We start from the raw sequence: 144,179 nt of genomic DNA on the forward strand, positions 1-144,179 counted from the left end.
CAAAGAACTGTTGATGTGCAAAATCCTGACCCAGGTATTTTCATGCAGTCTGCTTTATTTAAATCTTCAAAAACAACTGTTAAAGTAGATATGATTGGGGGAAAATGAAGAGAAGTTGGTTGATAGGTAAAAAAATACAATTGATAGAAGGAATAAGTTCTAATATTGGATAGTATATTAAATTGCAGTTAACAGCAATTTATTGTATATTTCAAAATAACTAGAAGAGAAGAATTGCAATGTTTCCAACACAAAGAAAAGATCAATGTCTTAGGTGATGGATATCCCCATTCCCCTGATTTGATCACTATATATCATATACATGTATCAAAGTATCACATGTACTCCAAATGTGTATACAACTATGATGTATCAATAAAACAATACAAAATAAAAAGGTAGCAATGAATAGCCCCATTTTACTGAGTGAGAAAATGAAGCTGTTAAGAATCTTGTTTTAGTTCACACATCTCGATAGATCTGGGATTCTGATCTAAATGACTTCAGTCATCCATTGACTAATATTTGTTAATTACTTCCTGCGTACCAGGCACTGGTAAACACCTGAAGTAAAATAGTAGATAAAATGGGATGCCAGCTTCAAGGAGCTTATAGTCTAAAGGGGAATACGAACAGTCAACTTACAAATACGTAATTAAGAACTGGGATGAGTGTTCTGAAGAAAGAATGCAGGAGGAGCTATGAGAGCTCTCAGCAGGAGGACCTGCTATTAAGGAGGGCTCCCCTGAGACCCACCTAGGGCTAAAGTCTGGTTACAGCACTGACTCAGCGAAATGAATGAAAAGAGCCCGGTCTTTCGTGAGCCTAGAGCCTAGAATGTAGTTCTAGTAAATAATGAGTAAATAATCCCAGTAGTGTGATGGGGAGGAGGGGCCTTTATGAAGTGTTGTGACATGGAAGGAATCAGAAAGATCTGGATCTGCTCCCTACCCTGTGTAAGCATCCCTTCTAGAACATCTGACTCTGACAAGAAATGTCAGGTTTGTTTGTTTGTTTGTTTTTGCGTAAACCCCTCTGATATAGTCTGGCTGTGTCCCCACCCAAATCTCATCTTGAATTCCCACGTGTTGTGGGAGGAAGCCCGTGGGAAGTGATTGAATTATAGGGGCGGGTCTTTCCTGCACTAGTCTTGTGATAGTGAATACGTCTCACAAGATCAGATGGTTTTAAAAAGGGGAGTTTCCCTGTACGAGCCCTCATCTCTTGTCTGCTGCCATGTGAGACGTGCCTTTCACCTTTTGCCATGATTGTGAGGCCTCCCCAGACATGTGGAACTGTAAGTCCCATAAACCTCTTTTGTAAATTGTCCCATCTCAGGTAGGTCTTTATCGGTGGCATGAAAGTGGGCTAATACAGTAAATTGGCACCAATAGAGTGGGATGCTACTGATCCAGGCTTCCTGCTTTTTTATTTTTTTGAGACAGATTCTCGCTCTGTCATCCAGGCTGAAGTACAGTGGCTCAGTCTCAGCTCACTACCACCTCCACCTCCCAGGTTCAAGCAATTCTCCTGGCTCAGCCTCCCTAGAAGCTGGGATTACAGGCACGTGCCACCATGCCCGGCTAATTTTTTTGTATTTTAGTAGAGACAGGATTTCACCATGTTGACCAGGCTGGTCTCAAACTCCTGACCTCAGGTGATCCACCCGCCTCAGCCTCTCCAGGTCTTCTAAAAGAAGACAGCAAATGAGTGAATTATCAGAGATAAATATTAGTATCAGGGAGGCTTTGGTGGTATTGTTTTGATTCTCAAACTGTGTAAATAATAAGAAAAAGAGAGACAACCTATTTCTAAAACTTCATGACAGGATATACAAGCGGGAGATAAACATGTAAAAGCATGCTCAACTTTTTAGTCTTGAGGAAATGCAAATTAAAATTACAATGAAATATCATTGCATATCTATGATATTCTTGTCTGAAGTCAAGAAACAGCCGATAGTGGATGTGAAACAACTGGAACTCTCATTCACTGCTGGTGGGCATGTACATTTGTACTATCACTTTGGAAAACCTTCCCGGTATCTACTAAAGCCATTAATACACATACCCTATTCTCCAGAAATTTCACTCCTAAAATACATATCCAACAGAAGGAAATACGTGTGTGCAACAAGACATGTGCAAGAGTGCTCATGACAACACTATCCCAAACTGGAACAAACCCAAGTTCCCATCCACATCTGAGCGCCAATTAAATAATGGAATTAAATATTCACATGAAGAATACTATTTAGCAATAAAAACCAACAAACTCTTATACATACAACAATGTGAGTGAATGCACAAAAAGAATATTGAATGAATGAAACCAGGCACAAAACAATACATACTATATGGGCTCATTTTCATAAAGTTTAAAACAGGCAAAACTAATCTATGATGATAGAACTCTGATTTGTGGTTACCTTTGGGGCTATACATTGACTGGGAGAAGACATGATCTGGGTGGTGGTCACTGTGTGAAAATGTGTTAAGCTGCATACTTATGATTTATGTACTTGTCTATTTGTAGGTCATACTTCATTGAAAAGGAGAAATGAGGGAAGCTTGTATAAACAAAATTTTTTTCAACACCAAAAGAAAAAGGAGACTGGTAGTATATTGGCAATATTACCTCTTAAATAGCTTTCAAATCCATCCCTGACCACTAACCTGTGCCAGACCTCATTAACTCTTTCTTAGCCTATTGCAAACAGCCTTCTTACCGGGTCTTCCTGCCTCCATTTACCCTCTGCTAAGACGTCCTCCATTCAGAGGTTGGGGGAGCTTTCCAAAGCACAAATCTAACCACATCACTCACTTGCTTAGGGAATAAAATGCTTAGCATGGAATTTATTCTTGTTTTTAAATTTTGTTTTATTTTGAAAATATATTATAATACAGAGTACAACATGAGACCCCTGTGCCTAGCACTCAGCTATAACAAATTAGCATTGGGCACTATTTTTCTGGATCAAATGTTGTTGTTAGGAAATGAACCACGAAGATGCCATTTAAGCCCAGTCACTCCATTCCACACAGTCCCTCCCCAAGGTAACCATTATCCTGAATTTTGGTATGTGTCTTTTAAATTCAGGTTTTCTTACTTGATCCAAAATATGTACGCATCCACGTGCCATATAAAGAACCAGTTGTGAGTTTTATATGCATACACATGTAAATATTATTAAAGTAGTATGTATTTTTACAATGTAGTCTGATCATTCCATGTTGTATTTTGCATTGTATACGTGATGGCACACAGACCTGGTGTGATTCATTTTAGCCACTCTGTGGTGGCTATAATTCATTCATTATAATATTGATGGACATTTAGGTTGTTTCCAGTATTTCACTGTTACAAACAATGAAGTAACAGAGATCCTATGTTTTCTCCTTATCCAAGTAAGAGAGAGTTTTAGTCTCAATGGACTTAGCAATGGAATCACTGCGTGGTAGAGTATATACATCTCAACTTTAATAAATATTGCCAAAGTGCTCTTCACAATAGTTGTATCAAATTTATACTTTTAGCAGCAGCATCTGAGATTGACAGTTGACTTCCATTCTCGACTATTTGAAAGTATGACAAAGTTATTGTTATACTTTAAAATTTTAACAGTCTGATAAGGATGAATAAGAAAAATCTTTTTGGGCTTTCATTTTCATTTTTGACACTAAGTAGGTTGCACTTGTATGGCTTATAATTTTTTATTGTGAGCTTATCTATAGCAGGGCTTGTGTTTTCTCTGCGAGTCTCATATGGCCCGATCTCTAGAAAGTAGTTTTGTGTTTGCTCCTGTCAGGAAGGAGACACAGTAGTTCCTTTGGCCCTGGGCTAGGCAAATCTAATCACGCCATTCTCTTTCAAAACTCTTTGCAGAAAACTTTCAAAAAATAGTTCAAACTGCTTTGATAGATACACAGCACTGAATGATTTGTCCTCTACTTCTCCAACTTCAACTTCAGCCTGAAGGTATTACTTAGGTTTTTGTTGTTGTTGTTGTTGTTTTGAGAAAGAGTCTTGCTCTGTAGCACAGGCTGGAGTGCAGTGGTGTGACCTGGGCTCAATGAAACCTCTGCCTACCAGGTTTATGGATTCTCATGCCTCAGCCTCCTGAGTAGCTGGATTATAGGCACATCCCACCATGCCTGGCTAATTTTTCTGTCTTTAGTAGAGATGGGGTTTTACCATGTTGGCCAGGCTGGTCTGGAACTCTCAGCCTCAAGTGATCTGCCCCCAAGGCATGAGTCACTGCACTCGGCCTTACTTTGGTTTTTTACTCCTCTTTTCTTTCTGATGTATGAAACTTCTTTGGATCTGATCGTACATTAATGGAAAGAGAAAGTTGTTTTTCTATGTTTGTTTCTGGTTTTTTTCTTTTTTCTTTTTTTCTGGAGAAGGTAGTTCTGGATTAGCTAAGTCTGCCATGTTATTACATTTGGAGTTTCAGGCCAGGTGCTGTGGCTGCTGACTATGATCCCAGCACTTTGGGAGGCAGAGGTGGAAGGATCACCTGAGGTCAGGAGTTCGAGACCAGCCTGGCCAAGATAGTGAAACCCCGTTTGTACTAAAAGTACAAAAATTAGCCATGTGTGGCACATGCCTGTAATCCCAGCTACTCAGGAGGCTGAGGCAGGATAATCGCTTGAACCCCGGAGGCGGTGGTTGCAGTGAGTGGAGACTGTGCCATGGTACTCCATCCTGGACAACACAGCAAGACTGTCTCAAAAAAAAAAAAAAAAAGATTTGGAATGTCAGCATGAGATTCCTTTCATGATTTAGAACTTGCCTATCTCTCTACCACTATTTCTTTCAACACATCCTCCTTTCCTTTTGTCCCCTAAAATCCAGCCATTCTGAACTACTTGCAGTTTTCCCAAACTCATACCACTTTGCTTTGCCATATGTATTTACTTCTTCCTACTCCTCTTCAAGGATCAGATCCACCTCCACCTTCACCAGGAAAACTGAGCCCTGAGGTTAGATTGGATGACTTTGCTGGCCTTCTACTTTCTTGCTCTGTAATTGATTATCTATCTATCTATCTATCTATCTATCTATCTATCTCATCTATTGACTGTGAACTCCTTGAGGGCAATGACAATGATTTTTTTCCCCCAACTTTTATTTATTTAGAGACAGAGTCTCGGAGTTTTGCTCCATTGCCCAGGTTGGAGTGCAGTGGCGCAATCTCGGCTCACTGCAACCTCTGCCTCCCGGGTTTAAACGATTCTCTTGCCTCAGCCTCCTGAGTAGCTGGGATTACAGGCGCATGCCACCACGCCCAGCTAATGTTTTGTATTTTTAGTAGAGATGGGGGTTTCACCATGTTGGCCAGGCTGGTCTTGAACTCCTGACCTCGTGATCCGCCCACCTTAGCCTCCCAGAGTGCTGTGATTACAGGCATGAGCCATCACGCCTGGCCACCTAACTTTTATTTTAAATTCAGGGGGTACCTGTGCAGGTTTGTTACCTGGGTATATTGCATGATGCTGAGGTTTGGGGTACCAATGATCCCATTGCTCAGGTATGAGCAGAGTACCCAACAGTTTGTTTTTCAAATCTTGCCCTCTTCTATCCCTGCCTGCTCTAGTTGTCCACAATGTCTATTGTTGCCATCCTTATGTTCACGAGTACTCAATGTTTAGCTCCCACATATCAGTGAGAAGATCTGGTATTTAGTTTTCTGTTCCTGCATTAGTAACTTAGGATAATGACCTCCAGCTGCATCCACGTTGCTGCAAAGAACATAATTCCATTTTTTAAATGGCTGCATACTATTCCATGGTGTATATGTATCACATTTTCTTTATCCAGTCCACCATTGATGGGCACCTGAGTTCATTCCATGTCTTTGCTATTGTGAATAGTGCTGCAATGAACATGTGAATGCATGTGTCTTTTTGGTAGAAAGATATGTTTTCTTTTGGATATATACTCAGTATTGGGATTGCTGGGTTGAATAGTAGTTCTAAGTTCTTTGAAAAACCTCCAGACTGCTTTCCACAGTGACTGAACTAATTTACATTCCTACCCACGGTATATAAGTGTTCCCTTTTCTCCACAGCATTGCCAACATCTGTTTTGTTTTTTTTTTTTGACTTTTTAATAATACCATTCTGACTGGTATGAGATGGTTATCTCATTGTGGTTTTGACTTACATTTCTCTGATGATTAGTGATGTTGATCATATATTTTCTCATATATTTGTTGGTCACTTGTGTGTCTTCTTTTGAGAAGTATCTGTTTATGTCTCTTGTCCATTTTTTAATGGGGTTATTTGTTTTTTGTTTGTTGAGTTGTTTAAGTTCCTTATAGATTCTGGATATTAGGCCTTTGTCAGATGCATAATTGGTGAATATTTTCTCCTATTCTGTGGATTGTCTGTTTACTCTGTTGATCATTTCTTCTTGTTGTGCAGCAATTCTATAGTTTAATTAGGTCTCACTTGTCAATTTTTGTTTTTGTTACGATTGCTTTTGAAGACTTAGTCATCAATTCTTTCCTAAGGCCAATGTCCAGAAGGTGCTTCCTAGATTTTCTTCCACAATTCTTATAGTTCGGGGTCTTACATTTAAATCTTTAATGCATCTTGAGTATGGTGAAAGGTAGGGGTCCAGTTTCAATCTTATACATATGGCTAACCAGCTATCCCAGCACCATTTATTGAATAAGGAGTCCATTCTCCTTTTCTTATTTTTGTCAGCTTTGTTGATCAGATGGCTGTAAGTGTGCGGCTTTGTTTCTGGTCAACGACAATGTCTTATCCTTCATTTTTTCCTTAGGCTAGAACATAGTAGCTGGCACAGAGTAGGTACTTGTTAAATACTTTTTGATTGAATAGATGACTGAAGAGTCTCCCCTTTAGTTTATATGCAGAAGTGTATGTGTATATTATGTTTCTATGTGCGAATATGTATATGCACTTGTAAATATATTATGATTAGATATCCACGCAACTTTGTGTGTCTGTGTGTGTGTCTAAGTATACATGTCTATGCATATGTTCACTCTGCTTCTCCTGAGTGGGTGACACAAACTATTAGGTGGCATTTGTGGAGATGCTGCATGCAATGTTTGTGGTGAAAGTGGAGAAGGGAAATAAAGGATAATTGCCACTTTAGTGGCCAAACCATGGAATATGTGGTCCAAGCAGCTCTCATTCAGAAACTCTTGCTATGGAAGGTGCCTGTTATGGAGGTGGGGGGTGCAGAATTATTTGTATCTACATAAACACCACACTGCTCTTGGGTTCAGGGTGTTGGGAGGACAGGGTGGAATGAATTTTGACACAAATAGACAGCCTTGGTGGACAATGGTTCCCATAGACCTGATCTCTTCAAATCCAATTAAAATTTATGTGCCCAGTTTTCACTTTTCATTTTCTCTTTAATCCTTTGAGGCCAGTTCCTGCTGCACACAGGGGTCTCTCACTAACCCATTAAGTCTCTGCCTTCTATTTCTGTGGGTTTTTCCTCTCATTCTCTGGCATGTGTGGGCAAATGGAAACTTACTGCTGGCACTCTCTCTTTCAGCTTGATTCATGGGATGCTGTCTGGGGGTCCACCACCTTTATTGGCAGAGGGGTTTCATGACCATGATGTTATGTCTGCTCAGTTGGAAAACTCCAATATGAATCAAGACATCAGAGGAAATGCGTGGTGATTCTCCAAGAAGACAAGCTCATGAAGTCATCATCAGTGACGGCAAAGGAAATTAAGGAAAACCAAGGTCAGAGTTATAAGAGTACAATCAGTGTTTGTTATTCATTCATCATTCATTCAATAGAAGTTCACTGGGTCCTACATTGAGAATTAGGCATAGTTCCTTCCCTTAAGAAATTTGCAGTCTAACCAGCAAGACTGACTTATGGACAAAAAGAAAGACAAAGGTAAGCCTAGGATGTTATGAAACACCCAGATAAGATGAATCTAAGATACAGGAAGATCAGAGAGGAAGCAAATTGCACTAATAAAGTGCATGGGCTTAGAGTGAGATAAATTTGATTTTAAATCTCCTCTCTACCACTTAACTACATAAGCGATTCACTAATTGAGCAGCCATTTCTTCAGTTGGACATTGGACATAATACCGACACAGAATGGTGGTGATGATTAAATAAAGTGAACTTTTTAGCATAGAAATTAACTCACTGCAAGTATTAAAATATTTTATTATATATTTTGTATAGACAGTGCTTACTGTTAAATTTTGAAGCAACAAGTAGAAATTGGCTAGATGAAGAAAATGAAGCATGATGTTCTAGACAATGAACACAACATCGTCCAAAGGTCTGACACATTCATGAGCTGTTATGCAGTTTGAGGTGGTTGAGGTAAAGGGCTCAGGTGCAGAAGTGGTAGAAGCTGATGTCAGAGTAAACAGAGGAGAAATCATGAATTGTATATATCTATCTAAGAAGTCTGAATTATTTTCTGAAAACTGTATTTAGAGATTTTAAAAAGAGAATCACATGTTTCGATTTGCATTTTTTAAAAGTTACTTTGAGGAAACTTGGCAAATTTACCAAGAACCTTTGATCTTAATTTTACTTCTAGGAATTTATCATAAGGAAATAATCAGAGATTAAGAAAATAATTGTGTACAAGAATTGAAACATTTTATAATAATGAAATTGTAAACAATTTAAATGTTAACTAATTGGGAAATGATTAAATGAATTATGATATAGTCAATTGATGTAATATTTTAAAGAGTTCAAATGTATTCAACAACATTTAAGGGTATAGGAAAGCATTCATGATAAAATGTCAACAAAAATTTTAAAGCTTCAATACAATGACCCAGTTTGGGTTTAAAAGAGAGAAAGAAAGAAAAAGAAATATCTATTTGCACAGCCAAACTATTAGAAGTAACAGTACAAAAAATTTTTTAAACCTGTAGTTACTTCTGTGTAGTGGAATTATTGGTGATTTCTTTTTTTTTCAAAATTTTTCTGCATTTTCCATATTAGAATTAATGTATAGCTTTTACAAATTAATAAAATATTTTTTAAAGTGATCACCCTGGTAGGTGTTATACAGAATAGTTGAAAAATGGTTTACATAGGAGAGACAGAAAGAAATGAAAAATTAGATGACTATTGTAATAATTCAGTGGAGAAGTGATGAGATGTTTAGTCAAGGCATACCCAGAAGGTGTGGAGAACTAGATATGGATTCTAGAAATATAAAGAGTTAGAATTGAGAAGACTATTGGATACAGGTGAAAAAAGAACAAATCAAACACGTTGCCCATGTTTCTGTCTTGTCTCTCTCCTAGACTTGGTGGAGTTTGTACTGATCTCACAGAGAGAGGGAAAACAGGGAAAGGGTAATTTGGAGGAGAAAGTGGTAAGAGATCATTACTACTTTGGATATGTGGGATCCTAAGGTGGACAAATCTGGTAAAGAGTTGGATAAACAAGTCTGAAGTTTATTATTCATGTATTCATTCAAATATATGTATTGACCATCTAGCATGTGTCAGACAAACACAAATTCCGAGTTGCATTTGGACACACTGCAACGTACAAAAGAGAATAATGCTTGCATTCCAGTTTGGAGCTGGAACTTCCAGCTCACAATAGACATCTGGGATGGAGATAGGCTTTTTGGAGTCAATAACTCAGAGATGGTAGGGGGAGATAAGCCTTGAGAGGTGGATGAAACAGATGGCCCAGTATGGGGGTGTAAAATGAGAAGAGTGGGTTTAGTTTGGATCAAGTTCAGACAGGCTATTTCTTTTCTGTAGCTCAGAGGATTGAACTGCTTTGTTAAATATCTGCAAACCCCTTAACTATGATAACTACCTTCTGATTATACTCAACTCCCAACCTAGCTACCCCTTCGGTGAGAGGTGAACAAATCACTGTCTCTCTCCTAGACTTTGTTGCCACATCTCCAAACTAAGAAAACGATAACTTTTACCTGCTTCAATATGATCTTCCTGCCTCAGGGCCTCTGCACGCTCTGTGTCTTCTGCCTAGCATGCTCTTCCCTGTGACCTTCCCTTCCTCCATTCCTTCTTGTCATTCATATCTCTGCTCAACGAACACTTCTGCAGGGAAGAGTTTCCTGATCTTCCCTCTATAAAGCAGGATGAACCCAAGCCCCTATGACTCTAGCACCCTATTCTAATAATTTCTCCTTGTGATATTTCTCTTATTATTTTACTTACTATTGGTTCTTCTAACCCCCAACTAGAATGTGTGATAAGAGTATGGATCCAGCTTGTTTTGTTCTTTGCTTTAGTTCTGTCTCCTGGAACAGGGCCTGACACATAGTAAGCAAGAAATAATTTTGGGATTATTTTAAATTTGAATTTTGAATTATTCGAATAATTTTAAACAAATGAATCCAGCTTTAGGAGTAAACATTAAAAAACAATTATTGAGCATTTGTAGGTGCCAAGCACCTTGTTAAAGACTGATGATATAGAACAAAGTCACAGTTGTTTCTTATTTGCAAAGAGCTTTACATCTCACGAGAGATACAGACATATATGTAGCCCTTATAAGGGAGCCGTTATGAGGGAGTGAGTTGGTGCAGGGAAGGATCTCAAGATGTGCTTGCATTCATGGACTCTGGAACTAGATAGTCTCGGGGTTCTAAGTTGGAACACTGGGATTTGGGATTAAGGAGCAAACTTGATATTCTGACCCACGGGCTCGTGTGATGAATTAAAAGATGGGACAGGAGAGTAAGTCTCCTTTTAAATATTTGCTAGATTGTGAGCTTTTTATCTTTCGGGTTCCCATTGTCCATCCAGAGATGTATATACACAAACACAGTAGGTACTCAGTAAACATTTGTTGAATAAACAAAAACCTCATTTCAGAGTGAAATAAAATTCAGACTTGGTGTATACATATAACAGAGTATCATTCAGCCACAAAAAGGATATACATTTTGACACATGTTACTCCATGGATGAACTTTGACAACATTATGTTTAGTAAATTAAGCCAGTCACCAAAAAGACAAATACTATATGATTTTCCTTATATGAGATATCCAGAACAGTCAAACTTATATAAACAGAGAGTAGAATGGTTGCTGCCAAGGGCTGGGGAAAAGAGGGAATGGAAAGTTGTCATTTAGTGGGATTAGTGTTTGAATTTTGCAAGATAAAAAATTCCCAGAGATTGGTTGCACAACAATGTGACTATGCTTAACACTATCCAACTGTACACTTAAAAATGGTTAAGATGGTAAATTTTACGTTGTGGGTATTTTACTAAGCTTAATAATAATAATAATGATAAAATTCAGAGTGTGTGGCTGATGATTTAGCTGCACCTGGATCTTATATGTAAGTTTATATTGAACAGTTTTAGATACAACTTACAAATGTGTGTTAAAGTACACAATTTTTCTTTTTTCTTTTCTTTTTCCCCTGCGAGACAGTCTTGCTCTGTTGCCCACGCAGGAACGCAGTGGCGCAGTCTCAGCTCACTGCAACCTCCGCCTCCCGGGTTCAAGCAATTCTCCTGCCTCAGCCTCCCGAGTAGCTGGGATTACAGGTGCCTGCCACCACGCCCAGATGATTTTTGTATTTTTAGTAGAGATGGGGTTTCACTATGTTGGCCAGGCTAGTCTCGAACCCCTGACCTCGTGATCCGCCCTTCTTGGCCTCCCATAGTGCTGGGATCACAGGCATGAGCCACCACGCCCGGCCAGAGTACACAATTTTTCAAAATTCTCTTCTGCAGGCAGGTGAACCATGCAAGTTTGAAGCCCCTTAGCATAGACAATTCTTGAAGAGCTGTCCTATAAATGGGGGCTGAGAAATGGGTAAGTAGCTGGAGGAAGAAAGGGAGCCAAAAGAGACGCTTGTTTTTGGTTAGCTTTTGTTTTTAAGATGGTAGAAATGATAGTGTCTGTGCGCTGAGGAGAATGATCCAGACAGAGGAAAAGTGATGGTGCAGGAGAGAAGAGCTCTGGGAGGGTTTTCAGAGCTGTGAAGGGCTTGGGCGTGGAATGCAGGTGGAGTTTCGGCCTATGTGGCAGGGCAAGGCTGCTTTCACGCGAAATCACAGGTCAGAGGGCAGACAGGATGGCCACGGGGCAAGTCACGCTACAAATCAGGTGGTTGCCTGGGGGAAAGCTTGCAGAAGTTCTGACCTGATTGCGTCTATTTCCTCAATAAAATAGCAACAAGGTTAGCAGCAGTGAGGAAGGATGGGGGAGCAGAGCGGGGAGCTGAGAAAAGAGAAAATGTAAGATATTTGTTTAGAAGAACGGAAGAGAATCCGCTGGGAAAACATAGTAGGGATGTAAGTCAGCATTAACCACCCATTAGGGGTTGGTGTCAAGAATGTATTGGGAATAGTCAGCAAGGTGTGCCTTGCCCGGCAGGCGCAGGTGAGCTTGGACAAGAGTTGAATTTACCCTGCTTTTTGTTTGGCAGGTGCGTACACCTATGAGTTCGAGTGGCAAGGAGTTTAGACCGAATAATTAAAATGACGGAGCATGGACTTTATGCGGAGGAAGCAGAGAAGCCGTCGGCAAAGGGATGAGTGGGGGGCAGTGGAAAGGCGGGTAGGATCAACGGATTGTTGTGTCCTATGGACTGTCGAATGCGGCGGCTGGAGTGTTGACTTTTATTTTGTAGATTTCAGCATATATACATGTTATGTTACATAATATGTTACATGTTACATAATATGTTACATATGTTATATATTATATGCATATATACACACACATATTCCCAGAGGAAGTTAAACTTAACCTGGTCCCATACTACACATATAAAATCTGTATATACACATATGTATGTATACACACATAGACTTGTATACACACATATATACGTTTGTATATATAAAAATATACACACGTATTTTTAATTTCATATATTTCCCCTCCCCTCCAAGAGCCCTTTCTGACCCCTGACTCCCTTCTTTAGCAGGCCCCAAATGGTTTCCGTGGGTGGAACATTTCGCTGCGTTTCGGAGGACCTCAGCGCACGTGGTTTCTTCCTCTGCCGCCGCGGCCCACTTGATCAGTTTCCTCCTAGTTTTGGCCTGGGGCCCTCCCGCCCGGACTCTGCCGGGTCTGCGGGTCGGGGCGGTCTTTTCACCCCGGAGGAGAGAAAGCAGAGGTAGGAAGCTCGCGCGCTCGGGCGGGGCCTGTCCACCGAGCCCGGCGAGGCTCGGAGGGCCTCGGAGGTGGACGCTCCTCGGCTGTTCCTCCTCGGCTGTTCCTCCTCGGCGGGGGCTGCTCCGGACGTCCCGCGTCTCGGGCCTGGGATTCAGCCTGCGAGGTGGGGGTGGCCGGGGCAGCGGCTGCCGGGAGGGGCTCATTGTTCTGCCGGCCGCTTTGACTTCATTCTCTGCTTTTCATCCCAGGCCGGGACGGTTTAGAATGCAAATGCGGGCTGCTTTTGTAGCTGTGCGTTTGTCTGGGAGCCGTGCGTTTGTTTGGGGTGAGATCACAGCAAAAGGGTTTTGTTTGGCTTTTTAAATTCTGGGGAGAGCAAAAGAAACTGGAGGAGCGCAGAGCGCGGAAGACCTCCCCGGCGGGAAGGCGGGGCAGGCACGGGCCCAATGGGAGCAGCTCTCGGCTTCTGCAGGCCTGGTTTGGAAAGGAACCGGGTCAGAAGGGTGTTGAACATTAACTCCTTGTGGCCTGGCGGATGGGGAGTTGGGGGTTTCCAAACTGCTCACCACAGAACACGCAGCCCACTAACACTGTATTTCGTGCTTCCTTTGTGCCACACCCTGGGGACATTTCCGAAGAGAAAGGTGACGTCCAGTCCTTTCACGTGACTGCATCTAAGTGTCCTCTGCCAGCAGTGGATATTCGGGCACTTCATCCTCACGACCCTGTGTTGTAGATATTACTGTCTCCATTTTGTGGATGAGGTAATTGAGACTTAGAACATCATTCAGATAGTATGGGACAGAGCTTTCTTGAAGCTCGGATATGCTTTCAAAGCCCAGGCGCTTTGTTACTTGGGGGACTGACCAGGCCCTCAAGGAGTACCCAGCTTGGTGAGCAGGGAAAGAACGAGGTAAACTAATGCAATGGTAAGTCAAATTCAGAAGAGTGGTATCCAGGTAAATGCTCTGAGCACAGGAAGAAGCCAATGGGGTGGGTGTGTGTGTTTGTTTGTTTGTTTGTTTTTGAGGAGTCTCACTCAGACTGGACTGCAGTGGCGTCATCTCGGCTCACTGCAACCTCCGCCTCCCAGGTTCAAATGATTCTCCTGCCTCAGCCTCCTGAGTAGCTAGGATTACAGGCACACGCCACCATGCCCGGCTAAGTTTTGTATTTTTAGTAGAGACTAGGTTTCACCATGTTGGCCAGGCTGGTCTTGAACTCCTGACCTCAGATGATCCACCTGCCTTGGCCTCCCAAAATGCTAGGATTACAGGAGTGAGCTACCTGTGCCAAGCCTGTTTGTTTGTTTTGAGATGAAGTCTTGCTCTGTCTTCCAGGCTGGAGTGCGGTGGTGAGATCTCGGCTCACTGCAACCTCCACCTTCCGAGTTCAAGTGATTCCCCTACCTTAGCCTCCCAAGTAGCTGGGATTACAGGCGTGTGCCACCACACCCAGCTGATTTTTGTATTTTTAGTATAGACAGGGTTTCACAATGTTGGCAAGCTGGTCTTGAACTCCTGACCTTAGGCGATGCACCCTCCTAGGCCTCCCAAAGTGCTGGGAGGCACCCGGCCTGTTTGTTTGTTTTTGAGTGACTCAGGGAAATATTCCCATAGGAAGTTAAACTTAACCTGGCCAGAGGATGAGAAGGGACTAGGTTTTCCACAAGCACTGCTAGACATATCAGATCCAGGGAGCAGTAGGTTCAAAGCGGATTCTGCATCAGAATCTCTGTACACAATTCTGGTACACAGAATGCAAGAACTAGAAGGCCCTTAGGAAGCTCCCACCCTTTCATTTTACTGAAGACATAAATGGAGACCCAGAGAGGGTAAGTAATTATTTAAGATCACAAAGCAAGCAAGTGACAAAACTGGAACTGGAACCCAGGTACTCTACCCTTTAATCTGTGGTATTTGTTAACTCAGTAGTCACACATACAATGTAAGCGAGTTCACACTTGTGTAGCACTTCACAATGGGCCAAGTACTTGATATACTTTCCTCTCTTTTAGTCTTTGTAACAACTCCATGAGGTAACCACTATTTTAGAAAGGAGAAAACTGAGACACAGAGAAGTAACTGACTCAAGATCACACTGCAAATCACGCCTCAGAGCCCATGCCCTTTCCTCCTCTGCCACAGTGCTGGTAAGGAGGTAAGGAAAGAAGGGAGGCCCAGAGAGGGCAGTTAACAATTTTAAGATCATAAAACAGGCAAGTGAGGAAAAGCGATTTCAATGTAGAAATTTTGACGCCTGTATTCAGATGAGGAAACGGAGACTCAGAGATGTCCAGTGACTTGCCCAAGGACACAGTGAGAAAGTGGTGGACCTGGCATTGGAGACTATACCTGGATTCTTTCCACTCTGTCTAGCTCAGCCCCCACCTTGGATGGAGAAGCAATCAAAGCCCCCCTTCTCTTGGTATCTTTCAAATCTTTTACAGATAGCCCGAGTCCTGGTCCAGTTGCATGTTCAAATCTCCTTCGCCTCCTGGATGATAAATTACCTATGTAAATGACTCCTGTGTGAATAGCCGGGCAGGGATCAGAACCCCGGTTTCCCTGCTGCCAATGTGGTGATTTTCTATACTCTTCGCTTTCTCCTGTGCAGCATAGCATCAGGGAATCTGGATCACATTATCCCCAAGAGACCAAAATGTGAGTTGCTTTTGGCTCTTGGGGTCTTTTAGAGAAGCCACGTGGTACAGCAACTTTTTAGGTTTGCAGGATCAGAACTGAAGGGGCAAAGCTGGGTCAGAACAGCCTGCATTGGAGGCATGGGACCTGCTTAAACTTAGTTAGCATGCCTGTTTTGTTGTTGTTGTTGTTTGTTTGTTTTTGTTTTTGTTTTTGTGATGTAGTCTTGCACTGTCGCCCAGGCTGGAGTGCAATGGACTGATCTCGGCTCATTGCAACCTCAGCCTCCCTGGTTCAAATGATTCTCCTGCCTTAGGCTCCAGAGTAGCTGGGATTACAGGTGCCCACCACCACGCCCAACTAATTTTTGTATTTTTAGTAAAGACCGGATTTCACCATGTTGGCCAGGCTGGTCTCGAACTCCTGACCTCGTGATCCACCCTCCTTAGCCTCCCAAAGAGTTGGGATTACAGGCGTGAGCCACTGCTCCTGGCCCAGCATGTCTTAATTCTGGGTGAAGAGTGACAAGCAGACAGAAATGAGAATTGAGGTAGAAAAATGAGTCTCCCTAAATATTTCTGTATGCCCTCACTGACCTGGCGAGTACGATGCATGAGAGTGTTCAAAATTAATTAAGTTCATCTGACTTGTCTTCACCACTAGCTAAGGTGTCTCTGAGGACTTGACTTCCAGAAGGAATATTTGGAAGGAAGATTTCCACTATGGAAGAAAGCTCTAGACTAGATTTCAGGAGATTTAGGGGGCTCAAGCCAGCTCTGCCACTTACTGGCTGTTTGACTCTGGAAAAGTCAGTTCACCTCTCTAGGCCTCACTCACCATTCATTCATTCATTCACTCTGTCATTCAATAAACATTTCTTGAACCCCTCCTGTGGGCCTGGCATGGTACTGATGCCTGAGAACTTCTAACCAGACAGCCCCTGCCATGGAGGAACTCACCGCCTTGAGAGGGAAACAGACAAGTCCAGAGATTGTGAGCGGACTCCAAACTATTCTGGGGTATGAACACAGAACCCCGGAGGAACTTGTCAACAGGACCACAGCTCTGATGTAGCTTTTGTGAAAATTTGAAAAAGACACCCGTTTTTGTGGGTGACTGTAGCTTCATGGCAGGATGCCCAGCTTGGCAAGCAGAGCACAAGTGGAGATTTTTTACCCTTAGTTGTCCCCTAGGCTGGGTGCTCTTGCCTGGTGAGGCATCTGTAGCCCAGAATGTCAAGATCGAGACATAAAGGTCCAATAGAGGCTAAGGTGGAGGAGCCCACTTCAGGCTGAGGAAAAAACGTGTAAAAACTGCAGGCTTGGGGAGGAGTTTCTCACACTTGGGCACCTGGATGCGGTTCAGTGTGATCACAGTCAGTGGCATATGGGAAAAGTGAAGAGAGATGAGATGAGGAAGATTGACAAGGGCCATTTATTACCCATTCACTAAATAAATAGGTATTGAACATCATTCCATGTTGAGCGTTGTAAACACTAGGGAAATAGCAGTGAACAAAATAGACAAAATCTTCTGCCCTTGAAAGTCTCACATTCTGGTGAGATCCTGATAGGCCTCCAGCTATCAGAAGGGCATATTAATTTCTGCCCAGTGTTCCGTCTAACATTGTATGAGTCCCCAAATGAGATAATGAGTGTAAAATCTCTCTGAGAACTGGGAACATCTGGATTATTCGTATGAATAATCACTTTTAACTTTAATCTGAGTGACCAACATTAATGCCTAAGAATTTGGAAGCCTGTTCTTGACACCAGGCACCTGCCTGACCCTTCCTTCTGGGAAGAAGACACCTTTGGTCACGATGCTACGGGAACTGTCTGGGTCAGCTGAGATGGCTGGCGGGCCCCTGACTTCCCTGGCCTGTTTAGGAATTTACCAGCACATTCTCAGGGTATGGTACCTGCTGTGGTTAAAGGCTCTTTCTCTTCTGAGTGAAATACGGATGGAGATAAGACAGTCATTGAAAAATTATGAGCAACAGGGAAGCTCTCTCTACAGGGTAAAAGTGGGTTGAGGGACTTGAAGAAACCTTGTCGGGTTGTTTTCAGGTTAGGCGCTGGGTCTGGCTTGATCAGTAGGTCTGATTCAGGTGAAGGGCTGGTTTCTAGGCGTGGGGAACTTGGCCTCCCCCTTACTGTGAAACTTCGGGCAAACCACTTCCCCTTTCTGAACTCTAGCTCCTTCCTCTATTAACCAGGAGGCTGGACATATTTGAACTTTAACAACAGAGCCCTTTGAACTCTCCTATAAAACCCTAGTGTATACATTAGATTAAAGCAGTGGTGCTCTGGTTGAGGTGAGGATGGGGACCCAAGGTTCTCCTTCTTCCGCCTCCACCTTGTCCTGCCTCCTGCTCTCAGGACTTCTGTCTCCACCAGATATTGCCCTGGAGTCACTGAGAAATTTCTTTTAAAACAATTGGATTGGATCATTTTTTTTTCTTTCTCTAATCGAGTTCCTTGGGCCTTCAGGCTCAGGGGAGGGATGAGGGCAATTTAAAAGTTCTGCAGTAATTTGTACCATTTTGTGTTTATGTTGAAATGATTACCCAAACCCCTTCTCATTCAATATAAAACAATCTGAATTATTTAGAGGACGCTTCCCCTCAATTTCCATTTATAGACATTAGGTTTCAGCAGTCCCATTTGAATTTGTATTTATGGCTCTAGCAGCACCATGAAAACATCTGGAGTATTAGTGTTTAACTTTTCATGTGGTGCGTTTCCCAAATTGGGGAATTGGAGAGTTTTTTTTTCTTTAAAAGGAATGAATTTGTTAGGAGACAATGGCATAAACAAGATAGGAATTGATTTCTCTCTCAAATATAAAGTCGAGGTAGGTGGTCCAGAGCTAGAACGATGGCTCCACAATCATCAAGACATCCTCAGGGTATAGTACCTGCTGTGGTTAAAGGCTCTTTCTCTTCAGAGTGAAATACGGATGGAGATAAGACAGTCATTGAAAAATTATGAGCAACAGGGAAGCTCTCTCTGCGGGGTAAAAGTGGGTTGAGGGACTTGAAGAAACCTTGTCGGGTTGTTTTCAGGTTAGGCGCTGGGTCTGGCTTGATCAGTAGGTCTGATTCAGGTGAAGGGCTGGTTTCTAGGCGTGGGGAACTCGGCCTCCCCCTTACTGTGAAACTTCGGGCAAACCACTTCCCCTTTCTGGATTTTATCTCCTTCCCCTGTTAACCAGGAGGTTGGACATATTTGAACTTTAATAACAGAGCTCTTTGAACTCTCCTATAAAACCCTAGTATATACATTAGATTAAAGCTCCACAATCATCCAGACCCCTGCTCTTTCCCTCATGTTGCTCTGCAGTGCTCAACACTTGACTTCCACCTTGTGACCCAAGACTGCAGCTCCAGCTCCTGCCCTCAAGTCTGCATTCCATCCAGCAGGAAGGAGGAAAGGGGGAGAGCCTACTGTTTTCTTTCAGGGACAGAAGTTGCCCAAATCACTTCTTTTCACATCCTATAATTTGGTCATATGGCTGCACCTAGCTGCAAGAAATCTCTTCAGCTGAAAAGTCTTGCGACCAGCTAAAAATTGTATCACTAGTAAAAGAAGAGAACAGATAAAGGGCGCAAATAGAAGTCTCTTCTCCAAGGTCTGTCTGCTTCTCAAGCTTGAGAAACACTTATTCCTACCATTCTTTCCAGGTATGAGATTCTGTGATGTGAGTAGAATCAAGGGCTTAAAGCTGAAGGGGATCTCAAGAGGTTAGCTAATGCAGTCTCCTTCATCAAATGGTGAAGATATTACAGATCCATTTTGCAGATTACTGGGGGTCCAGAGAGGTGCAGTGACTTGCCTAGGGTTAACTCAGTCAATAAATAGCAAAGGGAAAGGTGAATCTTGTGTAGCTAATCACAGGAGTGGTGGAATTCTTTGGGCACCTGGACGGGCTCTTATTTCTGTTTCTTTTATTCTTATGAGGTCCTGGCTACTGCTTTTTGGACTATACTTTGCAATTATACCATCATTTGAGGGATAAACTGGACTCTGCCCTGGTGATTTGGATATTCTGAAAGGAGCACAAGCTTTGAAATCAGACGTAGCTGGCTTTGAATCCTCGTTCTGCTTCTTACTATCCATGTGGCCTGTGTGAGACATTTCATCTGTTGGCTTTAGTTTTCTCACATTTAAAACAAAGGTAATATCCATCTTGTATGTTTCTTCCTTCTATTTCTTTTTCTACCTTCTCTTCCCTTCCCTTCTTCCCTTCCTTCACTTCTGCTTCTCTCCTTCTTCCCTCCTCTCCATCCTCTCTGCTCCCACCCCACACCTCTCTTCCCCTTCTTTCCTCTCTCCTCCTTTTCTTTCGTTCATGGAATAATATCAGTGAAGGGCCTGGCATGGAACAGAGTACATAGAAGTATAAACCAAAGTTACTTTCCTTCCTTCCTTTCTTCCTTCTCGTTTTCTTCTATCTCTTCCTTTTCTTTCTTTCTTTCCAGTATCATATGGTTTTGTATTTTTTTTCCTACCAAGCTTAACCATAGAACCTAGAAGACTGAATATATTTAGTAGTTGGTATGCCTTAGATTTCCTTCAGAATATTTGGTGCCCGTAAATAGTTTGCCCTGAGTGGTGAACTTCTACTTCCTTTTAACACTCGTGCGTATTTTTTAATCGGACAAGAGCTACAGTACTTGTGGGTTTCCCCCTGTGACTGTCTCATCGCTAGACGCTGATGTGGCTATTTTCCCCTTTCTCTACTTGACTTCCGAACTCTTTAAAAGTTATATAAATTGCATGCCTACTATGGGTTTTCCCCCTTGTCTTCAGCTACAATTTTTCTTTGAGCTTGCGGAGGACAGGGAATGTAAATCTATCTATCTGTGTAGCTTAGCTCAGGATCTGGCTAAGAAGAGGTGCTTGGTAATCTGTGCTGACTACATGTGTATGCATGTTACTGCAGAGAAATTGGTCAGGGGAGGATGTATCTGGAGAAGTTATCCATTCCCACTTTCACATTTTATAGATGAGGAAACTGAAGCCACCTGGAGATTAATTTCCTTTAAGCAAGGATCCTCTGTTAAATTTCTTTATATTCATTACAGTACTTGTTAAGAACAGAGGAAGAAAGAAGGCCTGAAAGCAAGGAAGAAGAAAAGAAGGAATAGAAAGAGGAAGGAAGAAAGGAAAAAGGTGGGAAACTAACCATTATTGAGCACTATAAGTAACAGTTTTAATTAAATGCTGTTTCATTTCCTCTTGATAACACACATGTGAAATAAATGTTATTATCGCGTCTTTTGAAGAATGAAATTGAGGCTCAGGAGGTGAAGTCACTTGTCCAAGTTCACACAGTGCATGGGAAGCAGAATGAAAAACTGGAACAAGGTCTGAGAAGTGGAAGCAAGTTCTTCTTGAATCATGAGTCAGTCACTGGCACAGTCAATTGTGAGGATTGATGAACTGAGTAGAAAGCTAAAGAATCCTTTTTTTTTTTTGTAAATTTTTAAAGTTTTATTTTTATAGATTCAGGGGTACATGTATAGGTTTGTTATGTGGATATACTGTGTAGTGGTAGGGTTTGGGCTTTTAGTGTGCCTATCACCCAAACAGTGAACATTGTACCCAACAGGAACTTTTTCAACCCTCTCTTCCTCTGATGCTTCCCCCTTTTGAAACCCTCAGTGTCTGTTATTCCCCGCTAGATGTTCATGTGTGCCAATTGTTTAGCTCCCACTTGTAAGTGAGAACATGCAGTATTTGGTTTTCTGTTTCTGAGTTACTTCTCTTGAGGTAATTGCCTCTAGCTCCATCCATCTTGCTGCAAAAGACATTCTTTTTAATTGGTGGTGTAGTATTCCATGGTGTATATGTACCATATACATATATTTTTGAGACAGAGTCTTGCTATGTCACCCATGGTAGAGTGCAGTGGCATGATCTCAGCTCACTGCAACCTCCATCTCCCGAGTTCAAGTGATTCTCCTGCTTCAGCCTCCCGAGTAGCTGGGATTACAGGTGCATGCTACCAGGCCTGTTTAATTTTTGTATTCTTAGTAGAGATGGGATTTCGCCATGAGGGCCAGGCTGGTCTCAAACTCCTGGCCTCCAGTGATCCACCCACATCGGCCTCTCAAAGTGCTGGGATTACAGGTGTGAGCCACCATGCCCAGTCATGTTTTCTTTATCAGCTTAGCTGCTGACGGACACTTAGGTTGATTCCATGACTTTGCTGTTGAGAATAGTGCTGCAATAAACCTACAAGTACAGGTACAAGTACTGGGTAGATACCCAGTAGTGGGGTTGCTGGGTCAAATGGTAGTTTCATTTTTGGTTCTTTGAGAAATCTCCACACTGTTTTTCCTAGATGTTGCACTAGTTTACTAATTTCTTCCCTGCCGACAGTGTGTAAGCATTCCCTTTTTTCCACATCCACGCCAACATCTGTTGTTTTTTGACTTTTTAATCATAGCCATTGTGACTGGCGTAAGGAATACATTTAACAACAATCATCGCCAAGTTATATGACCTCAAGAAAGACAGTCGCTGTCTCTGAGCCTCAGTTTCCTCTTTTATAGTGAAAAATGGACTCTGAGTGCCAAGGTCCCTCTCAGCTCTCGGGTGCTGGGATTCGGTGTAACTCTCCCTGAATTCCTCATCCATCGTGTGAGCCATTTAAAAATAATAGATTCTTCCAGGAGGAGCGATGTCTCTTTAACTAGAATCGTCAAGGTCAGGCCAAGCAAACTTATTTGGGGTTTTTGATGGGATCGCTCTTAATTGATTGGGGTGAAGAGTTCAGAGCTAAGTTGGAGGATTGGCTTTTCAGCTCAGTGCTGGCAGAGACTGGGGCTTGACATGATTTGAGGTTGTCTGATGACAGCAATTCTCTTAAACAGCTGACGGGAGAGGCTTTCGTCCAGAACCCAGCAACACTTTCCACTCCCTGGAGAATAAGAAGGGAGCTGCTGAACAATGAATAAATATGCTGTCTTGGTCACCAGTGAAGCGATGTCAAATTTCTGGGGCTTTCCTATCTTTTTCTCAGCTAACCGCCTGAAGGGTTTTCAGTGTTCCTTGCGTGTATACGTGTGTATTATTCCTTTGTTTGCTTTTCTCTTTCTTTTTTTTTTTTTGAGATTTTTTTTTTTAATTCTAGGTTTGAAAACATTTAGGATCATATGAAATTTTGGATTACTTTGCTCTCCAGTGTCTGTGAGTAGTTTTTACTCTTCTGATATTTGTATTTTCTTTCTCCTTATTACTCATTTAACTAAGATTTATTAATAATAGTAAAAGTTAAAATTGGAAGAACTTAACCTATCAATGGATACCAGGCACCATTGTTTCAGATATGAGGAGGTACTATATTCTTTCCATCAGTAAACATTCATTGAACACCCAGCCATTTCTAGACATTATTTTAGACAACAGGCATTCAGCAATGACCAAGGCAAATTCTCTTTCTTCATGGGGTTTAGACTGTGGTGGGCAACACAGAAAATATGCAAGTAAACAAATATTTGGTATATTTTCAGGTTACCTAAATATATCTTCAATGCAAAACAACGTTAACATGGCAGGTATTAGAAATTCATTTTTACATATGCGGAAATACCAGCGTGCGGATAATTAACTTCTCTGCCCAAAGAGAGATGAGAAATTGGATTTAAATCCAGTCTTTCCAGTACATACTGAGGCTGTTGAGGCTTTTTATTGTGATACATCTGTACTAAGCCCAGAGACAGATGAAGTATGAAGCTCTAAGGCTTGAACTCCAGGGTGTGCCACTTGCATGGACCCTTTCTAAATTCACTTTATACCTGACTTTTAATCTTTTTCCCAAGGAAGGCTCACCACACTTTGTAAGCCTGGGGCAGGGAGGATGGGTCTCGCAAAATCTAGATGGACCCTCACTGAGCTACAGATTCTAAGGCATTCCAGGTTCCCTCAGAAGCCAGTGGAAGAGACAGATGTGAAAACGAATAATTTTTTACTTTCTTTTTTGTGAGATGGAGTCTCGCGTTGTCTCCCAGGCTGGAATGCAATGGCACGATCTCGACTCACTGCAGCCTCCATCTCCCAGGTTCAAGTGATTCTTGTGCCTCAGCCTCCCAAGTAGCTGGGATTACAGGTGCCCACCACTGTGCCTGGCTAGTTTTTGTATTTTTAGTAGAGACGGGGTTTCTTCATGTTGGCCAGGCTGGTCTCCAACTCCTAACCTCAGGTGATCCGCCAGCCTCGACCACCCAAAGTGCTGGGATTACAAGCGTGAGCCACGGAGCCCGGCTGAGAACAAATAATCTTAATACATAAAAATAAAAGCTATCATAGAAGTGTTACAGGCTTCATTATTCCCCTGCCCCACTTCATATGTTGAAACCCTAACTCCTAATGTGACTGCATTTGGAGATAAGACTGTTAGGGAGATAGTTAAGGTTAAATGAGGTCATGTTTAATTTCAGTTATAACCCTAATTTAATAGTGCTCTTAAAATAAAAGGAAGAGACACCAAAGACAGTTGCACAAAGAAGGAGGTCCCTGTGAGGACATAGGGAGGAGGTGGCTGTCTGCAAGCCAGGAAGAGAGCCCTTACCAGGAACTGAATTTGCTGGCAGCATGATCATGAACTTCTAGCCTCCAGAACTGTGAAGGAATCAATTTCTGTTGTTTAAGCCACCCAGTTTATGGTACTTTGTTATGGCAGCCCAAGCAGAGTGATACAAAGTGGATGGATTTGAGGATGGGGGAAGCAATTCTGGCAGGGAAAATAGCCCCAGTAAAGGTAGGGAGACTTGAGCAAACATAATATATTTGTGGAACCATAAATAATAATAGTGTATTTTTGTGGAGGATTAAGGCAGAGCAGGAATGGCTGAAAGATGAGTGATGACAAGCAGGCAGGGAAAAGTCACAAAAGGCATGGCATGCCAGGCTGAAGAGGGTGGGCTTTATCTGGTAGGTATGGGGCACACCTGATTTGCCTTTGAGCAGAGGGAGGGTCAGAATCCTTATGGTGGCAAAAGGGGTCTGCATGAGAAGAGGGAGATTGATTAGATGACTAATGTAAGAACTCAGGTGAGAAAGTGTGTGGCCCTGAAGTAGGTCAGTGGGGATAGAGATAGGGGTATGTTTTGGAACTGGAATGAGAGCAAGGGAAAGAGAAGGGAGAGAACTAGAACGACACATGGGTTGCTCGTTTGGATACCTGGGGTGGATAGTGCTTAGAATATTCTGACCTATGTCTAAAGTGATTTAAATGTATTCATAGAATTCATTTACTTATGAGGACAAGAGCTTGGATTTCTCATATTTCAAAGAACTATCGGGTGGAGGTGGGCTATTGTCCTAGATCTGCGGGTCAACAGCATGCTCTGCTGTTTGGGAGCCAGCAAAGTTGAAACAGGATGGCCAGGAGGTGTGGGAAAAGATCTACCAGCAGGCTTTCCTAGCAACATTACACTTCTTAATAGGATGCTGGTTTTGCCTCCTACTTTTTTTTATTTCAATAAACCCAAAACTTGAGTGAAGGAGGTTACAATGTCTTGGAGAGAGTTGAAGTCAAACTTGGGAACTACTTGGCTCAGGGCAAAGAACACTTCTGTCTTGACCTGAGTCTTGACCCAACTTGCTGTATGCCTTTGGGTGAATCATTTACTGTCTCTGGCCTCAGAATCATCTTCTCAAAAATGAACCACTTGGGTTAAATGATCTTCAGTTTCCCTTTTAGTGCTAATATTCCATGTGCCAATGTTTAACTAACTTTATAAAAAATGTGCAGACATTAAGAGTCAGGGAAGATTAAGGTCTCATTTCCAAAGACAATGCCTAATTCATTCCTGAAATGACAAGCTTTAGCTCTAAGTCCCATTTTATCTCAGTCTGGACTCATAGACTCATAGAAGACACTAGAGAAGAGATGATATTTGGAAACCATCCAGTCCAGCCTCTTTATTCTACACTTAAAGAGACTGCCATTGCACTCCAGCCTGGACAACAAGAGCGAAACTCCATCTCAAAAAAAAATAAAATAAAGAGACTGAGAAATGTGAAAAGCATCATCCAAGGTCATACAGCTAGTTAATATCAGAGCCAGGAATCAAACCCAGGTCTCCTGATTAGGGCCACTTGGGGTACATGGCCACCAGGTTATGCCCTGCATGACTCCATACACTCCTGTGTGACTGGTGCTCGCCTGGAGTAGTGTAAGGTGGAGCCCCTGCTCTTGACCCTAATTTTAGCACTCCTCTCACTCTATGTGTCTAATTGTGTAAAGTGCCTCCTCCACCCACTGGATACCTGGGCATCCTCCTTCCTCCTTTGTACCTTCCTGGTGAAATTCTATTGATCCTTCAAAACTCAGTACAAATATTACCTCCATGATAACTCTTCCTTTGGTACATACCTCTGTCGCTGTATATACTTAACATATCACAAAGGAATCGGGTTTTTATCTCTCCATAGTTGACCTAATAAAGGTGTTAACTGTGTCTTACCTATCTTTTTACTTTTGGCATCCTGCCCAGGTGCTTAATTAATGGCCTTGGAATTAATGAGCACAACAGATAAGTGATGGAATGAGTATAAAGTGAGGTCCTGGAAAATATAGACTCAAACAGAAAAGGCCTAGGAAGCCACATCCCATGAGGTGTAAATAAGACCAGGGTTTCCCTCTCATCTGGTTATTTCTTGGACCTACAGGTCATCACCCTCATTAAGGACAGCTCCCCTAAGCTGTAAGCAGGAAATGCCTTGGTATCAGGCCCAATGGCCCATATTGAACACATAATCCCTTGGCCCATGACTCACCAATGGATTCCAGAAGGCACGGTGTGGGTGGCCTTCCTCTATCAATCAATAGTTGAGTGTCCTAGCCTGTGCTTGGAGCTCCTTCTTGCCACCCAAGCTTATAGGTCTCTCAGATGCAGCCTGTATGGAGACCTCTGGCCATCAGTCCTGCTCAATTTCTAACCACCCACCAGGAGACGCAGGGAAGCGTCCATAAAAACTAGCTTTTATGACCACTGACACCCCCTTGAGCATGGTCATTATGATTATTTACATTTATGAGACACCCTTGGTGCAGTGGGGGCAAGGGAAAGGCAGTTTGGCAGCCTCAACACAAGCGGATGTTTCTATATAACCCCCGAAGGTGCTCCCTCCCACCCAGATGAGTTCATTTGCATCTACATTCAGAAGCTCATAGAAGCCAGGGCAAAAGCCACTTAATGCATCTTGTATAATGTTAAGCCAGGCATTTCCAAGGAAGCTCAGTTAACCAAAAACCAACAGAGGAGATGGGCAATTAATCAGATCTTGAGTTGTGTACTTCTATTGATTTGTTCTCTGAATAAGGTTGATGTGCAAAGTCTTTTATTCTTTCTTTCTTTCTCAGTAAAATATATAGACTTCTGACTTTATGGCAGACCCTGTGTCTGGTCTTGGCATTGTCTGGACAAATAAGGCAAGCTGTGCCCCCAGAGAACTCAAATTTGTGGAGAAAATAGGCATGAAAACAAAACTCTATTATTACAGGTGATGTGTAAGAGCCAAGTTTATAGAAAAGTGGAGGTCTAGAGGAGGGGGTGGTCAAGTCACCACTGGGCAGGGGTAGGCTAGGAAGGATTTTCAAGAGGAAAAGCTCAAATGATGTTTGATGGATGATGACAGTTTGGGGGTGTGTTTGTGTGGACCTTACTGGCAGAGAGAATGAGTAAGCAAAGGTATGGGAGGGTAAATGGTGTGGCCTGTTCAGGGAATCCTAAGCCATGCAGACAGGCTGGAACCCACATTGTGAGGGGATGAGGTGTTGCCCATCATTGAAGAAAGGTAGCCATGACTGCAGCATTTGGAAGCACTGGTCACCTCTTGGAATGCACTCCTCCCTTGTTTTGGAGTGCACTCCCCTCAATGGAGCAGCTCCTACCTGTCTGGATGCTCCCCCTCTGCTGTTTGTACGAGATTGTCTTTCTCTGCCCACTCTTTATTACCAGTGTTCCTCAGGGTTCCCTCCATGATTTTCCTCCTTCTAGACTCCTCTCTAGGAATTTTTCCACTGCAGCAATACCCCAAATGACATATCTCATCCAGATGAGCTCTATCCTGAACTCCAGATGTGTACATGGATCCAGCTAGTGGACATCTCTACCTGATAGGAGTGGCCATCTGCTCCCTAAACTTTCATGCATTCTCTGCTTCCCATGCTCGTGGGAAGCATTCGTGGCCGGGCACGGTGGCTCATGCCTGTAATCCCAGCACATTGGGAAGCCGAAGCGGGTAAATCACCTGAGGTCAGGAGTTTGAGACCAGCCTGGCCAACATGGTGAAACCTTGTCTCTACTTAAAATACAAAAAAATTAGCTGGGCGTGGTGGCATGTGCCTGTAATCCCAGCTACTCAGGAGGCTGAGGCAGGAGAATCGCTGGAACGCAGGAGGTGGAGGTTGCAGAGAGCCGAGATCATGCCATTGCACTCCAGCCTCAGCAACAAAGCGGGACTCCATCTCAAACAAACAAACAAACAAACAGAAAGAAAGAAAAGCATTCATATCCAGCTATTCAATGTATCCTCAAACCTCGAGTTATCCTAGACTCTTCACTTTCCCTCGTACATTATACCAAGTCTATCAGCCATTCATTCACTTGCTTATTCAATATTTATTTAATTCTTTTTTTTTGCCAGGGCTTTGTCCAGCAGCATGTGATATTGAGATGAGTGAAACAGAGTCCTGGCCCTTGAGGAGCTCACAGTCAAATGGGAACAAATGCACATGAACAGGTGGCTGTCACTCTTGGTGCACAGTGCAGCAATAGAGGATTATGGGAAAAGACACCTACACCAACAATGGGGGTTGGGGTGGGGTGACAGAGGTCGAGCAAAGCTTTCTCGAGGAGATGATGCCTGTGCTGATGCGCAAAGAATGAGTAGGAGTTTGGCGGGGCAACAGGAGGTGTGAGATGGTGAGGAAAGGGAGGCATTCCAGGCAAAGGGAAAACATGAGACAATGAATGGGGGTGATAAATGGTTTCTCTCCTGCAGCTCTGACTTGCTTTTAACTACAAGCAAGTCAGAGCTGCAGGAGAGAAAAATGAAAGGCAGAAGTGGCTGGGGATGAGGAGAGGAGACTGAATGATGCAGGGCCTCGTGTTCCCTGGTAAAGAGTTTGGATGTATCCCATTGGAAATAGTGATCCAACAATTTAAGCAGGGACTGATTTTACCAGGTTAATTGTTGCAGGAAGATCATGATAACAGGTAAGGAAGGTTGGCAAGGGGAGCAGGGCTGGCTGCAATGAGAAGGCCTAGGGAGCGAGGATCAGGCCTCAACTAGGGCAGGTGCTCCAGGGAAATTACAGGAAGTGATATTGGCGAGTGATACTGGGAAGACATTCCCCAAGTAGAGTTGACTGCCTTTGCCCATCATTGGAATGTAGGAATGGCACAGAGGTAGAATAAAGATAATGAGGTTTTTTTCTAACTGAATGACAGGTGAAAATCAGTGTGGTTTACTGAGAACACAGGTGTGGAAACAGGCTGAGCATAATGAGTGAGTACCTTTAATTTTAATCCAGTTTTGAGATATTATACCCCAAAATGCTTTGTGAGCTTGAAAGATATTTTTCACACAGGGGATGGGGTTGACTGCAGCTCCTGGATCTGACCTTGTCCTCTGGGGGTTGAATCCATACCCTTGAAGTAGGGACAAAAGCTCAGGGCAGACCGTAGACTATTAAGCAATGAGGATAGCCAGGATCGAAGTCACAGGGACTGTCAGACTGAGAGGAGTCTTTGGTAACTTTGCAGGCCGGCTGTGCTGGGCCTCCTGCTCTCTGCCTCTTTCTGCTAGGAATGCTGGGATGTTTGGGTTACACAACAAATCCCCCTCTGTACCAGAAGGGGGAGGAACCTCTTGAACTCTGCCCATCCTCGCCTTCATTCCCCTCCACTTCCACGTGTTTCTCATTAAACGACTGATAGAAGGGGCTGGGGTCGTTGGTAGATTTATCATCACTCTGTCCTCCTCCAACTCAATCCTCCAGAAGAGCTTATGGTCTTAAAGGAAAAGGGGCTTTGAAGAATAAAGTGCAGCTATCAAGGAAAAATGATTTTAGGGCTATGTCTAGATATTGGTTTCCTTTTCTTTTTCTTTTTGCCTCTTTATTTTGTTTTAAAGGGCAGGTGTTTTCTGGTGTTTTGGAGCAGAACATAACTTCTCATGGCTTGCCTCTGACTTCTTTCAGGCCTCTGCTCAAAATGTCATCTCCTTATAGGCATTTTCTCTATGCACCCTGGTCACACTCCATCCTTTTACTTTGCTTTAGTGTCCTTTTTATTACTGAAATCGTACTATATACACTTCATGTACTTACAGTCTGTCTTCCCTGTTGAAACATAAGCTCTATGTGGACAGGGACTTTATCTGTCTTGTTTAGTGCGATATCCGTGTCAGTTAGGATCTGACAGTGTATTGGTTTCTTAGGGCTGACGTAATAAGGTACTATAGACTGGGTGGCCCAAACAACAGAAATTGATCATTTCATAGTTCTTATATTAGGGTTCCCTAGTGGGACGGAACTAATAGGATAGATGTATATAAGAAAGGGAGTTTATTAAGGAGAATTGACTCACAAGATCACAAGAAGCCAGTCCGAGTCCCAAAACCGCAAAGTAGGGAAGCTGACTGTGCAGTCTTCAGTCTGTGGCCAAAGGTCCAAGAGCCCCTGGCAAACCACTGATGTAGGTTCAAGAGTCTGAAAGCTGAAGAACTTGGAGTCTGATGTTCAAGGACAGGAAGCATTCAGTGTGGGAGAAAGATGAAGCCTGGGAGACTCAGTGAGTCTGCCCATTCCACATTCTTCTGCCTGCTTTATTCTAGCCTCGCTGGTAGCTGATTAGAAGGTGCCCACCCAGATTGAGGGTGGGGCTGCCTCTCCCAGTCCACTGACTCAAATGTTAATCTCCTTTGGCATCACCCTAACAGACACACCCGGGAACAATACTTTGCATCCTTCAGTTCAATCAAGTTGACACTCAATATTAACTGTCATAGTTCTGGAAGCTAGAAGTCCAAGATCAAGGTGTAGGCAGGGCTGGTTTCTTCTAGGGGCCATGAGGGAGACTCTGTTCCATGCCTCCCTCCTAGCTCCTAGTGGTTCCTTCAGTGTTCCTTAGCTTATAGTCACATTACTCCACTCTCTGCCTTCATCTTCACATTGACATTCCACCTGTGAGTGTGTGTCTATGTTCAAATTTTGCCTTCTTATAAAGTCACATTCATATGGAATTAGGGGCCCAGCATATTTCATTTTATTACACCTGCAATGACTGTATTTCCAAATAAGATCACACTCTGAGATATCAGGTGTTAAGACTCCAGCATATGAATGCCGGAGGGACACAATGCAATTCCTAAGCAACACATAGTAAATATATCTGTTGAAGGGAGGAATGGATGGACAAAGGCACGGAGGCAAGAACTAGCATGGAGCCTGTAGAGGGCTCTGGGTTGTTTGGGATTCTTGGCTCATAAAGAGCAAGGCAGGGAGTGGGGAGGGCTGACACCTGGAGGTGTATGTAGCACCTCCTTAGCACGTGGGAAGCACTCAGATGGTAGCTGCTACAATTTTCATTTTTACTTGTCGTTAGGTGACTGCATGACTATCTCTGGGGCAATGCATCCCTGCTCCTAGAAGACTCAGTTCACGGCAAGTGGGGCTGACCTGTCAGCAATCTGGGCTGGCACCATCCTGTTTTCCAAAGGCCATGTGTTCACCAGCTTACTCAGCAGGTCCTTGAGGCCCACATCTTGTACGGAGGCCGTCTAACCTTGTTGCTGTTCCTTTATACTCCAACAATAGGCTGTATTCTGCCTGCTGATAAATAGTCTTATTATTCATGAACTGAGATCAGGGAAGGGTTGGTGGGAGTTCCGGAATATTTCCTTTAGGGTCATAACCACTGAAACACAATTTCTGACTAATCAACCCTTGTGATACGGCATGGGCAAGGTAACAACATAAATAGCAAAGGAAACCAAGATTAATGTGGAAATGTCTCTGGATATCAGGATAGGAAGTTGCGAAGGAGCCAAAGGGGCTCCTTGGAGAATGAGCTGGAAGTCGGGAGAGATAACCTAATGGTGGAGTGAAAAAGGGGCTCTGGTGTTGACATGGCCTGACATGAATCCAGCCTCTTCCTCCTATTAGCTGTGGGATTTGAGGCGAGTCACCTTCCCACTGTGAATCAGTTTCCCCTGCTCAAAGGTGGGAATAATATAACCCATTGTGAAAATGGGAGAATGTACGAGAATGTAACACAGGGTCTGGCATTTAAAAGAGCTCAATGCATGGTAGCAGTCATAATAATAGCTCACACCAATGGAGTGATTATAATGGGCAAGGCATTATTCTGATTGCTCACCCATGAGGTCGGCACATCATAAAACTCATTTTGCAGTTGACAAAACAAGTTTGTAGGGTTTAAGTAAATGCCTAAAATCACATAGTTATTAAGTGGTGGAGCTGAGATTCAAACTCAGGCAGTCTATGCTAAGAGCTTGTGCATTTAACTATTATGCTAGGTAGTTATAGGCATAATTATAATTGATGTGAATGTTCACTAGCTACAAGGCAAACATTTGGGACTTTTTCAGTCAGGAGAACTGGAAAGAAGCTAAATAATGAAAGTGATTAAAAGTTATTAAACAATTCTCAGATTCCAGGTTATAAAAATACTTAGATTATCTCAATAATGCTCATGTTTGGCCTGGAAAAGATGTATTCTCCCCTGCATTTTAGAAACAAGGAAACTAAGGCTCAGAAATACGGCACAGCTAAGATTCAAATCCAAATCTGTTTGGGTCCAAAGCCCAGCCTCTCTCCATCATACCTGCTGCCTCCAGGAAATTAACTAGAGGTCACCTTCTAGGGACTGCATGACATCCCAGAGCAGGGATGACTAAAACCTGGGAGACTTTTCCTGACTTGCGTCAGAGCTGACTGGGACGGAGAACCACGAACGAGTTCCCAGTACAGTGGGTCCAAAATGAGTAACAAATCAGACTCCCAAAGGAAGTTTAAAAGGCAATAGGAAAAATACTGCTGGGATCTGATGGACTATGGGGTGCAGAGGAAACATCACAGAGCAAGGAAGATGGATAGGAGAGCCTATATTTAAAACTGGCTTGAGGTAAGGAAGGAAGCGATTGACCTAATTTTAGAAAGACTCAGACTCTGAGGCTCCTAAGGTATGAGACATGGAAACTCGGGTGAGGATTATTTATCATTTATCAACTTTGCCTTCCAGAGGAGGGGTTGGAGCTGATTCAGCTGAAAAGCATCCCCCATGGGCTTTGAAGTCAGATAGACCTAGGGTCGAGCTGAACTTGGCCAAGTGACTAATTTCACCACTCTAAGCCTTGGTTTCCTCATCTATAATATGGGCAATAGGATCTGCCCAATAGCGTTTTTTTTCCAGAGTTAAATGAGAAAAGATAGAAAGGGCCTAATAAATTACCTGACCCAGATGGATACTCAATTAATGTCATTGAATGAATCTTCATGGAGAGACTACATGTTTATAAAAAGTCTTCAGTGAATCATGGTAAGAGTATTGCCAATGGACTCTAATTTCTTTAGATTAGAAAAGAGGTTTTCATGTTGGTTGCATTTGTTTTTTTCCTTATTAAATGTCTACTGCACTCTGAAGACTTTAAGAATGTTTAATAATTGAATGATTCTGTATTTATATACTTAAACTCTGGCATAAAATATTGTTGCTAATTACATAATGTACTCTGGCTTACATTATAGGACTTCTGGATTTTTTTTTTTTTAAACACCATAATCTCTTTTGTCTTCAACACTGAGATAGCTTTATTTTTTCTTCTGGTTCTAAAAATAATAAAAGTTGGTTGAATTTTTTTTTTTTTTTTTGAGACAGAGTCTTGCTCTGTAGTCCAGACTAGAGTGCAGTAGTGCAATCTCAGCTTACTGCAACCTCTGCCTCCCGGGTTCAAGTGATTCCCCTGCCTCAGCCTCCTGAGTAACTGGGATTATAGGTGTGCACACACACCCCCAGCTAATTTTTGTATTTTTCGTAGAGACGGGTTTCACCATGTTGGCCAGGGTGGTCTCGAACTCCTAACCTCAAGTGATCCCCCTGCCTCAGCCTCCCAAAGTGCTTAGATTACAGGTGTGAGCCACCGCACATGGCCAAACATAATTTTATGAACTCACTGTGCTATGAAGTAGAAAGTGAAAGAATACCCTCTCATTTGACTTCCTAGATATAACCATCTTTTATGTGTATATGATTTTAGATTTTACTTTAAAGCATATATGTTGCATTGCATTCGACACACACACACACACACACACACACACACTTAGTGCAGTCTTGACTTTTAGCTAAATACATTGCCGCCTAAAATAAAGACAACATGTCCTAGCCTATCCTCCAGCTACGTGTGTCTGTGTGGTTAGCTTCTGGCCATTGACAGAACAGAAGACGGGTTGTGGAGCACCGTAGAGGTAGCTTAAGAGTCATTGACTTGGATGAGAGGTGTGTCTTTTCATGCTTTTTTCTGCCCTCTTTCTTCTGGAATAGATGTGAAGAATAGATGTGAAGCAATCATCTTTTTTTTTTTTTTTTTTTTTTTTTTTGAGATGGCGTTTTGCTCTTGTTGCCCAGGCTGGAGTGCAATAGCGCAATCTCGGCTCACCAAAACCTACGCCTCCTGGGTTCAAGCGATTCTCCTGCCTCAGCCTCCCGAGTAGCTGGGATTACAGGCATGTGCCACCACGCCCGACTAATTTTTGTATTTTTAGTAGAGATGGGGTTTCTCCATGTTGGTCAGGCTGGTCTCGAACTCCCGACCTCAGGTGATCCACCCGCTTTGGCCTCCTAAAGTGCTGGGATTACAGGCATGAGCCACCGTGCCTAGCCTGAAGCAATCATCTTAAGCCATGAAGTGCTCCCGAGGAGGAAACCACACACTGGACACCAAGGGAAAGGCAAATGAGTCATGATAACTTAGTGGAATAGCCATGCCAGCCCTGATTGCCCTTCATCAGGCCTACCTCATCACTGGAGAATAACCCTCTGTGATTTTAAGTCACTGTGGTCAGGTCTTCTATGAATTGTACTTGGATGCAATCTCTAAATGACACACAGTCCTCCTGCCCTCTTAAATTAAATTTGTATTATAGATATTTTCCACTGTCAATGCATAAAACATCTACCATGTTCTTTTTAATAACACAATATTCATAATAGTCCATTGAAAGGATTTATCAAAATTTACTCAATTCTTTATTGACAAAACTCAAAATTTCTTTGGAAATTATACACAGTATGGTATAGAAATCTTTGTGCACAATTTAATATTCTCTTAGGATAAGAAGAGGAATTTTAAGGCTAAAAGATTTGTGCATTTTAAATAAATAGGTATTGCCAAATTGTCTCTAGAAAAGTTGTTTCAAGTTATACTTCTTAGGTAAAATTATATATTTGTGTAATTACATATATATGTGTTATACATTTGAAACATGAAGAATAGCATAAGATATGTGGTATGCCTTAAGGCCAGGCACGGTGGCTCACGCCTGTAATCCCAGCACTTTGGGAGGCTGAGGCGGGCGGATCACGAGGTCAGGAGATCAAGACCATCCTGGCTAACACGGTGAAACCCCATCTCTACTAAAAATACAAAAAATTAGCTGGGCATGGTGGCGGGCACCTGTAGTCCCAGCTACTCGGGAGGCTGAGGCAGGAGAATGGCATGAACCTGGGAGGTGGAGCTTGCAGTGAACCGAGATTGCGCCACTGCACTCCAGCCTGGGTGACAGAGCAAGACTCCATGTTAAAAAAGAAAAAAAGAAAAGAAATGTGGTATGCCCACTATCCAGTTGAAGAAATAGAACATTTCCACAGCCCTTCTGAAAGGTCCTGTGCACCTCATTCTCACTGCTCACCAGACCTCTTCAACCAGCAGGCTAGTATCTCTTTGGCTCCTTCAACAGCCCCTGAGGCGAGTGGGACTCTTTCATTAGCAAGTGATGGACAACCCACACCCCTGCTCTGCAAAAGAATGTATCAGTTCATACAGTTTCAAGATCCTGGGCTGGCACTGGCTGGAGGAGTCTCACATGATCTCTCTTCCTCTCTCAGGACTCCTTTCTTCCGTATTGGCTTCAGTGTCAGTTTCCACATAGCACCAGGATGGGCCAGCAGCGCCAGGCCTGCATTCTCCGGGTTTCTATCCAGAGGAAAAAAATACTGCATCTTCCCTTTAGCTCCCACACAAGACCTGGCTTCACTCTGATTAGATTAACCAGAGTACCGAGCCAGTCCTGAGCATACTAGCTCCCACTGTGGCTTTGTCATCTGGAGTCTATCAAAGCCTTTCTGATGCTAATTTATACTTTCTGCCTGTACTGGGATAACAAACTCCAGGAGTTAACTACTTTTTTTTTTGGTAATATACTCCCTGGTAGAGGACAGTACAGAGATAATGTCTGCTAACATTTACTGAGTGCTGTAAAGTCCCGGACACCTCACCTTATTCAGTCTGCCTAATGTCTCTGCAAGGTGTGTATAATCCCCATTTTATAAATGAGGAAAGTAGAGAAGTTAAGTAACTTTGAACTCACACAGCTTGTGTGTGTTGCGGTTGACCTCACTGCAGTGTCTAGTGGCCACATGGCAGGCCACACAGCCTCCGTTGCAATAGGCACGTGTTTACCTCACAGGGCTGTTGAAAATATCACATGAAAACACTGTGTCAGCTGAAGCACTTCACAAACATCAGTTCACTGAACTCATTGACATGCCATAGATTTACCTACTTCGAGCCCCCAGGGGGAAAGAAAGAGGACAGATTGGTCACTGGCCTTGTCATCCTGAGATCAAAAAATTAAGCAAGGGAAGAACGAGACAAATTATTCCCCAAACTGTTTTTCTGTATTTCCACAAAGGCTGTCTACTACTCTTTGGGATTTTAAGAATTACACAAAATACTTTTAAAACAACTATGTACTCTAGACAAACAAGGTGCTGGTAGGACCTGTGAGGGGTGGTAGAAAGAACTAGAATTCAGAGTGGACAGACCTGGGTTCCAGCTTTGCCTCTGGCCATTGCCGGCCCTCCTGTGTGCCTTAGAGACTGGCTCAGTCTTCTTGCTGGCCTCAGTTTCCCCATTGGTTCAACAAGGGGTTTGAATAGAGACATTTCCAATCCTAAAGTTTTTCGTCTGTCGAATAAATATGGAGTGGGGTGACGAGGAGGCGATATGGAGTGGGGCGACGAGGAGGCGATATGGAGTGGGGCGACGAGGAGGCGATATGGAGTGGGGCGACGAGGAGGCGATATGGAGTGGGGCGACGAGGAGGCGATATGGAGTGGGGCGACGAGGAGGCGATATGGAGTGGGGCGACGAGGAGGCGATATGGAGTGGGGCGACGAGGAGGCGATATGGGGTGGGGCGACGAGGAGGCGATATGGGGTGGGGCGACGAGGAGGCGATATGGGGTGGGGCGGTGAGGAGGCGATATGGGGTGGGGCGGTGAGGAGGCGATATGGGGTGGGGCGGTGAGGAGGCGATATGGGGTGGGGTGGTGAGGAGGCGATATGGGGTGGGGTGGTGAGGAGGCGATATGGGGTGGGGTGGTGAGGAGGCGATATGGGGTGGGGTGGTGAGGTGATATGGAGTGGAGGTGATGAGGAGGTGATATGGAGTGGGGTGGTGAGGAGGTGATATGGAGTGGGGTGGTGAGGAGGTGATATGGAGTGGGGTGGTGAGGAGGTGATATGGAGTGGAGGTGATGAGGAGGTGATATGGAGTGGGGGTGATGAGGAGGTGATAGTGGCCCCGGGCTCACTAAGTTATTATCCCCGAAGGCTTCAGAGAGAAAAGAAAATATCTTCCACTGACATTAGAACAACCTCCTTGTGGGCTGAGGAGGAGCTGAGGAATGGGACCCTAGGGGTTTTCCTGCCTCTGGAAATATTTGGCTTTGGTTATTCCCCAGCCAAAAGCCTTGCGACTCCTGCAAGGAGTTGCTTGGAGTACATGGCCAAGCTCCAGTTTGGATGTGAGGAATATAGGTCATTAGTAAGAGATTTTAATGTCCCGTAAACTGGCTTCCTGGAGGGGAGTGCTCACTCCAGTGTAATTGAGCTGTTAGTGAGAAACTCAGCCTGTCTGCAGCCAAGGACATGCAGAGTTTGGGGAGAAAGTCTTGGGGAGGTGCAGTGTCAGGAGATGAGATGAGCACTGGCCTGGGAGTCAGGGGCTATAGTCCAGGCTCTGTCACTGACCCAGGCAAGTCACTTACTTCTTCTCCCTGGGCCTCATTTTCTTTGTTTTCAAAATGAGGGGTAGTATTGAATGTGCTTTGGGGCTTTCCAGTTCAGACAAAAAGCATATGAGGAGGTTAAGCCAACAGATACTGGAGCCACCCTGCCTGAATTCTGATCCAGTCCTGATGCTCACTGTCTTTGTGTCCTTGGGTGATTTATTTTAACTCTCTGCACTTCAGTTTTCTCATCTGTAGAATGGGAATAGACTCACTACGTGTCGTTTTGTAACAATTCAATGTAAAGCACTTAAAATAATGCCTGGCATAAAGTAAATGCTCTCCAAGTACAAGTCATTATATGACTAACTTGCCATAACACATTATGAAGTCTGACCCATTCCAGAGCAGGCAATGCCCTCTGTGCAGGAGAATGGGGGGAGCAGCATTTCTGCTGTGGGGATGGCCAGCCTGCGAGGCTCCAGCCATGCACCAGGCTTTCTCTGGCAGGGGGAAGAGGACTTTGTACCCAACCAACTCTGTCTGTTGAGTACTGTACAGGGAGGAAGCTTCTTGCTAAGGAAGACTCTCTGGGGTCAAAGACTAAGACACACTGTCTCATGGCAGGGAAGAGGGGAAAGTAAAAGAAAGGAAGGAAAGAGGAGGTGGTTTCCTCTGTATACAGTCAGAGTAGGATGTGCTTTGGGTGAGACATGGGTTCACATCCTGGCTATGTCACACTCACTTGTTGTGGAAGCCTTGGATGAGTATCTAGATTTTTCTGTCCTTCTTGTCACTCATTTGTCAGATGAGAACATAGTATCCAGATCTGTCATCTGCAGATAGTGTGAATGGAATAATGGCGCAGTGTCAGCTACAATGAGGATGCTGAAGTATGAGTGGAATCAGAATCAGAAGATAGGAGGCTATGGCCTGTGACAACACCAGGGCAGGCCAAAGAGCGGGGGGTTGTTGGTGGTGGTGGTAATGTGTGTGTGTGTGTGTGTGTGTGTATAAGGGTGTGTTACAGTGCCAGTGGGGAAGGAGAAAGAGGGCTGATTTGCAGTTTCTTGAGGTTTGGTAAGGCCTTACCCAATGACATGTCCAAGTCTCTTTAGCTTAAATTTCCCTGCTGTGGCTCAGGCCCACACCCTCTCCCACCCAGACACCTGTACCAGCCTCTTCCCTGGTCCGCTGCCTTCACTCTTGCTGTGATCAGAGTCATCCTTCTAAAGTGGAGGCCGGGTGCAGTGGCTCATGCCTATAATGCCAGCACTTTGGGAGGCTGAGGCAGGCAGATCACTTGAGGCCGGGAGTTCAAGACCAGCCTGGCCAATATGGCAAAACCCTGTCTTTACTCAAAATACAAAAATTAGCTGGGTGTGGTGGCATGCACCTGTAGTGCCAGCTACTTGGGAGGCTGAGGCAGGAGAATCGCTTGAACCTGGGAGGAGGTAGAAGTTGCAGTGAGCCAAGATTGCACTACTGCACTCCAGCCTGGACAACAGAGCAAGACTCTGTTTCAAAAAAAGAAAAAATAAACAGTAGAGATTTGACAGCATCACTATGATGGCTTCCCCCATCCTTGGGATAAAAAATAAGCCTCTGAGTAAGGGTATCTTCTGACTGCTGGCAGAGGTCCCTTGTCCTCCCTTCCCCACCCTGCTGTGTGCCCAAGACTCTGACCTGTATGGAGTGCATTCCTGGGCCCACACACATTTGCATTTTAAGTTGGGTTCAGCCAGTGAAGCCCAGCAAGAGACGGGAGGGCAGGAGGAGAGCAGTCAGAGCGTTTACCTTTCACCTCCCTCTTGCCTGGTCTTCCCTCTACCTGGAGGCCACAGCTCCTGCCATAGTGTTCCCTATGCTGCTTCCTCCTTTTGCCCCTCCAGGCTTCAAGGTGGTAATGGCTACTAGCCCAGGAGTAGTGCAGCATCCATTATTACTTCTCACCTTCCCTGCCCACAGTTTGTGCAAAGTTCCTTTGCTAAACTTTTCTTCAGCCACTCAGATGAGCATGCCATCTCTTTGCTGCTGGGTCCCTGACTGACAACAGCTTACAAGATCCTGCAGGATCTGCCCCTGCCTATCTTTGCCCTTGCACCCAGTGTTCCAAATTCTCTCCACTATTCAAAGGCAACAGTCTCTTTCTCAGCCCAGAGCTCTCCTGCAACTGGTGCTTTGCCCAGGACGACTTCATTTCTCTGTACTGACTTCCTACAAGAAGTCTTCCTTAATCCCCCTGGGCTGGGTGTGAGCCCCTTCTCTGGCTCTGGTCCCCTGCACACAACATGCACCGTATACCATGATTGCTTACTCTGTCTTTCCTACCAGACGGTAACCCCCTGTGGGCAGGACAGGAACCATGTCTCACCCTTAGAGAAGGGAGAGGTGAAGAGCACAGACTCTGGAGCGAGGCTGCCTGCTTTGTCACTCATCAGCTGTGTTTGTGTAGCCCTAAGCAAGATCCTTAGTCTCTATATGAACTGTTACCTCATCTGTAAAATGGGGATACAGATAATATCTACCTATAGTATTGTGAGTATTAAATTAGCTCATATACATAAAACACTTAGTTTTACATGTGGGATAAGTACATGGAAAATGTTAGGTATTGTAGTCAGTTTGTGACAAAGTGTGTGCTCGATAAATAGAGAATGAATGAAATATCTAATAGGTATATCAGCACAATACTCTTTCTCATTTAGTTTTTATAGCAGCCTTGTGGGGAACAGAGGCAGAAATTCTATTCCCACTTTTCAGATGGGGACCCTAAAGCTTGGAGGGACTTGCCCAGAGACCCACAATTAACACAGAGCTGAGGGACACATGGAACCTGGGAAGTGAGACCCCCTTGCTAGCTGCCCTCTCCTGCGGGTTGGGCAGCCTCTCCTTCAGCTGCCCCAGGGTGTGAGGAGGCCGGTGGGATTCAGTTCCAGCCCGTTCTCCTGCTCTGGGATAGGGGAAGCTGCAGAGTGCAGAATCCAGTGCTCTTAGGGGCCTCAACTTTGATCACTTTCCCTGAAAGTCTCTGAGTCACCTTTGGGATTTTCCGGGCCATAAGGTCCTGGAGGGTTAAAAACAAAAGTCCAATGTGTCGCAAGTTGACCTAGGCTTCCATCTGGGAAATGCGGGAGTTAGTGGGAGAACCCCAGGAAGTGAGACTCAGAAGAGCATATGCCTTTAACGTTTCAATGAATAGCAGTGATAACAATAATAATTTATTTAAGGTCCGTCATAACTAAGAACATTTATTTGGTGCTTCCGGGAGTGCACGCATGCTCTGATGGCACTCGGCATGCTGCACTCTGATCAGTCACATCTGTGCCTGTTGTACTTGTCAGTGGAGATTTTCATTTAACCCCTGAAGCCCAGAACCCAGCTCTGTGCCTGATACCCCAAAGGAGCCCCAGTGGTTGTGGTATGACTGACCAAATACATGACTAGATCTAGCATCTTCCTTGTTCCCCACACAGCTCCATTTTACAGATAAGGAAACTGAGGTTCAGAGAGGATAAATGCTTCAATGAAGGTAACACTTGTGAATCCAATTTCTCCAGGAGGCCTCATGGTTTAATGACGAGGAGCCAAAGTTTTCAGGTCAAACGGACCTAGGTTCATATTCTCAATCTGCCAGCTACCTGCTATGTGATATAAGTTACTCAACCTCTCTGAGCTTCAAGGGTGTTATTGGTGAAGAGGGAACAGTAATAATAAATATTTTATCTGGTTGTTTTAAGGATCAGCCTAATGCATGCAAAAAGACTGGCACACTGGCACAAAGAAAGTGCTCCGCAAATGTTGGTTGCTGTTATCACTATTCTTATCGTCTTTGTGATCCTTTTCATTGTTATTTTTTCTTATTATGTAAAAGAATGTACTGCACTATTGGTTATTTTGATTATTGAATATGCACCTGGCATATACTAGGATGATGACCAATTAGTAACTGTCCTTTCTTTTTGGGAATTTCACTTTATTGGTCCTTTTCTTTCTGGGGGTAGTCTAGTGTAGCCTCTGCTATGACTCATGGCCCCAGAGCTGAATGTTTTCAAGGGGTTCATGAAGCCCTGACTCTTGCTGATATGGGAGCATGGAAAAGGATGACGAAATTGGGGGTGATGACCCAGGAGTAGGCTTGCTACAGTCAGGTGGGCAGAAAATATTGCTCAGCTTCTAAGCAAGCCGAGAATCACTTCAGGACAGCCCCAAATTGCCACACGTATCCTGCTCTGCTTGAGCGAGGTGGCCATATGAGCTATTTCAGGGACTTTCCAAGGAATTCTGGAAGCTTCTTGCCAGTCCCTCTCTCAATCTCTCCTTGGGGAAGGAGGCTAATTCTTTTTATATCTCTTGAGATATGTTTTCTCTGCAAAGACAATTCGAGGGCCAGCAACTTGAATAATATTTTATAATCTAATTAGGAGCCAGGTTGTCTCTCCAACATGGGGTGATCGCACTGATGGGCCTATACTCTATCAGGTTGATAAACCTGGGAGATGCTTACAATCTTTTCATGATCCAGAAGGGGAAACTGAGGTCAAGTGTCATGGTTGGGAAGAGACCCAGACTGTGGGACTCATCACGAAAGAGTCAGCATGAAGGAGCAGGAAATGTAATTCAGCCTGGGCTACAGCCTGGTTTTGCTGTTTATTACCTGAGTGACCTTGGGCAAAAACTCCAATACCCTGGACCTCAGTTTTCTTACCTGTGAAGTGGGCATAATGATACCTTCCTCCCAGGACAGCAGAAAGCATAGAAAACACAATGGAGAGAGAAGCCCCTAGCATAGTACTTGGCATAAAATAAGTCCCCCTTTCCTCCTGCCTCTCCTTGCTTCCTGAAATAAAGAGGGGCTTTGGAATCAGACTGGCCTGGGTTCAAATCCTGTGTGAACTTGAGAAAAGAATTAACTTTTATGGGTCTTGGTTTTCTCATTTATAAAATGACAACAAGGACAACCACGCTGAGGGTCTTTGAGGAATCCGAGAAGACAGATGTCACATAGGAGGCCCTCCTAGACAACGCTGCTCTCCTTCCTTCCACTCTCCTCCGGGATTCCTTCTGCAGCCTCACAGGCTGGGGTTCCCTATTCCGAGCTAAGGCAGCAGGGAAATGTGTCTGCAAGTCTCTAGCCTCTCTGGGCAGGTACAGTGTACCCAGCTCAGGGCTCATCAGCAGAACTGGTGGTGCTGGGGACAGGACACTCCCTTCCAGCCCTCAGGCCACTTCAGGACACAGATCCCTCAGGGGGTGTCAAACCCAAAGAGGATCACAGTAACAGTTTCCAGAGGGGTTGTTGGAGACTTGGATGCATAAATAACCCCTATGAGACAGCCCCTTGGCATGCCTTCCTTGTGGGGAGTAAACATTACGTTATTCAGAGAGACACTTAGGTTTCAAACCACTTCATATTTAATCAGCAATCATGCTCCCTTCCAAAAGCCATTCCAGGAAAAACATCAGTTTAATTTTTGACAAGAAACAAGGCGTTCTGAAAACTTGTGCACATAGCCCGAGCCTCAAGGGACAAACTCATGGCTCTGTTTCGAGTCAGAGGTGGTGTTTCAACCTGGTACATTGTGGCCAAAATGATGCACTTCAGTCCGGTGTTTGCAGTTGTCCTGAGGAGCGGTGCTGGATTGTTGGGGAACAGAGGGAGGAACGAAGGCTGCAGGCAGAAGAGACTTGCATTGGAATCCCATCTGCGCCTTTTATTAGAGCCGTGCCCTTCAGCAAGATGTTTAACCCCTTGGAGTCTCATGGTCTTTACCGTAAACTAGGAATAACTATGTCTGCTGCTTGGAAGGTTGGGATGAGATCTAGCCAATGCATTAGGTTGAGCCGTATGAAATTGCCATTTTTGAAGGTCAAAAATGATAGACTATTGGCAATCGGCAATTTCATATGCTTCCAGCTACTAGATAAGGTGCCTGGCAGATGTGAACAGTCTCTTAACTGTGCTAAGCATTTTACAGAATCTCAAAACTTTAGTAGGCTTAAGAAGTGGGGGCTGAGGCCGGGTGTGGTGGCTCACACCTGTAATCCCAGCACTTTGGGAGGCCGAGGCAGGTGGATCACCTGAGGTCAGGAGTTCAAGACAAGCCTGGCCAGCATGGCAAAACCCCGTCTCTACTAAAAACACAAATTAGCCAGGCGTGGTGGTGGATGCCTGTAATCCCAGCTACTCAGGAGGCTGAGGCAGGAGAACTGCTTGAATCTGGTAGGCGGAGGTAGCAGTGAGCCAAGATTGCACCACTGCACTCCAGCCTGGGCAACAAGAGTGATACTCTGTCTCAAAAAAAAAACACAAAAAAACAAAAAAACAAAAAAAAGTGGGGGCAGAGAGGAATGGGTAAAAAATCTGATTTAGAAGATCTTTGGGGGAGCCTAGAAATCTGCATTTTAATGAACTTGTTATTACTCCTCCAGGGGACTTTTTTTTTTTTTTTTTTTTTGAGACTGGGTCTTGCTCTGTCACCCAGGCTGGAGCACAGTAGTGCAGTCATAGCTCACTGCAGCCTGCAACTGCACTCCAGGTGATTTTGATGAGGTGAGGCTTAGCGCTCAGTTGATCAAGGCTTTGAATGAATAAAAACCTGAAAAGAAGGGAATAGAATAATAAACTGCAAATCCCTCTCCCAACTCGCCGTCTAGGTCTGTTTGTTTGTTTTCTTTTTTTGATCCAGATGGGTGTTGCAAGATTAGTGTGTGTGGGTGTGTGTGTGTGTATGTGTGTGTGTGTCAGAGAGAAAGGGAGAGAGAGAGAGAGTTCACGCGTGCACTCACAAGAGGGCACTTGGAAATCCCTCTGATGGCATTTAAACCACCTAACTCTAGTATCTGGGACTTCTCTTCCCTTTTGAATTACCTCCATTTTTGGATCATTCTGAGGCAGGGGTTGGTCAATATGTATTATACCCTCAGTAGCTGTCTTCAATATTCTAATATTTAAAACAGTTTCAGCTGTTTCAAAATGTCCTTAAAAGTTGGAGGAAGAGGATTAGCCAAGAGGTATTAGCCAATAGGGAAACATAAATATCAGATCTGGAAGTGTGTTGTGAGCCTGATCCCAGCTCCGCACATCTCAGGTGAGGAAGATGTGAGCCAGGAGGGCGATGGCACCTCCCAAGGTTATGCAATGTGAGTTGGGGCAGAGGTGGAGGTGGAACTCAGGTGGAACTTTGCTTTCCTGGGAGCCTGTAACTAACCTTACCTTAGTCTCCTGATCGCTGTATGGACTTAACAAATCCTGCGGGATCTGAGTTTCCCCAATGTGTACCTACCTGACTTCTTTCAAATGCTCCTTCCTGTTGCAATTTATACCGTACACACATCTTCCAGGTAAAACAATCCTATTAATTCTTCTATTTATTCAATAAATATAAATCAGGTACACTGAGGATGCAGTGGTGAGCAAATCAGGCATTATTCTTACCCTCATGAATTCTACAGGCTTCATCTTCCCAACAGGTATGAGTGCTCTAAGGTAAAAGCAGTGGAACTTACATATAATGGAGAGACCTGCTCTAGTTGAGGCTTTGTAGAGGTTGCCCATTCTTTACTTTGTGATGGGTACCTGGTGATGAGTCCAGGCTCCAAAATATTTTTGCAAAGTTTTTTGAATCCATACTAATCCCAGGCACCATGCTGGTCTTTATAGCTTAGCTGTAGATGTAGAAGAAAGGAGGATGAAGCCAGAAAGAGTACCGATACTCAAGCCAAGTTGATGTTGGCAAAAGCGTCATATCTCACACAGTTAGGAGGGAGTCCTACTTCCTCTGGGTAGGCGGTCTTGGGGTCCCCACAGACCTCAGAGGTGCTACCTGTGTTGCTTGGTCTTCAGCTCTGTCCCCGCACCTGCAAAACAGAGACAATAAGACTCTTTCCTTCAGAGGGGTTGTTGTGAGAATTAATAGAAATAGCATGAAGAAGTACCTAACTCTGTGTCTTAACTTGTAATGCCTGAAGAATATTAACTGTTTCCTACAGGAAATTTTCTCCACACAAATTGAACACTATGTGGCATGGACCAGGCTTGAGCTAGGTGTGTTGGACTCCTAGTCCAGAGCCCACTGACTCTACGATGCCCTGAGCTCTCGTCAGGATAAGTTGTGGAATGTTCCAGAAAACCTTAACTTTATGCTTTCAGTCTGAACTTTATTTGGGAGATATTAGGGATCCACTGTGCTCTTTGAGCAAAGCATCATATGACATAGTCGCTTTTAGGTGATGAACGGCTAGGTGAACGTGGGGGTTGAGGAGGAGATGAAAGCTAGAGGCCAAGAGTCCATTTGATTTGGACTATCTCATGAATTCAGTTCTATGGGAGCCCTCAACCCCTGAAGCAGGGCGGGGAGCAGCTGGGAGGGACAGATGGGAGAGTGTTCATCTCCCCAACAGAAGCACTTAGCGGCTGCCTGGGTCATTTGAGCCTGGTTCTGATTTCATGGACATGGCGCATCACCTGTATCCTCAGTGTCTCCTTCAGTGCCTGTTGCTGCTGGGTTGGCTGGTGACCATCTTGTTTTGCCCTTTGAAGGAGGCAATGGCTTCAGACACCAGATTTAAATTGCTGTCACTCAAAATTAAGGGGGTAATCACTCTGCCAGTCACCCATTAGAAATCATGTCATAGTTATTTTTCATGCTAGATCCTTTCCAGACATGGTCTGTAGTTTTCACAGCAACCCTGAAAAATGGGCATTATTATCTGTATTTTACAAATAAGGAACCCAAAGATCTGAGATGTTAAACCAATAAACAATGTGACAAGGAAACATAGTTTACCAAGTGAAAGAAGTAGAAAATGAGCCCAGCCTGCTCTGAGCGTGAAGCCTCTTGCTTCCTTCTCAGCCACCTTTTAGAGATGCTCCTCTTTTCCAGATGAGGAAACCTAGGCTCAGTAAAGCAAAGTGACTTGGCTAAAATCATGCAGCCAGCACAACAGCTGAGTACCAGATAACTTTAATAGAGGGTTCACTATGTCTTGGGCAGTGGGCTAAGACCCTAATGTACACTATCTCATTTAATTCACAAAACAGCTTGCTTTATGTCACATAATAAATGTGAGAACTGGTATTTATGATCAGGCTTATCTGACTTCGGGGTTTTCAGTGGTCCGATTCTGCTTTAAAGAAGACAATCTCAAGTCCTCAGTGGGAGAGAGGTCATGTTGGCTAAGAAAGCACCTAATCAGAATTTATGGGGTAAAGCTGCTACAAGCCACCACTTCCTCTGAATGCAATTCCTGTCCATTCTTTAATGATGGATAGAAACCTATGCAGTGAGGATCAGGAATGTCTGGCTTCATGTAATGGGCATTTGAGTGAAGTGCACCAGTTATTTGTTACGATCAACAAAGAGATAAAACCCTAAAGACACGAGGATGGCTGAGTTCAGATGGATGAGTGCAGGCTGCCTCTCTGGGATCTTTCTTTCCCAAGGAAATTGATGGAAGATGTGTCAGGTTGAGCTCACAGCATTCCAGCCCGGAGGGTCAGCTGTCCGAAACCTGTGCATGCCCTCCACCCAGAGATGAGGGGGCTGGGGAAGGGTCCTCACAGTCCCTGACCCAGTAGTGGAGATGAGGCCCTGTCTGCTCTGTAAATACTGCAGACATTCCTGGGAGATGAAAGACAGTTCCACAGGCAGCATCCTAAGCTCCTCCAAACTCCAGGCATGCACTGGTCATCTTAGCCAGCTCTCTCTTTAAACAACACTGTATGATACAGTGACTGCTGTGAAGGGCCCTGGAGGCTGGATGGCAGCAGTTTTATCAGAAGCACAATTTATTTTCTATGTGCATCCCCAAGAGAGTGATCACATTATTGATTTAGAATAATCATAAAGTTAATGGATATTGTTAGAAAGTTTTGCAGCTATATTGAGAGCTTACATAGCCACGATCTCTTTCCTCCCTTCTAATAGCCCATAAGGAGTGTATTGTTATTATCCCCACTTTATGAGCTAGGCACTAAGTCCTGGAAAAAGTAAGTTATTTGTCCTTATGCCTCAGCTACTAAGTAATAGAACAAGGTCCTTTGCCCAGGATGCCTAACTCTGTCTTACCTTTTACCTATCATGTGACTTAGAGATCACTTTGTTCAACTTCCGTCTGCCTCCACCACATATTGGACAGATGGGTATCCCATCTACTCGAATATTCAATGTAGCCCATTCCAGGGTTGGACAGTCATAATTTAGTGTTAAATGTAATGGTAACCATTTTTTGAACTCATAATAGATACCGACCTATATACTCAATGCATATTGCTTCGAATCCTCTGATCAACTTCACATGGTTTAAATTTAAAGAAAATGAGTCTTACAGAGCTCAGGTGACTTGGGCAATGTCACCCAACCAGGAAGGAATGGAGCAGGGATTCACATTCAAGTCTGTTATATGACAGACTTCCTGTATTTATCCATAGCCTTACACTTCCTTCTTACGGTGAATGGAAATCATCTCTAATTGCCATATTGATGTCACAGTTCTGCCCTGTAAAAGCACAGGACAAGCCTGCTTGCTTTTTCACCAGTGTGTCCACCTGGCTGGAGCCAGAAGACATATTTGCCTTCCAAGTGTTTTCTCCTCCAGGTGCAGAATTTCCAGTCCCTCCATCTCTTCATAATGGGATCGACTCTCAGATGGTTCACGTTCCCACCATTCACCTTTTAACACAAAGCATAAAGTGGTAGAAAGAGTATGGGGCTTGAGGTCTAATAAAGCGGGCTCTTTTTCAGCTTGGAATTTAATAGCTACTTTCGTCACGTGGCTTCTGTGAGCCTCATCTATTACATGCAAATTCGACCTAATTCTCAAAGTTGTTTTAAGAATGTAGCATGTGAAATCAATGATGTGATGTTTTCTTAGAAAAAGGTAGATAAAAATAGATGTCCAAGGTAGCATTGTTTATAAAAGCCCAACAAATCAGAGGAAGCTATCCCTTAAAAGAGAAACAGAACCAACCTAAATATCCACAACAAGAGAATGGTTAGGTCACAGTAGTACATCAGTGTACTGGAATATTATATGGACATTAAAGTTTTTCTTGAAAAGAAATGCCTTTGATAGAATGCTAATTAAAATAATAGAGATATTAAACTTTATCTCTGGTATGATCTCAACTTCACAAGAAGTGAGACTAGAGTAAAACGTATTCCAACATTAACAGCAATTACCTTAATAATTATCTTAAGACAACAGACTTAAGTCTGTTGTATGTGTGTGCGTGTGTATATGTGTGTGTGTGTGTGTACATATATATATATATATATATATATATATATATATATATATATAAAATCCTTCTTTGCATTTTTCTATTTTCCAAATTTTCTGCAACGAGCATGAGTCCTTTTGAAAATCAATGCAAAATATGAGGCTCAGAGTGGGGCACAAAGAACACCCCCCAAATAAGGCCTCACTGGCCTAAAGATCAATTCGTGCCTTTTCAAAACTCATTTGTTTTTTTGCAGTGTCAAAGTGCCATTTCAGCGTCTGTCCTCTGCTCACTCATCTCTTTTGGCTTCACTATCTTGATTTGACTGGGTTCAAAGAGGAAGCAAATACAATAGACTAAAGCCAGTCTTTAGGAACTGCCTGGGTTCATGCTGCAAATAGGATGTGCTGATATAGTCTTTAAAAAAAAAAAAAAACAAAACCCACAACACCAACAACCTCTTTAACATCTCAGTGAATAAGCAGCACAATGAGAAAATTACCTCCAAGGTGATATTCTGGCCATGTTCACCTGCTCCTGGAGCATCAGCTGTCCCGGGCACGCCAGGGCAGGGCAGGCTTCCAGATGAATGAATCTGGCCTAAGATGCCAGTGGGTAATCTGGGGACAATGTGTCTTACCAGGATGTCTCCTTAAGTTGCGTATTCTGTGTCCAAAAATATTTTAACTGATTGTCTCTGGAAAACTGCTGTCTCCTACCTTCTGGGAAGGGCAGTAGGGGAAAGGCAAGGTAACAGAATGTTTTCTGAAGTTGCTTCCACTCACATGTTCAGAAACTGTAGCAGCAAGCTGCGCCCTCTGTGAGTAAATGGTACTGAAAATGGCAGGACCTTTGCCTCCTTCCTGTCCTGCTCTTAGAGTGGCAAGCCTTGGGGCCTTACAACGCAACTATGTGAGAAGGGAAAGAGCATAGATAGTATGGGGTGCATCTCCTTTGTCGTTACTAAAGAGAAGGCATCAAGATCTTTCCAAGGTAATCCAGGCAGCAAGGCAGGATTAGAACCAAGCGTGCCTGGCCCCAGTTATCCTTTACAGCACTAGAGACAGAACCGGCGATCATCTGTTCCACAGTCCCTCCCGGAAATGCCAATGTCAGTACCACCTACCACCTATCCAGTATCTGCTGTGCACCAGGCACTGTGCAGAAATGTTGAAATCTGATTCCATCTGTTATGCGCTGCATTATGTTCCCCCCCAAATAAGTATGTTGAAGCCCTAACTCCTAGCACCCTAGAATGTGACTGTATTTGGAGAAAGAGTCTTTAAAAAGGTATTTAAAATGAGGTCATTAGAGTGGGCCCTAATCCAATATGACTGGTGCCCTCTGAGGACACAGAGGGAAGACCATGTAGGTCACCAGGAGAAGATGACTATCTATGAGCCAAGGAGAGAAGGCTCAGAAGAAGCCAACAGTGCCAACATCTTGATCTCAAACATCTAGCCTGGAGAACTGTGAGATCATAAAGTTTTGTTGTTTGAGTCACCCAGGTCTGTGATACTTTGCTATGGCAGCCCTAGCAAACTAATGTACCATTTTAGCCATAGCCTTGCCAGAAAGACCACTGGTCCCAAGTGACAAATGAAGAAACTCAGGTCCAGAGTGGTGATATAACTTGCCCAAAGTCACAGTTAATAAGAAGACTTTGATTAGAACTCGGTCTCATTGACCCCAAGGCCTGGGGCTTGACCTTTACTCTGAGAAGAAATGTATGTGAAAGTGCATTGCAAACTGTAAATAGTTATTAAACGAACACAACATCAGAAGGCATTGCTTCTTATTTCCACTATGGTAAAGTAACATTCTCTTTATAGGAAATTCCAGGTTGAACCTGGTCTTTCTTCCAGAAGGGCATTTCCTGGGGATACTTTGCCCTTTAATCCCAGGGCCCTATTTTCAGTTTAGAGAGGGTCTTCCCAAATAATCTAAGGTTGCAAGGCATTGTGAGGCAGCAATTTGGAGCTAGGACTCTGTTTCTCTCCATCTACTGGAGGCATGGGAGTGGGCAAATCACAGAGTCTCTCTGGGCCTTTGAGTCTGACCTTCATACATTTTGGATTGTTCTGCCAACTTCTGCTATCAAGTTCTCTGTGGGCATTTTAGTGAAGTACTCTTTTCCTGTACGCAACCCCATCTCACTACCAATCACAACATGCGTTTATTGTTCCCACCCTCTGCCCTTGCCTCCTTAATGGTGACTCATCCCTTAAATCATGGCTCAGCGATCACTTCCTCTGGGAAACCTTCCCAGTCTGGACCAGGACAGGTTAGCTCCAAAAAGGATGCATCCCTGCCAGAGCCTCAAACTCCACCTAGTATATGGTGAACTCTCAACAAATATTGGTGCATAAATTAATCTCCTCTTTTATTGCCCTGTCCTGTGCGTTCCTTTCACAGTCCTTATAATTTTTAAATTATGCAGTTGATTAATGTCTGTCTACCTGACCCCGACCACTAGACTGTAACTCCATGAGGGCAGGAGTGTTGTTTTGGCTCATCATTCCGTTCTAAGCACCTAGCAGTGTCCTCAAAATAGTAGGCACTTAAAAAATATTAACGGAATCAAATTAAAGTAAGGAGATAGGGAGGTTTTGATTCATCCAGAAGACATGTCACCCAAGTGAATTTCCAGGGCTTAGGAGAGCTCCCTCTACAACATTCATTAACACACTTTTTTTGTCCATCAGTCTTCTCTTGTGTCTGGCAATGCATTTACAAAATTGTTAAGAAATTATCTTGACCTCTATGTGGTCACGACCTGGAGGGAAAGGCTGGCATTGGAGGTGGTGGTAATAATTCAGTGCTCTAACTCCAGGCAGGAGCTGGGTTCTGAGCAAATGCACAGCTGCGTGCAATCCATGGAGGTGTCAAAGGATCAGGGAAGGCAGAGGGGAGGCAATTTTTGAGCAAAAATATTGAAGTCTGAGTAAGTGTACACTTAAGGGGAAAGGAGGGAAAATTCATGGTAGGCAGACGAAACACTTAAGCAAAGGCCTAGCATGTTAAAGAATGTGGCTCGCTGGGGGACGAGCAATTAGCCTGCATTCCTGGAGCTCTGCTGTGTGGGGGAGGGGAGAGGAGTTGGGAGGTGAGGCTGGGAAGGTGGGGTGGACTCTCTGGAGACCTTTGTAAAAGGAGGGAAGAGCAGGTTGTCAGTCTTATCAAGCTGGGACTCAGCTTTTGTCCCCAGCACAGGCCCAGCTCCTTTGATCCGCAGCAAGGCCATTGTTTCCCCAGCAGTGCCCTCTCTGCTTCACAGGGGAAAATGTGGTCTTTGTTCTCCTGAGACTTTTTATCCAAGTCCTGCCCTGGTGGGGACAAGCTGGGAGGGGCTCCATGTGAGGATCCAGTCTCTGGCAGCTGGGGGACAAGGCCAGCCCCTGTACCCTTTCCTCTGCCTTGCGTGGGCTACACAAAGCCCTTAGAATCCTCTTGCTCAGTACAAATCATGCTGGGTTGGGGGTGGAGAGAGAATTGTGGGCAAACACTTTCAGCTTCTTTATTTTGAAAAACTGTTTTGTTTCCAGCTCAATCATAGTATAAATCAAGTGCAGTAAGTCCTGGTAAAAACCTGGGTTTGATCTTACCTGAACCACTTAATGGCTATGTCACCTTGGATAAGACATTTCACCTTTAGAGTCACAGTTACTTTCTCTGCAAAATCCAGGAAATAATACTATTTACTGCACAGCATTGTCATGAGGTTGGTGCATTCATTCATTCATTCATTCATTCATTCATTCATTCATTATCTATTAAGCACCTACTCCATGTCAGGCACTGTGTAGTTCATTCTCCAGTGTTTCTTTACTGCCTAGGCACAGAGTAGGTGCCAGGCAGTAAAGAAACACTGGAGAATGAAATGGACTTGATTGTGCCCCACCCCCACCACCCCATGAAGCTTACAAGGGAAGGAAGACATTAAACATATGCTTGCACTTGTAAGTATTGCAAGAAGAAATACAGCTTGCTACGGGAGCACAGGACTTCACTGAGTCTTGGCTGGGGGTGGGACAATCAGGGAAAGGGCCCCCAGAAAAGCGATGCTCATGTTAAGATTTGAAAGACATGGATAAAAAGAGCCTGGTCCATGAGAGATGGTCCAAAAATATTAGTTCCCACCCCCTGTGCCTTGGATCAGATCCCTCACCAACACCTGCTGGGTGTGAGTGGGCTTAAGAAGCTCCCCCTCCCCTCTAGGGAAGTTAGCTGAAAAGAAGTGGATTCTGGGAATTGCTTCCAGGGGCCTGGAAATTGATGAAGACACATACAAGGGAATGAACATGGGGCCAGCTGTGACATTTTCTGTGTGCCTTAATGAGAAGTGCTGGGGCTGTACTACCCGGAGCTGAACTCTTGGCCCAGCTTGCCAGGCTGGAGGAGGAGGGAGAGATGCTTCACAGACTGCAGCGCTTTGTGAGGGGAAAACAAATGGGTCTGTAACTTGATCGAGGCAGAGGGGAGGCTGCCAGAGCTGTGAGCCTGAAGAATAGCTTTCAGAGGAGCGTCAGGGGAGGAGGCAGCCTCTTCCCTCAAGCTAGGGGATGTGCAGAGCAGAGCTGGCTCTTGGAGCGTCCCCAAATCCGGATGTGTGGGCCATGCTGCTCTGGGCACCCCTGGGCTGAGTTACTCACCTATATCCAGTACTTTGTATGAGCCAGGGACATTTACAGAGGGTATCAGAGTTAGTCCTTGCAGCAACCCTAGTTGGTGGGGGGTACTTCTACCCCAGTTTTGCAGATGAGAAAACTGAGGTTCAGATAAGTCAAGTAACTTGCCTGAGGCCACACAGCTAGTGAGTGGTGAAGGTGAGATCTATATTTAGTTCAGTATGACTTTAAATCCACATTCTTCCTTATATATCATGCTGCTAGATAATTTTTCGATCAATATTTCCCTCTGAATTTTTAAAATGTAATAATGATAAGAGTCCCTTGTCTGTAATATGCTTAACAAAGCACTCTTGCAAATGCCATGATGCTTGCCCTGTGAGTTGAAATGTTTTTATCCTCAGATTAGAGATGAGGAAATGGAAGGCCAGCGAACCTGGTGGATCTCTTAATGCCACATAGCAAGGAAGTCAGGGAACTGGGTAGATACCAAATCTCTTGCACTTTCCACTACTATCTTGAGACCCAGGTGGGCTCTTCAAGGTATCCGCTGACATCCAGACCTTCTCCTGATTCTTAAAATTAAAAGCCCAAGCACAGTTTGTTTTTCTAACAGACTCAGAGTGTTCACTCTTTCTGACTCTTGATAAAGCCAGCAGTCAAAATCCCCTTTCCTAGGGCCCCTCCTTCTGAGAAAGGGATGGTTAGCCATGTGTATTTTTCACTGGGGCTCCCACAAAGAATGTGCATATAATATGAAACATATGTCATCTGTGCTTGTGGGAGTGCCCCCACCCCGTGCCCTTCCCTGCACAGCTGGGAGCCCCATCTGCAGGAGCCCTGTGCAGGGGGATGGAACCATACACACCTAGAGAGGGGCCCGCCAGACCTGCCCGCCTCCTGCAGGCAGAACTGGGTACCGATCCCCTCTGCTCTCCTCAGTTCTCCATGGGAGTCCTGGTCTCCCTGTGTTTCCATTCTTGGCAAAGAACTGTGGAGCTGGGATTCAAATCAGGTGTGTCTGAGGTCAAGCGTGAAACGTACCTAGCATGGGCTACAGACATATCGGTGGATGAATTAAAGAATGAATTGGGGAAGAACACTTCTGCCTCTGGTCTCCATGCAGTAGGTGCTCTTTAAAGTTTATTGGAGGAAAGAAGAAGTACACTATGATGGGTGAGCTTCATAGTGGGTGTGTTTCTGGAGAACTCTGGAGCTAAAGGAAGCACATTGCTATTTTGTCCTTTCCCTTTTTAGAAGATAGATTGTCAGGCACAGTGGTTCTTGAACTTGAGGTGTATTGGCATCACCTGGAGGGTTAGTTAAAGTACAGATTGCTGGCCCCACACTGGTCTTTCAGATTCCACAGGGCCAGGAGTGGGGCTGGAGAATTTGCATTTTTAACAAGTTTTCATATGATGTGATGCTGTTGGTTTAGGGCCACACTTTGGGAATTACTGGTCTGTAGGAAGAAGGATAGAATGGTGGGTGAGAGCTTGTGAGAAGGAAGGATAAGAAATGAGATTATACCATGCTTAGAGTCAACATTCTAAAACTCAAACTTGGAGACATGACTCAGGTGCTCAAATATCTCCCTGGCTTCCCACTGCCTTACAGCTGGGCTCTGCTTTGGTCCCCAGCCTCATGGCCTCCACTCCCCTCTTGGACTCCTTATCGCATGTCATGAGCTTCTCATCCTTCCCCTAATGCAGTGGTCCTTTTCTTCCTTTCCTACCTTTGCACATGCTGCTGCTTCTACCTTGGTGACCCCAGTCCTCTTTTCTAAACCTGGAAAACTCCTTTTCTAAAAGAACCCATCAACTGCCACCTCCTCTGAGAAGCCTTCCTTGATACTGTTAAATGAAGTTTTAGCTTCCTTCCCTGTACTTCTACAGCAATAAGGTTGTATCTCTACTCATGGCTTCATCCCGTATACTGCAGTTGTTTCTTGCCTCTTTTAGCCTGGAATCTTCTTGAGAGCAGGAACTTTAGTCTTATTTATCTTTCTATCCCAGGACCTAGCCAGGGCCAGACGTATAGTAGGCACTGGATAAATGCTTGTGGACAAAATGGGTCGATGATAATGTCTGTTGTGCGTCTGTTATGAGTTCAGTGCAGGGTGAAGCAGTAGAGAGTAGGATAATCCGCGGTAGGCCATTCATGCAGCTGCCCTGGGGAGGCACTGTCCTGGGTGCTGGGGATCTCTCTCTGAAGAATGGAAGAGACAAGCCCTGGCTCACATACAGTTTCTTGCAAAAGCCGGAGAAAGGCATAGACTGGTTAATTTCAGCAGGGATAAGTGCAGTCATGGGGGAAACACAGGGTGTCAAGGGAACTCATAACAGTGGCACCTCCACCTCATCTGAGCGGGATTGGAGGTGAGGATCAAGGAGGTGACATCTCAACTGAGACCTGAAGGAGGAAGATGAGGAAGGAAAGCCAGAGCATGGCACATTTGGGGAACTGAAATTGTCAGGGTGGTGCACACAGATGGAGTGGCCTTGACTGGAGCATGAAAGTGTGGCTAGATTCGGAGCAGGTGGGGGTGAGGGCAGATGCAGGGACGCCCTCTGAGAATGATAATATGGGGGAAGTGGGAGACCAGGTGGTCCTTGCTGAGAGAGGTGAGAAGAACACAACAGAAAAAGAAAATAAAACACAGAAGAAAGAAAGCGACTCTCATGGTGCGGTCTAGTCTGAAGACATCTTGAGGGCATGAGGTCAGTGCAGACCGACATCACCAGCACAGGCTTCTTGGAAGTGCAGTTATCAAGGATGGGAGGATTTGGAAGGTGAAATCAAGAAGGGGAAGCAGTGGGTAGAGGAGGACCTGAAGGAAGGTACAGGGGCAGTGCTGAGCAAACAGCATGGGAGCTCAGGAGGCCAGGCTGGCAGAGCTAAGCAGACAGAAACAACCCTCTTCATCAGGTTGCCTGTACTTTCCAATCCACAAAGCCCTGCAAGCACAAGTACACAGCCCAGACAGCCCTGACAGGGCAGGGATCACCTTTCCATGTTCCAGAGGAGGCAACCAGCACAGGGGGTTGTGGGAGTTACAGGAGGGAAGTCACAGGATCATGCGGTTTGGTGGTTTGTTCTCTTGCGAGAGGTTGACCTTTCTCCAGCTTTAAAAGCCCTATGCCAGCAGCTTTTCCAGGGGTAAACAATGCAGGCTACTCCTTGGCAGGCATCATGGTTTCTCTCTCATCTGATTATTTTTTCCTGTTCCAGTTAGCACTTAAAAACACCACGAACACAGAAAACACTCTTGCCCTCCTTAAGCCCTTTACCTGCGCCGTCTCGTCTCTCTGGTTCCCTGAAAGGAATTAGGCTTTCTGGGCAGCCATCGGGGAAGGGAGGGAGCATTGAAAGCTCCTGGTATGTTAGGATCATGCTAGGCATGTTGATACATGAGGTCCCATTTAGTCTTTACCGCCAATGGCTGAGGGGATTTATAGACAAAGTCACTGAAGCTCAGAGAGATGAAGCCCTTTGCCTGAGCTCACATTGTTAGGTGGTGGATCCAATCCCAGATCTGCTTGAGTTCAAAAGAACAGAATAAACAATACAAGTCGGTAGAAAAAGCTCGGAAACCAGAGTCTCTACCTGAGGATCAGTGTTGGGTGGAGAATAGTTCCAGAACGTGATATGCTCTTTCATGGGTTCATCCCTATTCACACGCCGATCTCCATCTTGTACTTTCCAACCTCCTCTACCCACAAGCCCCTGTTCATCTTTTAAGCAATCTGAAGATCCCTCCCTCCCTCTGCCTGTGTTAGGCGCTCCTTTTCCAACCTCCAATTTCTTTGTGCTTATCCTTAATATAGAATGTAGCACCATCTCTTATAATGGATGTTTTCCTGGGCTTGTTTCAGTGGAGTACAAACTCCCAGAAGCAGGGTTTGTGTGAATCTCTGAATTATCTGCCTATGACAGCACTTGGCATACAGAAGGTGCCTCAGTAGATTCTTGTTGAATGAATGAATGGACAAGTGAAAGAGTATATCTTGTCCTGAGATTCTTTTCACCACAGTTGATCTAGTAGTCCCACCCTCCATATTAGCCCCGATGAAATTCACAGAGGTGAAGTGACACGAGCAACATCCCAAAAGTAGCCAGATGAAAGCCAGCCAAAATGAAACGAAATAAGCAACAACAGCAACTAACGTCCTTTGTCCCCCAACACTTTGTAATGCTCAACCACCCAGATCTTTCATCCAGAACTCATGTGTTCTCTATCAGCCCTGGAATTGTAACCGAGATTGGTAGCTGCCTACCAATATTCATTCTCTTCTTCTTGCTCACTAATGTAAATGAATTGGGGCTTGCAGTGTGCTCAGTTTAAGAAGCACATTTTCTAGCCTCCTTAGCAGCAAGGTGTGGTACTGGGATTAAGTTCTAGCCAATGAGATATAAAAAGTTTTGGGGTGGAATGTTGGTGAAACCACCTTGAGAAGGAGGGTGTGGGGGAGACGACAGATACAGCAGACCCTTCCTTCCTTCCTTCCTTCCTTCCTTCCTTCCTTCCTTCCTTCCTTCCTTCCTTCCTTCCTTCCTTCCTCCCTCCCTTCCTCCCTCCCTCCCTTCCTCCCTTCCTCCCTTCCTCCCTCCCTCCCTACTTCCCCTCCCTCCCTCTCTCTCTTCCTTCCTTCCTTCCTCTCTCTCTTCCTTCCTTCCTTCCTCCCTGTCTCCCTCCCTGTCTCCCTCCCTCCTTCCCTCTCTCTGTCTCTCTTTCTCTCTCTTTCTTTCTTTCTTTCTTTCTTTCTTTCTTTCTTTCTTTCTTTCTTTCTTTCTTTCGTCTTCTTTTCTTTCTTCTTTTCTTTTCTCTCTTCCTTTTAGAACATGGCACAGTGATAAAGTCATAGATGCAATCTTGGATCATGAGGTAACCATGAAGGTGGACCTGTGCTGAGGATGGAGAAGCTGAAAGACAGAAATAACTTGGTTTCCTAAAGACCATGGAGCCCTGGATTGCTCACTTGTAGACTTTTTTTTTTTTTTTTTTAAAAGAATCCAACTCTTATTCTGTCACTCAGGCTAGAGGGCAGTGGCATGATCATAGCTCACTACAGCCTTCAACTCCTGGACTTGAGCAATTTTCCCTCCTTAGCTTCTTAAGTGGCTGAGTCTATAGGTGCACACCACCACACCCAGCAAATTTTATTATTTTTTTGTAGAGTTGGGGTCTATTATGTTGTCCAGGCTGGTTTGGAATTTCCAGCCTCAAGCGATCCTCCACCTTGGCCTCCCAAAGTGCTGGAATTATAGGTGTGATTGGCCTGAGGCTATTTTTAGAAATACAATCCCGAAAGCTGCCAGCAGTGGAGCCTGGCTGAGTGGGTGTCCTGCAGGTCCGAGAATGATTCGCAGCTGTGGAGCTCCTGGATCATTCATCAGCACCACCTAAGACCCTGCTGTATCCAATAGGAACAGGGTAGAACTTGGACACTGTGGGTGTGGGAGCAAGGGGTTCGTGTCTCAGTTCCTCCCATGACGGTCTATGACTTTTTCGGCTGATCTCAGCTCATTGCACTTTGAGGCTTGAATGGATTTTAGAGAACCCAGATGGAGTCTGTGTTGGACACTGAGAGTTGCCTACCCAACAACTGTTTCCACATTCTTGCTTATGAGAACACTGATTCTGCTGCTCTTTGTGGTAATTCCTTTTCTCTTTCTCTGATTTGTTTAGGTAGAGGCCTGTGGTCCCTTTCTTGCCTCAACACCTCCCCCACCACCATGAAATACCAGGGGCACATCTGGGAAAGTTTTCCTTATTCTTTTCTTAAGGAGAAGTCCAAGACCAACACTTTCCTCCTCTTGCCTTTGGGCATTACTGTGAGGGTGTGAAGTCTGGAGCCTTAGGAGCCATCTTGACAGCATCAAAGAATCACACAGAAAGTGGTGTGTGACCCTGACACCTTTGAGACACTGTAATACCCAACAGGGGTCCCCTCCATCTGGACTACTTACTATGTCAAATAATAGATATTATTATTGGTTATTATTTATTTATTTATGCAGCCATAAGCAGCCTGACTTACTAAGCTGACTTAATCTAAGCTCCATATTTGACATATGGGAAGAATGAGGCTCAGAGAGAAAAAGCAAATTGCCCGAGGTCACACTGTGGGTATGACAGTGTCAGCCTAGAATCTTTTCTCCTACCTTCCTCTCTCATGGTGAAAGAAATTTGTTTCCAGCATATTACATGGATTACCTCAAGAATCACGTGAGATTCCACATGTATTTGGGATAAATGGAGACCATCTTAATTGTTCTTTCCTTTTGCCTCACTACATTTAGATTGCTATAACAAAATGCCTTAGACTTGGCAATTTATAAACAACAGAAATTTATTGCTTATAGTCTGGAAGCTGGGAAATCTAAGACCAAAGCACAAATAGATTCGGTGACTGGTGAAGGCCTGTTCTTCATAGATAGCGGCTTCTTGCTGAATTCTCACATGACAGAAGGGGCAAACAAGCTCTCTTAGGCCTCTTTTATATGGGCACTAATCCCACTTATGAGGGCTCCTCCCTCATGACCTAATTACCTCTCAGATATCCCATCTGCCAACACCACTGTACTGAGGATTAAGTTTCAATGTGTGAAATCTGGAGGCACAGAAGCACTCAGAAAACAGCACCTTTCTTTCTACGTGGGGAGTCAGAGACATGAGTTTCAGTCCAAATCTACTATGGTGAGCATAATCCTTCACGATGATGTAAACAACAATCACTTCTATATTAGTCCATTCTCACATGCTCTACAGAAATACCTGAGACTTGGTAATTTATAAAGGAAAGAAGTTTATGCCAGGCTCAGTGGCTCATGCCTATAATCTCAGCACTTTGGGAGGCCAAGGTGAGTGGATCACTTGGGGTCAAGAGTTTGAGACCAGCCTGGCCAACATGGTGAAACTCCATTTCTACTAAAAATGCAAAAATTAGCCGGGCATGGTGGTTGGTGCCTGTAATCCCAGCTACTCGGGAGGCTGAGGTGGGATAATTGCTTGAACCGAGAGGTGGAGGCTGCACTCCAGCCTGGGTGATAGAGCGAAACCCCATCTGAAAAAAATGATAATAAAAAATAAAAGAAGAAACGAAGTTTAATTGGCTCATGGTTCGGCAGGCTGTACAGAAAACATAGTGGCTTCTGCCTCTGGGGAGGCCTCAGGAAACTTCCAATCCATGGTGGAAGGCAAAGCGAGAGAAGGCGTTTTACATGGCTGGAGTGTGAGGAAGACAGTGAAGCGGTGGTGCCACACAGTTTAAAACAACCAGATCTCATGAGATCCTACTATCGTGGTGACAGCACGGGTGGGTGGGGGCGAGGTGAAGGGAGATGGGTTAAATCATGAGAAACTGCCCCCATGATCCAATCACCTCCCACCCAGGCCCCACCTCCAGCACTGGGGATTATATTTCAACATGAGACTTGGGTGGGAACACAGATCCAAACCATATCGCCCCTCAAATTTACTTAATATAGCATGGTAACATTGACAAAGTTTTCCATATCTATTATTTCATATAATTCTCACAACATTACAGAGTGTGCTAGGCTAGGATTATTATCCCCATGTTTCAGATGAGGACTCTGAGGATCAGAGAGGCTAAGTGAACCACCTGAGGAAGAGCCAGTCTTTGAAACTGAGGGGTGAGTAGAGTAACTACAGGTCTACACCAGAGAGTTACACTGTCAGTGTTCTTTATTTCTTACAAACACTTTTCTCCCTCTAAGGTCTAGGTTAAGACCCCCCATGACACTGCAAAGTAGACCAAGCAAGTACCTCTATCTCCATTTAACAGATCAATAACTAGAGCTTTGGAGACATGAATGATGTGTCTGAGTTCACAGAGCCAAAAAGTTGTCCTCTTTGCATGATTCCAAAGCATTTTCTACAATCATCCTCCATATGAATATCTGGCCTTGTGTTGGGCAGGGCAGATAGGTCCTCCCTGTATAAGTCATGTGTCCCAAGGGCAGAGAGAGGCCAAGCAACTTGGTTGAGATGACTGTGCGGATAGAAAAAATAAGAATCTGGGTTTCCTGACTCCCGGTCTGTTGCTCCTCTTTTCTCTTCCAACTTCCACAGCCATAGGTGATATTGGCCTTTGTTACCTCTCATCATATAATCCAAAATGGAATCATACTTTCTTTCTTTCTGTTCTCTTTTTTTTTCTTTTTGAGATGGAGTCTTGCTCTGTCACCCAGGCTGGAGTGCCACTGCACTCCACGATCTTGGCTCACTGCAACCTCCGCTTCCTGGATTCAAGCCATTCTCCTGCCTCAGCCTCCCCAGTAGCTGGGATTACAGGCACCCACCACCAAGCCCAACTAATTTTTGTATTTTTAGTAGAGACGGGGTTTTACCACGTTGACCAGGCTGGTCTTAAACTCCTGACCTCGTGATCTGCCTGCCTCAGCCTCCCAAAGTGCTGGGATTACAGGCGTGAGCCACCACACCCAGCCACTTTCTTTCATCTCTTCTGGAAATACACCCCTCTTATCCATGGCTATGTCCTATTTCCTGGAACATTGTCTGGCTCAATACATATTAGTTGGATGAATGAATGAATCTCTGAATTCCAATCAAATACTTACTGATGGTTAGTCACCTGGCAGGCCTTGGGAGAGGTTGACAGGGGCAAGCTCAGCAGTAACAAAAATTTACCTTTGAGTCTCACTGTCCCCACTGGTCTTTGGCCTCATGGGCTTCCTTTGGCATCCTAGGCATGGTTCAGACCTAAGGCACGCTGGCAGCCGCATCTCCAGCCCCGATGAGCTTAGAATAAGCACTGCTCTCCATGTAGCCTAAAGATATATTCATCCAATCTATTTATTCATGTATTTATTAATTCCACTAATTCATTCACTCATGCAACAAACAGCCCTAGTACTGGACCATGGGGATAAGAAGACAGAGAGTTCCTGCCTGTGAGTTCTCCATAGCTTAGTAGGGCCACAAGTATAAGCAGATATGAAAACAGTGAGATAAATGGCCACTACAGAAGTAAGCACAGGGTGCCATGGGGGTAGGGAGGAGGGATGCCAAGGAATATTTCATATGCACCTAGAGTTGCCATTTATACAGAGCTTTCTATGTGCCAAGTACTGTGCCAAGCCTTTACATTCATTTTTCCAATTTACTTCTCATAACAAACCTATGAAGAAGGTGCTTGCTGTCCTGTTCATTTTACAGATGGGCAAACTGAGACTCAGAATGGACAGTGACTTTCCCAAGGTCATAGAGCTTATATATGTGAGTGTTGAGATTTGACTCTAATGTCAGGGCTCCTAGCAACTGTTCTGTATGCCCCCTGTGCCGATCACCTCCTTTGCTAGTGAGGTTCCACTTCAGTTACATCTTGAAGGGTAAGCGTGAATCCGCCGGGCAAATTGGCTGCTGTCAGCATGATGGTGGTAGGAACTGTAGAGTGTGACGATATGGTTCGGAGGTTGAAAAAAGGCATTTTAGACAAAAGGGGACAACATGGGCAAAGAAACTAGGGTTGAAAACAGCATTGTGTCTAGGGCAAACAAATGGAAGGTGGTTTCTTCTCACCCATCTTAGTGGAGAAATTCTACAGGGGATCTGTAACCTTGACAATCCATTGCAATCAGAACCTTTGGGTGACTGCTGAGTCTTTAGACATCACACAGGAAAATCTTGGTGGAAAGAAAAATTATATCTGGCCCTTGTGAATTTTGTAGTTTTGGGCCAGGAAGACTAAAAAACAATCTCATTTCTGGTCTCAGTAAGCTGAGTGAGAGTGTGGGTCTGCCCAGTGGCTGAGTGGGCAAGTGAACTGGCTGGGTTAGCTGTTGCTATTGGGGAGGGGGAGTTTCTATTTCTTCCTCTCCCCTTCCCATCTTCTTGCTTTCCACATATACTCACTGAACGCTCCCTGTGTGTCTAGTTTGGCGCCATGGTAGATACGTGGATGAAGTAGCTCTGACCCTTGCCCTCTAAGTATCTACAGTCTAGGAGGGAAAATGGAACATTTTGATAGATATGTTCATGGATATGCTAATATTGACAGATATGTTAATATCTGTTGATATGTTCCATTTCCCTTCCTAGACTGTAGATAATGATGAGAGGATTGCATCATTTACAAAGTACATTTAGTTGGATATACATATTTAGGAATCCATGTGTGGCCAGGTGTGGGAAAGCAGAGATAAATGTTGCAGAATCCCTGTTTCCAAGAAGCCGAGTTACAGGAGAGGAACTCCTGAAGCAGAGTGGTACGGGGGAAGCATGTGCAAAGCACCGAGGAGCACAGAGGAAGGAGGAGGAGTCAGAGAAGCCACAGACATGATTGGTCCTTTGAGCCAGGCCTTTATCCAGCCAGAGACAATCCCATTCATATTTCATTTTGAGGGTCATTGAAGAAATAAAATTTGGATTGATTATTTCAGAATCCTTCATGACTCTGTGAAATCCATACAATGAGCTCCATTTTTCTGTTGAAGGAACGGAGGCCCAGAGCAGTGAAGTGACTCACTCAAGGTCACACAGCTGACACATGGCCAAGCTGGGCCAACGCAGGTCTTTTGACTCATGTTCTTTCTGAGACAGCCCACTGCCTCTACAAGGGAGAGAGTGACAAGTGCCTTGTGCCATGCACCATCTACTTTTAGCTCCTTCCTTGGACCAAGGCCCAGAAAGTGCCCCATTGTGTCACATCTGTTCAAGCCTGTGGCTGATCTGTGGGCTCTGGCTTAATCCGGTAGAAGGATTTAGTAACACAGGTTGCCTGGCCTCTCAGTGGGAGAGCTGGTTAATCTCCCACAATCCCGGTTGTTCCAGCTCCTTCCCTTAGTTACACTGATTGGAGTGAGGTTTGGAGCCCCATTTTGGGGTCTTTGAAAAGTGAATGGCAGCAGTCACTCTGAAGCTTTCCCTGAAGATGCATTGAGGTTCAGAGCTTAAATGGGGCACAGGGCAAAGCTGCCTTGTCCCAGGCAGTGAGGCATACAAAAGTGGGTGGGGGTTCTCTGAAGCAGTTGCAAAAAAGGGAAGGAAAGGGCATCTACACTGACTGAGTTAGCACATTGTGCTAAATATTTTACATACATTTGAGAGGAAACATTTGCCACCAAAGGACATGAAGATTTTGCAGGAAGCTTCAAAGACTCATCTTGATGATATAGTCACTTCCTTGTCATTTTTTTCTGCTAGAAGAGCAATCTCCTTCAAATGACATAGGTGAAAGCATCCTGCTCCATGCCCATCTGGAAGCCTCTCACTCATGTTTCACAGATGGATGGGAGGAAAGTGGTGCGGAGATGTCAAGCAAGATCACAGAATTAGTCACTGCAGAAGAGACTTGAATTTAGGGCTTGGACTCCAGGACAGCATGTGGAATAAAGGGAACACTTATAAGGCCACTGAGCCCTTAGGAGGAGGGTAGAGTTGGCGGTTCATGCCCAATACATGGGCATGTTTGCTGAATGTATACAATCCAGATGAGATGGGTGGGGACAAAGAGACTGCCTGGCCCAGCGCTGGGTTCTGTGGTCAGGCGCGCTCACAGAGACATGCCTGCAGCTCCCACTTTTTCTAGAGGAGCCAGTCAGGTCCCAGCTCTGGAGGGCAAAGGTCATTTCTCTGAGAGAATGACCTCTTTCTCTAAAGAAGCTCCTTCTTTTAGAACAGTGGCTACTCCAGCCCCAGCCACTGAATACAACTGAACCAAGAAATAAATGGTTCTCACGGCCAGGGAGACGCTTCTACACAGTTTAATTTGGCATAATTATACATTCCCTCAATAGGTTTTATATGCATTGTTGTTTCAGCAAAAAATTGTTTGAGTATAAAAAGTTTTTTATTATAAAGAAAAATCTTTTTTTGTTTGTTTGTTTTTTTCAAGGTCTTTATCATCCCCCAGGGCTGGTTCTTTCCCACATTCGTCACAGACACATCCTGGGGTTGCTTTCCCTCCTTTCCTAATTCATGCTTTGAAGAGGGAGGGAAGCCTAAATGAGATGGTATGACACTAGGGGCTGTGAAGGCCAGAGGAAGGCCAGATCAATGGTGAAGGGAGAAGTGTGCCTCCTTGAAATGGAGATGATGTCAGCCTCCCTGAGCCAGGCTGCGTCTGGTCAAGGACACAGACACTGTATGCTGGCAGACATACTGTACCCCCAAGGCTTCTTGGGAGCACTAGCTTTGGAGTCTGCTTACTCAGGACTCACATCTTGGGTCGGCCACTTGCTAGCTGTGTGACATTTGACAAGGTGCTCAACCTTGCCCTTTCCTTCAGTGTCGTTTGCTTCCCAAACTGAGGTGCAAATATTCCTGGGAGAAGTATGTCACTGCTGGAGGATATAAAGTCACTCAATCATTAAACATGGTGTTTGCTAATGAAGCGCCAGTTTTACCAAAACATTGGTGGTGGTGGTGGTGTGTATGTACCTTGGCAATAATAATATAATATTTACATTAAAACAAATGCAGCTATTCAGTGGAAGAGAAAATCAAATGCTCATGAATTTTAAGGTTGAACAGGGAGCTTTGAAGCCTCGTAATGTTTGCCTTGGCCTGCTTTTGCCTGTATATTCTCTCTTGGTGCTTACCCATTCTCTCTTTTTCCCTATTTCAAGGTCCTGAAGAGATAAATGTGACAGAAAGCTGTTTATTCTATGAAATGAAAATGACATCCCCGGCCGGGCGCGGTGGCTCAAGCCTGTAATCCCAGCACTTTGGGAGGCTAAGATGGGCAGATCACGAGGTCAGGAGATCAAGACCATCCTGGCTAACACGGTGAAACCCTGTCTCTACTAAAATATACAAAAAAACTAGCCAGGCGAGGTGGTGGGTGCCTGTAGTCCCAGCTACTTGGGAGGCTGAGGCAGGAGAATAGTGTAAACCCAGGAGGCGGAGCTTGCAGTGAGCTGAGATCCGGCCACTGCACTCCAGCCTGGGCGACAGAGTGAGACTCCATCTCAAAAAAAAAAAAAAAAAAAGGAAAAAAAGAAAATGGCATCCCCTGCCCAAGAGCAGTGGTGTAATGATTCCATAAGATAGCGCATTTAAAATCATTCCAGGTTTGGTGATAAGCTATTAGATACGACACCAAAGGTACAAGGCATGAGAGAAAAAGCTGGTAACTTGGATTTCATTAACATAAAAAATTCTGCTTTGTGAAAGACACTATGGAGATAGTCAAAAGACAAGCCATGGAATGGGAGAAAATATTTGCAAAATACATATCTGAGAAAGGACTTATATCCAATATATACAAAAGACACATCAACACAGCAATAAGAAAACCAACAATCCAGTTAAAAAGTGAGCAAAAGGTGCAATCAGACACCTCACCAAATAAGATGTACAGAAGGGAAATGATCACGTGAAAAGTTGATCAACATAATTTGTCGTTAGGGAATTGCAAGTTAAAACAACCACAAGATATCACTACACACCTATTAGAATGGCCAAAATCCAACACTGACAATACTGAATGCTGATGAGAATGTGGAGCAATAGGAAATTTCATTCATTGCTTATGGGAATGCAAAATCATATAGCCACTTGAGAAAACAGTGTGGCAGTTTCTTACAAAACTAAATCTAATCTCACTCTATGATCTAGCAATATACTCCTAGGTATTTATCCAACTGATTTGAAAATGAATGTTCAAGCAAAAACTTGCACACTATTGTTTATAGCAGTTTATTTTAATAATTGCCAAAAACTGGAAAAAAAGAAACCAAAATGTCCTTCAATAAGTGAATTGGTAGACAAACGGTGGTACATATACACAATGGAATACTATTTCATGATGCAAAAAATAAGGTGCTATCAAGCTGTGAGAGGCTATGAATGAATCCTAAATATGTATTGCTAAATGAAGAAAGAGTCTGAAAAGGCTGCATAGTGTACAATTCCAAGTCTGTGCCATTCTAGAAAAGGCAAAACTGTAATGAGAGTAAAAAGATAAGCAGTTGTCAGGGGATTAGGGGGAGTATTGAACAGATGAGGTACAGGGAATTTTTTAGAGTGGTGAAACCATTATGCATGATACTGCAATTGTGGATACATGACAATAGGCATTTATGAAAACTTACAGAACTTCACAGCACACAGTGAACCTTTTGTATTTAAATGAATTTTAAAAACTATTTAGGATGTCAAGAGAACCCAGGACCAGATGCATAAAGTGATAAAGCAATCTAATTGTATCACAAATGTATAAAACAACCACAGTGATGGGGTGGATGAAATTGTTGTGGACCTAAGTAATTTTGGAAATAAATGGAGTCTATAAGATTAAAGGCAAAAGAAACTATATACAAGTACTGCACTCTAGCTGAAAAGTTGTTTCCTGTGGGATATGGGTTAACAATTATGGTACTGCTATACAGGTATGCTGGGACTGAACAAATAAATTAAAAGATGGTGGATGGTGGAAGCCAGGGTTTTTACTCTTGGAGGGGAGTGCATAGGTAAGCAAGAGGAGGAAGCTAGAATGATCTACATGATATTGGGTTCGAGTTGGAGGTACAGTGTGAATCATGTTTAGCTTAATATAGATACAGATGTTTATATATAGAAAATGTGTAGACATGGATATATACACAGGTTAGTATATACACACATATATTTCCTGGCTGTGTCAGCTGAGAGAGCCTAGAAGCAATGACATCTCAGTAGCTGCAAGTATACCTAGCGTCCATATTTTGGTTTTCAGTACTATTGTGCAGTACAAGGAACCAGCAATCCTTGGAGAAATGGCTGAATCTATGACTGGGGCCGTATGTTTATAAGATGATCCTAGAGCATCTCCTACTACCAGAAAGTAAGAAATTTCTCTAAAACAAAGCAAAACAAAAACAATGATATGGGTGTATCAATGTGATGGAGGAACCAATTGAAAGAGCTCCCAATGGCCAAAGCTGAACATTTGAACAACAAAATAAATAAGGTAGCTGGGCATGGTGGCTCACGTCTGTAATCCCAGCACTTCAGGAGGCCAAGGCGGGAGGATGGCTTGAACCCAGGAGATCGAGACTAGCCTGGGCAATATAGTGAGACCTCATCTCTACAAAAATTTAAAAAATTAGCCGAGCATGGTGGCGTATCCCTGTAGTCCCAGCTACTTGGCAGAGCTGAGATGGGAGGATCGCTTGAGCCCAGGAAGCAGAGATTGCAGTGAGCTGAGATCGCACCACTGCACTCTAGCCTGGGCTACAGAGCGAGACCTTGTCTCCAAATAATAATAATAATAATAATAATAATAATAATGTAGTATTATAATACAAAGTATAAAATAAAAACCTATGAGTCCATACTGATATAAATAAATAAAGAAATAAACGAATCGGGGAAAATATACAATTTTTTCGTGCAGCAGAATTTCAAATCATTTCTATAGATATTCCACCCTGTGGGAGGCGGAGTATAACTCCCTAATCCTTAAATGTGTGTTGTGCATAGCGACCTCCTTCCAAAGAATACAGTATAGACGGAGGAAAAAAAGAAAGTAATGTTAGTGGAGAAACCTGACAAACACGACCTAAGCCAAGTGATCAGGTCAACAAAAGTGGTGCTGAGTCATATCTACAGTATGTACCAAAATGTCACCTCTGTGGTGTTCTTCCTTTCAGTCCCAGACCCCAGTCTATCTAGTCAAAAGAAAAACATGAGACAAAATCTAACTGAGAGATACTCTTCATAATACCTGGCCAATACTCCACAAAACTGTCAAAGTCATGAAAACAAGGAGCTGTCACAGGCCAGAGGATCCCGAAGAGACTTGGTAACTAAGTATAATGTGGTATCTTCGGTGGGATCTGAGAACAGAAGGACACTAGGGACCAGGCGTGGCGGCTCACTCCTGTAATCTCAGCACTTTGGGAGGCCAAGGCGGGTGGATCACCTGAGGTCAGGAGTTTGAAACCAGTCTGGCCAACGTACTGAAATCCCATCTCTAGTAGAAATACACAAAATTAGCCGGGCATGGTGGTGGTGTAATCCCAGCTACTCAGGAGGCTGAGGCAGAAGAACTGCTTGAACCTGGGAGGCGGAGGGTGCAGTGAGCTGACATCGTGCCACTGCATTCCAGCCTGTGTGACAGAGGGAGACTGCATCTAAAAAAAAAAAGAGAGAGAGAGAGAGAAAGAAAGAAAGAACAGAAAAGAAAGGAAGAAAGAAAAGACAGAAAGAAAGAAGAAAGAAAGAAAGAAAAAGAAAAAGAAAGAAGGAAAGAAGGAAGGAAGAAAGAAAGGAAAGAAAGAAAGAAAAAGAAAGAAAGAAAGAAAGAAAGAAAGAAAGAAAGAAAGAAAGAAAGAAAGAAAAGAAAGAAAGACACTATGTAAAACCTAAGGAGGAACCATGGGCTTTAGTGAATTATAGTATATTAATATTGGTTCATTAATTTTAACTAATATACCACATTCACATATGATGTTAAGATTTGGGGAAACTGGGTGTGAAGTATCTGGAAATTCTGTTACCTCTGCAATTTTTCCTGTGAGTCTAAAACTATTCTAAGATAGGAAGTTTATTTTTAAAAATGAGATAATAAGTTATTTAGTGAGTGGTTGATATTAAATGGTAATAAATGATAATGAGATTGGGAAGGTTTTATTCACTCAAATCCCACACACAAGTAGAGCACTCAGAAAAATATCCTCGGAAGATTGGTTCCTGTAGAAACTGAAATTCCCAAGCATGGATACTGGCTAGTGCCAAGGTTTCAGGGAAAGGGTACTATTATTCTTCAAGAGACAAGGAAAGGGTTTTGTGCGTTTTTTCCCCCCTGCTTCCGAAATGGAGGAGGAGGCAGAGTGAAACAATAATGACCATCACTGAGTACTGAGCTATAAGCCCAGTGCTTTGTCCCATTGCATCTCCCTACAACCCTGAAGGGCTAATTACCACTATTCCCATAGATAGGGGGAAATAGAGGAAAAAATGAGACCTAGAGGGTTAAATGACCCACCCGACAAGGCATAGCTAGCTGGGGACAGAGGATATGAAGCAGGATTTGAACCCAGGAAGCTTGGCTCCAGAGCTGTCTGCATGAGGCTATCTGCCAGGCAATGTGATGGTGCCTGGTGCCCACTTAGTGCTCAGCAACGTTTCTAAACTCCTGGAATGTGTGGTGTGAGCCTGTTTTCTGTAGAAACCAAGAAAGGGCTGGCATTGTGTTTTGGACTGGGATGGTATACAGAAGAGAGACGGTGGATGGAGGAGCCGGCTTGAGGATGAGACGGGATCACGGGAAGACTTTGGACTACAAAGGCCAGTAAGAGTTTGCCAAGTGCATTGAGATCTCTCAGGGTCAGGACAAAGGAGTGGGGGTGGCAGTGGGGCTGTGGTTCTTAGTAGACACTGGATACCACTGTTACTACTCCTTGTCAGCCCCTTCCTGCCCTACTCCCTACTCACTCCCCCCTCAAATACCCTAGTGGCTCCTTCAATCTGGGCCACTTCCTCAGGGGAAACAGGATGTCTTCTCCAGGCTTGGGCCGGGTCTCTGGGGTCTGGGGTGGGAAGAAGCTGTCTAATTGGTTAACACGGAGCTAGGCACCAGAGAGGAAGTAAGGTTTCCTGGAGTTGAGGAAACTGCCATTTCCTCCTCCAGCAGGAAGCGGCCTTGGCTATTCTCAGCACCCCCTGGTCATGTGGAGCAATGGAAATCACAGCCTGGCAGTGTCTCTGGTTTGCCTCCTGCAGTTTAACAATCTCCCAGTCAAAATAAACTGGCTCCTTAGGTCTCCAGGGCATGGTTAAGGTAATAATTGAGAGAAAGAGAGAAGCCAGAGGCCTGGCTGTAGCACGAAGGCACGGAGAAACTTTTACAATGCCAGGCTGCTATTGGTTGCTGGTGTCTCATGAAAGCGATATAACTGCAGCCTTGTGAGGGCCAACACATTAGGAGATTCAGTGATGGCTTCTCAAACAGCCATGCTCCACCTTGCAAGAATTTGGAGCGACTTGCAGAGAGGAGATTGCTGATACTTTTAGCATCTATGTAAATGAGTTTCAACAGGAAAGCTGCATGATTCAAAAGAAAAGGAACTGGAAAAGGAATCAGACCCAAGTTCAACTATGGACTTCACCAGACAAGCTATTTTGATGAGGTCACAACATTGTAAACTTTGCTTTCCTCATCTCTCAACAGCCATGGTAGAAAAAAACCACCCTGTTTACCTCACAGAATTACTCTGAAATCAACTTTGATTCTTTCTTTATCTTCTTATGTCCACTGGTTCCAGAGCCCTGGAGATTCATTTCCTCCCTTGCTGTTCATTCCCGCCACAAAAGTTTATTGAGCACCTACTTAAAGTCTGGAAGTGATCTCCCCTGGGGACAAGGAAAGATATAGTTTACATTCGCAGGAGAAAGGCAGATAACTAACAAGTAAACACAAATACATGAGATAATTTTATATTGCCCTAAAGAGCATGAAGGAAATAAGTGAGGTGGGGGAGGGATTACATGGGATGAGGGAGGTGGAGGCGCCTGTGAGGAGATCACATCTGAATGTACTTGACTGATGAGACCAAGTTCACAATTGAAGGGGGTGGGCCTCTGAGTGGAGGGGGCAGGGCAACTGTTCATTTATTTAATGTGTATTTATGGGGGGAGTTTTGTTTTTGTTTTTGTTTTTTTTGTCGGGGGGATAGGGTCTCGCTTTGTCGCCCAGGTGGAATGCAGCGTTGTGATCAGGGCTTACTGCAGCCTCAACCTCCCAGGCCCTAGTGGTTTTCCCACCCCAGCCCCACTCAGTAGCTGGGACTACAGACACACATCACCTCGCCTGGATAATTTTTATTTTATTTTATTTTAATGGGGTCTTGCCATGTTGCTGGTCTCAAACTCCTAGCCTCAAGCAATCCTCCCTTCCCAGCCTCCCAAAGTGCTGGGATTATAGGCATGAGCTGTTGAGTCAGGACTATGGAGGGATTTTTGATATGAGAGAAGTAGTGATAAATAAGACAATCAAGGTCCTTGCTCTCATGGACAGAGAAACAAAAGCAAACAAATGCAATCAGCCATTGATAAGCACTCTGCAGAGAGTTAAGACAGAGGTTGGTCATGAGGTAGAGTAACTGGGCAATCAGTCTGAGGAAAGGGCAGTGCAAAGGCCCTAAGACAGGAAGGAGGATGTGGGTTAGATAAACAAAGGAATGCAATGTTCTTTGACCCTACACGTGGATGTTTCTCATGGTCCACTGGTCACCCTGTTGGTCATATTTATCGCTGCCCAAATCACAATGGCTCTGAAGTCCCTCCCATTTACTTGTGTGAATTCCAGACTGTTTTGGAGGCTCTCCTTGCACCATCTTGTTTGCATCTCCTTGCAAACATCTTGTTGCAAACATCTCCTTGCAAACACCTTGTTTGCATCTCCTTGCACCATCTTGCTTGCATCTTGTTTACATCTTGCTTGCACCATCCTGTGCCCTGGGCATTGCTTGACCATGGACCCCTCCTGGGTACCTGGAGCTCAGACACACTGCTGGACATAGCCTCAAGTTCAGACCTGCTGCCCCTCCCTCATGGTGGTCTCCGTGAGGACGCTGATGGGGAAGGTGGACAGCAAGGCCGATGTCTAGCAAAATGCAGTCGACTGCAGAGAGGTGGCTCTGGTAGGTGATCAGGGATCCCAGTGGGATTCCCTGCCTTTGGGAGGCTGATAAGACACTGAAAAGAGACCTGGGTTTTACTCCTTTAAGGAAAAAAAGTTAACATTGTCTGCTCTGTGCCAGATTGATGTCTAGCAGGAGCTGGCAATACCAGGGTCAATGAAAATCTAGCCCTCACCCTCCCGACTCACTGATCTTAGAGTTGAGTGAGATTTTAATACTAAGGTAGGGCATCTGGATGCAATTCCAGGAGCACCAACAGGTATCTGAACCACTCAGGAGACTTTCTGCAGCAAGTTATAGCGAACCTAACTCACACTGGCTTGAACAATAGAAAGGATTTATTGGTTCACCATCACTGAGAGGTTGAAAGGTGGGAAGGCTTGGGGTGTGGTACAGTCAGGGCTCCAACTCTGGGTCTATGTGATTACTCTGGCCACGTCCTTCTTCTGTAGGTTAGTATCTTCCTTGGGCTGGTTTCTTCCTCACAGGATGGCTACCTGCAGACAGGAATGAGAGCAAGAGCATCACCCCCACAATCTCAGAATTCAGTCTTGAGCATCCAGCTGACGGCCTTTTTTCACACCTTCCCAATGTCTGTGGCCAGGTAGATGCAAAGTCCTGCTAACCAATTCCTGTAGCAGAGCCAGTGGCACTACCGCATCTACTCACCTTCTGAGCAGGAGTGAATTCTGCCCGAATTGCCGGACAATGGCTGGAGGATGGAGGCTGAGAAGTAGAAGTAATGACCATTATACTGGAAAGAGTGATACAACTGGGTTTACATTGTTAAAGATCACTTTGGCTGGAGATAGGTTGGAGGAGGGCACAAGAGGAAGAAGGGAGAACAATTAGGAGCTCCCCCAGGGAGAGGTGATGGTGGCTGGGCCCAGGGGGAGGCAGGGGTGATGGAACAAAGGGGACAGACTAGAATCCTGCCTCTGACCTTTGGCAGCTGAGTGGCAATGGCAAATCTCTTAGCTTCTCTTCACATCATTTTCCAAATCTGTAACATGGCTGTACAAATTCTTAGCCTTCAGGATGAAAGAAGACACATTAAACACGTCTACCTCAATAAGTAGCATTTTATCATTGTTATTACCCAAACTCTTTAGCATGACATTCAAGTCCCTTTGCATCTGGATGCACGTGACTCCAGGCGGCAGAGTTTCTGTGTTGGGCTGACAGTGCTCTTCCCATCACAAGGTGGAAGCTTCCAAAAGGCAAAAACAGTAACTCTACAGCCAGTTATGAAATTTCTGTTTTACCCCAGGGGATTTCGTGTCTACACTCTGGCGGCACAGGGGGTGGTTTGTCGTGTTTTCGGTCTGCAAATATTGACAAAAGATCAAGGGTTGACTCAATGCACTTTGATGAGTAAGAAAAAAACAGCTGGCTCAAATTTCCAGGCATTTTCTCCTGAGTTGAGTTGCAGTGTGGCTTTTGCCACTCCCCGGCTAGAGTCCTGAGCCCAGGAAAGTCCCTGCCTATCCTTGTCACTCCAAAATGATTTCACCAGAATCAGTGGGTTGAGTGTTTTTAGTACAGTCCATATAGTGCCTCAGCCCGCAAGGAAAATATGCATTCCTGGCAGAAAGTGAATCCATGCCAAATAGAGGGACCCTAAGCTAGGTGTGTGTGTGTGTGTGTGTGTGTGTGTGTGTGTGTGTGTGTGTGTGTGTGTGTGTGTGTGTGTGTTGGGGGGCAGAGTGGGGGACTGGTGGGAGCAGACCCATTGGGGGTGTGAGGCAATGGAGGGGGGATGGCACTACAGTTTTTAGTTAGGTTTCAACTGGGATGATGGAAACCCATACGTTTGGGGATGAGATTGACCTGAGTTTTAATCTCATCACTGCCATTCATTAGTTGTGAGATTATTCATTCATTCAAAATAGGTCAGATATGGGATAAAAGCTTCAAAACCTATTCATAAGAAATGACTATCTAGTGATGGATACAGAGGAGTAGATTGTAAGACTATGATAAATGGAGGAAAAAATGGAAGGGAGGAAGGACAGAGAGGGAGCACTGAATCCAGTGTTGCTTGGGGTGGTTGTGGTGGTCAGAAATCATGGGTTGCTTCCTGGAAGAAGCATCAAAGCATAGGGCTTCCTCCGGGAAGCATTGGGAATGGAGAGGCATTAGCATGCAGGAGAAGAGGTGTGCAGCAGGGATGGTGTTCCAGGCAGAAGTCCATGGGCAAACGTGAGCATGGAGTGGAAAGGGGTAGTGGGAGGCAAACCAGGCTGAAAGGGGAGCAGGGGCTGAACAATGAAGGCCATGAAAGCTGTTCTAAAGTTTCAAATTTATCAGAGGTCAAGGGAGAACTGTGGGAGTGTGTGAAGCGGAGAAAAGGCCTGAGCACCATGCATTTTCAAGCATTTTTGGCTGCTCTGTGAAAAACAGACCAAAGGGGACAGAGGTAGGAAGTGGGGACAAAAGTCCAGAGGCTATCACATAGTGCAGGTGAGAGATGGTGGCAGCTGGGATGAAGGAAGGCTGTGGGGTTGTAACAGTCACCCATGGAACTGGAGGATGTTTGGGATGTAGTCACAGGATCTTAGGGGAAGAACAGAATATTATTAGGTGCCAGATGCTTCAATTGCTTCATGTTATTTCTTGCAACATCCCTGTGAGGTGGGCATGGACCTGACTGGGTGAGTGACGTCCCCACAGCTGGCAAGTGGCAGTGGCAGAACTCAAACCCAGGTCTGTCTGTCCCCAGACCTGTGGTTTTTCACCACTGGATCATGCAGTTTTCCTAAGTCAAATGTAATAAGTTATTCTTACCATATTTCAATTAAGGCCCATAGAAGTTTTACCAATTCTGGAAAATTTAAATGGAGTGATAAATGCACTGAAGAGGAAAGACTGAAGAAAGTTGTTGATTGAGATCTTTGGAATGACCATCCGCATCCATCTCCAGTCATCATCCTCTCTGGGATTTTGAGGTCAACTGTCATCATCACTAGGAAGCCTCCCTGGATTCCTACTTCCTCATCAAATTTATTTTAATTAATTAATTAATTAATTAATTTAGAGACAGAGTCTCCCTCTGTTGCCCAGGCTGGAATGCGTGGTGCAATTTCAGCTCACTGCAGCCTCTGCCTCCCAGGTTCAATTGATTCTTGTGCCTCAGCCTCCCAAGTAGCTGGAACTAGAGGTGCGTGCCACCACACCCAGCTAAATATATATATATATATATATATATATTTTTTTTTTTTAAATAGAGATGGGGTTTTGCCATGTTAGCCTGTCTGATCTCAGACTCCTGGCCTCAGGTGATCTGCCCTCCTTGGCCTTCCAAAGTGCTGGGATTACAGGTGTGAGCCACCACGTCCGGCCTCCTGTCAAAATTTAGAGCACTCATTACCTTCTTATCATCGCCTCTTCACAGATCTGTTTTTCTTGCTGTCCTAAGAGCTTCTGAAGGGCACAGACTGTGTTTTCATCACTGTGTCATTCCCAGTGCTTAGCGGAGTATAATACACAGTATTTGTTAAATATTGGATGAATGGATGAATGCAATCACATTAGTGAAGCTGATACTAATAGAATCTGTCTGTTTTGGTTGAATGTGCAAGTGGAGATGGGCTTAGTGGGTGTCCATCATCCCAAACACTTTATCTTGTTTTATGCCAAGTGTTGAGCCTTCTCTTGTTCTGTGAAATCATAAAAACTTTCTGTTTGTGTTCCCTCTTCCTCCTAGGGAAACAAGACTGCAAAGCAGCGTCCCCTTTGTAAATATTCAACAGAGTTCTTCCTTAACTGTTGTTCCCCGGGTTCTTTTGCACAAATTACATGTTCCTCCTACCCTGGCTTTAATCATCACAACCTTGAATCCTCATCAAGCTCTCTGCCCTATCTCAAACCAGTGCTTAAAGGACACTCTTACCCTTAGAAGAAATGGTATAATTTTCATAAACATGGGTCATTTCCCCCTTGCATAAATGTCAGATACAAAACCACCACTTAACAAGATGTGCCAGAAATATAGAATGTCTGAACAAAGGCTGTTGACAATAGTATCTTTTTTTTCCTTTTTTGTAGTTCTGTGAAATTGCTCTCCCAAAATATTCCTAATGCTTTATTTACTTCAGTGTTGGGTTTATTTTGGGATAAACTTTCCTGAAGCTGAATCTTAGGATGTGATTCTTATCCTGGTCACATCCTGGGGAGTTGTTTTGTGACTTTTTTTGAATGGGTCCTGGCTCTTCCAGGGAGCCCCTGGTGCTGAGGAAGAGGCAGGGGCCAGAGGATGTCAACTCCCGTGTGCAGGACAAAGACAGAGATGACAAACCATCGGCTTGGGTGGAAATACTCCCCAAAGGAGAGCCTGCACCGCCTGGTCTCCAACAATGGCAGAAGTGAACCCAGCTCAGACTTTATCAATGATCTATTCCGGAGAGTGGTGTGTCTCATAGTTTCCAACATCTGAGTGATTTGTGACTATTAGGAATTCAGACACTGGATGATTAAAACCGCTGGTGCTGGGAATTTTCTCATTTCAGGAAATTTTGGTTGTGAGGCATGCTGGAACCTTACCAGCCAGCAGACACGAAGGGGAGGAAGTCCAGGCGGGGCCAGGAATGAGACTGTGGGAACTGACCAGAAGGCGGCACCATGGCTTAGCTTTCATGTCAGACAGATCTGCGTGGGCACCCTGCTTCCCTGAGCCTCAGTTTCCTTGCTAGCAGAGTGGAGGTGAGAGTTGAATTAAAGAATGTCATGCCTGGCACACAGTAAGGGCTCCAGATGGGAGTTCTGCTCTTTTTTCTCTTTCCCTGAGTGGCTAGAAGTCTAATGAGTGTCTTAAGGGTGAGGTGAACTGAGGTTTCGTCCAGCCTATGGTTGGTCTGACTTGAGGGATAGATGGTCTTCAGTGAGAATCGTAAGTTAGAGCTTGGAGTTCAAGAGACTTGGCCTAGCTCTGAGAGATGAGGGACAAGGGCTGGCCAGAGAAAGATTGTCCAGATCCTGAGGCTTCTGAGCTCAGGGTTGGGCTTTAATCTGAACTTTGATCAGTGAAGAAGCTGACAAAACCCCAGGTTTATCCTGGATTATACAGTATAGAGCCATGGTTCTCAGTGTGGCTTGAGGACCCTGGAGGAACCTGGAGGAACCTGAGGTACTTTCAGAGGTTCATGAGATCAGAACTATTTTTATAATGCTACTAAGATGTAATTTTCCCTTTTCACTGGTTGATGTTTAAACTGATGGTGTAAAAGCAACAGTGGTAAAGAGCTGGTGCTTTAGTTTGGATCAAGGTAGTGGTAGCAAACTGCAGTGGTTATCATTGTATTACTCACCACCACATGCGCATGGTAGGAAGAAAAAAGACAGTTTCACTTAATGTCCTTGATGAAGCAATAAAAATGATCAAATTTGTTAAACTTCAGCCTTCGAGTGCCTGGCCTGTCTTTTTAATGATTGGTGTGATGAGATGAGAAGTGTGGGTAAAGCTTTTCTGTTGCCTACAAAAGCACAGTGGTGGTCTCAAGGAAAAGCACCAGAGTGAGTGAGTGTGTTGGGAGCTGAAGTAGCCATTTTCTCCATAGAAAACCATTTTCCTGGAAAGAACAATTGACAAACACACTGCAATTGGCAGACACAACACCTGCACACACCCCCACACGTATCCACCCACACATATATGTATTTAAATGATGAAGTCAGGGCTTCAAGGAAATGAAGTTACTTAAAGAAAAACAAATGTCAGTATGTACTGCCAGTGATAAAATTTGAGAGTTCAAATGAAAAATTGGGATTTTTGAAAACTTGTATCTTTCACTGTGAGCTGGTTTCAGATTCCACATGGCAGTGACCCTTTGAAAATCCACCACTTGTCGAGTTTTGGTGTACTATCAAAGAGGAATGTCCACAGTTATCTGAACAGATTATTAAAATGCTTCTCCCTTATCCAACTTCATGACTGTTTGAGGACAGGTTTCTTCATATACTTCAATCAAATAACACAAGACAATAGGCTGAATGCAAAAGATATGTGAATCTACTTTGTATGTTAATAAGTCAGACATTAAAGAGATTGCAAACATGTGAAACAATAGCATTCTTCTTACTAATTTTGCTACGGATTTTTTTCGTTAAAATTTATTATTTAGATTAATATGTAACAGGTTTATTATTGTTGTTTTAAGGGAATTGATAAGTGTTTTTAGAAGTTCTCTATTTTAATTTCTGACATGATAAATATCACTAGACATGACCCACATAAACAAAACCTCCTTTAGAATCCTCGGTCATTTTTCAGAGTGGAAAGAAGCCTCAGTTCAAATCTTGGTTCTGCCATTTACCAACTGTGCTATCCTGGGCCAGTTACTTTACTTCTCCGTGCCTCACTTCCTTTATCTATCAAATAGAGATCGTTTTAACCTATCTTGTAGGTAGGCTGTAATGCTTAAGTGAAGCTTAACATATATAAAGTGCTTAGAACAACTCCCAGTATATAACAAGTGTTAGGTAAGGATTATAATGATAATAGTTACTATAACACAGCATTGTAGTGCTGTTATAATAGCTATTGGTTATGGTCTGTGTTCCAGTCTGTTTTCCCCACCTGAAGCCTTGGGGTAGGCTGTGACGCTCCCCCAAGATCAGGGTCTGCTGTCTCTGATTCATCTCTTAGTCCTAGCACAAAGCTTAGCACCCATTAAGCAGTTATAAAGTTTGGTGAGGAAATGAATGAGCAGTTGGCAGAAGGCAGGACAAATTCCTGACAGAATCCTGATAGATAACCAAGTTCCCCTATGAAGAGGCTAAAATCCTAAGTGGTAAGAGTGAGACGGTAAATGGAGGCGGAGGCACGAACAGGAACTGGATTGAGGTGGGAGCAGATAGAGTGAGAGAGGGTCTCGAATGTGTGCAGTAACTGATGGAATTGCCCCTTATGACATACAGCCTGATGCCTGGTGAGGAGGCGTTCCAGGCTGAACGAGGACCCCAGGTGAGACCGACCCCACCTGCTGATGGGGCTGGGTAACACAGCCTGCTTTAGTCCACCTGGAGGGCCTCCGAACCTTCAAGACACCTTGGTTAATAACGGCAATCTCTGCATCTGCGGCTGCACTGCATGGAGTTGGGGAGATCAGAGAGAAAAGAGTTAGGCGGAAGCACTCAATACTAGTCTCTCATAATTTCCGGATCTACATTTTACATGACTTGGCGTGTTTGAACATGTTGTACTTGTAAATGGTTTTCTCAGTTATTTTTGGACATCCAGGAAGAAAGGGGGAAAATGTAGCTCAGTATCTACCCTGCGCCAAGCACTTTATTTATGCTTTCACGCGGAAACCTCAAGACCACCTCAGGAGGAAAGTGCCGTTATATCCATATTGGATATGAAGAAGCTGAAGCTCAGGCGATGTAAGTAATGTCTCTGTGGTCACACTGCTGTTTGGTGGTCTAGCTGGGATTTGAACCCAAGTCTGTGTGAATACCATGTCCATACCCCTTAAAAAAGCAAATTGTATTTTATTTTATTTTCTATTACACAAGTAAAGCATATTTATTATCTAAAATTGAGAAAATACTGATAAACAAGCAAAAAAATAAAATTATCCATAAATTCTGCCATTCAGATACAAGAGCTACAATCACATTGATGTCTTTCCAGATTTTTTTCCCAATGTATATATTTGTAACTAGCTTTTCTGCTTAACAATGTGTTGCCAGGCACGGTGGCTCGAGCCTGTAATTCCAGCACTTTGGGAGGCCGACGTGAGCAGATGACGAGGTCAGCAGATCGAGACCATCCTGGCTAACATGGTGAAACCCTGTCTCTACTAAAAATACAAAAAATTAGTCAGGCGTGGTGGCGGGCGTGGTGGCCGACGTCTGTGGTCCCAGCTACTCCGGAGGTTGAGGCAGGAGAGTGGCGTGAACCCGGGAGGCGGAGCTTGCAGTGAGCTGAGATTGCACCACTGCACTCCAACCTGGGCAAAGAGCGAGACTCCGTCTCAAAAAACAAAAACAAAAACAAAAAAAAACCAATGTGTCATAAATGTCTTTCTGTATCTATAAACATATTTCTGTATTATTTAAAAAGACTGCATAGTATTTCATTTTATGAATGTAATGTTTATTTAACTGATCTTCTGTTGCTAAATATTTAGATTACATCTAGCTTTTTACTAATATTAAAAATGCTGCGGTAAGCATCCTTGTAGTTTAATCTTTGTGTGTATCTTTACTTCCTTGGGATAAATTCCTAGAAGTGAGATTGATGATTAAAAGTGCATTTTGGTTTTAAAGACATTTCAATATACCATATTGCCAACTTGACCCCCCAACAGGAAACTTACAAACATTTAATTTCCCACCACAAGTGTGTGAATATTCCTGTTTCCCTGCATCTTCAACAAAAAGTGAGTATAAAAAGACTTTTGCTTGTTGGATAGCCAAACATGAAATATTTGTTTTAATAAGTCCATATTCTTTCAATCTCACTTTCTTGCCTCTTGATCCAGTTTGACTAATGCTCTGTATTAGGATATGAAAAGTCTTAATATGTTGGTTACCCAAGGTAACCAGGTAACCATTTCCTGCCTGAGCTGAGTTGGGTAGAAGTGGTCAGGGAGCCAGGTGGGAAGGAAAGTATGAGTCTGAGTTTGGTAAGGCAGTAGCACAGGTTGGATGGAGAGGGGCTGAGTGCTGGTAACTGTTCTCACCCACTGGTTGGAGAGTGGTCCAACTACACAGTACTCACCTACCAAAGTATGCTTGCTCCCTGGGGACTGTGTTGGGCAGTCCAGACAGAGAGCTGGTGCTAAGAAATCCACCAGGGCTAGCGAGGTCGATTATGGGAAGGAGGTATACTGGCATCCCAACAGGAGGCAGACAGTAGGGAGCAGACATCCACTCCTGTGGGCAGCAGCCCACAGGAATTGGGGAGAAACAGAATCTCAAATGTGGGAAAGAGTGCTCTTGTTGGGAGCTGCATGTGCTACACAAGGTCCCCAAATGACTCAGCCGGCAAAGAGTTTCACAACTTGACATTCCGTCCCTTGGTGAATTCTCCATACTCCTGCAGACTTTTAGACATAGACATCTCCCTTGTGAGTAGATGTATCTGGCAGTGCGACTCAGGGGTAGCTTCTGAAGGATAGACTATGCTCATAAGATAGAAGGAGATCTCAGAAACCAAATTACTAGCTTGCTAAATCAGGGTTCCAGAGTTGGAATTCTCCAATTGGCCTGAACACTCATGCTTTCCTTGAAATCAGACCTACTGGGAAAATGAAATCCTGTATGCAAGGTTGTGTGGCAAGCATGAAATGGGAACAAGGAGAAATGGACATATGAAATGCATAATGTCATCTGAATAAGGCATCTCAATTATCACATAGTAGGGATGGTCCTACCAATGGGGCTGCCAATACAAGTTGTTTGGAAGAATCTTCTCCACAGGCAGAGCCCCTTGGTTTGACTTTGTGACCTTCTCTTTTTAATAGTGGGTCACCTCTGCAACATGACTCATGTTTCTTCAGAAATGTCGACATCGTCATGTAGGGTATTCAGCCTCTTGTGTCGAGGAGCCCTTCTGTGTTCTTGAGGTGACTCAGTATCTCTGCTCTGACCCACTGATTTTAGAGGTCAACTCTGAGCACAGCCTTGACTCTTTTCCTTCCAAGTTTGTGCCTGATGTCTCCTGTTTGCCGCTTTGTGCTCATTTCCCACCACAGCTGAAGGCTTTTGGGTTGGTGCTAGGACTGAAGGCTCCAGGATGGGGTCTGGCAAGAGTGAAATGCTAATCCAGGAGGAATTTGGGGATTGGACAGGAAATCTCAGCAGGGGCTGGGTCCCGGGATAGCTGGGGACCCAGCACTTCTGATAGGGCTGAGCCATGGCCTGAAAGAAGTACTCTGAACACTTTCACTGAAAGTGGGAACATCCTCAGAGCAGGCCTAGCAGGTTAATGTACTTGTTCCTCCAAACCCCAACTGCCCACATCAGGGGGCCTCAAGATCTGTAATTAGGGAGCTATAGGTAGAGTGGGCGAGGGCAAATGGTCCCAACTGCAGAAATGAGAAAGCTTTGAAGTCAGGGGGCTGACAAAAAATAAGCACTGAAACCAGTAACTGGCCAAGCAGTGGCTATATTTGCCTGTGTACACTTAGGTATGGGTGGAGTAGAGAACTATTCTCATGCTGTGAATAATTTGTTTACCTATCCTCTACCTAGTTTACAAAATAGTTGAATGCAGCTTACTTTCAAAGATATACTCAAAACAAGATAAAGTACACTTCAAGTAAAATTGTGTGGCAAAGAGAAGATAAACAAAACCTAGGAAAGGAGGAAAAAGCTATAGGCAGGTGAGAAAAGTACTTATATTAAAGATGTTAACAGGTCTATTATACTTGCTACTGGGAAGCCACAAATTTTGATCCAGTTTTTCCAGTAGTCAGGAGAAAAAGGGGTGGATCAAATTCATTCTTCAAAGCCCGTATATCTCATCTCATCCAAGAAGACTCTCCTAACTATACAGAGGCACAAAACACTCACTTTTAGATGTAAGTGTAGCTTTTCTGCTCCGAAACTTGAGTTCACTAAAGGCAGAGATTATGAATATATCTTATTTTACTTTGAAAACATGAAACTCGGGAGATGAGGTTTGGAAATGAGATAGAATCATGTTCCATCCAAGTTCTATACAGTAAATATATGTCCTTGAAAAGCTGTTAAACCACTCTAAACCTGAGAAAGTTGCTGAGAAGATTCAAGGGAGAATTATTCTAGTTTTTACGAAGAAAGGATCTGGTGGCCAGGGAAGGCATAGGCTATCTGATCCTCTACTTGCTAATATGAGGCAGATTCCTACCTGCCTAACTTCATAGATTGTTGGCAAAGCAGGCTAAGAAAGATGAGTTGTCAGACATTCCACAACCAGTTGCAACAACCTAACCCTAACCAAACCAAACCCTCCTGGCTTTGTAGTCCTTGCTCTTTCTAGCACATATATAGCCTTTCCCCAGCATCCCCATTCCAACTGCCTGCCAGGTTTCCCCATGTAAAGAGTCACAAGTTGGCAGAAATGTCACCAGGTCGACAAGTGTCTACTTGGCTGATGTTTGCTTCGTGCATCCCTTTCTGGGCTATTTTGTGCCTTGGAGAGGTAAGGAGGATCTATGGTAAGAAAGCAGCTACCAGCTTCACAGAGCAGTGAACCATTGAGAGAACTCTTCAGTTAAAGCCTGCTGAGTGCAATAAAAGGCAGTGGCTTTGCCGGACAGCAGAGGATTTTCTCATTCTTGGGAGAAAACTTGGAAACAGAAACCATTCCATGAGGCATTCTGGAATGAAGGCAAGTGGGAACAGAAGCTAGACTGGACTGCAGGAGATGTCATTGTTGTGGAACGTGGAAGAGGAAGTGGGTGTCAGACCACCGGGTGTTGGGCAGTAAGACGGGTGGGCTTGGTGTTAGGGTGGCCTCCGTGGGGAGTCAAGTTCCTGTGCGAGCGGACGTTCATTTGGCCTTAGTGTCCCCTGGGGCTATCTGGGTGTGTGGGTTCAGACTAGAAAAATATCTGCTTAACTGCAGGCTCTCAGTGGCTACTAGATATTTTGCACTTCTACAGCTGAGCAGGCTAAGTTTTCAAGGACCTTGGTCTTACAGACACTGATGTGGGAGGCAGTCCTGTCGGCAGAATCCCTCAGTCCTGTGGTCTGCTTTGGCAAGGTCCGGGCCCACTGATGGGGTTGAAAACAATGAAGCACCTTGATTTGTTTCTCACAGAAAGATGAGAAATTAAATAATCAGAATTGGATTTCAACTGGGAGCACTTTTGTGTGATACTGATTAATTCATCAATTGATACAATCACCATTTGGAGTGTCCATTATGTGTCAGGTGTGGCACTCAGTGATAGGAACACAGAAATGAAGATTAAGTTGCTGCTTTCAAGGGACTGACAGTCTTGTGATGGAGATAGCTGCCTAATAAGTAGGCAGGCGTGAGTCCTGCAGAGCATGTGTCCAGACCAAGGAGCTGAGGCTTCACCAGAGATGGGAAACCAGTGATGGATTCTCAGCAGGCAGATAGCAAAGTCTCTGGCTACTTCTGAGGCTGAATGTGAGCGGAACAATCCTGGAAGCAGGGAGAACCCCGAAAATCAGAAACAGTCAATAATTAAAGAAAGGTATACAGAGCTTAAAAAGATATAGGCAACATCCCCGGAAGCATGAACTGATAATCAACTTTTTTTTTTTCTAAAGTCAAAACTTTTATTTTTATGTTTTTTAAAATTTATTTTTATTCTTTTTTATTTCCATAAGTTATTGTGGAACACGTGGTGTTTGGTTACATGAGTAAGTTCTTTAGTGGTGATTTGTGAGATTTTGGTGCACCCATCACCCAAGTAGTATACATTGCACCCAATTTGTATTCTTTTATCACTCACCCCCTTCCCACCCTTTCCCCCTGAGTCCCCAAAGTCCATTATGTCATTCTTATGCGTTTGCATCCTCATAGCTTAGCTCCCACTTATAAGTGAGAACATACAATGTTCGGTTTTCCATTTCTGATTTACTTCACTTAGTATAATAGTCCCCAGTCTCAATCAGGTTGCTGTGAATGCCATTATTTCATTCCTTTTTATAGATGAGTAGTATTCCATCATATACATATACACCACAGTTTCCTTATCTAGTCGTTGATTGATGGGCATTTGGGTTGGTTACACATTTTTGCAACTGCAAATTGTGCTGCTATATACATGTGTGTTCAAGTACCTTTTTCGTATAATGACTCATTTACCTCTGGGTAAATAACCAGTAGTGGGATTGCTGGTTCAACTGGTAGTTCTACTTTTAGTTCTTTAAGGAATCTCCACACTGTTTTTCATAGTGCTTGTAGTAGTTTACATTCCCACTAGTAGTGTAGAAGTGTTTCTTGTTCGTCACATCCATGCCAACATCTATTTTTATTATTATTTTTTATTATGGCCATTCTGTGAGAGTAAGGTGGTATCACATTGTGGTTTTGATTTGCATTTCCCTGATCATTAGTGATGTTGAGTATTTTTTCATATGTTTGTTGGCCATTTGTATATCTTCTTTTGAGAATTGTCTATTCATGTCCTTAGCCCCTTTTTGATGGAATTGCTTGTGTTTTTCTTGCTAATTTGTTTGAGTTCATTGTAGATTCTGGATATTAGTCCTTTGTTAGATGTATAGATTGTGAAGATTTTCTCCCACTCTGTGGGTTGTCTGCTTACTCTTCTGACTTTTCCTTTTGCCATGCAAAAGCTCTTTAGTTTAATTCAACCTTTACATTAAATTAAATTTTATTGAGATGGCGTGTCGCTCTGTTGCCCATGCTGGAGTGCAGTGGCACGATCTCAGTTTACTGCAACCTCTGCCTCCCAGGCTCAAGTGATTCTAGTACCTCAGCCTCCCAAGTAGCTGGGACTACAGGCATGTGTCACCATGTCAGGGTAATTTTTGTATTTTAGTAGAGATGGGGTTTCACCATGCTGACCAGGATGGTCTTGAACTCCTGACCTCAAGTGATCCACCTGCCTCAGCCTCCCAAAGTGCTGGGATTATAGGTATGAGCCACCACACCCAGCCAGATAATCAACATTAAAGAGAACCTATATTGATTTTTCATTTGACTCTATATGGAACATACTTACATCTCTCTTGGGCCTCCTACAACTTGTCTTTTGGTGGAGGGCTTTCCACTAGTCCACTCCTAGTATAGAGTTCAGGCTCTACTTCCAGGAAGTTCATGATCTCTTTCCTCCCAAGGATATGCATGCGGGTTCTCCCCTCATGAAGCAGGCACACCTTCCTGCTCCTTCCAAATTTCACCAAGATTTTCCCCTAAGTTCTACTTATTCTATTCCTATTTATGAGGGTGAGTGGCCTCTTGGGCATATAACTCATTGGGAAGTGGGTTTGATGAACGTGGGAGGCCTCCAGAGCACAGCCAAACCAGGAGAGGTATTTACCCCGAAAATCAACCTGTGAGGAGAGAACTAGTATGATGTCATCTGGGAGGTGATATCAATATCTTTAGTAGCGGGGAAGGTGTAGAGGATCAAGCTCATGAGGAAGGTGAAGATATAAATGAAAAATAAGCAATAAGTTGGGTGCAGTGGCTCATGCCTGTAATCCCAGCACTTTGGGAGGCTGAGGCAGGCAGATCACTTGAGGTCAGGTGTTTAAGAACAGACTGGCCAACATGAGGAAATCCCGTCTCTACTAAAAATACAAAAATTTGCCAGGCATGGTGGTGTGCACCTATAATTCCAGCCACTCAGGAGGCTGAGGCAGGAGAATCACTTGAACTCGAGAAGCAGAGGCTGCAGTGAGCTGAGATCACACCGCTGCACTCCAGCCTGGGCAACAGAGCAAGACTCTGCCTCAAAAAAAAAAAAAGGAAAAGAAAAAGAAAAAAAAAACAATAAAGTCAGAATCTAGGTCAAGAGGAAGGTAGAGTGAGGTTTGGGGAAAAGATAAGGACCTAGTTCAGAACTAAGTGCACAAAGAACAGGATTGTGCTATGTGCCTCTTCTTTGTGGTTCCAGGTACTAGGTTCAGGTGCCATGACTAATGGAGCAATGTAGAGTATTGGAATAGAACATAAATTTGAATAGAAATATAGGTCTCATTGTGTTTTAGACAAAGATAGAAGCAGAAGAAAGTAGATGTCCAAAAGGGAAAAAAAAGACAAATAGGTTAGACACCCACTGGGGTTAGTGGACTCTAGGTACTGGGAATACATAGCTTCTATGTAATTTTAAACACCAAACTCTTACCCACATGATATAGACATGATAATCAAAAGAACTGTAAGTATAGGCCTAATATAGTAAGACCCAGGAAGGAGATGCTGGAGGGGGTTTTGTGAAAATATGCAAATTCAAACCAACCACCTTGAAACGTCTAAAGGACTATGTTTTTTCTTGATGGCTCAGAAATTTCCAGCTAGGTATGTCAGTGTAAACAAATGTATAACTCTCTCCTCTGCCTTTCTCATTTGATTCAGGAATGGGTTTTACCTGGGGAGAATTCTGGACAAATTTTAACCTGGATCAGGACAATAGTGGTATGGCTGTCTTGACTGTTTTCCTTGCCTCATGCTACCACATTGACTGATGAGACCTCCCTGAAGCTTCTATATCGTGAAGATTTATCTTATTCTTATAGAAGGTACTGTGACTCAGGGGCCACCATAAAGACTGTGGAGGTGTTGTCAAAATAATTAAATGGGAGGCCATTAGATTAGGTGGCTCTGATGCTCCAGGCTCCTACATAATCAAATTGAAACCTAACTCAGAATTTAAAAGAAAACAAAACTCAAGCTCAGTCAATCACAGGTGACCAACTGGGCATTAGTTATGTTGTCATGAACTTCCTACCAGGATAGTCCAAATACGGCAATTGTTTAAACTTTAACTAATTGACATATTTCTTTGCTCTGCTTACATTCATCCTATAAAATTCTTCCTCGTCTTCCCCTTTGGTGGAGCCCACAAACTATTTGTAGTCTGAAGCTGCCTGATTCATGAATTGCTGCTTGCTCAAATAAACTCTTTGTTTTTTTAATGTGCCTCAGTTTATCTTTTAACACTGTGCAAGGGTGCCTAGCTGAGAGGTGAAATGCAACCCACACTCAGCTTGCTAAGCCATAAGCCCTGACACGTAGGAAGGGGCTTCTTTTACTAATTCAAATAATTCATATATGCCAGTGGTAGCCTTGTGCTGGCCAGCAGCTAAACCTCATGCATGACATTCTCAGCCAATCACATCTGCTATTTGCAGCAACCTAGTGAATCAAAGGGACGTTGAGAATTATGCTCCCCAATTTCAGTGGAGGAGATGAAAGTGCAGAGAGTTTAACTGACTGACTTGGGACAGTCTCTTGTCTCTTGGTTTGTCAGGGCCAGCAGTGGAATCTGCCAAGGTTTGATCCTAAGTTCAATGTTCTTTCCACTACGCCTCCCACCAGAACTTTTCTTTCTCCAGATTCCCAATACGTGAATTCCCAGCAAGTAAACCTGTGACTCAGAGGAGCTGCCCAGCTATTATTCTATGGAACCCAGGGAAAGAAATCCTAGCTCAGCCACACACAGAGCAGCATCTATTGGAAATGCCTCCTTCTTGGAAATGGAGTACTGGGTCTTTGCTGGTGCCTGTATGGTGAGTCCTCACTGAACATCTGACCAGATCTGCCTCAAGTTTAGTTTCAACTCTTCTTTAGCAACTTCAGGCTTTTCCCTTGCAGGGTGGAGTGAAGATCGGCAAGAAGGGGGTGGGAATCGGGTGGGTTTGCAGAACATTAATGAATGTAATCCGTGCCTTTTCCCTGACCCAGCTTGGCTAGCAGCGCTGGATTGACATTCCACATTCCATTGTTCTCCTTCTAAGAAACAGAACTGGCTCTATTTAGCCCTAGGAATTGTCTGTGTAGGCTTGATTAAGAGAATTTGCAAACCAGATGGATTTACTGCTTATGGCATCTCCTCTAGTCCAAGAAAAAAGTGTTATTTCTGAAGCCCATAGCACCATGTTCTGAAACACTTCCCAGCCATTGTTCACCTGTGTTCTAGTCAGTATGCTGGCTCAGGAGAACTCCCTCACTTCTTACTTATCTGTATGCACACGTCATGCACCCCAGCCCTTGTGGGTAGCCATTGGGTTTGCTATCTAATCTCTTTCTCCATCAACTACCCTTCTTTGTCAACTTATATGGTTACAGTGATGAGACTCTGGTAGCTGCTTTGTACAATCCCATTCATACCTTAGTTGGATGCACAGGAATGTCAAGAACTCAAGTCAGTCTCTGGGAATTTGGCAGTGATCTAGTGAGAGAGGCTTAGACTTCCTTTGGACTGATGGCTCTGAATGGTATAACCTTAGAAGATGCTGCTAGTCATGTTGTCTATCTGGACAGGAGGGCAGATTTGTAAACAAGTATAAGTGCAGGGGAAGGAATAAAACACACTTCACAGACAAATAGAGATGAAAGATGGAGGTAGAGACATGTTTCTGGTTCCAGAACCTACTTGAGATCCAATTATGTTCTTTGCTTTGCATTTCAGGACATACCCTTACATTCTTATGATAAAATGCTCCTTTTGGCTCACATTATTTCCACTTGGTTTCCATTAACTACAGTTAATAATCCTTTCTAACACTTTAGCCAGTGGCTCTCAAAGTGTGACCCCTGGACCACCATCATTAACTTCATTGGGGAATTTGTTAGAAATACAAATTCTCATCCTCATCTCATAGCTAACAAATCAGAACACCTGAGGGGAAAGCTCAGAACTTTGTTTTTAAAGATACCCCCAGGTATCTCAAGTTCGAGAATTGCTGGCCTAGCTGTCTCAAGTATTGGGTGGAAAGAACAAGGATGGGTCTAGGTCTCAAGTATTGGGTGGAAAGAACAAGGATGGGTCTAGATTGGAACCTCAGATCTGTGAACTAAGGATGTGCCTCTGGGCAAGTCATGTCATCTCTTGAAGACTCAGCTTTCTCAGCAGTAAAATGAAGGAAAACGATGTTTATGTTACACAGCAGCTGTAAGAAAAGCACAGGGATCTGGGCACTTGAAAAATATCAGTTTGTTTTTGTCTCTGTGGATCCTGTTCTGACATAAGAAGAGAAGTGGCATTGACTTAGGTCATTCATCATGGAGACACAACCTGAACTTTTAAAAATCAATCCATCACTTTAAGGGAACGGGTTGCTGTTTAGAGCTCATACCTAATCAGTGTACCTAGATCTCAGTTCTGGGACCAGGTTTCCTTAGGCTATCACCATAGAGTTGGGAATTAAATCCAATAAATATACAACTTGTTTTGATCTTTTAGGTTTCAATGACTTGTTTTCCTACTGTGTGATCAAAATGACATAGTCTGGTCCATAACAGAATAAAGTAAGAAAGTCAATTAGTTCATATTTGAGGAAGGAAAGCACAGGCTTCTATTTATTAATTTATTCATTCACTAATTTAGTCTTTTGTCTACTTGCCGTTTATTCATTCACCGACTTGTTCATCTACCCCACACTCAAGCTACTTCTTGCCCTAGATACCATGCTAGATACTAGGGATTTATAGATAAGACCCTGTGTCCCCTCCTTCCCTGCTAATTGTTGACAGATAACAGAATGAGCAAAGATAAGAAGATAGGAAATGGTCTTGGCATCAGAGGATTATGGTCAGGAGATCTATCTTGCTGAAGCAATGTTAGGAAGTATGAGGCATCAGAGTCAACGCTGGTCATAGAATGAAAAAGCTGTAAGAAAACATCTGCTTTGGTTTCAACAGCATACCATTCTGCAGTTAACAACAGCTGCTGTTTTGCAAGGACCTCACTTTTTTTTGTTTTTTGTTTTATTTTGGTTTTGTTTTTTTGTTTTTTGGACGGTCACGTTTGAGGTGACCCCAGGTGATGACCATCTAGCTGGTAGGTTCACTTGCCAAATACTGTTCATACTCTGTGAGGAGTGGGCTGGTGAGTGCTCACTATAAAAAAAATCCATGTGTCTGCTACTACATGATGGCTAAATCAATCCAACTCCAAGTGAACTCCTTCTGGTATCCAGAAAGTCTGGCTATTTTCTGGTTGAATCTCCACCCAATTCTTGGCTTTCATATCACTGAAATTTCAAGTTTATATGCAAGATGGGGCAAAAACATCGAACCTCTCCCCAGACGAGTCTTTAGGAAATTCATCCAACTGGATGTTTCCTCAGACATATCCTCTAGGGAAGTCTGGGGCCAGTATTTCAGATACAAAAGAGATGTGGATGGTCTGGAAGAGGACAGCTCCTTAGTGGTTGAGTGTTTCATCCTGCCTCATATTTGAAGGGTGGTTTTTCTGCTTGCGTCAATTATAAACTGCTTTAATGAGAGTCAAATTGTGTCTTTCTTATTCCCAGACTTTATATAAAAAGAAGAAAAATAATGCCTAACATGTTGTATGGGGTAGACAACACCCCTGACCTCATTTGGCCCTTGCCACTGCGCTGGAGGAGTAATTATTAACATTTCATTCCCATTTAACAGATGATGAGGTTCATTTTATCAAAGTCAAAGCATCTGAGTTTATTTTTAACTCGGGTTTCTAGACTATAGATTTTTATGTTCATTTCACTGTAACAGACTATTTTTAAGGAGAACTATTGTTACCAGTACACAGGATCACAAGGAACTTCTTGAGAGACCTTGGAAACGTGGTGACAAAATTATCCTCTGAGAGTTAAAGTTTAAGATAGGGACAGGAGGATTAGTGAGGAGACAGGATGGCTCCCAGGACGGTGAGAGTCAGCTGATCTTAATCCGACCACAGATCTTAAATCTAGTTGAAGAAAAAAGACAAGCAGAGTCACAATGGAGGGAAATGTTGGTATTTTATCCATGCTGTGAGCTAGGAATCACATGTGGCTATCTTAATTGGGTGCTATTAGATAGTTTATTTACGTAACTCCTCTTGTGCTGATGCCTCACTCACCTGGCAGCCTTCAGAGTGTGAACGTGACATCCCACGCGCTGCAGCCCAGGGTAAGAGAATGCCTTGGCTGGGCCAATGTGAGGATTCCACGTTCGTGTGCTGGTAGCTTCTTAATCTCACTGTATAGTAATATCTGAGTAATACAGCTTCCAGGAGATTACTCTTGGTGTGTAGGAGAGACGGAACAGCTCTTGGAGTCTGATCAAGTCAGGTTTCTGAGCCTCTGGAACTGCAGGATAAATCCAAAATTTGGGTAATTTCATTAAGAAAGGGAATAAAATGTTCTTCTGGAAGACCTCTTGGAAGACTAAACCATCTACTGCTTTCTCCTGGCAGCATGTTTTCTTTGCCTGGCAGATGCAAACCTAAATTAGGGCTCACTGCTATTCCTGTAGCCTTGGCCTCGTTCTTGCTAAAGGTCAGTGGTGCAATACATCCAGACCTTATGTCAATTCCTCTCCAAAATAATTAGCTGAACACCCAATCAATTCAGGATCATCACCTAGGAAGGTGAGGAGGAAGGCGGGTTGAGAGAAACGCTGTTCCTCCCATTCAGGTGCCCAATCTTGCAACAGAGAAATAGACTCGTGCATAAGTAATTTTGATAATTTCAAGGGTTTTCTGTGTTCCTAGAATGCATCAGCCAATATAGGGAGTATTTTATATATATTATTTCATTTATTTTTAATAACCTAACCCATGAACAGAGGAAAACATGAAGTCTTGAGAAGTAATTTGCTACATGTCACAGAGCTAGTAGGGCAGAATATAGATTTGACCCCCTGAGATATAAGCTGCTGGAAAGACTATAATTGAAGTCCTAAATAGATGAGCGTATAAAGCATGGGCTGAAATTGTTTTCCTAGCAATCTCCATTCATTACCTTGTTCTGCTCTGGGAGTTCATAAAAATGAGAGCCCCTAGGCAATGTGAAGAGCACTAACTCCTTCATCAGTAAAAGGGTGACTTGCACAAATTAATGGACTCCAATCTAGAGTTCTAGTCTAATATGAATTAACAGAGAAGGTCTAAGAACCGTTTTCTTTCTTTTTTAAAAAAACATTAATTTCTTTTTTGAAACAAGGTGTTACTCTTTCACCCAGGCTGGAGTACAATGACATGATCATAGCTCACCGTAACCTTAAAATTTCTGGGCGTAAGGGATCCTCCAGCGTCAGCCTACTGAGTAGCTGGGACTACAGGCACGCACCACCACACTGGGATAATTTTTTTGTATTTATTTTTAGAGATGGGGTCTCGCCATGTTGTCCAGGCCATTCTCAAACTCCTGGGCTCAAGCAGTCCTCCCACCTGGGCCTCCCAAAGTTCTGGGATTACAGGCATGAGCCACTGCACCTGGAAAAACCACTTTCAATATCAAAAATTATAAAGGAAATACACCTTTATCTCAGATAGTGTTGCACACACTGCCTAAACTGTTTTAGCTAGAATTATATCAATCCAGTCTAGTTACACTGAATATCTCATTACTCATCATGAGCTCTGATTAACTGGTATCAGTTTATTGAATGTTAATAAACATATCTTGAGTACTTATCTATTATGTGTAGGGCACTGAACTGTGTTCTATGGATATAGAGACAAAAAAGATGCATTTCCCATTTCAAGAAATGTGTAGCCTAGGAAGAGGGGAGCATAGCTAAAGAAGTATTTTAAAACACTTTCTTTCAAATTATAACAATAATACATTCTCGTTGCACACAATTCAAACAGTAGGGACATATTTCTTTTTCAGGTGCTGGAGAGCCATTGAAGGATTTTATGCTAGAACCTCATGTAATAGGATTGGCCTTTGGAAAGATCTTCCCGGCTGCCATGTGGAGGCTGGCCCAGAGCTGCACCATGCGGGAAGCAGGAAGTCTCGTCTCAGAGACCAGCAAGCGGGCCATGGTGTGATTTCAGTCAGGGGTGGGGAGGGCCTGAACTAGGATCGAAGATGCTAATGTGGATTTGAGCGCTCACTGGAAGGGAAAGTATGTGTTGGGTTACTGAAGAGTAGGGAAAATAATACAACTTTGACTTAAGAAATGGACTTTGCTAAACAAATCTTTTCACAAACTGGTCTCCTAGAAAGGGCTCTGAGGGCACAGCTAACCAAACAACTATCCTTTCCAGGCAAGAGTTTCCCCACCAGGTGAATGGTTTGCCATGTTTCCAATTCCAGGAACTAGCTGGAATAACACTTATGCAATGAGAATGCACGAGGCCCACCTCCAGGAGCCTGGCTGGTGGAGAACTTGGCAAGACTGGAGTCCTCTGCGGAGTGGAAACTTCTGCTGCTCTGCTTCAAGGGAACTTTCCTTGGACGGCTGACTTCAGAGGAAGTCAGAACGGGCTGCGTGGAAGGCTGCATGGGTCTGGGCCTGGAGCCACTGGCAAAGAGGAGCCGGGGATGGGTGGGAGAGCACAACAGCACTTCATGAACAAGTCTATGGTAGAGGAAGCGGAAGACACTATGTTGGTAGGAAACCCTGCTGTCTTTCCCAGGCAGTGGATAAAATGAGGGCTTAGGAGCCAAAATAGCCTGCTCTGTCACTTCAGCACTGTGTGACACTGGCAAAGTCACTTCTCTGAGACAAGAGTCCTTTTATGTAAAATGGAGATACGTGTAGTACTCACCTTTTAGGTCATTGCAAGGATAAGCTATAATGAATGAAAACTGCTCGTACTTTGCTCAGCACCTTCTAGAAAGTCAGTAAGTGGTAGTTACTGATTGAAGAGTCTTAACTCTCTAACAAATACAGCTCCCAGATGGTTGGGGAGGTGGAAGGAAGGTAGAAGGCCAACTATCAAATAAAAGGACAAGTAAAGAATACGCTTATAACAATAGAGCCATGCTCACTTTATGCATCTAGGGATCTAGGGTGAATAGAGTTTCTGAATATTTCCAAACCAAATCATTCTTAAAACCTCAAGGAGGTTTCTTATTTACAGGTGAGTCTTTTTGTAAAACTGATGCTACTACTGATGATAATACAGTGCTACCACATCACCAGAGGCTCTTAGAGGAAAGAGATTATTTGCGTATCTTCAGAAACTCTTTGGCACTCTTTCTTTCTTATTAAATAGAATTGTTTTTTGAATCCCATATTGGTGTAGTTCTTTATAGATTACCTTGAACTTTTGAGTATATTATCTCATTTGTTCTTTGAGCAATCTAGAATTGCAGATTAAGGTTAGATTCCAGCCCTTGCTTTATAGGTGAGGAAACTGAGGCTCAGAGGGCTAACATGGTTTGCTTAAATAACTCAGCTAGGAAGGAGTGGATTTAGAATCCAAGCCCAGGTCCTCTGACCCTCAATCCAGTGCTTGTTCCTCTCTTCAACTGTTAGCTCTTTCTAGGGACCTGATGGGCTCCCTCTTTTGTGCACACATGTAAAAGGCACGGCATGGAGGACATGCGGGGGTGGCCAGGAGGTAGGAGTTCACCACTGAGCGTGGATGTTTTGTGACAAATGCAAGTATGTAGGATACATGCTCAGACAAGGAGGCTCCCTTTGCTTGCTCTCCACCCTGGCTATGTGGGAGAGAATTCTGGATCACAACCACTACCCTTAGAATACTAAAAACACATTCTTCAGGCAACAGCCTAAAAGTCCTCCCACCCAACTCATCACAGAATTGTTGGTCTTAGACAAAGAGTTCTTGCAAGAATTAATCAGAACATTCCTCACAAGCCTCCTCTGCTAACTTCATGCTATGTGCTGCCTCTCATCAGCGTCCCATGCCGTTAGGTAGGAGCATCCGGGGGACGCAAACGCTACTGCCCCCATGCCATTCAGAAGCGGGACTCGCTTATCCATCAAGGTGGCGCCCAGTGCTAATTTAGGCAATTATAGATGATCAGTTCTCAAATTTTTGTGATTGGGTAGCTGGGAAATTCACTCTTACTTTATAAGGCTAAAAAGGACTAAAAAGTTTTCCCACTGGATCTCACCACTGGGTTCTTTCCCAATGGCCCTCCCATTCCTTCACAAGAAGAATGGTCTAGCTTTGAATTCTGGTGCTTTTTATTCTCAAGGAAGTGGAGTTACTTGATTGAGGGTGAACACGGCTCTCTGAGAAGATGACATCTGAGCTGAGACTTGAGGAAAAAGAAGGAGCTAGCATGTGAATAGCCGAGGGAAGTATGTTCCAGGAATGGGGAACAGGGGCTGCCAAGGCCTTGAGGAGGGTGCGAGTTTGGAGTGCTCAAGGAACAGGAGAAAGTTACTATAGCTGGTCCCTAGTATGTGCTAGGGGAGTGTGGTCTCTAATGAGCCTGGAGGGGCATGTTGGAGGGCTTTCGTTGGCTCACTTGCTAAGTGCGGAGAGCCTCCTTCTCACTAAGATAGACAAACAGAAGAACTTTGCAAACTGAGAAGCGCTTTTCTAAGTCTATGTTGTATTCTCATGGTACCATTTCCCCAAGGACTCATGGAATACCCAGATACAAGCATGACTGTGGCTTCTTTATTTTCCCGATTTCCCTGTAGCCCAGCAGGCAAGGAAGCCAGAGCAGGAGCTAGACCAAAAACTTCTGATTTAGCCAGAACCCCTTTCCTGTGGTCATGAGATAATGAAGATGGAGGGCTTGAGAGAGGAGTACAGACAAGGATGTAGCCACTGCCATCTCCCCACAACATTGTCTTAGAAGTGAAAGAGCCAGAGGAAGGGGCTAAGAGAGCTCACCCAGACCCACGACCCCACACCAGGCCCCAAACCGTCTGCAGATGGTCACAGTCCCATCTTTTCAGCATTCCCTGGCACAATGTGTCCTCTGGCCAGTGCACAGCTTCCTTAGCTGTGTCCAGTTTTTTAGAAACACCAAAGATTCCTTTTCCAGCAATTAGGAATGACAGAAGGGAACACCTAAACTGTATTTCTCTTGTAGTTAAGGCCGACTAGGGACTGTGTTATCTAAGATGAAAAATACTACTGGTTTGCTTTGCCCTTTTCCCTAGAGCTTATAGTGAAGTAATCTTTTTTGAGCCCTGGCTCACAGGCTGGTGCATGGATCGCACTTAATAATTAAAGGTACATTTTGGAAACACGCTAAGCATCTGCCCTGAGGTCTCTCTGAGCCTAGTCCTGTCCCCAGCACTGCCTTAAAGGGGAAACTCACTGTTTGCTTCCGTTTCATGGGTTGGATCTGAGCTACTTGCTATGACCCATTCTGTGCTGTTTTCCATACTACTTTTGTTTCACGCTGCTTCCAAATCCATTGCTTCCGTTTCAATTTCTGGACTTACCCTGCCCTTTGACCCTGAAAATCATCTTTATTTTGTTTGCCACCCCTGGGGTTTCCTGTCAACCCTGAATCTGGTCTCTTTGGTTTGGCCTGTGGCTGGGACCCAACCAGCCTCAGCACTCCCCTGACCCCAGAGATATCTCACTGGGTCTGGCAAGACCCAGGAGCTGTAACTAAGGTAAAGAATAGTACACTTAGCACAACAACCTCCAGGTTCATCCACGTTCTCAAAAACGACAGGATTTCCTTCTGTTTTTTTTTTTTTTTTTTTTTTTTTTTAGGCTGAATAGTTTACCATTGTGTACATATACCACACTTTCTTCATCCATTTATTTATTGATGGCCACTTAGGTTGTTTCCATATCTCGGCTTTTGTGAATAACGCTGCATGCTAAAAAGGAGTAGATTTTAAATGTTCTCACCACAAAGAAGGGGTAAGTATGTGAGGTGATGGCTACATTAACTAGCCTGATTTGATCATTCTGCAATGTGAAATGTGAAAATGTATCAAACATCACGCTGTATTCCATACATATTTACAATTATTTGTAAATTTAAAAAAAAATAAAAGAACAAAACAATTGGCCACTCAGTCTGCTCCATTCAATTCACACTCCAGGGTGTAGTGTCTTCCTCAAGCTCTAAGGAGATCTGTCTACACAACATCCAGGTATACTTTCTGACATTTCCAGGGTACCCAGCACTGTGCTAGGCTAGGGTTTCAAGGAAAAGGGGGTAGGCTTGTCCTCCCTTCTTTAATTCCTGCCTCCTTTTCCCTCCCTCCCTCCCTTTCATCCTCCCTCCCTCCCTTCCTTCCTTCCTTCCTTCCTTCCTTCCTTCCTTCCTTCCTTCCTTCCTTCCTTCCTTCCTTCCTTCCTTCCTTCCTTCCTTCCTTCCTTCCTTCCTTCCTTCCTTCCTTCCTTCCTTCTTTCTCTTCCAGTAATATAATCTGCCCCACTTCTCTAGGTTTGTGCCCATGGAGGAATTCACTAGGAGACTAAATTCCACTTTCAGGCTGCCTGCAAAACCCCCACTGCTGTCAGGGAGATTTCTGGGCCTTTAATGAGGGGAGAATTTGATCCTAAGACTTCTTGTTAAGATAAAGACCTGGCTGGTTTATTAACTCTATCCAGCTGGGGTACAGACTCACAAAGAAATAATTACACATTCTCTGCCTAAGAAAGTCAGGGTCTCAGAGAAAACCCGGCCTGGATCTGGTGGGAAAGGGGAGAAGGATTATTCCTTACCCATGTACCAAGAATCATTTCTTGAGAGCCTAAAGCTGGTGGGCCTTTTCCTCTCCAGAAGAGCTTTCTTTCTCTCCTCTCCACATATCTGGATCTAATCTTAACGTGCATCCTAGAATATCAGAGTTCATTCATTCAACAAATATTTATTGGATACCTACTGTGTGCCAGAGACTTTGCTAAGCTTTGGGTGGGGATGTGAGTACTTAGAGGACCTCCTGGTCATTAATACCAGGTTATGTAGGAAGAGATTGGGGCCCCAAGGGAAGAAGTCACATATCTGGGACAACAGGTTTAGTGAGGATGTGGGCCCACTCTCACTCCCATAAAATGCTTCCCCTCCACCCTCCCTGTTTTCTCCTGGGAGTTTGACTGTCCTTAGGGCACCTCCGAGTTTTAGCTGTGGGATTGCAAGTTTCCTGAAGGTGGAAGCATGCCTGTTACCTCTTGGCTGGCCTTTCAAGCCACTCAGGAATCTCAGTACCTGCACTGACTCATTCAAAAATGTTTGAATATGTATTCAAACACAAATTTTTAGTTCAAGGGCTTAATGCCTGGAAGTTAGTAATAATTTAATGTTTGAATAATTCATAGTAACTGATATTAATAACAATAACTAAATTCATAGTAACTGATATTAATAACAATAACTAATCTTTACTTAGCCTTCTAGTATGAAAAATATTTTCACACATATCTGCACATTTGCTCTCATGGTTGCCTTGGCATTAAGTATTATTATTTTTTGTTAAGGTGAGGAACTTGAGACTCAGAAAGGACTTTCTTAAATTCTTTCAGCAAATAATGGAATGGAGACTCGAATACTGAGTGTCAACATTGTGACCATCCTATTGTATTGTACTGTTGTGCACAAATAAAACCCCAAAAGTGTGATGCAAGTGTGCAGGTAAACCATCTATTAAAATAGTTGGAATTTGATGAAAGAGATCATGCAAGAGGAAGGATGTAAATTGTCTTAGAGATTCCTGTACTCATGTGTTTATGGCAGCACTGTTCACAATAGCAAATATATGGAATCAACCTAAGTGTCCACCAATGGATGATTGGATAAAGAAAACGTGGTATACATACACAGTAGAACACTATTCAACCATAAAAATGAATAAAATTATATCTTTCACAGCAACACAGATGGAACTGGAGGCCATTATCTTAAGTGAAACAAATCAGACACAGAAAGACAAACACCACATGTTCTCATTTGTAAGTAGGAGATAAATAATGTAGACACATGGACATAGAGTGTGGAATGATGGACACTGGAGACTGGGAAGGGTCTGAAGGTGGGAGGAGGGTGGATGATGAGAAATTACTTAATGGGTACTGATATGGTTTGGCTCTGTGTCCCCACCCAAATCTTACCTTGAATTGTAATAATCCCCACATGTCATGGGAGGGACCTGGTAGGAGGTAATTGAATCATGGGGTTGGTTTTCCCCATGCTGTTCTCATGGTAGTGAATAAGTCTCACAAGATCTGATAGTTTTAAAGGGGAGTTCCCCTGCGTATGCCCTCTTGCCTGTCACCATATAAGATTTGACTTTGCTCCTCCTTTGCCTTCCACCGTGATTGTGAGGCCTCCCCAGTCATGTGGAACTGCAAGTTAATTAAACCTCTTTCTTTTATAAATTACCCAGTCTTGGGTATGTCTTTATAAGCAGCGTGAGAACAGACTAAGAAATGTATAATCTACATTACTGGAGTGATGAATAGCCTAAAGGCCCTGACTTGACCACTACATGATCTATGCATGTAACAAAATTGCACTTGTGCCCCATAAATTTATACAAACAAAAATTAAAATAAAACACAGTGAGATACCATTGCACCCTAGCATGATTAAAAATAAAAAGACAAATCATACCAAGGGTTGGCAGAGATGTGGAACCTGGAATTTCCATGCATTGCTAGTGCTAGTGGAGAATGGTATAGCACTTTGGACACCATTTTTCAGTTTCTTTGAGAATTAAACATACACTTACCATAGGACCTAGCAATTCTAGTCCAGAGCTTTTACTCCGGAGAAAAATGAAAGCATAGAAAAATGAAATAATACCTGTGTAGGAGTACTCATGGCAGCTTTACTCACAATAGCTCAAAAGTGGAAACAATCCAAATGCCCATCACTTGGTGATTGGTTAAATACATTGCAGCGCATCCATACAATGGGAAAGATGGCCTTTTAATTAAATGGTGCTGGAACAATTGCATAACAATTTCAATGTGATAAAAAGGAAGGAACTGCTGATACTTGTAACAGCTTTGATGAATCACAAAAACTTGATGCTAAGGGAAGGCAACCAGATACAAAATGATTCTAATAATGATGAACTTCTGGAAAAGGTAAAACTATAGCAGTTGAAATTGGTAAATGGTTGCCTGGGGCTGGCTATAGTAAGGAATTCACTGAAAGGGAGTATCGATGTTACTTTTGGGGGAGGGGAAAGTGCGTTACATCTTGTTTGTGTTGGCGGTTACATTATCGTACGTATTTGTCAAAACTCATTGAATTGTGTATAAAATTGGTGAATTTTACTGCATTAAATTATATGTCATAAAGCTAATTTTAAAATAAATAAATTGTCTTAGAAGGAGGAACAGTGTTCAGAAGAGAGGTTAATAATTAAATATGTATGTGCCTGTATGTGTGTGTGTGCGTGCATGCTCATGTGTGTAGAGGGGAAAGGTGTGTGCGCGCGCGCGTGTGTGTGTGTGTGTGTGTGTGTTTAGGCCATTCCAGAAGGAGGCAATAACCTAAGTGGGCCTTGGATGAAGCATGGTATGTTTATTGAATGATGAGTTTGAAGTCCTAAGCTGGAAGGTGTATTCATGAGGCAGGCCAGTGAGCAGGAAGGAGGAAGGAGACAGGCCCAGGGTGGTTTGTGTGGGGAGGATAGGATCCAAATCTCCATTTGGTAATTTACTAGCTGTATGACTTTGGGCAAGTTATTTATCTCAGCTTGTTTCCTCTTCTTTAAAATGAGCATAATACTTAGCTACTCCAAGGTGGTTGCAAGGATTAAATATCACTATGCATGTCAACAACATAGTTGGCCCATTCCCAGATGATTTTAGGTGTTCAAGATAAATTAGTACTCGCTCTTCAACCATAAAAGGGGCTTTGTGATACAAAGTCTATAAGGAAGCTTAGCACCAGTCATGAAGCATAAAGGAGTGTGAATAGTTTCCCCAAACTGGAGAGGTTGGTGGTTTGTGAAACATAAACAAATAATTTTTTTGTGTTCACTTTTGTTTGTTCCTTTGTTTTAGAAAATTGTGGTCAAGATAGGTAATAAATCAGAGTCTGGAGGCAGACCAGGCTGGGGGTACTTAAAGGACATATGTGAGAAGAGAAAAATTGTTGTGATGTAGTAGAAGAAGAATGAAGGGGAAAGGGAGGGATAGGGCATGAAACAACAACCATCAACATTTACTGAGTATTTCCTATGTGCCAGGCATTGTTCTAAACGCTTTAAAGCCTGAACTCATTTAACATATCAGATGAATTAGCTTGTTCAGTACTCACATCGCACCTGAGGTGGAAGTTGCTCTTATCCGTATTTGGAAGTAAGGAAACTGAGGCACAGCCAGGTGAAGGTGCAAAGAATGTATGCATCTAACCCAATTCACTTTTAAAATGGATTTTAAAAGTTCTTAAAGAAACATGCTCTCATTATAGAAAATTCGAAAAAGATTTCCATCTCCACTGCTCTCTTGTGTTCAATGTATGTTGGTGTGTTTTCTTTGAGAGTGTTTTAGATGATTCTACTCTCTACTTATATGTAATTGCAATCATGGTGTACATTCATATATATCAGGAGCATATTGCTTCTTGCCTTCATGACTATAGTTTTAAATGGTGGTTTAATATTTCATTAAGTGGGTATACTAGAACTAGTTTTTTCTGCTCATGTGAACACCTTGGGACATGAATCTTTGACAGCCACTCTTATGTTTTAAGGATGCATTTCCTGAAGTTGAATTACTGAATGAAATAGAATGGCCAATTTCATGGCTCTTCATTCATATTGCCAATTTGCTTTTCCCACAGGGTTGAACACATTTATAGTATCCTGAACAATGTAGGAGGCTATCAATTTGATTACATCCTTGCCAGCATTGTGTGTTTTTATTTTTAGTTTTTGTGAAATTTATTAGGGAAATATGGTAGACTGTGTGAATTTTAATTTGCATCTTTTTACTTATTATTGGGACTGCTCATTTTCTTTCACATGTGTTCCCTTTTTCATGATTTAATAAACTTTTTGGTGAGTGTAATTTTTTCAAAACAAACATTTGCATGTTAGGATAAATGAAGTACATAATTGGGCGAAGAGGGGGTAAAGTTGGAGAACCAGGAGATTTTGAGTCTAGAAAACTGGAAGAAAGGCCAGCCCCAGCCTTAACAAACAGAGGGGAGGCAGGAGTCATTGGTGGAATACTTGGAACCTGTTTCAATGCTGTCCAGAAAGTGGTAAGCCTTGCTATCCTCTGGATAATATCTTCTTTTTCCTTTTTATTAAACAAATAAAATATGTTCATTGCAGGAAAAAAAATAAAAATAAGGACAAAGAAATAAAAATCAGCCATATTTCTACCATTCAAAGACAATCCTTTAACATTTCATTATATACTCTCTCCCTCTTTGTATAGAAAACATAACACACATACACCTCTATATAATAGTGTCTCTTTTGAGCTTTTGTCTCTTAGCCATGAAGTTCTTGCTCTTCCTTCCTTCCCTTTCCCTGTCATTCTCTCTCACAGCTCAAATGCCTTTGATCTTGCAGTTGTTTGCACTTCCTTATTCAGAATTGCTTAAGAGACTTGAGACCTCAGGTCACATCTTCAAGGTCCTATGGGAGTTCATATGGAATCTGAACCAAGCCACACAGTTGGCCACAGTTATTTCTGTGTCTTTTTTTAAACCTGATTCTATTTGTTATCAAGTGCTTCTGACTGGCAGAGGGCAACTTGGCTAGATCTGGAAGGACAAACACAAGATAAATCTCATTTGTGTGCTCATAGTCATCGTGGCTTCTTTGAAGAAAATCTATGTAATCTAGTAGATATTCTCCAAAAAAGTGATGAAAAAGTTCATGTTAGACTGATCTCAACACTTCTATTATTGACTTACATTATTAAAAAATTAAAGTTTCAAGGGCAGCTCTCTTCATAGGCTCAATTTATGAAAGGGGAGCCCCATTCTATTCTTAGGGCTCCTTCACTTCTTCTTAGCCTTTAAAAAGTTTGGTCGATAGGGATAGATGGGTTCTAATGAGGCTCAGCAGGCCACCAGCCCCTAAATTCCCTGTCAGAGGCAGAATTTTGGATGGAACACTTATGTGGTTATTATATGATAAACTCTTTTACATACATTTAACCTCTCTAGATTCTCCAATCTTTCCAAACTCCAGTTACTGTATCTGTAAAATTAGAAATAATAATGCCTATTTTGCCAATTTGCCATGGGAACAAATGGTATAGAGAAGGTAAAAGCTTAGTTCAGGAAATGGCTCAAAGAAGGCACCTGATATATGGCAGCTCTTATTACATAAGGGGCTGCAATGGTGATTTCACCCTAGCACTGATCATGACCTGCAGTTGTGTTGGAAGCTCCTCTGGGAGGACAGCCTACAAAGTACGCAAGATGATTTACACAGGCCATCCCATTTAATCCATCCACCATCCTACGAGATAAACTATTTACCCTCCATTTTATGGATTCATTTATTCATTCAACAAATATTTATAAAGCACCTCCTGCGTGCCAGGCACTATTTTAGAATGTTGGAGACACAGATGCTGGTGAACAGAGCAAAGCCCCTGTTCTTATGGAGCTTACATTCAGGTTGAAGGAGACAGGCAACAAGTTTAAGTGAATGACTATTTCAGGGTGTGGTAAGATTATGAGGGAGGAGAGAGCAGGATATGGAGGATAGCAGGGCAGAACAGGGGGAGGTCACTATTACATAGATTCATCTGTTTCTGTGAAAGGGGGATCAGAGGAGGCCTCCAGTGGTGTGAATCTGTGCAGAGACCTGCAACAAGTGAGAGAGTGAGCCACGCTGATGACCTGCAGAGGCACACTCCGGGCAGCAGGCCCTGCACCTGCAAGGGCTCGGAGGTGGGAACGCACTGGTTGGAGGCACAAGGAGGGCAGTGTGGTTGGGATGGAGTGAGTGAGAGGGAGTGCAGTGGGAGAAGAGGTGAGGGAAGAAGTACTGGCTGTGGGAGAAAATATTTAGTAGGGCCCTGCCGGGCACTGTGAGTACTTTAGCTTTTACTGAGGGAAATAGGAAGTAGAGAAGTGACACGTGATCTGACTTTGCAAAGTATCACTATGGCTGCTGCATGAGTAAAGTCTTTAAGGGTGAGAGTGTGGAAGCAGGGAGACCAGCCAGGTGACTGTTGTAGTAATCCAAGCAAGGGATAATGGGAATGTGGATCTCGGTGCCAATGGGGTGGATGGCACAAAGAGGTCAGGTTGGGGAAGGTAGAGCTGGCAGGCTTTGTTGATGGACTTGGAAGGTGGGGGTGTAAATACAATATGATGGTTTTAGACCTGAGTAACTGGTGGCATAGGAGTTACCATTTTCTAAGATGGGGAACACAGGGTGGAGCAGGAATCAAGAAGTTGGTTGGGGTGTGTTAAATTTGAGATGTCTATAGATGGTCCAGTTGAGATGTTAGGTATGTACTTAAATATTAGAGCCTAGGGTTTTGGGGAGAGGTCTGGGCTAGATAAACATTTGGAAGCCTTTGGCATATAACTAGTATTTGTCATATAAATAATATTTAAGGCCATGGGTAACATCGCCAAGGAAATGAGTACAGACAGAACAGAGAAGTGGTCCGAGAACTAAACTGGCAGCATTTCAGCATGGCACAGGTGAGGGAAACCTACGACCCATGAGAAAATCAAAGCAAGGGGAGTCAAGCCATTTGCTTCACAGCAAGTAGCAAAGATGGAAATCCAAGCTCTATGGGTCTGACTCTGAAGTCTGTGTTATTAACCCCTGAGCAACACTCCAAATGCTGGAGCAAAGAGGTCTTTTCCTGGAGACATAAAACATAGGTGGCTTGCCAGTCTCACCTCTCAATACGCCAGGATTGCAAGCTAAGCCCTCAGGTTTGAGCAAATAAGATACTTCAGTTGCTGGTAGAACCAGACTACATCCATCAGTTCCACCTGGTGCAGTACTCAGGGATCTCCAGGGAGCAAGAAAGGTCTAGTAATTAAGAAAGATTCCTTTCCTGAGCTGCACTGGGTCACAGTGACTGTCAGGGTTGAAAGATTGATGGCTTAATAAAGACCACCTGAAAAGGCAATTGACCGGCCAGGGAAAAACAATCATTGCCACCCACCCACTACCGGCAGAGTCTCCAGCGAATCCCACCATGAAAGCAGAGCTGCTTGGAACTATCTACACTCATTATCAGAATTGTTTGAACAATCCTCAAACAAGCATAAGATGCATTCCTTCCTTCACTGGTAGTCTACTCTCTGCCCACTTACTCGACTAGATATGTCACGATAAATAAGCAGGTCCCCTGCTCTTAGGAGTTCAGAATATTGCAGAGGCCATGATTATATTCAAGATTCTGAATAAGCCAAGCCCCCCATTTAAAAATACCGCGTGTATGTATGTTTTAATCTTTTAAAACTTCACTTCTATAATGGTATGGTGATTTAGAGCCCAGTATGTAGTAAATATTCAATAGGTGATTCACTGAATTTGAAGCATGTGTGGAGTCATAGAGAAAGGGCCCGGAATCAAGAATTAGGAGACCTGACTGGGCGTGGTGGCTCACACCTGTATTCCCAGCACTTTGGGAGGCTGAGGCAGGTGGATCACTGGAGATCAGGAGTTCAAGATCAGCCTGGCCAACATGGTAAAACCCCATCTCTACTAAAAATACAAAAATTAGCAGGTGTGGTGGTGCACACCTGTAGTCTCACCTACTCTGGAGGCTGAGGCAGGGGAATTGCTTTAACCTGGGAGGCAGAAGTTGCAGTGAGCGGAGATCTCAACACTGTACTCCAGCCTGGGTGACAGAGTGAGACTCCATCTCCAAAAAATTAAAAAGAATAAGGAGACCAGCATTGCAGCTACAGCTTTGCCAAAAAAAAAAAAAAAAAAAAAAAAAGGCCTTGTAGCTTTAGATCCCTCCCTCTTTCTTCTTCTCTGGATTTTAGTTTGCCCATCTGTCAAAAATGGTTGAATTAAATTATCCTTGGAGATATTTTAGATCTAAGATTATAATTTGTCTAAAGGTCTAAAAGCCTCAGTTAAAAAAAATAATCCCCTTCCTAAAATGCTACTAAATGTCAAGATGTGCTTTTCATAGCACAGGTGTTCCAGAGGATTTAGGAAACCGAAGCAGATACATGCTTGCTGTGTGAAAACTGCCATCTTCTTTGTGGAACCGGCCCCTACCCCAATATTCCACAGATTCTAATTGCTCAGCACTTCAGCTTGATGGAACACTTGGCTGGGCAGTTTCCAGGAAACTTAGCCCAGGTCATTCTCTATGGCAGCCCAACAGTGGCAAGGTGGAACATATATGAGCTACCTTTGCCCATTTCAGTGCCTGCCAGAAGCAGTGCATATGTTGGCCAGGAATATGGCAACTGTGGAGCTTCCTCACGCTTTGATCCAGATGAAGGATGGATCTGTGGGTGCCCCAACCCAGAATTGGGGCAGCTGGTATGCAAGTTGCAAAAAGAAAAGGTGCTTTTTTCACTGGATACCTCTTGAAAGAGAAATTGCCATGTATTTGCTTTAAGTTTAGGAAGTCCCTTTTGGGGAGCTTCCAGTGCAGAATTTTCCTAAGGGAGAGAGTCCAGTGAATTTTCATCCTTAGTGCCACCATATTAGTTCTAGCTCTGGCTTTTTTCTCAGCAGAACCATTATATAGCCTCCTTTTTAAGTGAGGATCTGCCTTCAGTCTCCTTCCAATTCATTTTCTATAAAGGAACTATTAGTAGAGTTACCGTTAAGAAAAAAAACAAATAAATAAAAGGGAACTGAAAATTCCCCAAACAAATTGGGTCATGCTACTGCCCTGCTAATGAGGCCTCCAAAGGCTCCCATGGCACTTAGCAATGATGCAGACACCCACCATGGCTTGCAAGCCCAAGTGGCTTCATCTGTCTCCCCTTCTGAGCTCTTGTTAAATTGCGTCATTTTCCTTTCACTCATTAATTTCATCCACTTTGGGTTTTCTGAGTTTGCCACATTTTTACCCATCTCAGAGGCTTGCCCAGTCTTTTCTCTCTGCTGGGGCTACTCTTCTCTCTCCCATTCCTTTCTCCTTCCTCTGATTAAGTTTGCCTCTGAAAGTGTTGCCCTGGCCACTTTATCTAAAGTTAAAGCTCTCACTATGTTTTCTGGCTCAGCTCCTTATACATCAAAATGTGCAAATGTTTTATTTATGTGTTTTTAGTCCCCCTACTACTCCTACCAGGTTCTAAATGCTGAACTTCAGGAAAGCAGAAACCATTTCTACATTATTTACTGTTGTCTCTATCACCAGGGCCTCCCTCAGTGCCAAGCACATAGTAGATACTCAGTGAATGTTTGCTAAATGACCGATCTGGTTCTGCTCAACTTCCTAACATCAACTCCCATCCCAACCCACATACACTTAACTATGTCCGAGTCTTAAAGCTTCTGCCAGGTGCAGCACGCTTCCTGGCTGCTGCTCGTTTGCCTGTACTGTTCCCTTGCCAGAAGTATCCTTCTCCCCTATTTTCCTCCTGAAAAACAAACTCATCTTTCAAGACTCAGTTCAAATACTACCTTCTCTTTGGTGCTTGTTCCCGTCTTTCTTGGCAAAATTAAAAGCATCTGTCCCATGATCTGTGCACACCCAAATTGCAGCCTTTGCCATTCTTGCATGGTCCTGATCTGTTTTCGTATCTACTTCCCCCACTGCACTGACCTCTTAGAAACAAGAACAATATCCAACTTACCTTATATCCCTACTTCTTAACAGTGTTTGTTGAATAGTCAACATTTGACGAATGTCTGTGGAGGTAATACATACCTTAATAAATAAAGGAGCTTTCTTTGTGAAATTTCAGTATGTTGAGTCTTCCTATCTGAGAAACCCATATGTGTATACCTGCTGTTTGCATATTTCCTGTTAGAAATTTTCTCCGGGGTTCCTGGTTCAGGGAGAACATCTCTCTGTTTTGTGTCTTCTAGGATTAAGCAGTTGGTTTGGTTTAGAAAACAGAGTTTGCTGTTACCTGCTTTAAAAGCAACCTAACAAGTAACAAAAGTCCCCTGGGAGAAATCCGGTTGCTACTGAGGTCGCAGCTCCACTCACAAATATTTCATTTGCTGGTCTACCCACCTGTGGAACTGTTAAGGATTCATTCATTCATCCACAGACTCATTCATTCATTCATTCACTATCCATTGTTCCCGTGCCAGGCACTGTGTTGGTGCTGTGGTTACAGAGATACAAGAGGTAGAGTGATGGTCCTGTTCCTTGTGGATGAGGAAGCACAGACAGACAAATAGTGTAGTGGGATCAGTGTTCTGGTTGGGGCTGTGTGGGCAAAGTCATGTGGCAGCAGAGGGAGTTAAGGAAGCATGCAGGGGCTCTTTATGCTGACTTCTGATACATGATAGAATTATTTGGTGGATAACGGAGGTAAGAAAGAGAAGAAATAAAGAAGATGGGGGGAACAGCATCCACAAAGGCATGAAACAAGGTAGTGCGTGTGCTTGAGAAATGGCAAGGAGTTTGTAATTAACTGTCTTCAGAGCTTTGTTACTCAACGTTTGATAAGTGGACCAGCAGCATTGACTTTGCCTGGACACTTGCCAGAACAGCAGAATCTGGTGTTCTCCTCTGGCTCAACTAAATCAGAATCTACATGGTAATAAGATCCCCAGGTAGTTCCTGTGCACCTTGATGTTTCAGAAAAACTAGGCAAGAGGCATTTTTCAAACTCTAGCACACATCAAATCCCATGCAAGGTTTGTTAAAAAACAATAACAATAACAACCTCCACAACAAAAACAGATCACTGGGCTCCACGTCAGTTTCTGAATCAGTAGCTCTGGATGGGGCCTGAGAGTGCACATTTCTCTAAAGTTCACAAGTGATGCTGATGCTGCTGGTCCAGGCACCACACTTTGAGAACCACTGTGTATAGTAGAATGGGTAATTTCTGGAAAATGAACATGGGAAGGTAGCTGGATTCAAATCCTGAAGGACCTTGAGTGCAGAAGAGTTTGCACTTTGCCCTGGAGTGCTGAGGACCACTGTGGAGTTTTCACACAGGACAGTGACATGGTCACTCCTTTATGTTGAGAAGATCTCCCTGGCAGCATGTGGAGGATGGTTGGGATGACTGTCACTATATTCCAGGTGAAGCTGATGGATTTCCAACCAAGTCAGGGGCAATAGAGATGGCTTCAAGATAAATTAGGGGGCCAGAATCTACAGGATTCAGTGGCAGTAGAGATGGCTTCAAGATAAATTATGGGGTCAGAAGCTATAAGAGTCCGATTGGTCGAATATGAGGGTGGGAGGCACACCCCTGGTCTCTGGGGACCTGGGTGCTGGAGGACATCCTGTTGCTTTTTCCCTCTTGTGGCTGTCACCCTTTTAGGTCCAGAAAGCCATCCCACTTTATTTGCCTTATCTGCACAAGTCTGCCTCTGGCTCCATCTGACAGGTTTCAGCCTGCAGTGTTTGCAGAAAGGGATGCAGTAAACCATTCAGAAATAGGATTTATTAATGGGAGGCATGTAATTACTGCCAGACACAGCAATCTGAAGAGTTTATGGCTGAAATGTTTGGTGTCATTCATTAAAACAAAGTGGGCTCTTGGCATGGACGCTGTCACCCTGTGACCAGATCCATCTGTTTCTGTGAAAGCTCCTCCCCTCCCGGGTCTGCTAGTTGAGCCTGGCTGAAGGGACAGAGCCAGGCAAATCACCAAGGCAGGGTGTTCGGTACTGGCAGTGGGCCTTGCTGGAAGTCCTTTAAGGAACAGGTCCTGGTTTCAGGGCAGAGTTCCCAGAGGGGATCATTGCCTGTCTGCATTTGTCTCCTGAACCTCTGATCCCATAGTAACATGTTGGCAGACCTATTATTAACAATGATCTCTCACATTTATAACTCCTCCAAAGTCTTTCTCCCTGTTATTTTGCTTCTCACCAGCCTCTCACAGAACCTATGATGCAGATGGCAGAGGGTAGCATGGCCTCTTGACAAATGAAAAACTGAGGCCCAGAGAAACTGGGTGAGTCCCCGAAAGTCATACAGAAAAAGGAGCATGCTTGAACTGAGGTCCCGCAAAGTTGTGCTCGAAATCCCAGCTCAGTGATGAGAGTGCTGGTTTGTCTCGAGGACAGACCCAGCTGTCAGAGGCACTGCTGCTGCAGGACTTGAGTTCAAACAAAGGATTTCTTTTGACTAGCACTATGAACTTGGGAGAGCTGCTCTGAGCATCAGTTTCCTCAAGTATAAAATGGGAGAGAGGGAAATATGTGACCTTCTTTACAGGGTGTTGTGAGGGTTAAATGCCCTTGCAGGGTTTGGTGCTGGTCGTCCACTTTCCCCTGACTTGTGGCCCTCTCTGGGCCTCACAGAAAACCCTGAACTATTCAGGATAGATATGTTGGTGCTCAGATTAGATAATGGAGGGATATGCTTTGGAAAATCCTTGTACAGCATTCAAATGTGAGGTAATAATAGGAAAATGGATCTGCTACCATCCTGCCAAGAAACCAGCAACTTTTGAGACAAAAAGCAGACCTGAAATCTAGAATCCTCATCATCATGATTGGTTTTGGACAGAGGAATTTTTCTGCCCTTTCAAACATTTATCTCAAAAGTTATTTTATTTTGAGGACTGAAGAGAATGCCTATGAAGCACAATGTGAAACCCATAGTAGGCTATGGATATCTGGCAGGTTGTATTAGGTTGGTGCAAAAGTAATTGCAGTTTTTGCCATTACTTTCAATGGAAAAATACCGCAATTACTTTTGCACTGACCTAATAAAACCTGCCAGATATCCTGCTTAGTACACTAATCAGGATATTATTCCATTCAATGGTAAGCTCTTCCCAGGGGACTGACATCTTATTTATCTTAGTATTCTCTAGTGTCTAGCACAGGGTCTGACATATGGTAGGTGCTTAACAATTATTTAAACTGAATCAAATTAGATTCTCTCATATTCTATGGACTCTTTGAAAACAGAGCCTATGTTTTACCCATTTCTCTCTTTCCAGAACTAAGATTAGCGTCTGACCCAGAGTAGGTACTTAATAAATTCAGGTTGGGTTGAAATAAAGCACTGTGAAAAATAAGGTAGTTTCACTTGATGTCTGCCCTGAACCATGCGGGACCCAGGGCTCCAGGTAGGAAAGGAGTCTGGAATTTGTAGCCTGAGTAGGTACCAGTCAAATGACACGCTCACTTCAAAGGCACGTGGTGGGGAGCGAAGGGGATGTGGTTTCCCAAATGCCTTTTTGGCTGGGTGAAAGCCTCAGTTGGCGGCAAGAGCCAGGTCGGGGGAGGTTGGCAGCATAGAGAAGACGGCGACGGCAGCCAGGACTGCCAAGGCAGGAACGCATCAGAGGAGAGGAAGCAACTCAGATGGAGACGAAAGGTGCTTAAAATCTTCCCCTCTCTGCATCTGCAGGAACAGACGTGGCAGCAGTGTACATGCTGGAAGGAAAACAGGCTTTGCAGTCAAATAAATCTGCAGATCCTCTCAGTGCAAGCCAGGGCTGGGGGGTCGTGAATGTCATGTTTTATTTTTCTCAATCTCCATTTCCTCATCTAAAAAAATGGGATCAGTGATTCTTACCTTACAGGGTTGTTGTGGATATCAAAAGAGTGTTTTGTAAGTAATAAAACAGCCATTTATTAGGCACCTGTTCTCTACTAGGTACTGAGCCTAGTAGCTGTATGGATTTAATTAGTAATCCCCTAATCATCCTGCAAGGTAGTGATGATCATCTCTAGTCTCCACTTCCGAGCCGAGGAAGCTGAAGTTCAGAGACGTTGAGCAATTTGCTCAAGTAATACAGCCAGAATTTCAACCAGGTTCTTTTAGTAAAGGTTACCATATGAATATGGACATGATTATTAAATTTTATAAATCTTTGTCAAGTCTCAAATTCTCCCAGAGCAGCAGGGTTCCTTCATTATCAGTGCTTTTTCTCTCCCAACTTCCCCCAACTTTTTGTTTTTTTAAACTAACCCTTTGGCTAACCTGGCAATCTATGAAAGAGGGATTCCACTAAGTGATTTAAACATGATTCCACTCTCTTTGTCCTGTTGCTCTTCGGCTTCAGTGGGACATGGATCAGGAAATTATTTCTATGTGTTTATATGAGGAAAGAGGAAAAGCTGCTGAGAGTTAAACTTTTAGACAATCCAACAGAATCTGAAATATCAAAAACTATCCTTCTAGAAGAAAACTATCAACTCTTTCAACAGTTTTTGAATCTTTCTTTGAAGCTAAAAGGTAAGGAAAGCAAATTAACTTTTATTGAAATCCATCATGTGCCTGTGTCTTGATATACTATCTTCTCAGTTCCTCCCAGTAACCCCGTATGGTAGGTATCATTAGATCCATTCTTCCACATAAGGATGCTCAGAAAGGTAAACATTTGTCTGAGATCATACAATGATTTGGCAGCAAAGCCAAGATTCAAACCTCAGCCTGCTTGGTCCTAAAGGCCAGGCTTTTTTTTCTTCTTCTTCTTCTCTCTGCTTCTGAGTCTGCAGTCTCCTGAGGGGAGCAGTTGTTTCCTCTTTCTTTAAGGAGTCCAGTCCATCCTTTTGTCCTGGATAGCCCCAGAGAGATCCTGCATCTTCAGAAGAAAAAGGACTTTTCACTTTAAGATGGCTTGGGACCACCAAAGGTATTTAGCAGAAAATGCAAGCAAGCACCCTATTGGAAGGTGCTCTTAAGGAAATGAACATCGGCTGGATGGTTCTATTTTTGGATGTGGGCTCAGACAGTAGGAGCAGCAGTATCTTTTCTTTTCTTTTTCTTTTTTCTTTTTTTTTTGACAGGATGGGCTGGGGTTGGGGGAGGAGGGAGCAAGAATTAGAGAAGGGGAACTCCTTTCTGTTCATCTAACTCAAAGTGAGTATTATGGATTTAAATAACCCATGTGCAGTTCCTATTACTTAGTGGTTTTACTCAGATCCAGGCTACTACAGCTGAAAGATGTTCTATCTGTCCTGTGTTTAATTTTTAATACAGTCTTGAACTGCTTTTGTAGAAAAATCCAAACAAGCTACCAAACACTTAGTTTGCATGCCATCCTCAAGACTCTCCTTCTGGGGTAGTGGAAAGCTCACAGGCTTTGGGGATCATGAGGCATGAGTCTGACCTTCCGCCATGCCACTGATCTGTGTGGCTTTGGGGAAGCCATCTAACATCTCTGACCTTAGGCCCCTCATCTATAAAATGAGTACAATCTTGCCTGCTTTTTAAGGTTGTCATCATTGCAAAGTGCTTGATGCTTGGCAGACACTCATTAAACATTAGTTACTTTTTCTCCCTGTATCTCAAAGTGCAAATTCTTTATCTTTATTCTCTTCGGTCGAAAAGGGCATGAGTGATGACCTGTACTTTTAGGACAGCTTGGATCCACTCAGATTGTTGGCAGGGACTATTGGCTGTGGTTTAAGACTTAAGCCAATGCCCATTATGTCATTATGGAGCCTGCAAAAGTGATTACTAATGTTACTTTTCCAGTTCACTGCAGAGCAGAGGGGAGAGTTTTTCACACTGCTGGCGTTTTGTTGGAGCACGAAGATACGAATCACAGATGGCTTCCTCGGCAGATGTGGCCCTGTAGAACTGCAATGCTGGTTTATAAGGGGTTTAATGAAAACCTGGCACCCTTCCAGACTTGAATCAATCCTCTGGGGTCTCAACTTATGCACGTACAGACCAATCTGCAAATGTGCACCATTATTGATGGTGTGGGGAATGCTGGGGTGAAAAGTTTTTACCTGAGAAACAAAGCCAAACCTATCTGGCCAAGTTCACAGGCTTGGGCCTGGGAGATGGAACAGTGCCGTGGAAGGGAAGTTGGTAGGAGGAGAGTGGCTGCAGCTGGAGGATGTCCAGATGGCCGCTGCCCAGCTGGGGGTGATCTGGGCTCAGGGTAGAACGATGGTTTTACCAGCTGTTTCGGGCTCACAGTATTTTCTTCCTTGCCATGGCTAACAAGAGTGAGCAGGACTTACAAGTGGGAGATGTGGAATTTCGAAATAGTTTCTATCTAGTTCATATTATGGACTGGAACTGAACTTGCATATTGTTGCCTCTGCTTGAAGTGTTCTTCAAATGGTCAACTTGCTATTTCTCATCTGTTTTATTTTGGCTTCAGTGTCATTCCTTGGCAAACACGTTCTTGATCACTTCCCTGAAATAATCTCCAAGTTCTTTGCCATATTCTATCTTAGTTGTGCATTTGTTCATAGTATATTACAATTTATTTGCCTATTTGCTTGCTGTTTTGGTCCTTTACTAGAATATAAGCTCTTTGAAGGTAGGAAGTCTGTTCATCTTGTTAACCAATGCAGCCAAGTGCCTAGTGGAGTACCTGGAACATAGTAGACATTCAATAAATATTGTTGGATGGATGAATACATATTGTGACAAGAATAAGGTAAATCAATCTTTGTAGCTTAAAGCCACCACTTACAAGCTGTATAACTGTCCAACTTACTTAATCTTTCTTAGTCTCAGATTCTTTATCTGTAAAAAAAAAAAAAGATGACCGGGCACAGTGGCTCATGCCTATAATCCCAGCACTTTGGGAGGCTGAGGCGGGTGGATCACCTGAGGTCTGGAGTTCGAGACCAGCCTGACCAACATGGTGAAATCCCATCTCTACTAGCAATACAAATTAGCCAGGCATGTTGGCGGGTGCCTGTAATACCAGCTATTTGGGAGACTGAGGCAGGAGAATCACTTGAACCCTGTGGGGGGCGGAGGTGGCAGTCAGCCGAGATCGTGCCACTACCCTCCAGCCTGGGCAACAAGAGCAAAACTCCATGTTAAAAAAAAAAAAAGATATAATAGAGGGTAGCTGTTTGTGTAGAATAGTGTCTAGAAATAAGAAATGGTCAATAAAGCCATTATTATGCAGTTATTGAAGAATTAAGTTAACCACCAACAAATATTTATCAATATTTCTATTCTAATATCTATTGAGAATCTAGTATATGCTATGCCCCACACCAAGCCCTTTTGCATGCATTATCTTATGTTATTCCTCACAACCTTGTGAGATATTCTTCCCATTTTAGAACAAAGGAAATAGAGAGATTAAGTGGTTTGAACAAGCTTACATAGCTACTCAGTGGCAGAGGCAGTATTAACTCCATTTCTATTTTTAAAGCCATAATTTCCCCCCATAATTCCAGGCTGCTTCCTATTAACACTCACTCTGGATAAATAAACATAAGGAAGCCACATTCTCTGTCCTCTGGGGGCTCTGGTTTAGGTGATAAGACATATGTAAGAGTAAAATGAACACTAATAAAAACCAGTTTTTTTGTGTGCTGCTTTGAAGTTTACAAAGCTTGTCCCAATATTTACAATACATTCAAGTTTTAAAAGATTATTATCCAGGATATATAAATAATTCATACAAGTCAGTAAGAAAAAGACAAACAATGGAAAATCTACAGATTATGAACAGGCAATTGGAATGGCCAATAATCATATATAAAGATGTTTAACATTATGAGCTGTTGGGGAAATTCAAATGAGAACAGTAAGACACTATTTCCCATTGTTGGATAGGCAGAAATAACAGTCTGAGATACCCAATGTTGAGGAGGATAAGGAGACATGAGAACTATCATACCATGTTGGTGGGACTATAAGTTGGTAAAACAGTTTGGGGAGCAATTGACAATACATAGTAGCAGTCAATATGAATATGCAACTAGGGCTTCCTCTATGAGGTAATGGCTTAGAGAAACTTTTGCATATGTGCCAAAGGAGATGTGCAATAATGTTCAGTGTTAGCATTGTATATAATAGTGAAATATTGGAAACAATCTCAAAGTACATTAATAGAGAAATGGATAAATTGTTTTTTAGAGAGAACATAAAATAACAAAAAATATATAAAATAGCAACTAAAAGAATAAATTAGAGCTACATTTAGCATTATGATAAATCACTAAAACACTATTGAATAAAAAAGACCAAGTTGCAGAAAGGCACAGAAAATATATCATTTACATGTATTTAAAAACATGCAGGCTGGCCAGGCCCAGTGGCTCAGGCCTGTAATCCCAGCAGTTTGGGAGCCCAAGGCAGGCGGATCACCTGAGGTCAGAAGTTCGAGACCAGCCTGACCAACATGGAGAAACCCAGTCTCTACTAAAATACAACAAAATTAGCCGGCCGTGGTGGTGCATGCCTGTAATCCCAGCTACTGAGAAGGCTGAGGCAGGAGACTCTCTTGAACCTGGGAGGTGGAGGTTGCGGTGAACCGAGATGGTGCCATTGCACTCCAGCCTGGGCAACGAGAGTGGAACTCTGTCTCAAAAAATAAATATATAAATAAATAAATAAATAAAAAATAAAAAAAACCGCAGGCTGGGAGCAGTGGCTCAATGTCTGTAATCCAGCACTTTGGGAAGCCGAGGTGGGCGGATAATGAGGTCAGGAGATTAATACCATCCTGGCTAACACGGTGAAACCCTGTCTCTACTAAAAATAAAAATAAATAAATAAATAAATAAATAAATAAATAAAATAGTAAGAAAATTATCCGGCATAGTGGCACATGCTTGTAGTCCCAGCTACTCGGAGAATCGCTTGGACCCGGGAGGCGGAGGTTGCAGTGAGCCGAGATCGTGCCACTACACTCCAGCCTGGGCCGCAGAGCGAGACTCCGTCTCAAAAAAAAAAAAAAAAAAAAAAAACCATGCAAAACATGTTTTCACTTATAAGTGGGAGCTGAACAATGAGAGCACATGGACACAGGGAGGGGAATGACACACACTAGATAGAGCCTGTTGCGGGAGGGCAGGGAGGTGGGGGAGCATTAGGAAAATAGCTAAGGCATGAGGAGCTCAATACCTAGGTGATGAGTTGGTAGGTGCAGCAAACCACCATGGCGCATGTTTACCTATGTAATCTGCACATCCTGCACATGTACCCTGGAACTTAAAATAATATTTAAAAAACATGCAAAACAATGCCACAAGTTTAAAATTAATTCTTTATGTACCATAAAGATCTGGTAAGGAAGAATACATGCTTCTAGACGGTAATAATTACTTCTAGGGAAGAGGTAGGGAAAGCTTGTTGAAGGAACTTCCATGGATCTTGAACTAAATGTTTTAATTTAAAAAAAATCTGAAGTAAGCATGGCAAAAATATTAACATTGTTAGATCCAGGTGGTGCATTCAGTGCGTTTGTTATACTTATCTTTGAACTCTTCTGTGTGCGGGGGAATATTTTCTGTATGTACGGGATACACACATACAAACACCTCACTAACCCAGAGCGTCTTCCCCAAACCTTATCTAATTTGGTCCTCATTAAGGTCTTGGGAGCAGCAATGAAGGAGAAGACGTTAAACTCTCGAGTTTCAGTCTGTGCCTCTCCTGACACCTGCTTTTGTTTTGCTGATTGGGAATGCTGGTCAGGTGGAGTAGAGATGAACTGATTTTCATTAGAAAGGGTCTGCAGCTATGGTGAGGATGGGGTGGGGTCAGGGAAAAGCGGGAGAGAATCAGGAGGGCAAAGGTGCCAAAGTTCTGAGAAAAGGCTGAGGAAACCAAGGTTCGGAGGAGGAGAGTAATAAATCAAATGTCCTATAGGGATAGAGCTGGAATCTGCTCCTGGTTACCTAACCCCATATTTAAGTCAAAGGCAAGTGTATGCTAGGGACAGGAACATGGGCACGGAATTTGGACTGATCTTGGACAGATCACAGCTTTGCTTTTTAGTATCTGTGTGGCCTCACACAGCCCACCTAACTCTCTGAGCTTGGGTCACTATTACCTCTCTTAGAGTGTCACTGGGAGAACGAATAACGTAATATGTACAAAGGCTACATAGTGGGACTAGCACTGTCGGCATTTTACTCCATAAAGAATAGTTATTACCACCAGCAGCAGCATCTTTCCAATTTGTTTCAGCCATTTCTCAATAACTTGTTCTTTTACCCTCTTTCCTTCATTCCCCAGCCTAAACTGGGACAGTTTCCTATGGGTGAGAATTTGGCTTATCTCTGTCCAAGAATTGGTCTCAGCATTCCAATAAAATCTACCAAACCCAGAGACAAGCCGAAAGATCACCTCCTTTTCTCTGGAGTCCTTCCTCCTATGAGTGCAGTCTGAGGTCTCATCAATTTTGGGATCAGCCAAATCATATATTACTATTCCTATCAACTAAAGCCCTTGAATCTTTTAATATGACTTAAAATTTGCCCACCCTATACAGTTGGATTTTCTAACTCAAATGAAGAATCTTGATTAGAAAAAGAGGAAAAGACCAAGGTATTTAAAAAGAACTTAGTACCATGGAGGAAGTAAAATTGCTCTTATTTGTGAGTATTTAAGACAAGCCTATTTTTGCTCCTTTTGGAGTTCTGTGACATTAAAACTTGAAGATCATAGGCTGCTCTGCCTAGGGAGTAGCCATTCTTTTATTCTTTTACTTTCTTAATAATCTTGCTTTCACTCAAAAAACAAAAAACAAAAAAAAAAAAACTTGAAGACCATAGAGTTGAACTCAATATTCCTCCTTTTCCTAGTAGTAACTACTTCAAAGAACAACTTCCTTCTTTCCTACTTTTAATTTTATATTTATTATCATGATCTTGTGGGTTCTTCTTTCTTCCTTATTCTTTTTTTTTTTTTTTTTTTTTTTTTGAGAAGGAGTCTGGCTCTGTCGCCCGGGCTGGAGTACAGGGCAAGATCTCAGCTCACTGCAAGCTCTGCCTTCCGGGTTTACGCCATTCTCCTGCCTCAGCCTCCCGAGTAGCTGGGAACACAGACGCCCGCCACCTCGCCCGGCTAGTTTTTTGTATTTTTTAGTAGAGACGGGGTTTCACCGTGTTAACCAGGATGGTCTCGATCTCCTGACCTCATGATCCCCCCGTCTCGGCCTCCCAAAGTGCTGGGATTACAGGCTTGAGCCACCGCGCCCGGCTCTTCCTTATTCTTAAGTGTACTATGAATTATTATCACCATTATCTTTTTGATTTCCCAATTGATTTGACCAGTGGGAATTCCTTCAAACCAATTCTTACGTTCTTTTGATATTTCGCCATCAATCTTTGAGTACCTCTTTGTTTTCTGACAAGATATTCTTGACTTACCTTATATTTTCTTTGCCCCAGAGCCAAAATCAGCTATTTCTCTAAGAAGCAGTGGTTCTTTTTAGTGGAGAATGGTATTTAGAAATCAAGATTTAGACATAATATGTGCTCTCTGCTACTGGGGTATCATTGCTTCTGGGCCCTTTCATTACAGAGCTAGAATAAATAAATGTATGTGTATGTATTTCTGTCTCTATCTTCATCTATTGGAATCTCTGATGGTTAGTTTTATACGTCAGCTTGGATGGATCACAGTGCCCAAATATTTGGTTAAACATTATTCTGGATGTTACTGTGAGGATGTTTTTGGATGAGATTAACATTGAAATCTGTAAACTTTAAGTGAAGCGGATTACCCTCCTTAATGTGAATGGGCCTCATCCAATCAGTTGAAGGCCTGAATAGAACAAAAGACTTATGTCCCCGAAGCAAGAGGGAACTCTTCAGCAGATGGCCTTCAATCTTAAACTGCAACATCGGCTCTTCTCTGGATCTCTATCCTGCTGGCCAACCCTGCAGATTTTGGACTTGGGAGCCTCCATAATCCTATACACCAATTCCTTGAATAAATCTCTCTCTGTATATTTGTGTGTGTGTGTGTGTGTGTGTGTGTGTGTGTGAGTATACAAATCCTAATGGTTCTGTTTCTAATTAAGAATCCTGATTAATACAGAGTCTGATAACTCCAATTACAATACAATACTGTGTTCTTGCTCACTTTCCTCATTGATATTTACATCTCCCTTTTTTTTACAGTGAGAATCATAGTTTCCAATTAAAGTCTATATAGTTACTCATTTTTTTGTCCTAGTCCAAATATATATAACAAGACAACTGTCTTAGAATCTTCAAAACTGTCACTATCACGAAAGAAAACAAGTAAAAAGGCAGGAGAAATGTTCTGTGTTAGATAAAACTAAGGAGATCTGGCAGCCAAATGCAATGTGTGATACTTGTTTGGATTCTGAACATTACTGGGGAACTCTGAATATGGACTGTATATTAAATAATATTTTATGAAATTAAATTTCTTGGGTCTGATAATGATATCATGAGGAAGAATATCATGGTAAGAGATGACAGATTCATGTTGAATTATTTAACAATGCAGTGTCTTAATGTTGGCAAGTTATTCTTAAATGGTTCACAAAAACATGTATATGTAAATAGATATAGATATAGATAGATTGATTAATGAGGGAGAGAAAGACTGTGTGTGATGGGGGAACACGTGAAGACATGGCAAAATACTAATAGTTAAGTATAAGTTTAGGAAATATAGGAGTTACTTGGATTATCCTTTCAACTTTTCTGTTTGAAAGTTTTCAAAATAAAAAGATGGGGGAAATAGTAGCAAGTATTATATATCAAGTATTTATATACCCTCGAGCAGGTATTATATACCAAAAGATAACTTTGTTTTAGGCATGTGTTAAATGCTTTATGAACATCATTAACTTGTTTCATCCCCGCTACAATCCTCTGAGGTAGGTAACATTATCACCCTACTTCACATTTGAGGAATCTGAGGCTCAGAGAAGTGCAGAAACTTCCTAAATTCACCCAGCTAGCAGGATAGGAAATTGAGGCCCACAGAGAGGAGTGACCTACCAAGGCCATCAACTAGATGTGACGACAGCAGGACCAGGACTACAACATCTGATTCTAACTCTGGGCCTCAATCCCTTGCATCGGAAAGGTTTTTACTCTTTGTTTTCTTGCCCACTTTGGCTCCATTTAGAGAACGGGTTCTGCTAGTTCTACTAGACTTATTCTGAAGAGAAAAGATTGTTGCCCTCTTCCCCATTAAAAAAGATAAGCGTCCAGCTTCCTGTCCTCTGGCTTTTACCCAGACCTTTTAGACTCATTATTCTCAGCAATGCATGCTCTCTCTAGTTATTGGGTCACAACTTTATCAGATTCCAGAGATGTGAAAACCCAAGCAGGCGCAGAAGCTTCGGACTAAGGGCAAGCATTCGCATTCATTAACAGAGGGACAGTGATTCTTTGTCTGCCTCTAGCTATTTGCACGCTATTCACTTTAAACGCAAGCATAGAGTTGGCCCAGTACAGTCTTCCCTGCACGCTGCGGGTTATGACCCATCAGTGGGTCTTGAAATCAGTTGAGAGGGTGGCTGTCAGCATTTAAAAAATGATTTATAATCAAACTGGATAGAGTAGAAAATAACTGCATACATGCTCATTATAAAGATAGGTATTGTTTTGTGAGTGCACGGACAGACGCACATAGATGTCTATTCTGGGTGATGGTATAAAATTTATTTCTTGTGAGTCACAGTTAAAATGATTCTAAAGCTGCTGATCTAAGACAGGGGGTGGCAAATGACTGTTTTTGTGAACAAAGTTGATTGAGACATAGCCATACCCACATGTGTATGTATTATCTTTGGCAGCTTCTATAGGACAATGGCAGAGCTGAGTAGTTGTGACACACTGTAGTGCCTGCAAAACCCAAAGTATTTGTTACTTGGTCCTTTACAGAAAAATTTGCTTGTCCCCTTATAGCCTAGGATATTAAAGCAAAAATTTCGACTTCAAAGTCAAATAAAGTCCCCATTGTATATAATCTCTGGAATTTCTATCTCTAGTATTTCTTCCCCAAAAACTAAGTTATGTATTCACATATAGACTTATGTAAATGAACATATAATTACAGAAATATAGATATAACAGCAATTATTGCTTAGGAAACTAGGAGTATTCCAATGCCATGTCCTTTTAGCACATAGCAAACAGGATGACCTTTCCATCCTAGGAAAATATTTTTATGTTTAACCTCATTGCACTCAACCAGACGTTTCCTTGCACAGATTTTCAAGTGAAATATTTCAATCCTGCATTCATCTTGGGGGCCACGTGTCTTATCCAAGTTAAATATTTCCAGAAAATAAATGTCTAGACACCGTCTCATATAAATTAAGCACCCGGTTTTTAAAAGATTCCTAGCAGACCTCCTTTCTGGTGTGTGGGTGAATATAATTTTACTCCTGTGAAAAATTCTGGGTAAAACCTGATGTGCCTAAGTCAGTGCACCTGCAGGTGACTAATGAGTGCTGCTCCTTCATTAGTGGACAATACATGTGTGTGCTTGTGTGTGTGCATGTATGTGTGTGCCTGTGTGTGTGTGTGTGTGTGTGTGTGTGTGTATTAGGGAGGGGGAGGCCAGATGGAAAGACAAGACTCAGGGAGTATATTTCATGGAAGAGTCCCCTCTTCTTTGAGATTATCATTTATAAGAATCTTGGATGAAAGAGTACATGTATGTTGACACCTACTTCAGGGAGGCTCCAGATTTGTTGAATCCTCTCTTCAGAGAATAACAAACATGTGAACGAAGTGCATGAAGATAAATTTCTGTTGTAGCTCTTTGACTTTTTATTTTATTTGTGTTTGATGTTTTTCAAACTGATGGGTTTTATTTAATTAATGTGAGCCATTTTTAGTGTTTTTGCTATTTATAATTTCTTTAATATATACTTCTGTATCACTGTGAAATAAATTACAGTATTTTTCATTAAAAGCGAACTCTTGTAATCCCAGCACTTTGAGAGGCCGAGGTGGGCGGATCACGAGGTCAAGAGATTGAGACCATCCTGGCTAACACGGTGAAACCCCGTCTCTACTAAAGACACAAAAAATTAGCAGGGCGTGGTGGCAGGTGCCTGTAGTCCCAACTACTTGGGAGGCTGAGGCAGGAGAATGGCGTGAACCGGGGAGGCGGAGCTTGCAGTGAGCAGAGATCTCGCCACTGCACTCCGGCCTGGGCGGCAGACCGAGACTCCGTCTCAAAAAAAAAAAAGTGAACTTTTGGCCGGGCACGATGACGCGTGCCTGTTATCCCAGCTACACGGGAGGCTGAGGCAGGAGAATTGCTTGAACCCAGGAGGCAGAGGTTGCAATGAGCCGAGATCGCGCCACTGCACTCCAGCCCAGGTGACAGAGTGAGAGCCTGTCTCAAAAAAAAAAAAAAAAAAAAAAAAAAAAGTGAACTCTTTAAGGAAAACCAAATATGTAAGGCAATGAACAAACATTTTTAGCTATTTTTATTATATTTTATTACATATTTATATTTTACATACCTGCTATAAATATGGATATTCATATACAATTTATTTTTATAAATGTAAATATAAATTAATATTACAAATATTGAAATCATTTATATATTATATAAATATATTAAATGTAAAACAATTATGACAATAAGTATATAAATAAAATAAATAAAAATATGTTATATTGTGTAAATTCTCACTATATTTTTTAGCTATGCTTATTAAGATAAAATAATTCCATATGAGGGAATTCATAGTAAAATGCATTGAACCAACTGAAATTCTCAGGAGAGGTAATTTAAGAAGTAGTATTTTCCTTTTCTAGATTTTTGAAAAAGTCATGCAATCACGCACAGTATTCTGTGTGTCATACTGTTTTTTTTTTTTTTTTTTTGAAAGGGAGTCTCGTTCTGTTGCCCAGGTTGGAATGCAGTGGCATGATCTCGGCTCACTGCAACCTCTGCCTCCTGGGTTCAAGCTATTCTCCTGCCTTAGCCTCCCAAGTAGCTGGGATTACAGGTGCGTGCCACCACATCCAGCTAATTTTTCATATTTTTAGTAGATATGGGGTTTCACCATGTTGGCCAGGCTGGTCTTGAACTCCTGACCACCTGCCTTGGCCTCCCAAAGTTGGGATTATAGGCATGAGCTACCACACCTGGCCTCTGGCCTTTCTTAGCAAGCTCCATTGCAGTGGAACTTTCTGGTCTCAACTGTTATGAATTCTGAATGTGGGAGACTGTGTTTTCCAAATATGTCCACAGTAATATCTCCTATCCCACATTTCCTTTCTACAAAAAAATGGCCTTGGCAATTTCATTTGTGGGAGTCTAGTTTCCTTCTCTTGGCAGTTTCATTTGTGGGGGTCTAGTTTCCTTCTCTTGGCAGTTTCATTTGTGGGGGTCTAGTTTCCTTCTCTTGGCAGTTTCATTTGTGGGGGTCTAGTTTCCTTCTCTTGAATCTAGTTTCCTTCTCTTGAATCTGTCCTTCTCTTGAATCTTTCCTTCTCTTGAATCTTGTGACCACGTAGAAGTAATTCTATGGGACTTTAGAGACCAGGTCATAAAGAGCAATACAGCTTCCATCTGCATCTGTTGGGATGGTAACTCTTGGGACCCAGCTGCCATTCTGTGAGGAAGCACAGGCAGCCACATGGAGTGGCTTTTTGTAGGTGTTTTAATTGACAGCCCTAGCTGAGATTCTCACTAACAGGTAGCATCAACTCCAGACGTGTGAGTAAAGCAGCCTTCATAGGATTCCTGCTTCTACCATCAAATTACCCCAGCCTGAGTCTCCAAGCTAAGGCCTGAGACACTGGAACAGAGACAAACTGTACCTGCTATGCCCTTTCCCAATTCCTGACCTAGGGTCTGTGAGCACAATAAGATGGTTGCTGTTTTACACTATCACATTTTGGGTAGTTTATTTCACAGAAGGAGACAACTGAAACAGGTATTTAGTGTCTTTATTGTCAGCTGTGGGCACTGCTGGTATCTTCAGGCACAGAAGGATGGTACTCAAGTTCTAGTATCATTGAGTTAAACAAGTTAACCTAATGGAATCCCAGAGACATGTCCTTAACCACCAAGATAAAAACACAGGCTAGATCATTTAAACAGCCAAGCTGGGTGAAAAAGAGGCAGATGATTCCACTCCTGTGCGGGCCTCACTGATAGACAACCAGTGAGCCAGCCTCTAATGTGCCTGCACTGTCTACCCACTGGCCTTCATGAAGGCTTTGAGAATGTGACCCCTCTTCTATATGACCCCTTCACAGAGCTGAAGACAGGCATCATCTTCTTATGTCCAGTATTAGGTCATTTTTGCATTGCTATAAAGAAATACCTGAGCCTGGTGGGGCGCAGTGGCTCACGCCTGTAATCCCAGTACTTTGGGAGGCTGAGGCAGGTGGATCATGAGGTCAGGAGATCGAGACCATCCTGGCTAACATGGTGAAACCCCGTCTCTACTAAAAATACAAAAAATTAGCTGGGCGTGGTGGCACGCGCCTGTAGTCCCAGCTACTCGGGAGGCTGAGGCAGGAGAATCACTTGAACTCGGAAGGTGGAGGTTGCAGTGAGCGAAGATTGTGCCACTGCACTCTAGCCTGGGTGACAGAGTGAGACTCTGTCTCAAAAATAAATAAAGAAAAATGCCTGAGCCTGAATAATTTATAAGAAAAGAGGTTTAATTAGTTCATGGCTCTGTATAGGCTATACAGGAAGCATGGTAGCATCTGCTTCTGGGGAGGCCTCAGGGAGCCTTTACTTATGGCGGAAGGCAAAGTGGCAGCAGGCATATCACATGGTCAGAGCAGTAGGAGAGAGCGACAGGGGAGGTGCCACACACTTCTAAATGATCAGATCTCACGTGAACTCCCTCATTATTGTGAAGACAGTATCAAGGAGGATAGTTCTCTACCACTCATAAGAAATCTACCTCTTACCAGGCCCCACCCCCAACATTGGGGATTACATTTCAATATGCGATTTGGGCAGGATCACACATCCAAACTACATCATGATCAAACCATGTTATTTTACTTGCCAGTCATTGAGAATAGTCTGCAAAGGCCCCAATCAAAGGATCTGTTCAAGCTTTTTCTGCCCACGCCTTAATGCCTGCACACAAGTGCAGCCTCCCCTATTAATCCCCTGTGCAGTTTACAGCACAGAGATTAATAACATAGCCATGGGAGATATTCTACCTGATTCAAATATTTACTCAGCAGCTTAATTGATCATGAGTACATTACTTAAAATATCTAAGCTTCAAGTTTCTTATGTATAAAATGGAGATGATGATAATAGTACCTATTTCATGGCAATATTGTGAGAATTTAGCAATGAATTAATTTGTAAAAACATTCAAAATAGGATCTGGCTCATAGGAAGCACTATAGTAAATAAATAACATAAGATACACATTTATATATAATATATAGGAAATATATAGAATAGGCATATATAGTTATAAATACCTATACAACTATACATGAGATATATATATAATATATGCTTATATATGGTAAATATAAAGTGTGTGTGTTTATATATTTTGTTTTTCTTAAAGCCCTTGCTACCCTCAATATTAATTGTATCATAGCCATGTGGTTATACATATTCTTTACCTACCCTGAAAATTCTTTGATATGAGTAAAGCAGGTCTTAGTCATGGTTGTTTTAACTTGGAACCAGTGAAATACTCTGCCTCCTCTCTCACCTCTGTGACTGCAGAATCCAGCACAGGCTTGTCCACCGTAAGAACTCTATAAATATTGCTTGAACTAATGAATGGCTAAGGGATCCATCTGGGATGTGTCAGAGGATGGGCAGCCTAATGCTATGATGTTGAAAAATCAATCCCTTCTTCCATGAGCTCTCTGAACGTGCATCGTCTCAAGTGGCAGAAGGTCTCAGACAAGCCCCAGTGATCTGGCTGGTCAGCCTCCAGGAGGGAGCCAAAGTCAGAGAAATTTGAGGCAGTCATTAAACATGAAGGGAGGGCTAAAGCAACAAGAGCTTCTCCTGTGCTGTGACATCACCTTCTATCCATTTATATGGGTGAAAACGGTTTACCAGTGGTCCTGGGAATTTTTAAAAAAACATCTCAACTTCTCCATACATTTAAGAATATTAACGGCCCCAGGAAATGACTTGGGTGCTGAGGTCATTTCCTAGATGGGTTTGCAAATTTCATTTGTCGTCAATTGCAAGGCAAGTGCAAAGAAACTGGAAACTGGATGTGAATAGTTCTGGGAAGTAGGGGGACGTGGACACCATGCATACCACCCAGGGTCCATAGCGGAGCTTTTGAAACATAACATCATAGGCGTGGGACCGGGTCAGGCTTCAGTGATAAGGCACTTGAATGTGGAATATGAAAAGAGAAAATCTCTCCCAAGTGAAGTGGAGACCAGCTGCTATGGCGTGTGGTCATGTAATAGATTCACATTCATTTAAGTATTTTTGAATACACACTCTCTGCCAGACCATTCTGAGGACACAGAGATCAATACAATCTTTATCCTCAAGAAACTCACTCTTGTGAGACACCAGCATACAAGCAAATAATCACCAAACATGTTCTAAGTGTGATGAGAGAGGGAAGCAGAGGTGCTGAGGAAGCACAAAAGGAGAAACTGGATCAAATCTGCGAGCATGAACAGTGACTGCCAGTGTGGAAGAGGGGGCTTTGCTCATGATATCCTACACATTTGCCAGGGTGATTTTTTAAAACTGCAAATGTGGCTATGTTATTTCCTTCTTACAATGTTTTTTAAATAATAATTTCTATGTACTAAATGTTTGTATCTCCCCATAATGTATATTGAAGCCATAAACCCTAAAGATGTGATATTTGGAGGTGGAGCCCATGGTAGGCATGTAGGATGAGGCCAAGAGGGTGGATCCCCTGTAATGGGATTAGTGTCCTTATAAGAAAAGACACCACAGATCTTGCACTGTCTCTCTCTCACTCTCTCTGTCTTTGTCTCTGTCTCCTTACCATGTGAGGACACAGTGAGAGGGTGGCTGTATGTAAAGCAAGAAGAAGGCCTGCACCAGAACCCAACCATGTAGGCATTCCCTCTCAAACTTCCAGGCTCCAGAACTGTGTGAATTAAATTTCTGTGGTTTTAAGTCTATGGTATTTGTTATAGCAGCCCAAGCTGACCAAGACAATCATTTAAAGTAAGAATTGCTATCTCGAGTTTTCCCCTCCTTCCAGATTGAACCAATGTAAATCTTACATGTATTGATTGATGTATTATGTCTCCCTAAAATGTATAAAAGCAAGCTGTACCCCGACAACCTTGAGCACATGTTGTCAGGACCTGCTGAGGCTGTGTCACGGGCTCGTCCTTAACAATGGCAAAATAAACTTACTAAATTGACTGAGACCTGTTTCAAATATTTGGAGTTCACAAGGTGTATCAGTTTTCTTTACAAACCATTCAACGTTCTTCGCAGTGCACCTCTGGCCATTGCTCTCCTGTTTCCTTTTCTGCCACTTCGCCACGTGAACCTTGCCCCACAGGCATGTTCAACTGCTTGTACTTTCCTGAAGAAGGCTGCATGCTTCGGCATCTGCTGTTCTGTCTGCTCTCATGGTGGCTTTCTGCACCTTGTCAGCTAGATCTGTTGCTAGTCATCCTCCAAATCTCAGTGGACTGGAGTTTCCTCTGGGAAGCTTTCCCTGCTCTCCAGGATGGAATTCACAACTCTGCCCTCTGGGCCTTTGCTTATGCCACTCTAGTACCCTGAAATGCTCTCCTTCTGGTTATCATCGACTTCTCTTTCAAAACCCATCTCCAGAATTATCCCAGGTAGGAAGTTTTTGCTGACTCGTCTGAGACAACCAGTCATGATTTCCTTGATGTTCCCACTCAATAGACTTCCCTTATTCCACTTGTGACATGGAGCTCTGAGCTCCTTGAAGGCAGATGCTATGATTCTGTCTCCAAATCCTCAGCCCTTAGTACATGTTTGGGAAATGAATGGATGGATGCATTTATCACATCACATTGTAATTAGCCTGCCTGTGTAACCTTGTATACCACTGTGTAACGTGAGCCCCTGAGGGCAGGGATTTGTTCCTCTAATTTATTTTATCTTTTCTTTTTCTGTGTTTTCTCTCTCCAGCACTGCTATCCACCCAGACTAACTAAAAGGCAATGTTTGTTAGATGGGTGAGTCAAGGCTCAGGCAACTCATCTGGCTGCATTTGTGTTATTTTTAAACCTTACACTAAATGAAGTGACCCAATTAAGAGTCCATGCTGAATTCAAAAGAACACCTTACAAGAAGCCCTATGCTCTGACCTTCCTACCTTTATATCCAGAATCTTTACTGTGACCTTGGTCAGTCACTTACTCACTTTGAATCTGTTTTCTTGGAATGACTTGTCAGCTAGACTAATAATTTCTAACACAGGGGGTGGTTTTGAAGATGAAACAAGACAGTATACACAAAATGCTTGGTACTTGAAGGTGCTCAATGTTCATTTCCTTTTACTTGGTTAATGTCATAATATGGCTTCTATTCGATTAGTTCCTTAAAAGCAAAATTCTGTAGGTCTTTGAGAATTATAGACACAGTCTGGGTTATGTCCCCCAGTCAGCTGAATGTTAAATGGTGCCCTTGAAACCTGACACTAGACTTTGCCAGGAAGATATTAACCTATTCCCAACTCATGCTATTTTGGGATTTGATGGCTTTGGAAAGAAGATAACAGCTGACTTTTATGCAGATAGAGGAGAGCTGTGTTCTGAAAGAAGGTGCCAAAACCTCAACTAATGCCACTTGGAAAGAACTCCACACACTCTGAAGTTGGGCATTCAAAGGCTATTATTTGTATGCCAGCATAAGAGTATATTCAGGAAGTTGCAAAAAAAAAAAAAATCAAATCTAGTAGTAGTGGACTCCAAGAGAACTGGAAAATTCTTTAGCCCTGCTGCTTGTATGTGTTCAGCTGCCATGAAGATGGAAATAAGGGTATATTTGTTAGAGTAGTCTAGGTTATGTTGTAGTTACAAATAATTTCAAATTTCCAGCGACTTGAAACAGCAAACATTTTATTTTATTTATGCTTCATGTTGCTTATGTGCAAGCAGGGTTCTGCTCCATGTTGTTCTCACTCAGGAGTTGAGGCTGACAGAGGCTCCACCAGATGTAAAGCCCTATTCATTGTGGCTGGGCGTATAGGCCATGGTGAAGCACACACTGAGTCTTACAACTTCTGTGTGACATCTATCCTATTAACACAGGTTTCATTGTCCAAGCCGGTCCAGGGTGATGTCTTGATTCCTCATTTTGATGATGGGGTAAAGATGGTATAATCCACCAAAAAAGATACGCTCAGTTTGGGACATGTTATATTTGCTCTGCCTAAAGACAAACAGGAGCAGATATCAAATAGGCAGTTGAATATATGGATGTGGAGCTTAGGTGAAAGATATGAGCTTGAGATAAACATTTGGTGGCCATCAGCTCAGAAGTGGTAGACGGAGCTAAGGTAGAATGGAGAGAGGAAAAAATAAATAAGAAAAGTATGACAGTGTCATGTTTTGGTAAGGATGTCAATAATGCAATGATGATGAAGTACATATTGATACAACTGTTTTGAAAAACAATTTTCAATTAACTATTAAAGATGTACAAACCCTCTCACCCAGCAATACCAGTTCTGGATATATAGCCTAGAAAATTTCAGAGAAAATATAGAAAAGACATTTATAGGAGGAAAAAAAAAAAAAGAAAAGAAAATTGGAAACAACCCAAATATTCATCAACAATAGAAAAGCTAAAGAAATGTGAAGTATTCATACAGCAACAAAAAATTGTAAGGCAGAGTTGCAGAAACAACATGGATGAACCTTACGAACATAATGTTAAGTGGAAAAATAAAGTTGCAGAAGAGAATATCCAGGATGATTCTTTTTATATAAAGTTCAAAGCTTGCAAAACTAAACACATGTGGTAAAACTTACAAGTGAGGAACTGATAAACACAAAAATCACGATAGTGGTTGTCTCTGTTGGGAAAGGGTTGGGGATAGGATCCCAATAGTACACAGGAGGTTTCAAAGACGAGTGTAATATTCTATTTCTTCAAAAGGGTGGTAGGAACAGGGGTGTAAATTGTACGTTTCCTTTATATCCTACGTGTATTTCATAAATGCCATTTTGCTTCTACTTAATACTTGTTACTACTTTATTTTTTAAAGTAGCAATCTAAAATGTAAAAACAAGCAGACAAAAAACAAAATAAACGAGGATTAAACCCTCAGGCATAATACATTTTAAATGGTAACCAGTGGACAAGGAACCTTTAAAGGGGACTCACCCAATGGGCAGAGAGACAGCCAGGAGGGAAGAATGTCTTGGAAATTAGAAGAAAGGTAATCATCATGGCTATCATTGATGAAGCATCTTCCGTGTGCTAGACACTTGGCTAAGCACATTATAAATATATTTCATTTAATCTTTCAACAATCCTATGACATAGATATTATTATGTTCTCTTAACATATGAGGAAAATGAGAAACAAGAAAGTAATGAGTCCAAGGTCTTATATCTGTTTAAGTGTCAAACTTGCTTTGGAACAGGGTCTCTGACTACAAGTCTATACTGTTTACCACAATGTTATGTCCGAGGGAATGAGGATTTTGAGGAGGAAGGGGTCAGAAACATCAAATGTTGCAGAGAAACCAAAATAAAATGGAGCAGAAATGCTTCCACTGGATTTGAAAGTGAGGAGATTATTGGTTTCTGTCCACAGGGTCAGCAGTGATCATGGAGTGGTGAAGTGAAGTTCAAATTGTATTAGATCAAAGCATGAATTGAAAGCGAGAAAGTAAAAATAAATCGTATCGAATATTCCTCAAAGGAAAAATTGCCCTAAGCAAAGGTCATCTTAAGTTGATGATACTAAAAATTTGGGTAAGAAGGAAACTTATAAGTGGTTTGCAGAATCAGGGACCTGATTTGAGTCAGGAAAGCGAGGGATGGGAATATGTGAGCAAGAGGGCCAGAGAGTAAAAGACCAGGGTAGATAGAGTGTTTTCACTTTCAACCCTGATGAGGTAACAAGACATGAACTTAACCTGCTCATAAACAATAAACAACAGGATAAATTAGGTGAAGGAACTGATTTCCAACATTGGACAATAGGTAGCGCAGGGCTATGATCCTTAAAAAGAAGTAAACAAATAAGGTGAGCCCTAAAGCAGCTCCAGCTTTCTGCCTGCAGGTAACTTCTAAACTGTGAACTTAGGGAGAACCTGAAAGGAGCCTGGAGACCCCACTTGAGGGCCATATAAGAGATGAGGAAATTGACATATTCAGTTTCCATGGCAGAGCTATAGAAAGAATGGATCAAGGTAAAAAAAGGATCCCCAGAAATCTGCGTAGGGTCCTCTTAAATCTTTGCAGAGTAAAAACTCACATTTGTATAGAGTGAGGTGGCACAAAGTCAGACAAAGAATGACCAGGAGTTGTAATCAGAACAATTCCCAGAGGTCACAGAAGGCAGAGGAACATTCAAGCTTCCACCAGTCAAATTGCAAAAGCCTTGGTGATCATCTGGGACATTCAGTGAAAACTCCAGAGAAATCATACCATAGTCAAAGGCTGAACAACCTCTGCAATAAAGCCTGTTCTGGAACTGCACCAGAAAATCTTACAAACAGGTCTCTAAGGAATCAAACTGATCCACAAATAATTTAACTACTTGTCAAAATAAAGCACAACACTCTTTCAAGGAAAACAGAAAACTCCAGAACCTCATTGACATAATAGTCAAAATGTCTAGAATCTAGTAAAATATTTACAAGACATAACAAGAAAGAAGAAAATATGACTTTCAGCTGGCAGAAAAAAAAAATCAAACAAATGAACACTAATCCATTAGTAGAAACAGACCCCGAAATAACAGAGACAATTATGAGCTATTAGAGAAGGACGTTAAAATAGCTATTATAAGGGCCAGGCATGGTGGCTCATGCCTGTAATCCCAGCTCTTTGGGAGGCTGAGGCTGGCGGATCATCTGAGGTTAGCAAATCGCCTGAGGTCAGGAGTTCAAGACCAGCTTGGCCAACGTGGCAAAACCCCCATTTCTACTGGAAATACAAAAATTAGCCGGGTGTGGTGGCGGGCACCTGTGTTCCCACCTACTTGGGAGGCTGAGGCATGAGAAGCTCTTGAACCTGAAAGGCAGAGTTTCAGTGAGCCAAGATCGTGCCACTGCACTCCAGCCTGGGTGACAAAATGAGACCTGCTCTCGATAAAAAAAGCTATTGTATCTATGTACAGGTATTAAAAGGCAAACATGAAGTTAAGCAGAGAAAGAGAAGATATAAAATAAGACCCAAATGAAATTTCTAAAAGTTAGAAAAAAAATCCCAACATCTAAAATGTATATTTCAGTTAACAAGATTAATAGCAGATTAAATATTAGACAAAAAAGATGTGAACTTAGAAAGAAGCAAACTTGAAGACATAGCAATAGAATCTAAGTCGAAACAGAGAGAGAGAGAGAAAAATTCTCTGAGGAACAAAAACCTGAGTGTTAACAAATTGTGGAATAATATCAAGTAGGCTAATAAATATGTAATTGTAGTACTGGAAAATAAAAAGTAGGGGGAGGGACAAAAAACATGACGAATAATGGTCAACATTTTCCAAATTTGATGAAAACTCTAAATGTTCGAGTTCAAGAACATCAAAGAACCCCAGCGCATGAGCACACACACACATGCTCACACACACAATCACACCAAGGTATATAATAATCAAATTGCTCAAAACCAGAGATAAAAAAAAATCTTAAAAGCACTGACATGAAAAGGATTCTATGTATGTAGGAACAAAGATAAGAATGGCAGCATACTTCTTTTCAACACCAAAATATAGTGCTATGTATTTTTAAGTGTTAAACAACATTTTTTAAGTGCTAAAAGAGAAAAAGTAAACCTAGAATTATATGTTGAAAGTGAAAATATATTTCTTTTTTTTTTTTTGAAAGAGCGTCTCACTCTGTCACCCAGGCTGGCGTGCTGTGGCGCAGTCTCGGCTCACTGTAACCTCTGTCTCCTGGGTTCAAGTGATTCTCCTGCTTCAGCCTCTCGAGTAGCTGGTATTATAGGCGTATGCCACCATGCCCGGCTAATTTTTGTATTTTAGTAGGGACAGGATTTCACCAGGTTGGCCAGGCCGGTCTGGAACTCCTGACTTCAAGTGATCTGCTTGCCTCGGCCTCCCCAAAGTGCTGGGATTAAAGGCTTGACCCACCCTGCCCCTCCCTGAAAATATCTTTCAAAAATCAAGGTAAAATTTTAAAAGTTTTCAAAGACCAAAAGCTGAGAAAATTTATTAGCAGTAGACCTGCACTAAAAAAGTCCAAGGAAGTTCTTCAGGGGAAAAAGTATCAGGTTGGGGGTAACATAGATCTACACAATGAAATGAAGGATACCAGAAATAGTAAATATATAGATATATATTAAATACATTTTTTCTTATTTTAAAAATAGGGAAATTGAATGTGAAAAACAACATGCATGACAATAGTATCATAATGGGCTAAGGGTGGGGGATGAAACTAAAAGTTTAAATGGTCTTTACATTATATACTAGGTGGTATATTACTTGTATGTAGACTATACTATGTTCAAGAAGCATACTGGAAACCCTAGTTAAAATACTGAAAGTTAAAGAGGTTTAGCAAAGAAGCTAATATTGAATATAAAATAGAATAAAAATCCCCAAATTATTCAAGGAAACCAGGAAAATAGGGAAAAATAGACACAGAAACAGAGAAGAAAAGTAGAAAATAAATAGCAAGATGGTAGATTTAAACTCAATGATATCAATATATGTAAATAGTATAAATGCTACAGTTAAGAGGCAGGGATTGCCATACTGGATAAAAAAGCAAGACACAACTATATGCTGTTCACAGAAATCCGCTTAAATATCCAGACACAGATACTTAAAGAGTAGATGAAGATATACCATGCAAACACTAAGCATAAGTAAGCTGGAGTGGCTATTTAATGTAACATGAAGACGACTCCAAAACCAATACTATTCCTGGAGAAAAGAGGCATGTTATGGACTACATGTTTGTGTCTGCCCCAAATTCATATGTTGAAAACTAATCCCCATGTAATGGTATTTGGAGGTGAGGCCTTTAGGAAATAATTAGGTCATGACAGTGGGACCCTCATGATCAGTGCCCTTATAAGAAGAGCCTGGAGAGCTAGCTCCATCTCCTTTTACCATATTAGCATACAGTGGAAAGTCGGCAGCTTGTTACTTGAAAGAGAGCCTTCACAGAACCTGCTGTGCTGGCACTCTGACCTCAGATTTTTAGCCTTCAGAAGGGAGAGAATTAAGTTTCTTTTCTTTATAAGCCACTCAGTCTAGAGCCCTTTGTTGTAGCAGCTTGAACTGACTAAGACAGGGAATATATGAAAAATTTGCAGCTATGTAAAAGTGTAAGACAATGCTTTCCAACCAAGATTGGGAATGAACAGTGAATACCCAGTCTTACCACTTCTATTCAGCCTTGGATTGGAGTTCCTGTACAGTGCAATAACATAAGGAAAATAAAAGAAATAAGAGGCATACAGATTGTATAGTAAAAGGTAAAGTGTCTTTATTCAGACAGTATGTGATTGTCTATGTAGAAAATCATAAAGAATTTACAGAACTAAAAGGTAAATGTATCAAGAATAACAGATCAATATAAAAAAGTTATGTATTTCTATATGCTAGCAATGAGTTACTGGAAACAGATTATTAAAAAGGAAATCCATTCACAACTGCATTCAGAAAAGATGAAATACTTATGGAGAAATTTAGCAAAATATGCAGACCTGGACAATAAAAAAATATAAGATATTACTGAGAAAAATTAAAGAAGACATAAATAAATAGGGACTTACATCAAGTTTATGGAATGGAAAATCCAATATTGTTAAGATATTTATTTTTCCCCAAATTGATCTATGGATTTAGCATGATCAATCACCCTAGCAGGCTTTTTATCAAGATTGACAAGCTGATTTTAAGGTACCTATAGAAATGCAAAGGACCTAGAATAGACTCATATTTTTTTAAAAAGGTGAGCAAAGCTGGAACATGTTACTCAATTACATATATATTTTTTCTAGATTCACGGGGTACATATGCAGGTTTGTACATGGGCATATTGTGTGATGCTGAGATTAGTAGTAAACATGGTACCTGATAGGTAGTTTTTCAACCCTTGCCCTCCTCCTTTTCTCCCTCTTTTTGGAATCCCCCATAGTTAGTGTTCACATATTTGTGTCCGTGTATACCCAATGTTTAGCTCCTACTTGTAAGTGAGAACATGTGGCATTTAGTTTTCTGTTTCTTCATTAATTTGCTTAGGATAATGACCTCCAGCTCCATTCACATTGCTGCAAAAGACATGATTTTATTCTTTTTTTATGGCTGCATAATATTTCATAGTGTATATGTACCACATTTAAAAAAATTCAAATCACTGTTGATGAATACCTGGGTTGATTTCATGTCTTTACTATTGTGAATAGCGTTGCCTGTAATAAACATATGAAAGGAGGCACCTTTTTGGTAGACAATTTATTTTCCTTTGTGTATATACCCAATAATGGGATTACTGGGTTGAATGGTAGTTCTATTTTTTTTTTCTTTTTCCCTGAGACTGAGTCTCACTCTGTCGTCCAGGCTTTAGTGCAGTGGTGTGATCTCAGCTCATTGCAAGCTCCGCCTCCACGGTTCATGCCTTTCTCCTGCCTCAGCCTTCCAAGTAGCTGGGACTACAGGCGCCCGCCACCACGCCCGGCTAATTTTTTGTGTTTTTAATAGAGACAGGGTTTCACCGTGTTAGCCCGGATGGTCTCAATCTCCTGACCTCGTGATCCTCCCGCCTCGGCCTTCCAAAGTGCTAGGATTACAGGCGTAAACCACTGCTCCCAGCCGGTAGTATTTCTATTTTTAGTTCCTTGAGAAATCTCGAAACTGCCTTCCACAGCGGCTGAACTAATTTGCATTCCCACCAAGAGTGTATAAACTTTTCCTTTCCTCTTCAACCTCACCAACATATGTTACTTTTGGCTTTTTAATAATAGCCATTCTGTCTGGTGTGAGATGGTATCTCATTGTGGTTTTAATTTGCATCTTTCTGATGATTAGTTATGTTGAACATTTTTTCATGTGTTTTCTGGCCACTTGTATGTCTTCTTTTGAGAAGTGTCTATTCACTTTGCCCCCTTTTTAATGGTGTTATTTGGTTTTTTCTTGTTGATTTGTTTAAGTTCCCTATGGATTCCGGATAGTAGACCTTTGTCAGATGCATAGTTTGCAAATATTTTCTCCCATTCTGTAGGCTGTCTGTTTACTCTGTTGATAGTTTCTTTGGCCGTGCAGAAGCTCTCTCATTTAATTAGATCCCAGTTGTGAATTTTTGTTTTTGTTGCAATTGATTTTGAGGACTTAGTCATGAATTTCTTGGCATAGGCCAATCTCTAGAAGAGTATTTCCTATGTTTTCCTCTAGGATTTTTATAATTTGAAGTCTTACATTTAAACCTTTAATCCAGCTTGATTTAATTTTTGTATATGGTAAGAGGTGGGGTTGGGGGGGTCCAGTTTAATTCTTCTGTATATTGTTAGCCATTTTTCCCAGCACTATTTATTTAATGGGATATCCTTTCCCTACTGTTTATTTTGGTTGACTTTGCTGAAGATCAGTTGATTGTAAGTGTGCAGCTTTATTTCAGGAGTCTATGCTGTTCCATTGGTCTATGTGTCTTTTTTTTTTTTTTTTTTTTTTTTTTTTTTTTTTTACCAGTACCATGCTGTTTTGGTTACTGTAGTCTTGTAGTACACTTTGAGTCAGATAATGTGATGCTTGTGGTTTTATTATTTTTGCTTAGGATTGATTTAGCTATTCAGGCTCTTTTTTGATTCCATATACATTTTAGAATAGTTTTCTTCTAGTTCTGTGAAAAATGATGAAAATTTGATAAAATAGATTTTATCTGTAGATTCAATCTGTAGATTGCTTTGGGCAGTATAAACATCTTAATGATATTAATTCCTCCAATCCATGAGCATGGAATGCTTTTTTATTTGTTTGTGTCATCTATGATTTCTTTAAGCAGGGTTTTTTAGTTCCCCTTTTAGAGATCTTTCACCTCCTTGGTTAGATGTATTACTAAATATTTTATTTTACCTTTGTGTGACTATTGCTAATGGCATTGTGGTTTTGATTTGACTCTTAGCTTGAATGTTATTGGTGTATAGAAATGCTACCAATTTTTGCATATTAATTTTGTATCCCAAGTATTTGGTGAAGTTGTTTATCAGGTGTAGGAGTCTTGGCAGAATCTTTAGGGTTTTCTAGGTATATAATCATATTGTTAATGAAAAGATAATTTGATGTCCTCTTTTCCTTTTTGGATGTCTTTTATTTCTTTCTCTTGCCTGATTCCTCTAGCTAGGACTTCCAGTACTATGTTGAATAGGAGTGCTGAGACTAGACATCCTTGTCTTGCTCCAGTTCTTAGGGGGAATGCGTCCAACTTTTGCCAATTTAGTATGATGTTGGCTGTGGGTTTGTCATAGATGGCTTTCATTATTTTGAGCTATGTTCCTTTGATGCCTAGTTTACTGAGGGTTTTTTTTTTTTAATCATAAAGGGATGTTGTATTTTATCAAATGCTTTTCTTCTGTACCAGTGGAGATTATCATATATATGGCTTTTGTTATTAATTATTTCTAAGTGGTAAATGTGATTTTTAAGTGGTAAATCACATGTATGTTGAACGACCCTTGCATCCCAGAAATAAAGCCCACTTGATCATGGTGAATCAACATTTTTATGTGCTTCTGGATTTCATTTGCCAGTATTTTGTTGAGGATTTTTGCATCTATTTTCATAAGGGATATTGGCCTGTAGTTTTCTTTTGCTGTGTCTTTGCCAGGTTTTGGTATCAGTATGATACTGGTTTTGTAGAATGAATTAGGGAGGAGCCCTTCCTCCTTGATTTATTGGAATAGTTTCAGTAGAATTGATATGAGCTCTTCTTTATATGTCTGATAGAATTCAGCTGTGAATACATCTGGTCCAGGGTTTTTTTGGACAGTAGCAATTTTTTTTTTTTAAATTATGGTGAAGACTCAATTTCATTACTCATTATTGGTATGCTCAGGATTGCTGTTTCTTCCTATTTTAAACTGGGGAGATCCTTTGTTTCCAGGAACTTATCCATTTTCTCTAGATTTTCTCCTTTGTATGCATCAAAATGTTCATACTAGTCTCTTTCAAAAACCCAACTTTTCATTTTATTGATTCTTTGTAAAGTATTTGGGGTCTCAATTTCATTTAGTTCTGCTCTGATTTTAGTTGTTTCTTCTGCTAGCTTTGGGATTAGTTTGCTCTTATTTTTCTAGTTCCTTTAGGTATGAAGTTAAGTTGTTAATTTGAAATCTTTCTATCTTCTTGATGTATATGTTTAGCAATATAAACTCTCCTCTTAACATTGCTTTTTCTACATCCCAGCGGTTTTGATAAATGGTGTCTCTGTTTTTGTTTGCTTCAAATGAGTTTTTTATTTCTGCCTTAATTTTATTGTTTTACCCAAAAGCCATTCAGGAGAAGTTGTTCAGTTTCCATGTTTTTTTGTGGGTTTGAGGGTTCCCCTTGGTATTGATTTCTATTTTTACTCCACCATGGTCCAAGAAATACTTGGTATTTTAAAAAATTTATTGAAACTTGCTTTATGGCCAAACATGTGGCCAGTGTTGGAATGTGTTCTATGTGTAGATAAGAAGAATGTATATTCTGTGGTTGTTCGGTGGAATATTCTGTATTCTAGTAGGTCTAATTGGTCAAGCGTCAAATTTAAGTCTAGAATTTGTTTTTTAGTTTTTTGCCTTGATGATCCAATATTGTCAGTGGGGTGTTGAAGCTCCCTACTCTTATTATGTGACTGCCAAAGTCTTTTCTTAGGTCTAGAAGTAATTGTTTTATACATATGGGTGCTTTAATGTTGTGTGTTTATATATTAAGGATAGGTAAGTCTTCTTGTTGAATTAAACCGTTTGTTATTATTTAATAACAAAAAATAAAATTCTTTGTCTTTTTTATTGTTGTTCATTTAAAGTTCATTTAATCTGATACAAGAAGAGTGACCCCTGCTTTATTTTTGTTTTCCATTTGTATGATAGATCTTTCTCCATCCCTTTACTTTGAGCTCACAGGTGTTGTTATGTGTGAGATGGGTCTCTTGAAGACAGAAGAAGAATGGATCTTGTTTTTTTTTTTTTTTTTTTTTTTTTTTTTTTTTTTTTAAAGCTGATAGTCCACTCTGTGTCTTTTAAGTGGAATGTTTAGGCCATTTATGTTGAAGTTTAATATTGTTATGTGAGGTTTTGTGTTGTTTTTAGCTAGTTGCTTTGTAGTCTTGATTCTGTAGTTGCTTTATAGGATCTGTGGGTTGTACACTTGCATATGCTTTTATGGTAGAAAGTATTGTTCTTTTGTTTCCATGTTTAGAACTCCCTTAAGCATCTCTTGTAGGGCCAGTCTGATGGTGATGAATTCCCTTAGTGATTGCTTGTCTGAGAAACACTGTTTTTCCTTAGTTTATGAAGCTTAGTTTGGTGAGATATGAAATTCTTGGCTGCCATCTCTTTTCTTTAAGAAAGCTAAAATGGGCCCTCAATTCCTTCTGGCTTGTAAGGTCTCCGGTGAGAAGTCTGCTGTTAGTTTGATGGGTTTCTTTTTATAGGTAATGTGATGCTTTTTTTCTAGCTGCCTTTAAGATTTCTTCTTTCATATTGTCCTTGGATAGTCTGATAACTGTGTACCCTCGGGATGGTCATACTGTATAGTATCTCATAGGAGTTCTTCAGATTTCTTGTATCTGCATGTCAACCTCTTTAGCAAGGTAGGATAAATTTTCCTGAATTATGTCTTTGAATATGTCTTCCAAGTTACTTACTTTCTTTTATTCTCTCTCAAGCATGCCAATAAGTCACAGCTTTGGTCACTTCACATAATCCTGTATTTCTTGAGGGCTTTGTTCATTTTTAAAAATTATCATTATTATTATTATTATTTCTGATTGGGTTGATTTGAAGGACAGGCCTTTGAGCTCTGAAATTCTGCTTGCTTTAGTCTGTTATTAAGGCTTACAACTGTATTTAAAAATTTCTGTAGTAAATTTTTCAATTCCAGAAGTTCTGTTTGGTTCTTTCTTAATACAGCTATGTCATCTTTCAAATCTTGGATCTGTTTTTTGGCTTCTTTGTATTGGATTTCAGCTTCCTTTTGGATCTTGTTTTCTTCATTATCCATATTCTGAATTCTATGTCTGTGATTTCAGACGTTTTATTCTGGTTAGGATCCATTGCTTGGGAGCTACTGAGATCTTTTGGAGGCAGTGAAATACTCTGCCTTTTTGTAATGTTGAAGTTCTTGTGCTAGTTTCTTCTAGTTTCTTCTCATTTGAGAAAGCTGACACTTTTTAAAAATTTGCTATTGTTTGGATGGGGCTTCTTTATTTTATTTTATTTTTTATATTTTCACTCATGGGAGTATGGCTGTGGCGTATATTTGTAGGATTGACTGGCTTCATTTATGGGTGATTTCAAAGTACCAATGCTCTGTACAGGTTCCTTAGTTGCAAATAAGTTGCAGTGGCTTTCTCTAATGCATACCCTCCCCCAGGTAGGCATTTGCCTTCAGTGGGGGTGGAGCCACTGGAGAAGCCCAAGAAGCAGTCTCCTTCAGCCTACACTCTCCAGGCCCTGACAAGAAAAGCCAATGCGAAGTCCACAGCAGTATACTAAGGAGGGGGCTGGGACATGAGATATGACCCCTCTCCACACCAAAGCTCCTGGGCTTTGGTGGTGCTGCCTTCAGTGGCTGATGCTATGCTTGCATTTTCTTTGAGGGCATTTTCTAAGGAGGGCTTTGGTAGGCTGCATTCCCCTGTCCTTAGGGGCAGACTGCATTGAGGGTTGGATCTCCAGGGGAGTGGGACCCCTCCTTCTTCTCAGAGCTGGTGGGGCCCCGTCCCTCAAAGGAGCTAGGGAGCAGGCTGAGGCCCCCAGCAGTTACGCCCACAGATGGGTTCCAGGTCATAAAGCTGTCCCTGGCTGCAAGTCTTACTGCCCAAGAGAAACTCAGCTTCAGCAACTCTCCTCTTGCTACAGTCCTGTGATGACAGAGGACTTAATTTCAGCAGCTACTGCTGGGTCACTCTCCACATTACCTGCTCAATTCTGGCTATGGGAGCCCTTCCACCATTCCAGAGCAAGTTCTCCAATCTCTGGCCCAAGACTAAAATGTCTGTTGTGGCTGCTGCTGCCAGGTGACCAAACAGTATCTCTAAATTCTCAAAACAGTGCCATATGCGGGCTTGTGACTGGAGAGAGTGGGGCCCTTCTCAGGTGGAAAGAGCATGGGCAAGAAACTGTGCGGAGTGTGGTCTGTTAAAGTCTCAGTCTCACAGCAGCTCCTAGCAGGATGTTGGGCATTGTCCTACGTATGCATAGGAGAACTTGGCTTCCCTGTCCCTCCTTGACTGGGTGGTGGTTGTAGCCATATCAGCCTAAACTCAAGCCAAGGGTGGTTCTCAAAGTAGTGCCATGAGCCTGGGACTGGAGAGGGTGGGGCACCACACAGAGAAGCAATGTGAACAAGAAGCTGTGGGGAGTGTGG

The 144,179-nt window shown here is 42.7% G+C and overlaps 1 protein-coding gene and 1 long non-coding RNA gene across 11 annotated transcripts; both read left to right on the plus strand.

Annotated features, from left to right (window-relative positions):
- Window positions 1-2,535: 2,535 nt before the first annotated feature.
- On the plus strand, window positions 2,536-81,670 carry LOC107127367 (uncharacterized). Of its 10 annotated transcripts, XR_012419729.1 has the most exons (10): window positions 2,536-2,616; window positions 7,543-7,738; window positions 9,290-9,360; window positions 11,721-11,802; window positions 12,419-12,549; window positions 12,920-13,114; window positions 13,362-13,877; window positions 20,845-20,932; window positions 22,899-22,954; window positions 66,501-67,393. XR_012419729.1 is itself a non-coding variant. In XM_074005890.1 (9 exons), the coding sequence occupies exons 2-3, from the start codon at window positions 7,693-7,695 to the stop codon at window positions 13,474-13,476; spliced, it is 603 nt and encodes a 200-aa protein (XP_073861991.1). In that variant the 5' UTR covers window positions 2,536-2,616; window positions 7,543-7,692; the 3' UTR covers window positions 13,477-13,877; window positions 15,131-15,273; window positions 20,845-20,932; window positions 22,899-22,954; window positions 76,302-76,447; window positions 78,008-78,200; window positions 81,189-81,670. The 10 variants fall into 10 exon arrangements, 7 of the variants coding, with proteins under 7 accessions (XP_073861991.1, XP_073861995.1, XP_073861997.1 ...); XR_012419731.1 differs by lacking the exon at window positions 11,721-11,802; XM_074005890.1 differs by lacking the exons at window positions 9,290-9,360; window positions 11,721-11,802; window positions 12,419-12,549; window positions 66,501-67,393 and adding exons at window positions 15,131-15,273; window positions 76,302-76,447; window positions 78,008-78,200; window positions 81,189-81,670 and having other exon boundaries at window positions 12,920-13,877.
- A 6,349-nt stretch (window positions 81,671-88,019) lies between these two features.
- On the plus strand, window positions 88,020-96,089 carry LOC141407974 (uncharacterized). The gene is made up of 3 exons (XR_012419736.1): window positions 88,020-88,670; window positions 89,487-89,660; window positions 94,737-96,089. It is a non-coding gene; the product is annotated as an uncharacterized lncRNA (long non-coding RNA).
- The last annotated feature ends 48,090 nt before the right edge of the window (window positions 96,090-144,179 follow it).

The sequence above is a fragment of the Macaca fascicularis genome, chromosome 1 (genome assembly GCF_037993035.2).
Source record: "Macaca fascicularis isolate 582-1 chromosome 1, T2T-MFA8v1.1".
In the NCBI taxonomy this organism is placed as follows: Eukaryota; Metazoa; Chordata; class Mammalia; order Primates; family Cercopithecidae; genus Macaca; species Macaca fascicularis.

Bases quoted from the DNA above. Each gene is read 5' to 3' on its own strand.
- LOC107127367 (XM_074005890.1), top strand. From the start codon at position 7,693: ATGAAGTCATCATCAGTGACGGCAAAGGAAATTAAGGAAAACCAAG. The intron at 7,739-12,919 runs GTCAGAGTTATA...TCCCTTCTTTAG, and splicing joins GGAAATTAAGGAAAACCAAG to CAGGCCCCAAATGGTTTCCG.